This window comes from Rhinopithecus roxellana, chromosome 2 (assembly GCF_007565055.1).
Source record: "Rhinopithecus roxellana isolate Shanxi Qingling chromosome 2, ASM756505v1, whole genome shotgun sequence".
Lineage (NCBI taxonomy): Eukaryota > Metazoa > Chordata > Mammalia > Primates > Cercopithecidae > Rhinopithecus > Rhinopithecus roxellana.
The window spans coordinates 181,571,078-181,715,256 of record NC_044550.1 but is presented as its reverse complement, the minus strand read 5'-3'; the positions used below and the strand labels follow the sequence as shown (position 1 = coordinate 181,715,256).

The following is a 144,179-nucleotide window of genomic DNA, read 5'->3' as shown; positions in this document are numbered from 1 at the left end:
CAGAGCCACAACTACCCACCTACCCAGGTAGGTGGGCACCTGATGGTGAGGAAACAAGTTTGTTGTTATAAGTCATTGAGTTGTGCAGTTGTTTGTTACATAGCAAATGACATTCCTTTTTTACTCATTTATCATTCATTCAATATATTCTAAACATATAACTATGAACTATCAAAACCCGAAACTGGCTTTTCTTTTAAAAGATTGACTAGACAAATTTAGGTTAAAGCTAATCAGGAAAGGAATGGAGATGCAAATAAATAACAGCACCTATGAAGTTTGCATTCTACTATTGAAACAGAAAATACACAGATCAACTGGGAATCCCAAATGGTTGATAAACAAATGAAGAGTGACTTACCCTTACTCTGTAATCAGAGAACTGCAAATTAAAACAATTAGAAAGTCTGAGAACATCATGTAGTGGTGAGGACGATGGGAAATAAGAAACATCCCAGACAACTTAAGGGAAAGTAAACTGTTGCAACCATTCCAGGGAGCAACCTGAAAGTACCTAGTAAATTAACTATATTTATACTTTCTTGATGATGTAGCAATTACATTTCTAGGTCTCTTGCACATGTCCCTAGGAATATTTTTCATAGCAATGCTTGTGGTAGTAAGAATGGAGAAAGTCTAGATGTCTATCGACAGAGGAATGGGAAATAAAATAAGAGATAGACACACAATAAAGTTATATTCAGCATTCAGAAATAATGTTCTAGATTAGTATTTATCTGGATGGCTCTTAAAATATTATGACAAATTGGGGAAAAAACAATATGAGATTTATAAAATAATAACTTTCAAGGATATTACATGCATATGCCCAGAAACACCAAATTCATCTTTAAAGATACATATATATCTAAATGAATATAGTAATAATATACTGGTAGGGGTATAAATTAAATATGTAAGGGTAGGGGTGAGGTGAGAATGGTGAATGCATGGGAAAAAGGTTGTAAAACACAGAAAGGTAAAATTTAAAAAGGGGTATTGCACAGATGTTGAAAGTATGCAAAGAAATGGAGGGTGTGATTAATTCAGTTTTGTGACTTGATAGTCTAAAAATAACAATATGTAGTAGAATCTGAAGCATGAGGAATAGGGAACGTTAAGGGAGTATATGAAAGTCAGCATCATCTAAGCATGTGCACACTGAATTCTCACACTTCCGATGATCTCCTGCTATTATATCTTTTCTAAATTTAGAGGAAGATAAATACCATTGTAGTTATATTTTGATTCAAGTTTTCTTTAGGTAAATGATAATAATGAGATAAGGTACAAAGTTCCTATTGACATACCTATTAATATTAGCATACATAAATGTAGAAAATATATTTTAAAAGAAAAAAGAATGTACCATGATCATCAAAAACCTCACCTTTCCACGTGATACATATTGTTGATATTTTGATATTTTTCCACCATGGAATTTATTTTTCAATTATCTTGTTAATCAGTATAATGTATAATATGAGGATTAAATTGCCTCTATGGATCTTGATGTGTTATCTTTAGAACTTATTTAGATTAAAGCTATCATTTTATCTTTTTTAAACTACTATATTAATGATCTTGAATGAATATTATAGGATCTCAGTGCCTTGCAAAATTGTCTTGTACTTACCCTATGCTTCATATCCTTACAGTCTTGCCTCCTTTGAATAATCACAAGAGAAAAATAAGGCAAAGGAGTATACAGCACAACCTATTAGAGGAAATGGCTGAAATAGTAGTCTCTTAATGTTTAGTGTGACTATTAAGAGGATATTATGCTGGCATGTAAAACAGTTAATCGTATTCAGTGTCTTTTAACCTCACCGATTCCTCCTTAGTTGATGGCGTAGTGAATGTTCATCTTGGGGAAAATACCACCTTTGTATCTCAGGGAATCTAAAGAATGTCTTTTGCTGCTGACTAAAGTGCTTCAGAAAGTTCAAAGGGAGAAATGTGTACTTTTTTATGGGAAGAAAGGATGGATTTTACCATTTGGTAAAGTAACAGCTTATTAAATCACTCAGTGATGATTGTAATTCAGCTGTAATCTGTTTCTTTCACCTTCTAACCAGTGAAAAAAGTTACTTATTTCTTTGACTAACTGAATTGAAAAGGAGTAGATTCAGAAAGATTATCTAGGGAAACTGGTTATTAGAGCAAAATGGTTTGTATTCACTCTGGAAATGAATGCTCCTGCTGCTTTTCTCTTTATTTTAATCATAATATTTCTTTTTCCTGGTTATTTCATGTGATTTTTTTTTCGTTGTTTGTTTTAGTTTTTGAGACGGAGTCTCGCTCTGCTGCCCAGGCTGGAGTGCAGTGGTGCCATGTCAGCTCACTGCAATCTCCTCCTCCTGGGTTCAAGCGATTCTCTTGCATCAGCCTTCCCAGTAGCTGGAATCATAGGCACAAGGCACCACGCCTGGCTAATGTTTTTGTACTTTTAGTAGAGATGGGGTTTCACCATGTTGGTCAGGCTGGTCTCAAACACCTGACCTCAAATGATCTGCCCACCTGGCCTCCCAAACTGCTGGGATTACAGGCGTGAGCCACTGTGCCTGGCCTTGAATTTTTAAATATATCACATTTCAAAATAATTTTGCAGTTCCAAAACAATTATTTTGTAATTCAAAGACAGTTGAATAAGCAAATCCCTTGGGATTTGATTGTGTCAGAATTATAAGATTCTGCTTGTTTTTATTATTTTTTTTTTGAAATTTGTCTGATGGTTGCTGATTATTGTCACCAGTTCCTCACATTTGTTCCCAAAGAAGTAGGATTTGTGAGACTTGGCTCCATCTTTGATTTTGATTCATCCCTCTGGATCAGGCCACGTCACAGACTCCCTAGGTCATTCCCGCAATTTTATAAGTAAGGTGACTAAAGATAATCTATAGTGCTCACTTTCAGAAGATCAATCACTCAATTCACTGAGTGTTAATACTTGATTTAGCCCTGGGAGAAGGATATTTCTCTTATTCTCTGTAAGAAGTTCAAATATCTAGGTTCTTACATTTTTGAATAGCAAAGTAATGTTGAAATTAGATGGACACCTTGACATAAATCTGAATAAAAATAACATATCTCAGGAATCTATTAGTATCATATTATTGATATAAAAATTATTAAAATAGGCCGGGCGCGGTGGCTCAAGCCTGTAATCCCAGCACTTTGGGAGGCCGAGACGGGCGGATCACGAGGTCAGGAGATCAAGACCATCCTGGCTAACATGGTGAAACCCCGTCTCTACTAAAAATACAAAAAACTAGCCGGGCGACCTGGCGGGCGCCTGTAGTCCCAGCTACTCGGGAGGCTGAGGCAGGAGAATGGCGTGAACCTGGGAGGCGGAGCTTGCAGTGAGCTGAGATCCGGCCACTGCACTCCAGCCTGGGCGACAGAGCGAGACTCCGTCTCAAAAAAAAAAAAAAAAAAAAAAAAAAATTATTAAAATAGCAATATTATTAATGTCAACACCTAATCTTAGCCAAAAGGCCAAGAAGACATAGTGTCTTAAATTTCGGAGATCTAATTTATAAAATGCTTTAATATACAACTTTATTTTTATTTATTTAATTAATTTTTTTTTTTAGGCACAGAGTCTTGCTATGTTGCCCAGACTGGACTTGAACTCCTGGGCCCAAGTGATCCTCTTGCCTCAGACTCCTAAATAGCTGATACTAGACATGTGCATCACTGCACCTGACCTCCATACACAGCTTTTTAGAGGCAGAAACTATTTCATTAACTTCTATCCCTTGAACCCAGAAATTGCCAGACATAGGTCAATAAGTGCCTAAAGTAAACATTGGTCTTTTGTTGTTGTTGCACAGAGTGCAAACTCCCTTCCTATATTTGGGGAATTCTCTGTCATATGTATCTTTAATAGAAGCTCTAAAGGCCTTGTGCTCTATATCCCACCTTTCTTTTCAACTACAGCACAGTAACATGACTTAGACTCACCTGATCAGCTGTACCCACTTGAACTTTCATTGGGAGCTGGTGATGCGAGGAGTAGCAATGGTGGAGAATCTACTCTGATAGTGGCAGCAGTATAGATAGCAACAACCTGTTCCAGGGCAGTAGTGGAAATGAAACTAGTGGTGGCCTATGGCGGCTGGTGCCAGAGGTGATGGCTGTACATGTGATGGCATCCAGTGTTCAGCCACGGTGGGAGCAGTCCCCTTATGACCCTGGATCTATGGTTTAAGTTGTGGGTCTGGCTGCTGCGTGGTGCTCCTTGTTGATCTTCTCTTTTTCAGAATTTGTTTCTTCATTCTTCTTGACAATTCTCTTAGATATATAAAATGTTTTTAATAAATTCTGCTGAAATTAGATTGGCTTCTGTTACTTGCGTTAATATACTTGACTAATAGAATATGAAACTGAATTGCATAGCTCTATAACCTTATCAAGATAGGTTTTATGAATACTGTTTATATATCAGTAAGCAAAGACCAAGAGACAGTAATTTACTTGGCTAAGATCAACGTTTAGTAAGAACTAAGAGCCAGGAATCATACATAGTCACTCTGATTCTGTGCCTGGGGCTCTTTCTTCCCTATCACAGTGTGGCCGAAATGGGTTAATTTTCTAAGTACACAGAAAGCTTACATTTCACAACTTCTCTTTTCATTCTCAGCATCACCACTTGGTGTAGAGTCCCCCAGAGAGCAACCTGATCCATATCACAAACCTGAGACAAATTTGTATTGTGTTAAGCCCCTACAACTTGGAGTTTATTCTTATAGCAGCTAATGATCTTTACTCCAATTAATGCAGAAATTAATAACAAAATTGAGGTGCTGTCATAACAAAAACCTAAAATACGTGACATTGACAGCTGTTAGCTGGATATTGAGGAGAGAGATACCAGAGATCTATGTTATATGGTGGTAAAAATGTTGGCAAATTTATCACCTTGCTTACAAGGCAGAAAATGTACCTATTGGGCTTGTAGTTTTAGAGGAAGAGTTTGCAAAATCGAATCTTGGCAGAGTTTGTTGGGACTATTGGCTCATTTGGCAAAGTGTAGTAAAAAAAACAGATGTTCCTAGAAGAAGATTGGCCAATTGATAAACAGAAATGAAAGTAGAGAGAGAACAAAAATTCAGAGCTTTTCAAGTTGAATAGTCCTAACTTCGAAACCCTAAATAGTAAGAAATGGGCTTACAAAAAGCTTTGAAAGAAAGAAGTCCAGTCCAACTTGATACTAATAGTTGGATAAAGGGACTCACACCAAAGATCAGATTAGGGTATGCCTTACACATTGTTCGCTCCAAATAGACTCAAAATACTTGCCATTAAGTAAAAAGAGGAACCACAGTCTCAAAGAAGCAACACAGATCAGACTAGACAATCATTCCTAGGAGTAAACTATTGGTATAGTTACTGGCACGTGGATTTGATTGGAAACAAACAGATAGAAGAATATAAAGTTTTGAATAAATGATTTTGCCAATGGAGTTATGAAATTGCAATAAAAAACACTTAGGATATCAGAATCTAACATAACCTGCATGTCCTAAACCTTCAAGCAGGTGGCAGCAAGTAGGCAATAGGCTTTTACATTCATATAGCTGCCAAAAAGGGCATGTGCCCCAGTTCCCACTCCAGATGAGGTCAAGGAAAATAATAGACAGGAGGATACCTTCCAGAGGGTGAGGACATCGCATGAAAGAACTCTCTCCAGAAAACATAAACAGTGCCTAATCAAGAATTTCTCCTGTCCCCAAGGCAATGTCTGCCCAACAGGATTTTAAAATTGCCCCAAACCAGTTGCTGTGTTTCTTTTTCCCCTTCTGAATGGAAGTGTTTATTGTGGTAATTGTAACCCTGCTCCACCATTGTAATTAGATATGTATTTACTTGTCTCTTTATTTCATAGGTCTCCGGAGCCTGGCGCATCACATCTAGATGGAAAGGACTGCATATCAACAGAAGAGCCTAAATTTGGGGCTGATGCAGTCAGTGATTAAGGCGCGGTGGCTCAAGCCTGTAATCCCAGCACTTTGGGAGGCCGAGACGGGCGGATCACGAGGTCAGGAGATCGAGACCATCCTGGCTAACACGGTGAAACCCCGTCTCTACTAAAAAATACAAAAACTAGCCGGGCGTGGTGGCCGGCGCCTGTAGTCCCAGCTACTTGGGAGGCTGAGGCAGGAGAATGGCGTGAACCCGGGAGGCGGAGCTTGCAGTGAGCTGAGATCCGGCCACTGTACTCCAGCCTGGGTGACAGCGAGACTCCGTCTCAAAAAAAAAAAAAAAAAAAAAAGAGTTTTGGGTCAGTGATGGGGTGAATGTATTTCATGTGTGGGACAACAAATAAAAGGGATGATGAGTGGCCAGAAAGGAGGACTGTGGCAGAGACAGCCTAGATGCTCACCAATCCTATTTCTACTGTTTGGGCAGATGGAAACTGCTATACTTCAAAGCTTCTCTTGGAGTTCGATTGCAATCACAATGACTGAGAGGTAGAATGTGAGTGAAACTCATTGGTGTCACTTCCAAACTTGGCTCTTTAAATGTTCTTCACAATCATTCATGTACTCACTCTACTGTCTTATGACTATGGTATATATTCACATACATAGTTATGTTTCCATACATATAGTGTATAATAATCAGATCAGGGATATTAGAATATCTATCAGCTCAAATATTGATCATTTCTCGGTGTTGGGAATGTTCAATATCTTCCTTCTAGCTATTTGAAACTACATATTATTGTTAACTATAGTCATCCTACAGTGGTATAGATTATTATAAGTTATTCCTCCTATCTAGCTGTAGGTTTATGTCCTTTAACAAATCTCTCACTGTCTCTCAGTAAAGGATTCTGAGATAGTGGAAATTCTCTGGTCAACACTTGGAAAAGAATTGCTGAAGAGAGCTGTCACACCAGCTTTGGACTGTGACTTTGTTTTATGAAGTCATTGTGATTTTGGGATGGTTGTTTATAGCAGCTAGCAAGTCTTAGCATGGGAAATACAGTAACTGTCATACTCAAAAATATGATGCAGAATAAATTATGTTAGGTAGATTTAAAAAATCTGTATATATTATTAATAAATAATATTTGTAAGTCTGAATTTTTTCTGTTGGAATGTCGGAAAAGAAAGAGGATTATATAGAAAGGAATTGTTAGAAAGCAGAGTGTATCCCATGTAGGATCATTAGTGAAGAAGTAGATGGAAAAGTGGAAATGAATAACTATTTCTTCCACACAGAATAAAACCCAGAAACAAACAAAGAAAAGTAAAGTAGTATTAGATAGTGATTCCCAAGCCTGGGAATGGGAGTCAGTGATGCTCACCTAGGAGAGAATATTAGGAAGGAGTGAGCGACATGAAAAAATGTCACGGAGGGAGAGGGTAAAGTTTTAGTAAGTCCAATGGATGACAATTATGTATTACCTGCAGCTTGTCCTACTAGAGGAATAGTCTCTGTGCCAAAAGGAAAAAAAAAGGCTCAGAATTTCTAAATCTAAGACATAGGTAGTTAAGAACTCACAAGGGAAAATTTAGTCAGTGTATAAGACGATGAATATCTCAGCCTCCTGAGTAGCTGGGATTACAGGCATGCGCCATCTAATTTTGTATTTTTAGTAGAGGATGGGGTTTCACCATGTTGGTCAGGCTGGTGTCGAACTCCCGACCTCAGGCGATCCGCCCACCTTGGCCTCCCAAAGTGCTGGGATTACGGGCAGTGAGCCACCGCGCCCAGTCCCCACTTTTATATTTTTCAGCATTAAGTTTCCCTTTGGTAGGATTTACCCTATTCATAAGGAGGTAAATTCATTCCTTTATCTGTGTGTATTATTTCTAGTGTGCAGAGCATTCAAAGTACACCGTATCACTGTAAAAGTTAAAAGAATAAAGATCCTAGTCTTTAAAGGATTTGTAATTCATTTCAACAAAAATTATTAAGTTCCTGCACTGTACTCAAGATATGAAGATGAGTAAGTTAGAACTTCTACCCTTAAGCAGTGAACAGTCGGTTCCTAAGAAGGACTTAGACATCTAAATGTTCACAATTCAGTGTAGCAGCATAGTAGTTAACCATATAGTGGTTAAGAACATGAACACAGTTGGTCTGATGGTAGTGGGTTATCAGAACTTATTAACATTATTAACGGCCGGGCACGGTGGCTCACGCCTGTAATCCCAGCACTTTGGGAGGATGAGGTGGGCAGATCACGACGTCAGGAGATTGAGACCCACCTGGCTAACACGGTGAAACCCTGTCTCTACTAAAAATACAAAAATTAGCCAGTCGTGGTGGCGGGCGCCTGCAGTCCCAGCTACTCAGGGGGCTGAGGCAGGAGAATGGCCTGAACCCAGGAGGCGGAGCTTGCAGTGAGTGGAGATCCTACCCCTGCGCTCCAGCCTGGGAGACAGAGCCAGACTCCATCTCCAAAAAAAAAAAAAAAAGATTAAAAAAAATAGTGTCATTAAAGTTGTCATACAACCCTCTACAACTAAATTTGACCATGCATGTGTGCACTTCCCGGGCTCAAGTGAGCCTCCCCTTGTCAGCCTCCTGAGTAACTGGGACTAGAGGCACGCACTACCATGGTGGACACTTTTACATTTTTTTGTAGAGAGATGATTTCACCATGTTGCCCAGGCTTGTCCTGAATTCTTGGGCTCGAGCAATCTACCTGCTTTAGCCTCCCAAAGTGCCACACTTTATTATTATTATTACTTTTTTTGAGACAGAGTCTTGCCCTGTCACCCAGATTGGAGTGCAATGTGGTGATCTCAGCTCCCTGCAACCTCCACCTCCCAGGTTCAAGTGATTCTCCTGCCTCAGCCTCCGAAGTAGCTGGGATTACAGGCCCGTGCCGCCACGCCCAGCTAATTTTTGTATCTTTAGTAGAGACATGGTTTCACCATGTTGGCCAGGCTGGTCTCGAACTCCTGGCCTTGTGGTGATCTGCCCACCTCAGCCTCCCAAATGAGCCTCCCAAATCCCAGCCTCCCACCGTGCGATTACAGGCGTGAGCCACAGCACCCGGCCATACTTAATTCTTTATGAGACAGTGTCTCACTCTGTTGTCCAGGCTGGAATTCAGTGGTACAATGACAAGTCACTGCAGCTTTGACCTCCTGGGCTCACGTAATCATCTACGTCAGCCTTCCAAGTAGCTGGGACCACAAGTATGCGCCACCACGCCTGGCTAATTTTTAAATTTTTTGTAGAGATGAGGTATCACTATATTGCCCAGGCTGGTCTTGAACTCCTGGGCTCAAGCAGTCCTCCGACTGTGGCATCCCAAAGTATTGGGATTACAGGAGTGAGCCACCATGTCTGGCCTGGATGGGTAACGTTTGAAAAGTTGTGTAAAATTTGTGTGCCTCAATGAAGATAGTAACAGAAACTTCCTCTGGAATTACTTGAAGTTCAAATGAGTTAATCTATGTAAACAATGTAGAACAGGCCAAGCGCAGTGGCTCCTGACTATAATCCCAGCACTTTGGGAGGCTGAGGTGGGTGGATCACCTGAGGTCAGGAGTTCGAGACCAGTCAGGCCAACATGGTGAAACCCCATCTCTACTAAAAATACAAAAATTAGCTGGGGATGGTGGCACATGCCTGTAATCCCAGCTACTCGAGAGACTGAGGCAGGAGAGTTTGAATGCAGAAGGCAGAGGTTGCAGTGAGTCGAGATTGCGCCACTGCACTTTAGCCTGGGCAGCAGAGTGAGACTCTGTCTCAAAAAAAAAAAAAAGCTAAAACAATGGCACAGAGTAAGCACTATACATATTAGCAATGATTACAGTAGAAGAATCTATAAGATATTCCGCAGGCAAAGCGAAGGAAGTGGCTAACTTAGTCTGCAGAGTAGAGAGGGACTTGAGAGAGCTGGAATTTGCAGAGCAAGGAGGAGAGATGAATTTTGTTTTGTTTTGTTTTTTGAGACAGAGTTTCAGTCTTGTTGCCCAGGCTGGAGTGCAATGGCATGATCTCGGCTCATTGCAACCTCTGCCTCCAGGGTTCAGGCTATTCTCCTGCCTCAGTCTCCCAAGTAGCTGGAATTACAGACACCTGCCAACACGCCTGGCTAATTTTTTGTATTTTTAGTAGAGACGGGGTTTTACTATGTGGGCCAGGCTGGTCTAGAACTCGAGACCTCAGGTGATCCACCTGCCTCAGCCTCCCAAAGTGCTGGGATTATAGGCATGAACCACCGCACCCGGCCCAGCTATGATTTTTTTTTTTTTTTTTTTTTTTTTTTTTTTGAGATGGAGTCTCACTCTGTTGCCTAGGCTGGAGTGCAATGGCGCGATCTCGCCTCACTGCAAGCTCCACTTCCTGGATTCATGCCGTTCTCCTGCCTCAGCCTCCCTAGTAGCTGGGACTATAGGTGCCCACCACCACGTCTGGCTAATTTTTTGTATTTGTAGTAGAGACAGGGTTTCACCGTGTTAGCCAGGATGGTCTCGATCTCCTGACCTCGTGATCTGCCTGCCTCGGCCTCCCGAAGTGCTGGGATTACAGGCTTGAGCCACCGTGCCCAGCCCGAGAGATGAATATTAAAACATATTTGAGGGACTTTAGAAATTGTCAGTCTTTAAAGTCTGGATGAAGATGGCCTGGATGATTCCTTTAGCATGAACTTGTTATTTAGTAGATGACTCCATCCCAATTAGTATTTATGCCTGTGGAAGTCTTATATTAAGAGCTAGATCTGATCACCAGCTCTATTATATCTAGCTTAATGCTCACAATTTGGTCTACAAAGTCATTCTCTCTCTCTTTCTCTCCCTCTTTCCCTCCTTCCATTTTGTTAGATCACATCTTATAATAGTTACACGCTTTAAACCCTTATTTAGAGCAATAAAGAGGACTGACTGACACTTCAGACGTTGTCGCTCCATGTTGCCGGTTTTAAAACCTGCTCAACTTAGTAATAAAAAGTAATGGCTCGTCAGATGAGAGTTTCATGACAGTTTCTTAGAAATGAGTCAATGACACTACTGTAACAGCAGGGGAAAAGATTTCTAAATCACATTATATTTTCAACTGACAATTTTAGCTAAAAAAGTACAAAAGTACAACTTCTAAGAGGTCTTTCCCAGGTAAACATGGAAGGGATTTACCAGTCCACAAAAAAGTGACTGCCTCTCCCTTGGATAAATGAGATTCTTTGCTTCCGGAAAATGAGAAACTGCTATTTCAATTTCAATGCCAAAGATCAAATTTTCTGACTACTGTGAATGAGGCTGCTCAGCATTTACAACACTAAAAACAAAGAAACGAAAGCCGAAGAGGAACAATTTTTTTTAGCATTTGCCGCAGGCCTTTGCAATCAAAGTATAACCCAGCTTATTTTTGCGATGTAGTTGAATCTTTCTCCAAGTAGTTGAATCTTTCCTGCATGTGTGAAAGCATTACTGACAAAGTTTCATTGTCACAGAGCTTTTAATTAAGTATCTCTGAGTTAAAAATCCCAAATTATATGCACCCACCCACCCTTATACTATAATTAATATCTGTCTTGGGGCTTTTTAGAAATAACTACACACATCAACAGTTTCACAACTGCTTCTGTGAGTGGTGAGATTAGTAGGCAAACTTCTAGGGAAATTATGCAGGTGACCAGTCACTGATGTGTACGTTGTTAAAATGTTTGAACTTTGTCATGACGATGATCCAGCACGATGAGTGGAGGAACACCAGGTTCTTGGTCCTCATGCTGGTTTAAATAAAACAATATGGACACACCTGGACTGGTTTTAAGGTGCATAAAGTTTAATAGGCAAGAAAGAAAAGGGAAGGCAGAAGGAAGAGGCTCCCCTGTACAGAGACAGAGGGAGGGGGAACCCCATCTGCAAGGGATACCAGCCAGGTACCTATACAGAGGCTGGAGGAGGCAGTGTCTGATTTGCATAGGGCTTGGGGGATTGGTTTGACAAAGCATGTCATTCATGTAGCCCAGGAAAAAGCTGGCCCTCCCACCTAGCCTTTTAATATGCAAATGAAGGGCACCATGATGTTCTACACACATGGGGATATGTGGGAGTGGCCATGTTATCAGGAATGTGTGGGGCAAGGTCAAGATGGCAGTGAGAATAGCCATGTTTGGGTGGACCCAGTTTCTAATGGCCGGTATTTGCATATCAAAGGTTGCCGGCCTGGCTCTATGAGCTGCTTTAAAAACACAAACTTCCCAAAGACCCCTTTTCCTCTCTATCTGCCTAAAATAATTTCTTAATAACTCCTACAATGAGACCAAGGGGCCAAATTCTAAGATTCCACCAACATGATGAGGTTGTCTCGGCACTTCAAAACTCAAAGGTATTCCTGAGGGTTATTGCCTTAGGTGTATACTGCCAACTTTGAAGTTTTTCCTTATAAAGAACATAATGCAGTAACTTAGGAGAGACCATTAAAGCATTTTTCCCTTTAAGAACTGAAGTAATAATTGTAATCTGGTAGCTACTTTCTTATGTTCTTATAAGATAACTAATCATCAACAAATTTTTTCTCTATTAATTTCACTTAGATCAAATATTTTTCAAAATGAAAATAGAAGAATTTCCTGTATATATAAACTCAGTTATTTTGAAACAACACACAGCATTAGAATTGAGAAAGACCGCAGAAATATTGATTTTAGTGTGAACGAAAAACTTGGGACCTTAATTCACTATGCCAACAGAGAAAAAAATTAAGCTGAAAGATGAGTCATGCAAGAAACTGCCTTTGCTTTTATTCCTAAGCAGATAGCTCAGATAAAAGTTAAACATCTCCACTGGTTGCTATTCTATGTTCACCTTATTTTATGTAAAGTGCTGATTTACTGAGCCCAAGATCAATACATAACTGACAATTCCCCTACTTGTTCATTTTCGTCTGTAATTTGTGGATTACCATACCCTCCCTTTTCCCCTCCAGCCGGCTTTTCCACTTTAAATATTGAAGCCTACAAATTCATCCTTGCAGAAAGGCAGACCACAGACTGTTTCTGTTATTCCATGTTCATTTCTTCCTGGCATGTCCTTAACCTTGGCAAAATAAACTTCTAAATCTATTTAGATCACAGAAGTGATTTTTTATTTCTATACTTCTTTAATATGTTTTTAAATGTCTGCCTAATAGTTCATACAGTTGATATTCCATAAACTCATCATGATCAAGTTTATTTCTCAGCTGTGGAGAAGAGGGCACAAAGGAACAGAGAAAGTAAGTATCTCATCCAGGATTACCTAGCTAGTAAAACAAATGTAGGGAAAAGGGAAAGACCAAGAACAGTCACATCTATCCGTCTTTTCATTTTGTTTCTTCTTTTGCTTTTCATGCTTAGAAATTCTTTCTCTGCCGAAAGATGAGATGGATATTCAATTATGGTTTCTTCCAATTGTTTCTGGTGCTTGTTTGTAAATTTATATTTAACCTAAGATAATCTGGAATATATTTTGGTAAAACAAATAGATGTTTGTTCTAAGAGAGACTTGATGAAATTATTAAAAAGTTTATCTATAAGAATTAACAGATAATACAACTGAGAAATCTTCAAAAGTAAGAGTACTGGAACAGGTAACTTGTACTAACAAAAATTGAAACTGATAATCATAACAATTAAATTAGCATGCACCATTTTAAGGAAAACAAGATCAATTCTATTTAGTATAAAAGCAGCTGGCTGGCTGCGGTGGCTCAAGCCTGTAATCCCAGCACTTTGGGAGGCCGAGGCGGGCGGATCACAAGGTCAGGAGATCGAGACCATCCTGGCTAACACGGTGAAACCCGTCTCTACTAAAAAATACCAAAAACAAAACAAAACAAAACAAAAAAAACTAGCCAGGTGAGGTGGCAGGCACCTGTAGTCCCAGCTACTCGGGAGGCTGAGGCAGGAGAATGGCATAAATCCGGGAGACGGAGCTTGCAGTGAGCTGAGATCCGGCCACTGCACTCCAGCCTGGGCGACAGAGTGAGACTCCCTCTCAAAAAGAAAAAAAAAAAAAAAAAAAAAAAAGCAGCAATTAAAATGATATGAAAATCTGTTTTTCTCAAAGAGCATATTAGTTTAATTTAGTATTTGAAAATTTTTTTCAGATACAGATAATATCTAAGTGATAATTTTTAAAAATCCAAACATCCTAAATAAAAATCTAAGCTAAAATCTTATAACAAGCCTATCTGCTAATGAGCTGTGACAGTGAAATAATACTTTTTGATTTGTTTTTCTAAGACCACCAGAGCAAGCACAAAAGAACCAGCGAGTAGGCAAGGCTAGGAGCAAAACTGCAAATTTATTTTTTGGTCACCTAGCTTCAGGGAAGAAGGTGTGGAGGGTGAGGTCTGTAGGCGTCCAGCAAAGGAGGCCGAGAGAGTCGCCCATGGAGCTCTCCGTGGAGTTCCTGATGCAGTCCCGACAGGAGTGGGGGCTGAGGAAGTTCCCACTGCGTGCTTGCCGGGAGCGGCTTTTCTAGGAGTGGGAGGGCAATAGGTGGGACACGGGCATGTCGGGCGGGCGTTCCGTAGGTGCGGCCAGGTAAATCTTGGTCTCTTCGGATTGACGTCACCTGGCACATATCCAGTCGATCTGCACCTTCCCCTGCACCGGCTGCATTTTCGAGCGTGCGGAAAAGTTGGTGATGAAGAACCCAGAAGTGCGTCATCTTGCCTCTGTTCGTCCAAACACTTTTTACATGGTGATGGCTGATATTGTGATAGCTGTAAACTTAGCTGTCATCACAGATCTTGGCTACAGAGGCTCCTGTGGTGATGAGTGCACCTAATGGGCTTTGTTTACTTGAGTGAGGAGTTTTCTTCATGCCTCACCCCTGCCTGCTTGCAATGTGTATCTGAAGACAGGAGGATGTCTTTCCAGCTGATCCTATATTTCTTTCTTTATTTTTTTTATTTTTTTTTATTTTTTTTGTTGAGTTGGAGTTTTGCTCTTGTTGCTCAGGCTGGAATGCAATGGCACAATCTCGGCTCACTGCAGCCTCTGTCTGCCAAGTTCAAACGATTCTCCTACCTCAGCCTCCTTAGCAGCTGGGATTACAGGCGCCTGCCACCACCCCTGGCTAATTTTCTGTATTTTTAGTAGAGACGGGGGTTTCTCTATGTTGGCCAGGCTGGTCACAAACTCCTGGCCTCAGGTGATCCCCCCTCCTCGGTCTCCCAAAGTACTGGGATTACAGGAGTGAGCCACCGCACCCCGCCAGATCCTACTATCTTTCTACTTTTGAATTGCAATGTGGTTTATGTCTTTGGATTTTAATAAGCAGAAATCTCCTAAAATTGGCAAGATATCAAAAAAGGCCTCCAAGTGGAGAGCATTTGGCCTTGGCCTCATAAAGGGAAGAAAGGAGTTGGCCATGTGTGGTGGCTCCTGCCTGTAATCCCAGCATTTTGTGAGGCTGAGGAGGGTGGATCACTTGAGCTCAGGAGTTCGAGACCAGCCTGGGCAATACAACAAAACCCTGTCTCCACAAAAAATACAAAAATTAGATGGGCATGGTGGTGTATGCCTGTAATCCCATCTAGTAGGGTGGCTGAGGCAGGTGAGTTGCTTGAACTCAGAAGGTGGAGGCTGCAGTGAGCTGAGATCATGCCACTGCACTCCAGCCTGGGCCACAGAGTGAGACACTGTCTCAAGAAAAAAACAAAACAGGAAGAGTTTGAAGAACAGTAAGTCTATAATTAAAGTGTTTTAAAAATAGCTCTCAAGAATCCTCTTTCTATCTTTTATACCACCAAACCTATAAACATATATGTGGTTTCCAGGATGAGGAACACAATACTTGAGATGGAAAACTAAAGACCGGCTATGAGCTCCAAAGCTGTGAAACATATTTGCTGAACCCTTTTCCTTAAATTACATTTACAGAAATAGGAAAAATGGAATATCTCCATTAGGCAGCATTTGAAGGCACTGAAGAAGTGTAGGGATGTGAAAACACTTCTAAAAAAGCAAGTTTGGCAAAATACCAACTTTTCTCGAGGAACCAATACATTCTATTTTTCTATTTGTTTGCCCCAGGTTCTTAAGCAGCATCTGATGTCTAAACTCTTACAAGAGTAGTCTAGATAAAGCAGGTTTTATTTTTCCTGTTGAAAACTAAGTATTGCTTAAATGGAGAATCATGCCTTATTTGGTAGTATGCAAAAGTTTAAGGCATTTTTTTTTCTTAGATGAGGGATATTAATATAGAAAAGTCCGTGACTCTGTTTTAAAATTTATAGAAGCTTAAAGTTTCAAGTGCTAGTTCATGGGGAAAGACATTTGTTTATTTATTTATTTATTTATTTATTTTTTTTTTTTGCATTTTCTATGACATCTTTTAGCATGAAAGCCTTACAGAGATCATTTTTTTCATAGTAAAAACATAAATGCTTATTGAACTGAGCACTCTAGCCAAGGAAAAACTTTTCATTAATTTTGAGATAAGAGGCAAAAATGAAAGCATATTATAAATCTTACTGATTATTTCTTCCTTACTTTAGCTATTAGCCATCTTTTAGTTGAAGCATATACATTTGTTTCTCTTCAGTCCCGTATTAAAGAAGTTTATAGAAAGATCCCTCCTTATGTCTTAGTGTCCTCTTCCAGGAAGAGGGTATACAGGCTTTATAGAAAGTAGATATTCCCTCTTACTTGTAATATATGTCCTTCTGCAGCATGAGAAGAAAACTTTAAGATCACAGACTAACCTAAGAAAAATGATTTATCTTTCAGCAAATATTTCTCATCCATAATTTACTTTGACTCACTTCTGTATCTACAAGTCTCTGTTGTATCATATAAATGAAACTGGCTTGAAATAACTTCTCAGGTGGAATAACAAAATGTATGTACCAGAGCTTCTGGATAGCTGAACACATGTCAGTTCCTGGAGGGTGGTGTGCCCAGGGATGGCACGGAAGCTCTGTGCCCCTTCCCCTGTGTCTCACCCTATGCATCTCTTTATCTGTATCTTTTGTAATATCTTTTATTTACTTTTTTTTTTAGAGACAGGGTCTTGCTCTGTTACTCACGCTGGAGAGAAGTGGTGCGATCTTGGCTCACTGCAACTTACTTCTCCCAGGTTCAAGTAATTCTCCTGCCTCAGCCTCCCGAGTAGCTGAGATTACAGGCATACACCACCATGACTGGCCAATTTTTGTATTTTTAGTAGAAACGGAGTTTTTGCAGTGTTGGCCAGGCTGGTCTTGAACTCCTGACCTCAAGCGATCTGCCCGCCTCGGCCTCCCAAAGTGCTGGGATTACAGGCATGAGCCGTCGCACCCAGCCTGCAATATCTTTTATAATAAACCAGTAGATGTAAGCATTTCCCTGAGTTCTGTGGGCTCTTTCAGCAAATTAATTGAACCCAAAATGGGGTAATGGGAACTACAACTTGCAGCCCAATGGTCAGAAGCTCCAGAGGCCCAGACTTGAACTGGTTTGTGTGTAGTTGGCAGTCTTGGGGATGGAGCCCTCAGTTTGTGGAATCTGACTCTATGGGTAGATAGGATTGGAATGGAACTAAAGAACACCCAGCTGGTGTCTGCTGCTTGGTGCATTAGGAAAAAACTCCATGCATTTGGTCATAGAAGTCTTCTTCTGTGTTGATGATTGCTGTGGTGTCAGAGGAGAGAGAAAACACAGTTAGGGAGAGTTCCCCTACACAATTGATGTCAGTGAAGTGGGATTTGCTAGAACAGCCCTCACTCATGGAAACATGTGGTTTAGGAAGAGAAAGGATAAAAGAGTGGGGGGATGAGGAATCTTTGATTCCTGGGTGACCATCATAGTCACCGATGATATGAAGTTGCAGTTGTGTTGAGATCAGTTACTACAGGTGAAAATTACCAGCGGAATTTAGAGGTGGATAGAACTCCCCAGGAATTGGTTCACTGGATGCAAAAGGAAATGCAAACTAATTTAAAGAAAAAAGCAAAATATTCAGTCCTTTGGTTATTTTATTTATTTATTTTTTTGAGATGGAGTCTCGCTCTGTCGCCCAGGCTGAAGTTCAGCGGTCGGATCTCAGCTCACTGCAAGCTCGCCTCCCGGCTTCACGCCATTCTCCTGCTTCAGCCTCCTGAGTAGCTACAGGCGTCCACCACCTTGCCCGGCTAGTTTTTTGTATTTTTTAGTAGAGACGGGGTTTCACCAGGTTAGCCAGGATGGTCTTGATCTCCTGACCTCGTGATCCACCTGTCTTGGCCTCCCAAAGTGCTGGGATTACAGGCTTGAGCCACTGCGCCCGGCCAGTCCTTTGGTTATTGTTACTTAGCTTTGCTAAAATGAAAGTAAAAGAGGATGCTGCATCAGGACTTGAAGTTGGACCAAGTTCAGATGTGGACACATCTGTGCTTAGTTAGGCTACTAGCCTCAAAGTCACCTACAAAGGAGAAAATTATGCAGGGACAGTAGAAAGTACCTCTGAAACCTGTGGAAGACAGTCAATGTGAAGGCAAGGCTAAATCAAGTAACTGTTGAAACTATTAGAGTAGGTAGTTAGGTAGGCATGAGCAAGGTAGGAGTGAGGCCCCATCCAGAAATGCTAGGCAACCATCAGGTGATGGTCAGTTGGTTGTTAAACTGTTGCTCTAAAATAATAATTGGTCACAGCCAGTGCCAAGGAAAAACAGTCTCCTAATAAATAGACAACACCTAAAACTGGCGATCAGCAGCTTCCTGATAAGATTTCAGGAGTTGGGCAAACAGGCTCAAGAATGCCCACTAAGAAGAAAAATGGCAGAGATTAACTGGTATATGATCCTCCTCTAGGAACACTTGACTGATAAGGAAAAAATGCCTCAAATGAGCATGTGTACAACTTCAGTAAACACAGTGTGCATGTGGCCCCTCCCCAAGTGGTGGCGGACCAGTGTGCATGCAAACAGCCCATACCAGGGGAAGAATCAGGGGAGAGGAAATGCAAACCTCAGAACCATGCCAATGTATTCTTTCCTCCTTGCAGACAAGAATTGTTTGCTGCAGACCGGTCGGATTCACAGCTGGTAACAAAATCAGAGGGTACAGTGAGAAGGAATTGTTTCATTTTTGTGGAATGGTGTTATCAGCTTCCTGAGGAACTTTTGCTAAAATGGATTATAAGAATGACAAATGCAAGGGCAATGTCTTTGGTTTTAAATCTTGCAGAGTGAAGAGCATGTTTGGGTTGATATACGACCCACAGCTGACCATTTGAACAATCACAGATGGATGTATATGATCCAGATATATAGAGGGTTATTCCTCAAGGAACAGCCAGTCTGATTGATTGAATAAGAGCCATTATAAGATTTGTTTGAGAAGGTGGACTGATGAACTCCACCTATAAATGCCAAGTGGAACACCTTAGATAAGGCAGCTGATACACTTCATATGCAAGCCATGTGTGACTGGCTTTATGATGACATGAATATTCACTCAGTGAATATGTCCATTATCCAGGTCACGGTAAATACTGTGGTTAAGGGGGCCCCTTCTACATGGGCACCCCAAGGGACATTACTCCTGCAGACTCAAACAATAGTTCAAGAAGCCTTATGAAATTTGTGGTCTCAGTTTCCCTCATGGATCTCACAGGTGCTAATAAAAACATTAGGTTAATTAATAAGAGAACAGTGAAAGGCAAAAGGGAGAGTCAAAGGACTCAGCCCAGGAAGACAGACATTTTAAAATGGTTATTAAAAAATAACATGAATGAAGAAAACATTGATGGGGTGAAATTAAGAAGAAAAAAGAAAGGGGAGAGTCATGGGACTTGTCCCAGCAGAATGGAAAACTTTAGATGCTTATTAAGAAATTGAATAAATAAAATAGAAATTGATGAGGTTAAGCAAAGGTCTTAATATAACACTATTGAGGTTGGATGGACCAAAGGGAACCCCATTTTGTCCCCCAACATTAGAAGGCTGCAAACCAGTCTGCTGTATTTCTACCAGTTTGGAGAAATTTAAAAAGCTGGAAGGCAGAGAGTACAATGAAAAATCAGATCTAAAATTGCCTGGGGCAACAGACAGGCAGACTAATCAAGGTGAAGATTAATAAAACGGCCAGGGTCTTTTTGCTAAATTCTTGGCTGGAGACCCAAAGTTTTTTACACAAGAGAGGGTAAAATGACCTGGGGGTAAAGAAGAGAAGATCCTGAAACTAGAACATAAAAATGTAAGAGTTAACGGGACTGTGAAACTTGGTATATTTGAAAACACTTTATTTGGAGTGATTGCATCTCTTTTATCTGATTTTTTTTTTTTTTTTTTTTTTTTTTTTTTTTTTTTTGGGAATGAACATAGTCTCTCATTGAGAAATATTTCTTCTCCCTGGTACTGTAAAACAGAAGGCATGTAAATCTGCCCTCAAACAATATTAACTGGACATGCTAAATGGGAACCAGTGAGATTGCCCAAGTCTACACAGTGCAGAGTAGAAGCTAGAGTGCTGTTATGGATAAATGCTCCACTTGATAAGTCTCTGTGGTGTATTTCCTGGAGCTTGTGGCAAAAGCCTCTGAGCACCTCCCAGCAACATCTACTGGGACTTTGGACTATGGAACTTCCATTTGAGGGGCATTTACTGCTTTGCTATGAAACATTAGGTGAAGTTACCCCTATAACACCTAAAATACCCATGTTGTTCCAGTGATGTCAGAGAAACATTCTAACAGGGGTGGCAGTGCCCAGGAGAGTTCCATAATAAAATGGACATGGTTTATAGAGGATCATGCCACCTAGGAAATGCAAGGAGGAGATACTCTTGAGCAGGGTGTTTCTTTTCTCCTAAGACTGACTCTGGAACTGTGTGAGAAACTGCTGGTTTCTACAGAGCCTGATAAATGGTTCTCAACTGATGAGAAAGAGCACTTGGTTTGTGGACGGTAATTCCTAGGTAAATGGACACCATCATGTTTGGAAGGCAGCTACTTTGATAAAAGAAGGTAAAAACAGATCTGCTTGGTGGGCTGAATTGCACACTGTTTCTCTAACAGTGATGGAAGAAGTGATCAATGGTAAAAACCCCTGAGTTTGGGTGTTTACTGACCCATGGGCAGTGTGACCCATGGTCTGGCCATACACTCGGGCAAGAGGACCATGGAAATTTGGCCTATTAAATGGATGCACATAGGAACACGGCTCTATGGAGATTTGAGAGGTGCATTAAAGAAGAACAAGTCAATGCCCATCAGAAGAAGTCCCTTCCAGGTTCAGAAAGTGACTGGCATTGACAAGCAGATATCCCCATATACTCCCTTGAAGTGGCCACTTGGGCCTTTAAAATGAATGGATATGGGTATATTGTAACAGGGCAGAGATGGGCTGAATGTAGAGATGCTTCTTTTGCACCTTCTCAGGCACAAAATGCCAGAAAGAACTGTTCTGTTTCTCAATAAGAAAGTCAGAGACTGCTGATGGCTATGGGTCAGATTCTCTGGTGGGAAGGCCCTGAACATAGCTGGCAAGTGAGACAAATGCTGGTAGCCCTAGAGGGCTACAAATGGGTCTTGACAGGAATAGACACTGGCTATGGAGTGGATGTTGCTTGACCAGAAGATGAAAATTCTCTGAGTGCCATAAAAAACCAGAACAGAAGATATTACATGGATATAGATGGCTAACCACAATTTTTTCAGACCAAGGAACACAGTGTACAGTCCATAACAATAGTCCAACAATGGACAAAGAGATATCCTCCTAGAGTAATAGTTTGATAGAGAAGTAGAGCAGGCAATTGAAACATTGATTGTGTAATACAGGGAGATAAAAGCACAAAGGGCTTGCTTACATGCCTTCCTGTCTGTTCACACTCAACATGAGCAGGACTAGAGTGTTTCTGCTAGATATTTTCTTTGTTTTTCTGGTCGATCTGGGGAACACGGGGCTGGGAGGATGCTGGTAAGACTATGCCATTCTTGCCAAGGGAGGAGTACACTGGTACAAGAGGACAGGGTTCAGTGAGTTTCCGGAAACCTGAACATGTGGCACTTCCTGGAGGGTGGTGCACCCAGGGAGGACATGGAAGCTCCAGGCCCCTTCCTTTATACCTTCCCCTGTGGGTCTCTTCATCTGGATCCTTTGCAATATCCTTTATAATAAACCAGTACATGTAAGAAAAAAAATGGATGTACCTACAGTATTTTTTCTTTTCTTTTTTTTTTTTTTGAGACAAAGTCTTGTACCGTCACTATGCTGGAGTGCAGTGGTGTGATCTCGGCTCACTGCAACTTCCACCTCCCGGGTTCAAGTGATTCTCCTGCCTCAGCCTCCCAAGTAGCTGGGACTATAGACACACACCATCACGCCCAGCTAATTTTTTTTTGTATTTTTAGTAGAGACGGGGTTTCACCATGTTGGCCAGGATGGTCTCATCTCTTGACCTCGTGATCCACCTGCCTCAGCCTCCCAAAGTGCTGGGATTACAGGCATGAGCCACCATACCTGGCCAACCTACAGTATTTTTTCTAATGCCATCTCTAGCTGCATACTTATCACAGTAGGTAAATTTTCTGTAAAGGCATATGTCATAAGTGGATGTTTTTGTTGTAGTTTTTTTGGTCAAGATTAGTTTCTACACATCATCCAGTATTTGTTATGTCTAATGAGACGTTGTATATATACAGGCGTATGTTTCAGGACCATATGGCAATTATTCCATTTAAAATATTGCTATCCTACTTCTCAGAAAAAAAGCAAGGTATAAATTATTGTTGTTATTGTTATTATTTTAAAAAAAAATGTGGCCATTCATCAGAGCTTAGGTCTATAGGTATAAATTATTAATGGTCATCCCTTTCCAATGGCAAAAAGGGGATATCAAATTATTTTGAGATTTGAGTAAGAATAAAATTAATAAATAAATAGCAAAAGGACAGGTGTGTGAGAGGCTTCATATGAGTAAGGCTTGGGTTACTTATATCTTTCCTTTTAACAAGAGTTATTTAGCACTTGCCTGGCTCTTGTTGCAGTCAGTTTGAGAGGAAAGGACATCTTGCCATTGATTTTAATGATTCCCAGTCATCTCATTCCTTTTTTAGTAGATTGAAACTCTTCTGGGCTGGTTTTCTAGCTCCACCTATGTATTGGTTGTCACTGTCCTCATTTAATTTTGTCTGTTATTATTCCTTTATAATGCCTTTCCTTGAGACAACAGCACATCCTTCACCTGCCAAGGCCAGTAGACTAGTTTGCTACAGGAGATGACCCTTCCAGGATCATATGCTAAGTCTCTGTAAGGGCACAAGTGAACTGTGGTGGTAACTAATCATCTTAAAGTTATCTTGTTTCTTCTTACTTCAGCTTTCCTGCTATACAGTTTTTGCATACTCTCTAAAGTAATATATGGTAATTGGAAAAATTTGAGAAGATAAAAAAAAATCAGAGAAAATGAGATTGTGTATCAATTAGTTAAAAAATACCAAACAAACTCCAGACTGTATAAAAAGTAAAAACAGGAAATAATCATTTCAAAATTTTATTGGATTAATGTTTTCTATTCCTGCCTTCTTCCCCCTCCTTCTTACCTTTTCCTCCTCATCTTTCTTCTTTTCCCCATGTCAAGTAATTTCCAAGATGGCCCAGTGTTGGGGTCCGCATGTTTCCTAAACAAAGGAATGAACACACAAGACAACACAAAACAAGACAAACATGGCAGCCACCCCAAATGGCGCACTCTGCTTTATTTTATACAGTTGTTTGTGGAATGTTGCCAAGTCACAAGACACATTGTTGTTTTTCTGACCTTTCCCTGACTTTCTGGATTTTCAAGATGTTTACACATAAACAAGCCCCCAGGGTCTGCTGTTTGCAGCTGCCTCCTTTGTCCTCCCTGTTTGCAGGGAAGGAACGCCCTGCTTCGTTTGCAAGAGCAGGACTTATTGGGAACGTCTCGTTTGTGAGTACATAGTCCTCTACAGCCCAGGAATAAAGACATGCAGTTACAAAACATTCTAGCCCTACCTAACAAGAACAAATATTCTCTTTTTGTGAATAGAAAGGATAGATGGATATGTATATACAAAGACTTGCATGTGAGTTTTTAGAATACGTACATCAGTTAGATTGTATTAAGGCACAAAGCCATAGAGTTATGCCCCACATTAGGAAATACTTCTAGGAATATATATTCCATGAATAAATAAATGAACCAATAGCTTACTATGTGTCAGATTCTTTGCTGTCCTTTAAATAGATGATCTTATTGAATCTTTTCCCCACATTAGGAATCACTTCTAGGAATAAGTATTGCATGAATAAATGAATGAATCAATAGCTTACTGTGTGTCAGATTTTTTGCTGTCCTTTAAATAGACGATCTTGTTGAATCTTAACTGTGAAAAAATGGGGATCATTTCATAATAAAAAGATTCTTGCTGACCTTATGGCAGGACACAAATTACACATTTTACAGACTTAAGAGAGGCTTTGTGACCTGAATTTTGAAGTAGTACCTACTGCTATGGTAGTGGGCACTCAGATTCTGTAGAATAAGGCTCATCAGAAATCCTCAGTTTAATTGTACATTCTATGCACTTAATACTTGAGATTTGTTACACTGCATTGATATCTAATATTTTATTCATTCCCTGTGAGTGCCAGGAAAGGAGTGAAGGTAGAGAATATTTCATTTGTCAATACTCCATCAAACTACTGATTTAGGGAAATTCATGAAAGAGCTTATAGTTTAAAATTCTACAAGAGATTAAATACATATATCTGATTATAACTGAAGTTCAAGTCCCTCAGATCAATCAGTAGTATTTTCAGAGATAAGTAGATTTATTTCCTAATTAATATTTATGTGTCTATTAAATATGGTTCTTCATTGCACATACTTTGATTTTTTTTTTTTTTTTTTTTTTTTTTTTGAGACGGTGTCTTGCTCTGTCACCCAGGCTGGAGTGCAGTGGGTGCAAGCTAGGCTCACTGCAACCTCTGCCTCCCAGGTTCAAGCAATTCTCATGCCTCAGCCTCCAGAATAGCTGGGATTACAGGCACGTACCACCATGCCCAGCTAAGTTTTGTATTTTTAGTAGAGATGGGGTTTCACTGTGTTGGCCAGGCTGGTCTCGAACTCCCAACTTCAGGTGATTCGCCCACCTCGGCCTCCCAAAGTGCTGGGATTACAGGCATGAGCCATCACAACTGGCCCATACTTTGAAATTTTTAACCATCAAATTAGTGAATAAATTGCTGAATAAAACTTAACCATATCTCTTCCATGTGTAAGGAGACTACAGCATCACAAAAGAACAGCATTGTTATATCTTTACATTAGGAAACATTGGATGAAGATGAACGAGTAAGGACAATGTTATCGTTTCCATTGTTCCATCATCATAATGCGCCATGTTGTGTATAGACTTCTCTACACTGTGTGGCTACTTCTTTGGAATACATAGTCCTAAGCATTGCTGGGGTTGTGAATGCCAAGCTACAACTATAGATATTTTGTATCTCAGAACTTAAACTTGATAAGCAGTAGCTATTGTCTTAATCATTGGTTTTACCCTTCCCATCACTGTGTTGGAATAAGGTCTTTCCTGAAGTGAGTATTATAAGCAAGGTAGTATAGAAATATACAAGAGACAATAAAGTATGTGAGAAAGGCTGGATGCAGTGGGTCATGCCTGTAATCCCAGTGCTTTGGGAGGCTGAGGCGGGTAGATCACCTGAGTTCAAGACCATCCTGACCAACATGGTGAAACTCTGTCTCTAATAAAAATACAAAAAATCGCTGGGCGTGGTAGCACATGCCTGTAATCCCAGCTACTTGGGAAGGTGAGGCAGGAGAATCACTTGAATTTGGGAGGTGGAGGTTGCAGTGAGCCAAGATTGTGCCATTGCACTCCAGCTTGGGTAACAGAGTGAGACATATGTATATGCATATATGTGTATAAATATATATGTATGTGAGGAGGATAATAGTTAATGTTAACAAATTAATTTAGAATCATTCAACCAGTAGACTGGGCTAAAATTGGGAAGCCATCATTTGATATTAAATTATGGGCACCAGGGGTAAATGAGTAATAGAGCAGGAAACACCAGAAAGAGAAAGGAATGAAATACAAATGATGGTCAACAGGGAGGAGATGGTCAAGGAAAATGAGTTACGAACAGAAAGAACTCTATTTACAGGCTGACACTATAAATGCTTGTAAATGAAAAATGAAATCTAAGGCCTCCAGTGAACTGAATGGAACCCTCGTCTTGGCCAACAGTATTCCAAAGTTAACCTGAAACACTAGTTCAGGCCATGATGGGAATGACTGGTCAGACATCATTATACCCTCCTCCTGTTGGAATTCAGTCACTACTGACCAGCATTAACATTAAAACAGAGACCTTAAGACAACAAAGGGAGACACGAGACACTTTGTAGCAATAAGAGACCAACATGGCAGACAGCAAGCCCTGAAAAAACGGAAGTATTTTACCCCAAGATATATTTCTTTGACATAGTTTGAAATGGGCCTGCAAAGGTGTCTGTTGTGGGGAAAATCTATATTCTGTAAAGAATTCCCTTCCCTTTCCAGGTCTTTTTCCTTATCCAGGAGAGTATTAACTAAGACTTTGGCACCTTTTTAAGTCTGATGAGAAATATTTACAATGTATTCTCTCTGAAGCCTCCCACCTGGAGGCTTTATCTGCATAATAAAAGCCTTGGTCTCCACAACCGCTTTTCTTAACCCAGACACTCCCTTCTGTTGATTCCAAGCCTTTAGATAAACTCTTCAACTGTGACCTGAAATCCCACTCCTCACAAGCACCCACAACCAGGTTGAGTTGTCCCACCTTTCCAGACCAAACCAATTTACATCTTACATGTGTCGATTGATGTTTTATGTATCCTTAAGATGTATAAAACCAAGCTGTAGCTGACCACCTTGAGCACATGTTCTCAGGACTCCTAAGGTTGCATCAAGGGTATGTTTTTGACCTTGGCAAAATAAACTTCTAAATTGTTTGGGAACTGCCTCAAATACCCTTTGGGTTGCTCATCGAACTACAGCCAGAAAATCATTGACATTGTGAAGGAAAAATATGTTGGGTCCCCAAAATCTCTAAGCTAAAGGGAAAAGTTAAGGTTGGGAACCTCTTAGGGAAACCTTCCTCCCCTTCTATTCAGTCACCTCTCTTCTCACTGAGATAAGTGCATATCTGATTACCTCCTTTGGAGGGGCTGATCACAAACTCAAAAGAAGACAACAATTTGTCTCTTATCTAGTGATACCCTACCTTGTTTTAACCCGAATTGACTCTCCCTTAGCTGAGAGCCAGGCAGACTCCATCTTGGCTGTTTCACTTACAGTCCCTTACCCACCCTCCTTCCTCAAGGACTTAACTTGTGCAAGCTGACTCCCAGCACATCCAGGAATGCAATTAACTGATACGATACTGTGGCAACCTATATCCGCAGTTCCCAGGAATTTGCCTGGTTAATAGCACCAGAGCCCCCGCGTTTGTGTCCAGTTGATAACGCCCAAAGCCCTGCCTCTATCACCTTGTGATAGATTTGAAGCCCCTACACCCGGAACTGTTTGCTTTCCTGTAACCATTTATCCTTGTAACTTTTTGTCTGCTTTACTTCTGTAAGAATTGTTTTAACTAGACTCCCCGCCTCCCCTTGCTAAACCAAAGAATAGAAGAAAATCAAGCCCCTTCGTCGGGGCTGAGAAAATTTTGAGCACTAGCTATCTCTCCGTCGCCGGCTAATAAAAGACTCCTGAATTTGTCTCAAAGTGTGGCGTTTCTCTCTAACTACCTCGGTTACAACATTTGGAGGCCCCAGAGAGATTATGCCACCGGGTGCGGGTTGAACTTGTTCCAGGCTCCCCAAGACGGACGGTGGGCTTACAGGGGAGGTGCGACCTGAGACGTTCCAGGGTCCCATGGGCCACCGTCTTCCCGAGGGGAATGGATCAACAGCTGGTGTGTGCCCACCAAATTCAACTCCTGAGTCCTCAGTTTCTGGTCCCGGGAAGGTAAGTCAGATCTGACTCTGTTTCTCTGGGAGGGAAGCAGCCCAGATGAGGTGTCCCTCTGACTCTGCCCATATTCCAGGACCCTGGAGGACAGAGTTCTGGTTTCTGTCTGACTCTGTTTCTCTGGGAGGGAAGCAGCCCTGAACGAGGGCATCCCTCTGACTCTGTCTATATTCCAGGACGCTGGAGGACAGAGTCATGGTTTCTGTCAGGCTTCTCTGTAAGACTAGTCTCTCTCTCTCTCTTTCTCTCCCCCTCTCTCTTCTCCTTCTCTCGTTCAGGTCTCCAGGAGACCTCTGTTTTAGAACGGGAATAAGAATTGTAATAAACTCTGTGTGAGTGAGTGTGTGAATGTGGAGTTCAAGGGCTTGCGCTTGAATTTCCTGTTTGTAGCTCCATGACGAAAGCTATCGAGTTCAAGAGGGTCCTCACCTGCCATTCCGTGGCGACCTCATAAGGTTTAAGGCAGCAGCAGGCATAGCTCCATCGGAGCCTGGGGTTTATACCAGCCTGCCAATGCCAAGAGGGGCCTAAGTCCCCTCTGGGGAAGTGGCCAGGCGGGCATCTGACTGATGCCATCACGGGATTCCCTCCCTCTGTCTGTCTATAAACATTGTCATAATTGTCTATATACCACAGTGTATCTTGTCCTGTCTGGTGTCTAAGTTTCGTATGTCAGGTCGTCGATACTGCCCAAGACAACGGGCAAGGACTTCTTCAAAGTCCTGAGTGCAGATTTTTTCTCATCAGTCATTTGGGCTGGCCTTCCCAGTCCTGCCTTTTCTGTCAGAAACAAATCAGGTGCTGTTAGGGGGAGGGGTGTGGAAGACATTTGCCCGTTTAGGATTTCTGGCACCATAAAGATTGCTGGTGTTGGGATTGCCATACCCCATGCCCCAACGACTGGTCCACCTTCTCCTTAAACCAGTGGTGGATCCAAAATAGCCACCCTGCAGACCTCCTTGCTCACCTTTTCTGTCACCCCTTAACTTTTCCCATACCCTTAAATAAGGCACTGTGCAGAGAAACCAACGCCCATACTGCTCTACTCCATCCGAAGGTCTCCCGTGCTCTCCGGGTTGCCGCCAGGCACGCCTCCACCAGTTTACAAAAGAAACAGCCTCCTTCCCCTGTGGCAGAGGTTCACCGCCTCGCGGGTGAGGAGTGGGAGGTGACGGCACTGGACCCCTCCCCCAGGGACCCCTGCAGGCACCCGGCACCGGAGCCTTCAGGCGTCAAAGCCCCTGACTTCTCCGAGCACCGGCAAGTCCACACCGGGCTGGGAACGCAGGGCCCCGGCCTGCTCCAGTGACCTTGGCCCCTGGCGGGGCTTCTGAGCTGGACTTGCAGTGTCTGACAGGGCCTGGAGGCCGGGTGGGGGACCGCAGAGTTGTCCTGCACAGCCCGGCCTGGCTCCTCCCATCCCGAGAAGATCCAAGTGGCCCCTTTTCCTCTTGATCCCCATCTCTTACCCCGCACATATCGTTTTACCTGTGTCAGCGCCTCCAAGACTTGGCTCTGTTCTCCCTCCTAAAACCTTTAAAAGAAAGGACCAAGTTTGAACTTTTTGCCTTCAAGTCTGGAGGCACCAAAAATATTTAGGGTATAAGTCAAAAAGGAATGGGGATCAAGTAGGTCCCACTGGCCTTGGACCCGCCTCTTGTCCTCCCCCTAGATCTCAAAGATTAAAAAAACAGACCTCATGTGGCAAGAAGTGTTGGCTATAGCTGTTTTCCTACTTCTTCTAGCTATAATACTTCTGTTCTTCCAATACTGCAGCCCCCCAGGCCATGAATATTTCTGTCCATGCTGGGTTTAATAATTCTGCTTAAACCTTGTTAATTGCCTCCAGAATAGGAAATTCTTCTTCTTCCCGTGAAGATTGAAGCCCTTTCCGATGTATATTACAGAATTTCTCTCTGGGCCTCTCAGATGATTATGGAGTCCACCTTAAAAAAGGCAAACTCCAGACACTGTGAAGTAGAAATGCCAAAGTTTGGAACCAGGTGGCCCCCAAAAGGGTCACTAAACCTCACAGCTGCTCAGGCTGTGTGGCAGGTCGTTGCTGGAGCTCCCAGTCACCCTGATAATTTTCCCTACATTGATCAATGGCTGAGCTTGGTCTGGAGCCCTCTCCCTTGGCTCCGCTCATGTGCTGTTCCTAATCCAACCTCCAAGGTCCTTTTAAGCCAGACCACACTTTTGTCCCAATCCTCAGCTCCCTCGGCTCCTCCTGTATTACCTCCCTCCGAAGAAAAGTTTTCCTCACATAGTTCCGCCACCTTATAACCTTCCTGCTCCCTCAGAATCTTCCCTAGTCTCCTTGACTACATCCCCTGTGGGCTGTCTGCCTATAGTCTCCCAGTTATGGCCTTGGCAGGAGGAGGTAACCCCCTCCTTCTGCTGACAAGCACAAATTCCTCCAGGTGATAAGCTCTCAGCTCCCTTCTTAGTTTATGTCCCCTTCTCTACTTCTGACTTGTACAACTGGAATGCTCATAATCCCCCCTTCTCTGAAAAGTCCCAAGTCTTGACCTCACTGATGAAGTCTATGCTCTGGACTCACCGGCCTTCTTAGGATGATTGTCAGCAACTCCTTTTAACCCTTTTCACCTATGAAGAGAGGAAATATATCCGAAGAGAGGCCAAAAAGTATTTCCTTACATCAGCCAGTAGACGAGAGGGAGAAGCCCAAAACCTCCTTGAGGAGGTTTTCCCCTCTACCTGGCCTAACTGGGATCCTAACTCCTCAGGTGGGAGGAGGGCTTTGGATGATTTTCACTGGTATCTCCTTGCGGGCATCAAGGGAGCTGCTTGAAAGCCCATGAATCTATCTAAGACAACTGAGGTTGTCCAGGGGCCTGATGAGTCACCTGGAGTGTTTTTAGAATGCCTCCAGGAGACCTATCAAACTTACACCCCTTTTCACCTGACAGCTCCCCAGAATAGCAGTGCTATTAATTTGGTGTTTGTGGCCCAGGAAGTTCCTGATATTAAAAGAAAATTACAAAAGCTGGAGGGATTTGCTGGAATGAATATTAGGCAGCTTTTAGAAGTAACCCAGAAAGTTTTTGACAATTGAGAGTTTGAAAAGCAAAAACAAGTAGTTCAGGCAGCTGAAAGGGCTGCTGATAAAGCATCCAAAAGGCAAGCGGAAATCTTAGTGGTGGTGATCCAGGAAGCCAGAAAAGAAGGGCTCCCATTACAAAGCACTAGCTAGGGGACCCTGGGTCCTCGCCAGAAATGCCAGAAAGGTGAGCGGGCTCCCTTACAAAGAAACCAATGTGCTTATTTCAAGCAGATGGGACACTGGAAAAAAAAAAAAAAAAAAAAAGCCCAGAAAATAAAAAGATCCTCACCCTCCCCGCAGCAGAGTAATCTGATAATTGATGGGGCCAGGGCTTCCTCTCACTTGGCTCTCAGGAGCCCATGGTGACCGCCACAGTGGAGGGCCATAGCGACGTCCAGTAGCCTACTTGTCTAAGAGGCTAGGCCTTGTGGCCTCCGGGTAGCCAAGTTGTCTGTGAGCCATAGCAGCCACAGCAAGCCTGGTTCGGGAGGCTGATAAGTTGACTGTAGGTCAAAATTTAACCCTTATGGCTCCTCCATGCCTTAGAGACTTTGCTATGAAGTTCTTCTGGCAAATGGATGTCAAATGCTCGCATCCTGCAGTATCAGAGTTTACTGTTAGATCAGCCTCATTTAACTTTCTCTCCCATAAGGTGTTTAAATCCAGCGACTTTACTCCCTGATCCAGGCTTCACCACACCTGTCCATAACTGCCAGGAACTGTTGGAAACTACAGAAACTGGCCGACCTGATCTACAAGATGTGCCTTTTAAAGGAGGTGAATGCCACAGTGTTTACAGAAAGCAGCAGCTTCCTTGAACAAGGATTATGAAAGGCTGGCCCAGCTGTTACTACAGAGATGGATATACTGTGGACTCAGGCATTGCTGGCAAGTGCCTTAGCACAGAAAGCTGAATTGGTCTCTCTAACTCAGGCTCTCTGATGGAGTAAGGACAAACATATTAACATCTACACTGACAGCAGGTATGCTTTTGCTACTGTACATGTACATAGACCCATTTACCAAGAGCAAGGGCTATTCATGTCAGCAGGAAAGACTATCAAAAATGAAGAAAAAATTTTGGCCTTGCTTGAAGCTGTTTGGCTCCCTCAACAGGTGGCTCACTGCAAAGGACATACAAAAAAAAAGAAAAAAAAAAAAAAAAAAAGACTCGGCCGTTGCCTGTGGTAATCAAAGGGCAGACTCTGCAGCTCAGAAGGCAGCTCAGCTTCCAGTCATGCCTCTGACCCTGCTGCCTGCAGTGTCCTTTCTGCAACCTGACTTACGAGACCACCCAGAATACTCCCAAGAGGAAGAAAAACAAACTTCAGATCTTCAGGCCAATAAAAATCAGGAAGGCTGGTGGATTCTTCCTGATTCCAGAATCTTCATGCCCTGAGCCCTTGGGGAAATTGTAATCAGTCATCTGCATTCTACTACCCATTTAGGAGGAGTAAAACTGGCCCAGCTTCTAAAAAGCCATTTCAAGATTCCCCACCTTCAGGACTTAGTTAACCAAGCAGCTCTCCAGTGTATGACTGGTGCTCAGGTAAACGCCTAGCAAGGTCCTGAACCCAGCCCAGGCCACCGTCTCTGGGGAGGCTCACCAAGAAGAAAGGTAGGAAATTGGCTTTACAGAGATTAAACCACACTGGGCAGGGTATAAATACTTCCTGGTACTAGTAGACACCTTTCCCAGATGGACTGAGGCATTTGCCACCAAAAATGAGACTGCCACCACAGCAGTTAAGTTTTCACTCAATGAAGTCATCCCTCAACATGGGCTGCCTGCTGCCACAAGGTCTGATAATGGACCGGCCTTCACCTCATCCATAGCTCGGTCAGTCATTAAGGCATTAAATATTCAATGAAAACTCCATTGTACCTATCTACCTCAGAGCTCTGGGCAGGTAGAATGCATGAACTGCACCCTAAAAAGTACTCTTACAAAGTTAATCCTAGAGACTGGTAAAAATTGGGTAAGGCTCCTTCCTTTAGCCCTTCTTAGAGTAAGATGCACCCCTTACCGGGCTGGGTTTTCACCTTTTGAAATCATGTATGGGAGGGCTCCACCTATCTTGCCTAAGCTAAGGGATACCCATTTAGCAGAAATCTCACAAGCTAATTTATTACAGTACCTGCAGTCTCTCCAACAGGTACAAGACATCATCCAGCCACTAGTCCGGGAATCTCATCCCAACCCAGTTCCTGACCAGACGGGACACTGCTACTCTCTCCAGTCGGGTGACCTGGTGTATGTTAAAACAGTTTCAGAAAGAAGGACTCACTCCTGCCTGGAAAGGACCTCATACTGTCATCCTCACCACACTAACGGCCCTGAAAGTGGATGGCATTCTCTCTTGGATTCATCACTCTTGCATCAAAAAGACCAACAGAGCCCAACAAGAAACATGGGCCCCCAAGCCTGGGCCAAGCCCCTTAAAACTGCACCTAAGTTGAGTGAAGCCATCAGATTAACTCTTTTTATTTACCCCTATTGTTTGTTTCCACCTATTATGCCTGCTGGTCCATCCTACTCTTTCCTTTTTTATTTTATAACTTTTTTTTTTTTTATTATACTTTAAGTTCTAGGGTACATGTGCATAACGTGCAGGTTTGTTACATATGTATACTTATGCCATGTTGGTGTGCTGCACCCATCAACTCGTCAGCACCCATCAATTCATCATTTATATCATGTATAACTCCCCAAGGCAATCCCTCCCTCCTCCCCCCTCCCCATGATAGGCCCCAGTGTGTGATGTTCCCCTTCCCGAGTCCAAGTGATCTCATTGTTCAGTTCCCACCTATGAGTGAGAACATGCAGTGTTTGGTTTTCTGTTCTTGTGATAGTTTGCTAAGAATGATGGTTTCCAGCTGCACCCATGTCCCTACAAAGGACACAAACTCATCCTTTTTTATGGCTGCATAGTATTCCATGGTGTATATGTGCCACATTTTCTTAATCCAGTCTGTCACGGATGGACATTTGGGTTGATTCCAAGTCTTTGCTATTGTGAATAGTGCCGCAATAAACATACGTGTACATGTGTCTTTGTAGTAGAATAATTTATAATCCTTTGGGTATATACCCAGTAGTGGGATGGCTGGGTCATATGGTACATCTAGTTCTAGATCCTTGAGGAATTGCCATACTGTTTTCCATAATGGTTGAACTAGTTTACAATCCCACCAACGGTGTAAAAGTGTTCCTATTTCTCCACATCCTCTCCAACACCTGTTGTTTCCTGACTTCTTAATGATTGCCATTCTAACTGGTGTGAGATGGTATCTCATTGTGGTTTTGATTTGCATTTCTCTGATGGCCAGTGATGATGAGCATTTTTTCATGTGTCTGTTGGCTGTATGAATGTCTTCTTTTGAGAAATGTCTGTTCATATCCTTTGCCCAGTTTTTGATGGGGTTGTTTGTTTTTTTCTTGTATATTTGTTTGAGTTCTTTGTAGATTCTGGATATTAGCCCTTTGTCAGATGAGTACATTGCAAAAATTTTCTCCCATTCTGTAGGTTGCCTGTTCACTCTGATGGTAGTTTCTTTTGCTGTGCAAAAGCTCTTTAGTTTAATGAGATCCCATTTGTCAATTTTGGCTTTTGCTGCCGTTGCTTTTGGTGTTTTAGACATGAAGTCCTTGCCCATGCCTATGTCCTGAATGGTACTACCTAGATTTTCTTCTAGGGTTTTTATGGTATTAGGTCTAACATTTAAGTCTCTAATCCATCTTGAATTAATCTTCGTATAAGGGGTAAGGAAAGGATCCAGTTTCAGCTTTCTACTTAAGGCTAGCCAATTTTCCCAGCACCATTTATTAAATAGGGAATCCTTTCCCCATTTCTTGTTTCTGTCAGGTTTGTCAAAGATCAGATGGCTGTAGATGTGTGGTATTATTTCTGAGGACTCTGTTCTGTTCCATTGGTCTATATCTCTGTTTTGGTACCAGTACCATGCTGTTTTGGTTACTGTAGCCTTGTAGTATAGTTTGAAGTCAGGTAGCGTGACGCCTCCAGCTTTGTCCTTTTGACTTAGGATTGTCTTGGCAATGCGGGCTCTTTTTTGGTTCCATATGAACTTTAAAGCAGTTTTTTCCAATTCTGTGAAGAAACTCATTGTTAGCTTGATGGGGATGGCATTGAATCTATAAATAACCTTGGGCAGTATGGCCATTTTCACGATATTGATTCTTCCTATCCATGAGCATGGTATGTTCTTCCATTTGTTTGTGTCCTCTTTGATTTCACTGAGCAGTGGTTTGTAGTTCTCCTTGAAGAGGTCCTTTACATCCCTTGTAAGCTGGATTCCTAGGTATTTTATTCTCTTTGAAGCAATTGTGAATGGAAGTTCATTCCTGATTTGCCTCTCTGCTTGTCTGTTACTGGTGTATAAGAATGCTTGTGATTTTTGAACATTAATTTTGTATCCTGAGACTTTGCTGAAGTTGCTTATCAGCTTAAGGAGATTTTGGGCTGAGACGATGGGGTTTTCTAAATATACAATCATGTCATCTGCAAACAGGGACAATTTGACTTCTTCTTTTCCTAACTGGATACCCTTGATTTCTTTCTCTTGCCTGATTGCCCTGGCCAGAACTTCCAACACTATGTTGAATAGGAGTGGTGAGAGAGGGCATCCCTGTCTTGTGCCAGTTTTCAAAGGGAATTTTTCCAGTTTTTGCCCATTCAGTATGATATTAGCTGTGGGTTTGTCATAAATAGCTCTTATTATTTTGAGGTACAGTTCCATCAATACCGAATTTATTGAGCGTTTTTAGCATGAAGGGCTGTTGAATTTTGTCAAAAGCCTTTTCTGCATCTATTGAGATAATCATGTGGTTCTTGTCTTTGGTTCTGTTTATATGCTGGATTATGTTTATTGATTTGCAAATGTTGAACCAGCCTTGCATCCCAGGGATGAAGCCCACTTGATCATGGTGGATAAGCTTTTTGATGTGCTGCTGAATCCGGTTTGCCAGTATTTTATTGAGAATTTTTGCATCGGTGTTCATCAGGGACATTGGTCTAAAATTCTCTTTTTTTGTTGTGTCTCTGCCAGGCTTTGGTATCAGGATGATGTTGGCCTCATCAAATGAGTTAGGGAGGATTCCCTCTTTTTCTATTGATTGGAATAGTTTCAGAAGGAATGGTACCAGCTCCTCCTTGTACCTCTGGTAGAATTCAGCTGTGAATCCATCTGGTCCTGGACTTTTTTTGGTGGGTAGGCTATTAATTGTTGCCTCAATTTCAGAGCCTGCTATTGGTCTATTCAGGGATTCAACTTCTTCCTGGTTTAGCCTTGGGAGAGTGTAAGTGTCCAGGAAATTATCCGTTTCTTCTAGATTTTAGTTGATTTGCATAGAGGCGTTTATAGTATTCTCTGATGGTTGTTTGTATTTCTGTGGGGTCAGTGGTGATATCCCCTTTATCATTTTTTATTGCGTCTATTTGATTCCTCTCTCTTTTCTTCTTTATTAGCCGTGCTAGCAGTCTGTCAATTTTGTTGATCTTTTCAAAAAACCAACTCCTGGATTCACTGATTTTTTGGAGGGTTTTTTGTGTCTCTATCTCCTTCAGTTCTGCTCTGATCTTAGTTATGTCTTGCCTTCTGCTAGCTTTTGAATGTGTTTGCTCTTGCCTCTCCAGTTCTTTTAATTGTGATGTTAGAGTGTTAATTTCAGATCTTTCCTGCTTTCTCTTATGGGCATTTAGTGCTATAAATTTCCCTCTACACACTGCTTTAAATGTGTCCCAGAGATTCTGGTATGTTGTATCTTTGTTCTCATTGGTTTCAAAGAACATCTTTATTTCTGCTTTCATTTCGTTATGTACCCAGTAGTCATTCAGGAGCAGGTTGTTCAGTTTCCATGTAGTTGAGCGGTTTTGATTGAGTTTCTTAGTCCTGAGTTCTAGTTTGATTGCACTGTGGTCTGAGAGACAGTTTGTTATAATTTCTGTTCTTTTACATTTGCTGAGGAGTGCTTTACTTCCAATTATGTGGTCAATTTTGGAATAAGTGTGATGTGGTGCTGAGACGAATGTATATTCTGTTGATTTAGGGTGGAGAGTTCTACAGATGTCTATTAGGTCCGCTTGGTGCAGAGATGAGTTCAATTCCTGGATATCCTTGTTAACTTTCTGTCTCGTTGATCTGTCTAATGTTGACAGTGGAGTGTTGAAGTCTCCCATTATTATTGTATGGGAGTCTAAGTCTCTTTGTAAGTCTCTAAGGACTTGCTTGATGAATCTGGGTGCTCCTGTATTGGGTGCATATATATTTAGGATAGTTAGCTCTTCCTGTTGAATTGATCCCTTTACCATTATGTAATGGCCTTCTTTGTCTCTTTTGATCTTTGATGGTTTAAAGTCTGTTTTATCAGAGACTAGGATTGCAACCTCTGCTTTTTTTTGTTCTCCATTTGCTTGGTAGATCTTCCTCCATCCCTTTATTTTGAGCCTATGTATGTCTCTGCATGTGAGATGGGTCTCCTGAATACAGCAGACTGATGGGTCTTGACTCTTTATACAGTTTGCCAGTCTGTGTCTTTTAATTGGAGCATTTAGTCCATTAACATTTAAGGTTAATATTGTTATGTGTGAACTTGATCCTGCCATTATGATATTAACTGGTTATTTTGCTCGTTAGTTGATGCAGTTTCTTCCTAGCCTCGATGGTCTTTACATTTTGGCATGTTTTTGCAATGGCTGGTACCGGTTGTTCCTTTCCATGTTTAGGGCTTCCTTCAGGGTCTCTTGTAAGGCAGGCCTGGTGGTGACAAAATCTCTAAGCATTTGCTTATCTGTAAAGGATTTTATTTCTCCTTCACTGATGAAAGTTAGTTTGGCTGGATATGAAATTCTGGGTTTAAAATTCTTTTCTTTAAGAACGTTGAATATTGGCCCCCACTCTCTTCTGGCTTGTAGAGTTTCTGCCAAGAGATCTGCTGTTAGTCTGATGGGCTTCCCTTTGTGGGTAACTGACCTTTCTCTCTGGCTGCCCTTAAGATTTTTTCCTTCATTTCAACTTTGGTGAATCTGGCAATTATGTGTCTTGGAGTTGCTCTTCTCGAGGAGTATCTTTGTGGCGTTCTCTGTATTTCCTGAATTTGAATGTTGGCCTGCCCTACTAGGTTGGGGAAGTTCTCCTGGATGATATCCTGAAGAGTGTTTTCCAACTTGGTTCCATTTTCCCCCTCACTTTCAGGCACCCCAATCAGATGTAGATTTGGTCTTTTTACGTAATCCCATACTTCTTGCAGGCTTTGTTCATTTCTTTTTCTTTTTTTTTCTTTTGGTTTCTCTTCTCGCTTCATTTCATTCATTTGATCTTCAATCGCTGATACTCTTTCTTCCAGTTGATCGAGTCGGTTACTGAAGCTTGTGCATTTGTCACGTATTTCTCGTGTCATGGTTTTCATCTCTGTCATTTCATTTATGATCTTCTCTGCATTAATTAGTCTAGCTGTCAATTCTTCCACTCTTTTTTCAAGACTTTTAGTTTCTTTGCGCTGGGTACGTAATTCCTCCTTTAGCTCTGAGAAGTTTGATGGACTGAATTCTTCTTCTCTCATCTCGTCAAAGTCATTCTCTGACCAGCTTTGATCCGTTGCTGGTGATGGGCTGTGCTCCTTTGCGGGGGGAGATGCGCTCTTATTTTTTGAATTTCCAGCTTTTCTGCCCTGCTTCTTCCCCATCTTTGTGGTTTTATCTGTCTCTGGTCTTTGATGATGGTGACGTACTGATGGGGTTTTGGTATAGGTGTCCTTCCTGTTTGATAGTTTTCCTTCTGACAGTCAGAAGGACTGTCTGTTGGTCTGTTGGAGATTGCTTGAGGTCCCCTCCAGACCCTGTTTGCCTGGGTATCAGCAGCAGAGGTTGCAGAAGATAGAATATTGCTGAATAGCGAGTGTACCTGTCTGATTCTTCCTTTGGAAGTTTCCTCTCAGGGGTGTACTCCACCCTGTGAGGTGTGGGGTGTCAGACTGCCCCTAGTGGGGGATGTCTCCCAGCTAGGCTACTCAGGGGTCAGGGACCCACCTGAGCTGACAGTCTGTCCGTTCTCAGATCTCAACCTCCGCGTTGGGAGATCCACGGCCTCTCCCCAAAGCTGTCAGACAGAGTCGTTCGCGTCTGCACTGGCCCCCTGCTGCTTCCCCTGTTGGTCTTCAGCTGTGCGCTGAAGTGGTGGAGTCTACAGAGACAGGCAGGCTTCCTTGAGCTGCTGTGAGCTCCACCCAGTTCGAGCTTCCCAGCGGCTTTGTTTACCTACTTAAGCCTCAGCAATGGTGGGCACCCCTCCCCCAGCCTCGCTGCTGCCTTGCGGATAGATCGCCGCAGACTGCTGTGTTAGCAGTGAGGGAGGCTCCGTGGGCCTGGGACCCTCCCGGCCAGGTGTGGGATATATTCTCCTGGTGTGCCTGTTTGCTTAAAGCGCAGTATTGGGGTGGGAGTTACCCAATTTTCCAGGTGTTGTGTGTCTCAGTTCCCCTGGCTAGGAAAACGGATTCCCTTCCCCCTTGTGCTTCCAGGTGAGGCGATGCCTCTCCCTGCTTCAGCTCTCGCTGGTCAGGCTGCAGCAGCTGACCAGCACCGATTGTCTGGCACTCCCTAGTGAGATGACTCCACTACCTCAGTTGAAAATGCAGAAATCACCGGTCTTCTGTGTCCCTCGCACTGGGAGTTGGAGACTGGAGCTGTTCCTATTCGGCCATCTTGCTCCGCCCCCCTCCTCCTCACTTCTTTCATGACAGGACGTGTGTTTGCAAACACTACTTGGAAGTCAGGAACCTCCAAGGAAGTCTCTCCTGCAGTTGATTTATGTGCTTTGTTCCCAGAGCCTGCCCATACTCATGGAGAACAATGCAATCTGCCAGTCATAGGAGCGGGTAACGTTGACCTTGCTGCAGGATTTGGACTCTCCACAAGCCAGACTGGGTGTGGAAACTCCAAAGGTGCAGAAAAAGGACTCCAGAATGTTGATTTTTACCTCTGTCTTGGAAATCACCCTGACTCTAGTTGTCAAGATTCTTACCAGTTTTTCTGCCCTGACTGGGCATGTGTAAACTTGGCCACCTACTCTGGGGGATCAACCCAATCTTCCACCCTTTCCATAGCTTGTGCTTCCTGACCTAAACGGTGTACTAAGAGAAATTGTAATCCCCTTACTATAACTGTCTATAACCCTAATTTAGCTCAGTGGTATTATGGCATGTCGTGGGGATTAAGGCTTTATATCCCAGGATTTGGTGTTGGAACTATGTTAACGATCCAGAAGAAAATCCTGGTCTCATGAAGTCCTCCTAAGCCAATAAAGTCTTTAACTGATTTAGGCGACCCTATGTTCCACAAACACCCAGACAGGGTCAAACTAACTGTTCCACCACCATTCCTGGTTCCTAAACCTCAACTGCAAAGACAACACCTCCAACCCAGCCTGATGTCCATTCTGGGCTGGTTACATCACCTCCTAATCTCACCCAGCCTAAACTAGCCTGAGACTGTTGGTTGTACCTAAAAGCCAAACCCCCTGATTACGTTGGATTAGGAGTAGAAGCCATGCTTAAAATTGGCCCTCTTTCTTTTCGTACATGTCCCCATGCCCTCACATTAGGAGACGTTTCCAGAAACACTTGCTATTTAATTAGCACCAGATATAACTTACCTGCTTCTCCCTTTTAGGCTACCTGTAATCAGTCTCTACTTACTTCCTTAAGTGCCTAAGTCTCCTACCAGGCACCTAAGAATACCTGGTTAGCCTGCACTTCATGTCTCACACACTGCATCAATGGGACTGAACTAGGACCTCTCCTGTGTGTATTGGTTCATGTGCTCCCCCAGGTCTACGTGTATAGCTGGCCAGAAGGGCAACTTCTCATCGCTCCCCCTGAATTACATTCCAGGTTTCATCGAGCCGCCCCACTCCTTGTACCCTTTATGGCAGGCTTAGCATAGCTGGATCAGCAGCCATTGGCGTGGCTACCCTGGTTCAGGGAGAAACTGGGTTAATGTCCCTGTCTCAACAAGTAGATGCTGATTTAAGCAATCTCCAGTCAGCCATAAATATACTACATACCCAAGTAGAGTCTCCAGCTGAAGTAGATCTTCACAACCGCCGAAGGTTAGATCTCCTATTTCTCTCCCAAAGAGGGTTATGTGCCTCTCTGGGAGATAGTTGTAGCTTCTCTGCCAATCAGTCTGGGGTCATAAAATATATTCTCCAAAAAGTTCGAGAGAATCTAGATAGACACCAACAGGAATGGGAAAATAACACCCCCTGGTACCAAAGCATGTTTAACTGGAATCTGTGGCTAACTACTCTAATCAATAGTTTAGCTGGACCTCTTCTCCTCCTATTATCAGACTTAGTCTTCAGGCCTTGTATATTAAATTGGTTTCTTAACTTTATAAAGCAATGCATAGCTTCTGTCAAGCTTAGGTATCTTAAAACACAATATAACCCCCGTGTTGTAACTGAGGAATCAATGATTTGATTCCTCAAAAACACAAGCGGGGAATGTGATACCTTGTCTGGTTTTAACCTGAATTGACTCTCCCTTAGCTCAGAGAGCCAGACAGACTCCATCTTGGCTGTTTCATTTGCAGCCCCTTACCCACCCTCCTTCCTCAAGGACTTAACTTGTGCAAGCTGACTCCCAGCATATCTAAGAATGTAATTAACTGATAAGATACTGTGGCAAGCTATATCCACAGTTCCCAGGAATTTGCCTGGTTAGTAGCACCAGAGCCCCCGCGTTTGTATCCGGTTGATAACGCCCAAAGCCCCGCATCTATCACCTTGTGATAGATATGAAGCCCTTACACCCGGAACTGTTTGCTTTCCTGTAACCATTTATCCTTGTAACTTTTAGTCTGCTTTAATTCTGTAAGAATTGTTTTAACTAGACTCCCCCCCTTCCCTTTCTAAACCAAAGTATAAAAGAAAATCAAGCCCCTTCTTTGGGGCCGAGAAAATTTTGAGCACTAGCGGCTCTCGGTTGCTGGCTAATAAAGGACTCTTGAATTTGTCTCAAAGTATGGTATTTCTCTAACTCATTCAGTTACAACAATCTACCTATGACCTGGAATCCCCCTCCAAGCTTCCAGTTTTCTTGCCTTTCCAGATCAAAATGATGTTCATCTTACATATGTTGATTGATGTTTCATGTCTCCCTGAAATGTATAAAACCAAACTCGTCTGACTGCCTTGGGAACATGTCATCAGAACCTCCTGAGGCTGTAATGGGCTCATGTCCTAACCCATGGCAAAATAAGCTTTCCAAATTTACTGAGAGCTCTCTTATTTTAGGGGTTCACATTTTGGTAACCACAGAGGGATTCTGAGTAGAGGTGCCTCTGACCTTTGACAAATCTCCTATTGGTGTTTGGTGTCAGCTTGAGCTATCTTTATGGCTCAGGCTAATAAGATAATTTGCTGAGGTCTGGAAGCACCCTCACTGGAGAATCCCTGATCTTCAAAAATTTGGTTGAGATCTATAGTTTATTTTGGTATATAACTCCTTTTTTTTTTTTTTTTTTTTTTTTTTTTTTTTTTTTTTAATTTTACTTGCTTCCAATACAAGGAGGGCAAGTTTTCCCTGCTTCAATAATGATGGAAGGCAGGTAACTCCTTTATGGAGTTTGAGCTCACTTCCAACAGGGAAGATGAGGTGTTTTTTTTTTTTTTTTTTTTTTTTTTTTTTTGAGACAGAGTCTCACTCTTTCACCCAGGCTGGAGTGCAGTGGCATGATCTCAGCTCACTGCAATCTCTGCCTCCTGGGTTCAAGTGATTCTCTTACCTCAGCCTCCTGAGTAGCTGGGATTACAGGCTTTCATCACCATGCCCAACTAATTTTTGTATTTTTAGTAGAGACAGAGTTTCAACATGTTGGTTAGGCTGGTCTTGAACTCCTAACCTCAAGTGATCTGCCTGCCCTGCTCTCTCAAAATGCTGGGATTACAGGTGTGAGCCACCACACCCAGCCAGATGAGTTCCCCTGTGCTGCCCCCCACTTCCAGGATGGTAGAGAGCAGCCTTCAGCCTGAAACCCATTCCTAGGCAAGCAAATGAAGTGGGGTTTGTCTTGGTTAAAGTTAAGATTTTGAACTGGCTGGTCTTAATTTATCCTCGTCATTAGAGTGCTTGGTAATTATATAAGCTGAGCAATTATTTGTTTTGCTTAACATTTGTTTTGTTGCTTTTTGCTTCTGTTTTTGTTGTTGTTTCTGTCTTTTTCCCATTGGGTTTGATAAACTCTATCCAACTAGACCAAATCCAAAGGACATTCCAAATTATGGAACAAGGCCTCTGACATGGCTAAATTCCCAGAAAAACAACAATGACAACAACAACATCAACAACAACAAAACAAAAACAACAACAAAAACGGTGGTGTGGTAGCAGAGAAATACACCAGCAAAAAGAAAAAAAGAAGAAAGGCTTTGATTTTGATTACTAATAGGCTTTATTTACATAGCAAGGTGGCCTTTTTGCTAATCAGGCCAAACTGAAAGAGCAATGGGTGTACTTTTGAAATAGCAGCAATTTGTCCTAGCTGAAATATTGTAAAGATATTTTTTAAAAATTGTTTTAAAGGAGCTCAATGCCTGAAAGTCAGCTTAATTAAAAGCTAACATCCAAGATGTGTGTGTGTATGTGTGCGTATGTGTGTGTTTGTATTTAAAAGACCCTCATGTTTTTATTTTTGCTTTTCTCCTAGGATCTTTTCTCTTTTTTTGAGCAAAAGTTTTTTTTCTTCTCAGTTGACTGAATTCTGTTTTCTTCACTTATTTGTTTCTGCTCTCTCTCCTTTCTCTTATATCCTCTGCTGCATGGGGAACCTAAAATAGTTTATAATAGCCTGGGGTTCCTTAAATAAAACAGAGAAGACACTACACTCCCTTTGGGCGAGAAACAAGAATGCAAACAAACAAGGTCCTCTCAGCTCTTAAACTGTTTACTTTTGTATTGTGTTACCTGCTTTCTTGTTTTTGTTTTTGGCTAACATGGTTATTGCAACAGAGTTTGCTCTTGGCTTTTTAAGGAAGAGTGTGTTTTAGACACTTAGAAATGTCTTTGCTTAAAAAAAAATTTTTTAAGTGTAGTGTAAAAGCATCATGTGGTCTAACCTTATAATAATTCTCCCATTTTGGAGACCCAGGAATCAGTGTGGACTCTGTCCACAGCTCAGAGATCCAGTTAAAAGATAGGTAGCTCCTATCTAAATAAAACTGGTCTCCTTATCCAATCTTATGATAGATTTCTGTAATTTTATGTTTGATTTGGCATCTATCTTTAATCTCCCTCGAGCACCATCAGGCTTTTTCTCTCTGTACCTTATGATGTAAATTTTGCTATTTGCTTTTCACCTGAGTCGTTTCCTTTAATTTGCAAATTTGAGGCTGTTTACCTGACAACTGCCTGGGGTTGTGAAATAGATTATCCTAAAAATTTGGAAGTCTAAGAGGAAAAAAAGGTTTTCATAAATCTATCACATATACTTTTATCAGCATGCCTAATATGTCTATGTATTTGTATGTTATGTATACCATGTTTCACTACTGAAAATAGGTAAAAGAGCTCTAATTAATTGGCTTAATAAAATAAAAGTGCTTGAATCAAATACTTTATTGGGAAAAAAGAAAAGACTAGTCACTCCTTATTCAAGTTTATGTAATTTAAGTAAAATCTTTAATAAATAAGCTAGCTTTAAAATTATTGGTAAAGTAATATTAGAAATGTCTTAAGAATTGCCAGCATACATTTTTGTTTTGTACTTATTAATCAAGCAATTTCATACTTATCCCTGTCAAATACTACAAGGTGTCAAAATTTGGCATAGGGGTTACAAAACTCTAAAACCAGCCCAAGACAGAATGATCTTTGCTTGTGTAATCTTTAATAATTAAGAGATTGATATTGGTGTAATAAGCTACATCTTTTTATTTTATGTATGTATGTTTGTATGTATGTACTTATGTATGTTGCTTTGAGATGGAGTCTTGCTCTGTCACCCAGGCTGGAGTGCAGTGGCACGATCTCGGCTCACTGCAACCTCCACCTCCCAAGTGTTTGGATGAATGGAGGCAAGATGGCGCACTTCCGGGTTCTTCATCACCAACTTTTCCCGCGAGTGCGAAAATGCAGCCGGCGCCCGTGAAGGTGCAGATCAACCGGGCATGCGCCAGGTGACGTCAATTCAAAGAGACTAAGATTTACCTGGCCGCACCTATGGAACGCCCTCCGACACACCCGTGTCCCACCTATTGTCCTCCCACTCCTAGAAAAGCTGCTCCCGGCAGACGCGCTGCGCGCACTTCCTCAGTCCCCACTCCTGTCGGGACTGCAGGAACTCCGCCCGAGAGCTCCACCGTGTGACTCTCTTGGCCTCCTTTGCCGGAGGCTGACAGACCTCGCCCTCCACACCTTCTTCCCTGAAGCTAGGTGACCAAAAATAAATTTGCAGTTTTGCTCCTAACCTTGCCTACCCACTGGTTCTTTTGTGCTTGCTCTGGTGGTCTTAGAAAAAGAAATCAGTTGGTGCCAAAAACCCAGGAGGAGACCCCTCCTCAGGCCTCTAAGGGTTGAGGAACCTCCTCCTGCTCCCATGCCACAGACGGACCAGGACCTGAGACCCACTTCCCTCACTCTCACGGCCTCTCTGGGGTAAGTGCCCTTGTCTCCTCTTTACCTCCCGCGGCCAAAAGTCCTGTGCAGGTCTGAGGCCCACTTTTGAGCCACCACGTGGCTCAGGAGACCCGTTCAGGACGGAGATGTCCGCCTGAAGGTAATCTCCACCTTGGCTCCAAGAGCCTCCTGTCTGTCTCTGGTGGTTCCAAAGGACGCTTTGAAGCCAGGCAGAGATCCACTTCCATTTCCATTGTGTAAGTAAAGAGGAAACAAATGGGAAACCCCCAGTCCAAAATTTCGAAGAGCACCCCTTAGGGTGCCTCCTAGCCAATTTAAAAACCTTACAGCTCAAACAAGACCTTGGGAGGAAGCAGTTAATTTTCCTTTCCACTGTGGCGTGATCGACCTCAGCAATTTCTGCCAGCAGCTAGGCAAGTGGTCCGAAATTAATTACATACAAGGCTTTTGGGCCTTACGCTCTCGTCCCGACCTGCCCTATACTCCTCCTTCTCTCCCCGCTCTCTCCATGCCCTCCCTTCCTGCCCAGACTCCTCCTCCTTGCTCCTCATCGACTAATAGCCCGCTCGCACCTGTGCCCCCTTCCACGTCCTCAGCCGGCCACCTAGGATCCCCTATCTCTGCACACACCTGCTCTAAGTGCCCTGCTGACACCCCCACTCCTGCCCCACACCCTCCTACAGTGTTAGCGCCTTTGCGAGAGGTAGCTGGGGCAGAGAGGGTAGTCAGAGTACATGTCCCTTTTTCACTGGCTGACCTTTCCAAAATTGAGAAGCGTTTAGGGGATTTCTCAGCTAATCCTTCAATATACATAAAGGAATTTAGATACCTTTGTCAGGCCTATGACTTAACTTGGCTTGACCTCCAGGTTATCCTAACCTCTACCCTAAACCCTGAGGAGCAAGAGTGCATCCTAGCGGCCGCCAGGCAGCACGCCAACCAACTACATTTAACTGGCGCCGCCATTCCACTAGGGGAGCAAGCAGTCCCCTCGGCAGACCCAGACTGGGACTACCAAGTAGTCCAGCCTGGGCACCGTAGGCGAGACATAATGGTCCAGTGTTTGTTGGCTGGTATGCAAGCAGCCTCAAACAAAACTCTAAATTTTAACAAATTAAAAGAAATTATTCAAAATCCGGAAGAAAATCCAGCCGCATTCTTAAATAGGCTGACTGAGGCTCTAACCCAATATACCCGGTTAGAACCGGCCTCCCCCACAGGAGCCACCATTTTGGTGTCTTATTTCATTTCTCAATCAGCTCCTGACATTCGTAAAAAACTTCAAAAGGTAGAGGATGGTCCTCAGACACCAATACAAGGCCTCGTTAAATTAGCCTTTAAGGTCTATAACTCCACAGAGGAGATGGCTGAGGCACAGCGACAGGCTCGCCTCAAACAGAAGGCACAGCTCCTAGCAGCGGCTTTACAGCCCAGTCGTAACCCCAGACCAGAGAGCACACACCCCGCAGACTCCAAGGCTACAAAAGGAGCCTGCTATAAGTGCCGCAAGGCAGGACACTATGCCAACAGGTGTCCGCAAGGTCCCCAAGCCCCAAAGCAGCCTTGCTATAAGTGCAAGGCATCAGGACATTGGGCCAGTGAATGTCCTAACCCTCGTCCACCAGCAACCCCCTGCCCTGCTTGCCAACAGGGAGGACACTGGAAGTCTGATTGCCCCACCCTGAGAACAGGTGCCGCGTCTCCACGTCACCCCGTTTCCCAGGATCCTGGGAGCTCCTTCCAGCTCCTACATCTGGACGATGACAACTGAAGGTGCCAAGACTCGGGGACCCCCATCACCCTCACCGAGCCGCGGGTAACTCTCCTGGTAGCGGGTAAGACAATTAATTTTTTAATCGACAGTGGGGCTACCTATTCTGTTTTACTGTCCTTCTCTGGACCTAGCCTTCCATCCAATATCTCTGTAGTAGGAGTAAGCGGAAAGCCATCCACTCCACGAAAAACTCCACTCCTTAATTGCTGCCTGGCCAACAACTACTTTGCGCACTCGTTCCTCATTATGCCCTCATGCCCTATCCCCTTACTAGGCTGAGCCATCCTGAGCACCTTAAAGGCCTCCATATACATTCCCACCAACCCATCCACTCCCCTTCAACCCCCTCACGACCTGTTGCTCATGCTTTGTGCAGGTGCACACGCTCCTCCTATGTCACCCCCACCCCCATCTTCCCTATTTCTGTACACCTTCAAGTGTGGGACACTTCCACCCCAGTCATAGCGGCCCACCACCCACCAGTTCTTGTCAAGCTCAAAGATCCCACTCGTTTCCCAAACTGCCCCCAATTCTCTCTCTCTCCGACACATCTACAAGGTTTAAAGCCAATTATCATGCGACTACTTAGCCAACATATTCTTGTCCACACACATTCCCCCTGTAACACTCCAATACTTCCAGTTAAAAAGGCAGACGGAACGTATAGGTTAGTACAGGATCTTCGGCTAGTCAATGACGCTATCCATCCAACGCACCCTGTAGTTCCCAACCCTTACACCCTTCTGTCCCATATCCCCACCAATTCTACTTATTTTACTGTGCTAGACCTTAATAGCCCAATCCTTCCTTTTTGTTATTCAACCCCAAATTCATCCTGGTGTAATCATACTCAGGTGCCCAATGGAGGCCAAAAAGCCCCCATTGGAGGCTATTTCTGGTGCAACAGGTCCCTTTCTAAAACCTTTAACCAAACTGTCACAACTCAATCTCAATCTCTCTGTGTCCCAGTATCCTTAGTGCCCAGCCTCACCCTGTATAGCAAGGCTGAACTAGCCGAACTGACACTGCAGCTACATCCTCCTGCCAATCGCTTACAAAAATGGGCTGTTTTTCTCCCCTTAGTAATTGGAATCTCTCTGGCCTCTTCTTTAGTGGCCTCTGGACTTAGAACAGGAGCACTTGCTTACTCTGGCCAGTCAGGTAAATCTTTACAGGCTCGCATACAATAAGCCATAGAAGCTTCAGCTGAGAGCTTAGCCTCCCTGCAGTGCCAAATTACCTCAATAGCCCAAGTAGCCGCCCAGAACAGACAGGCTTTAGATTTACTTACAGCTGAAAAAGGAGGCACTTGTCTCTTCCTTGGAGAAGAGTGCTGCTATTATGTTAACGAGTCAGGCCTAGTAGACACTAACATTCAAACCCTCAATAAAATAAAAACTGAAATACAGAACCTTAATACCCCAACCTTGCCGGGACCATCCTTCTGAGTTTTGCCCATATTCCAACAAATGCTTCCGTTCCTCATTCCTATACTAATACTGTGCCTTATTTTATGTTTCACCCCCATTTTGATCAAATTTCTCCATGCCAAGATTCAAGAAATCACCCGCGTCACCTTCAACCAAATGCTTCTGCATCCATATGTCCAAATACCAACCATAGACCCCGACCTTAACGACGCCCCTTAACAGCAGGAAGTAGCCAGACAGACCATGGTGCCCCTTTATCACTATTGTCAGTAAAATGTTGGACTGTTTGGACGAACGGAGGCAAGATGGCGCACTTCCGGGTTCTTCATCACCAACTTTTCCCGCACGCGTGAAAATGCAGCCGGCGCCTGTGAAGGTGCAGATCAACCGGGTATGCGCCAGGTGACGTCAATCCGAAGAGACCAAGATTTACCTGGCCTCACCCACGGAATGCCCCCCAACATGCCCATGTCCCGCCTATTGCCCTCCCACTCCTAGAAAAGCCGCTCCTAGCAGACGCGCCGCACGCACTTCCTCAGCCCCCACTCCTGTCGGGACTGCAGGAACTCCACCTGAGAGCTCCACCGGGCGACTCTCTCGGCCTCCTTTGCCGGAGGCCGACAGACCTCACCCTCCACACCTTCTTCCCTGAAGCTAGGTGACCAAAAAATAAATTTGCAGTTTTACTCCTAGCCTTGCCTACTCGCTGGTTCTTTTGTGCTCACTCTGGTGGTCTTAGAAAAACAAATCACCAAGTTCAAGTGATTCTCCTGCCTCAGCCTCCCAAGTAGCTGGGACTACAGATGTATGCCACCACATCCAGCTAATTTTTTGTATTTTTAGTAGAGACAGAGTTTCACCTTGTTAGCCAGGGTGATCTCGATATCCTTACCTTGTGAGCCGCCCACGTTGGCCTCCCAAAGTGCTGGGATTACAGGTATGAGCCACCATGCCCTGCCTTTATTTTTTTGAGACTGAGTCTCACTTTGTCACCCAGGCTGTAGTGCAGTGGCATGATCTTAGCTCACTGCAACCTCTGCCTCTTGGGTTCAAGTGATTCTCATGCCTCTGCCTCCCAAATAGCTGGAATTGCAGGCATGTGCCACTGTTCCCAGCTAATTTTTGTATTTTTTGTATAGATGGGGTCTTGCCATGTTGGCCAGGCTGGTCTCAAACTCCTGGGCTCATGTAATTTGCCCACTTCAGCCTCTCAAAGTGCTGGGATTATAAGCATGAGCCACCACGCCCTGCCAACATCTTGAATTTAGTAAGATTACCACGACTTCTAATCTTGTGGCTTTCAGAGGTCTAGCCCACAGGCAGTAAGGTTTGTTTTGGGAAAGGACTGTTATCATCTTTCTTTCAAAGCTAAACTATAAACTAAGTTCTTCCAAAGTTAGTTCAGACTACATCCAGGAATGAACAAGGATAGCTTGGTGGTTAGAAGCAAGGTGGAGTCAGTTAGGTCAAATCTTTTTCATTGTCTTAGTTATAATATTGCAATGGTAATTCCATAACTTCAAATGATGACAACTACAGTTTTAAAATTATCTAGATAAATGATTAAAATAAAATAATTAGGTAAATGCAATGGGATAAATACTTATAGACAAACTCATAATGTAGAATCTAAAGTTATATTAAATTAAATAATAGATTTAGCAGGACATGATGTTCTTTTTAGACCCAGGAATCAAAGCCCTGTAACTCAATGTCACAAAGACTTTAAAAGCACATATAGGACTGGGCACAGTGGTTCACGCCTTTAATCCCAGCACTTTGGGAGGCCAAGGCGGGTGGATCACTTGGGGTCAGCAATTCGAGACCAGCCTGGCCAATATGGTGAAACCCCATTGTCTGGACGGAGGGAGAGGGAAACAAAGAACAAAGGTGACTAAGATGGCGTACTTCCGGGTTCTTCATCACCAACTTTTCCCGCGTGCGTGAAAATGTAGCCGGTGCCTGGGAAGGTGCAGATCAACTGGGCATGCGCCAGGTGACGTCAATCCGAAGAGACCGAGATTTACCTGGCCGCACCTACGGAACACCCCCCGACCCACCCATGTCCCGCCTATTGCCCTCCCACTCCCAGAAAAGCCGCTCCCGGCAGGCGCGTGGTGCAAACTTCCTCCGCCCCTCCTCATAGGCGGGACCCAGGAACCGCACCCGAGAATTCCAGAGCAACTTCCTTGGCCTCTGCTGCTGGAGACTGGTGAACTTTGCCCTTTCCTCCTTCACATTGGCTAGCTAATAAAGTTTCCTTTTTATCTTGCCTACTTGCCTTTTCCTCTGGCGCCAGCTCTAGTGGTCGCATAAAACAAATCAGTTGGTGCCGAACCCGGGAGGAGACCCCTCCTCAGGGCCCCCCCAAGGTCCGAGGAGTCCTCCTTCTGTGCCATGGATGGACCAGGACCTAGACATCGCTTTCCGCACCTCCAAGTCTCCTAGGGGTGAGTACCTCTTGACTCCCTCTCATACTCCTTGGCCAGAAGTTCTGTGCAGGCCTAAGGTTTTTTTCTGGTAGCCAGGTGACCCACAGGGGAGTTCCCAAAGGCAGAGACGTCTGCCCAAAGGAACTCCATTCAATTCCATGGGAGACCCATCCAGGACGGAGATGTCCGCCTGGAGGTAATCTCCATTCCGGCTCCAGGAGCCTCCCACCGGTCTCTAGAGGCTCCAAAGGATGCTTTGTAGCCAGGTAGAGTTCAGTCTCCATTTCCGCCTATAGGCGAGAGGAAGGCAATGGGAAACTCCCAATCCAAAATACCTAGAGACTCCCCTTTAGGGTGTCATATAAAAATCTCAAAATTTTACAATTAGAACAAGATCTTAGGTGAAAGCAACTGGTGTTCCTCTCCACTGTGGTGTGGCCACAACATAAATTAGACAACCAGTCTCAATGGCCTCCTGAAGGCACTCTAGGCCATAACATTTTAATCGACCTCAGTAATTTCTGCCAGCGCTTAAACAAGTAGTCTAAAATAAATTATATACAAAAGTTTTAAGACTTGTGTTCTCCACCAGACTTGTGTAGCCAATGTTCCTTGGCCCAAGTCAAGCTGGCTAAGGCATGGACCTAGCAAAGTCAGAAAAGAAAGAGTCATCTTTCCTGTCTGACTCGCCCGTGTCAGCTTCCCCCTCCCACTTCCACTCCCGCCGTATACTCCACCTCCCCCTCCCGCTCCGGCCCCACCTTCTCTTTCGGCTCCACCTTCCTCTTCCACTCTCGCTGTAGTTCTGCCCTCCTCCTCGGTCCCACCTACCATTGTTGAGGCTGCCACTCCTTCCATCCCTCGGCACTTCCGCCTACCCACCTTCCACACTCCCTCTCATTCTTGCCTTATCAGTAGCTGTCTCTTACTCTCATTCCTCCTTCCTCTTCAGTCTATTCCTGCCCTGCTCTTCCTCGGCTCCTTCCTAACTATTCTGTCCTCATTCTATTACTGTCATCATTCTATTACCTGCTTCTTATATCTCCGCTAATAATTGTTTTAGACCTTTAGGCACCTAAGGCACTAGGCAAACCAGTGTCTGATCTATGGCCTAGTCTTTTTTTTTTTTTTTTTTTTTTTTTTTTTTATTATACTTTAAGTTCTAGGGTACATGTGCATAACGTGCAGGTTTGTTACATATGTATACTTATGCCATGTTGGTGTGCTGCACCCATCAACTCGTCAGCACCCATCAATTCATCATTTATATCATGTATAACTCCCCAATGCAATCCCTCCCTCCTCCCCCCTCCCCCCTCCCCATGATAGACCCCAGTGTGTGATGTTCCCCTTCCCGAGTCCAAGTGATCTCATTGTTCAGTTCCCACCTATGAGTGAGAACATGCGGTGTTTGGTTTTCTCTTCTTGTGATAGTTTGCTAAGAATGATGGTTTCCAGCTGCATCCATGTCCCTACAAAGGACGCAAAGCCTAGTCTTAACTAAAACCAAACAATACTCCAGACACTAGGCAAACCGGTGTCCTTACATCTAAAAAGCAGCGGAAAATACCATCTCCTAGCAACTACCTCCACTACGTCACCACTGTTACCCATCTAATACCAGGTAAAACAATTACTGTTATCTAAATTCTTTTCTCTTTATACTTCTGCTTCTTCTCTATCAGCTACAAAACTCTCCACTGTTGACTAAGTCAACGTCCTTCTCTCCCCCTTAAAAAACACCAAAATGGAGTCCTACTTTATACTTACATTACTACTCTTCTTATACACTCCAATGGCTGGCGGAGTAAAAGGAGGACTCTACGAGATCCTATTTAAGATTCATATCCGACTGCCACCCTCTTAATAAAAAGGACACTTGTCCAACAAAAATCCCTCCCTAAAAATATACAAGTCCTACAAAATTTAACCTTAGCCATACAATCATAGGAACAGGCCCTACAAGACCAACTACCCCCCCCCCCCCAATAGAGACCTCTTCTCATAGCGAAAGCTTGTTCGTCAAGGGTTAAACCTAACACAGGCAGTTCATGTAACAAATCTCTCCCAGTGTTTCCTCTGTGCAGCCCTTGAAAGAGCCCCCTTAGTGGCAGTCCCCTTACCTACTGCTTTCAAGGCTACAACTGACTCTACAGGCACCTCCCAAAAACCGTTCTTACTCCAAGTCCCACTATACCAAAACCCAGAAAATCTAATCCTCCCTTTCTGCTACTCTGCCCCGAACTCCTCCTGGTGTAAGCACACCCAGTTGCCCAATAAGACCCAGACAGCCCCCATTGGAGGTTATTTCTGGTGTAATAAAACCCTCTTCAAGGTCCTTAACCATGCATCTATCAGCCAATCCCTCTGCGTTCCAGTGTCTCTAGTACCTAGTTTAACCCTATACAGCAAAGCAGAAGTGGCTGAACTCACTTTACAATTTAACTCTCCTCCTAATAATCTCCAGAAATGGGCCGTCTTCCTTCCCTTAGTCATTGGGATCTCTCTGGCCTCCTCCTTAGTGGCATCAGGGCTTGGAACTAGGGCACTTGCCCATTCCGTACAATCTACTCGATCTCTAACCGCCCAAATTCAAGAAGCCATAGAGGCGTCGGCTGAAAGTCTAGCCTCTTTACAACACCAAATCACTTCTGTAGCTCAGGTGGCAGCACAGAACAGGAGAGCACTAGATCTTCTTACAGCTGAAAAAGGAGGAACATGTCTTTTCTTAGGAGAAGAATGTTGTTATTACATAAATGAGTCAGGTCTAGTTGACACTAATATCCAAACCCTAAAACACATTAAAACAAAATTAAAAAACTACAACACTCCCTTAACCCCAGGTCCACCTATATGGTTATTACCAGTAGAGCAACGGATGCTCCCATTTCTCATCCCTATACTAATTCTCTGTCTTATCCTATGTTTGGCCCCCCTTTTAATCAAATTTCTCTGAGCCAAAGAGCAAGAGATCACCCGCGTTACCTTCAACCAGATGCTCCTGCATCCCTACGTCCAGGTGCCAACCATAGACCCTCATGACGCTGCCCCCTAACAGCAGGAAGCAGCTAGACAGACAACAGCGCCCCCAATCATCATAAACAATAAAAGGTTGGACTGTCTGGACGGAGGGAGAGGGAAACAAAGAACAAAGGTGACTAAGATGGCGTACTTCCGGGTTCTTCATCACCAACTTTTCCCGTGTGTGCAAAAATGTAGCCAGCGCCCGGGAAGGTGCAGATCAACTGGGCATGCACCAGGTGATATCAATCTGAAGAGACCGAGATTTACCTGGCCGCACCTACGGAACGCCCCCCGACAGGCCCGTGTCCCGCCTATTGCCCTCCCACTCCCAGAAAAGCCACTCTCGGCAGGCGCGAGGCGTGAACTTCCTCGGCCCCTCCTTATACGCGGGACCCAGGAACCGCGCCCGAGAACGCCAGAACGACTTCCTCGGCCTCTGCCACCGGAGACCGGTGAACTTTGCCCTTTCCTCCTTCACATTGGCTAGCTAATAAAGTTTCCTTTTTATCTTGCCTACTTGTCTTTTCCTCTGGCGCCGGCTCTAGTGGTCGCATAAAACAAATCACCCATCTCTACTAAAAATACAGAAACTAGCCAGGCATGGTGGGGTATGCCTGTAATCCCAGTTACTAAGAAGACTGAGGCAGATGAGTCACTGTAACCTAGATTGCAGTGAGCCGAGATTATGTCACTGTACTCCAGCCTGGGCAACACAGTGAGACTCCATCTCTCAAAAAAAAAAAAAAAAAAAAAAAATCACATACAGGCACATACAGGAGGATATAAGGATGTAATAACCTTAATTAATTTTTTTAAATCTCAGTTTTTCCTAAGCAAACCAGACTTAATAATAATAATAATAAGGGAAGAGACCACCTCTCATATCATCTTATGCCCAATTTCTGCCTCCAAAGAAAGAAGAAGTAAAAACTAAATGCAGAAATGAAATCCACAGGCAGACAGCCCAGCACTGCACCCTGGGCCTGGTAGTTAAAGATCGATCCCTGACCTAATTGGTTATGTTATCTATAGATTACAGACATTGTATAGAAATGCACTGTGAAAATCTCTGTCTTGTTTTTTTCCAATCTACTTACTGGTGCATGCAGCCCCCAGTCACGTACCCCCTGCTTGCTCAATCACGACCCTCTCACAGGCACCCCCTTAGAGTTGTGAGCCTTTAAAAGAGACAGGAATTGCTCACTTGGGGAGCTTGGCTTTTGAGACAGGAGTCTTGCCGATGCTCCCGGCTGAATAAACCCCTTCCTTCTTTAACTTGGTGTCTGAGGAGTTTTGTCTGTGGCTCACCCTGCTACAATAACATAGGAACTATTTCAATAAAACGTAAAATCTGTTAAGCCAGTTACCAAAAGACAAAAGAAAAGACCTTCTGCAGTACACAAAATATAATGTTGGAAGAAAACATTGTTAACATCAGGCCACAAAAAACAGAACTTCAGGAGGAAAAAAAACAAACATTATCTGAGCTAAAATGAGTTGATGGAAGTGTTAATATTTTGCACCTCAAGAGGACAGGAAATCCCCCAGCTCACAGGTATTTGATGGTACAAATCTATGGCTATGCTCAGCTTTTAAAAAGTCTTATCTGAGATTCCTTCCATGAAACACACTTCTATCAAAGCCAATTTAAAAGCCTATGTAAAAAAATAATTATCCTTGCTGAACTTATACAAATAATTTGGCCAAGTATCATAAAGCAAACCAATTCTATCATGATTTGTCTCTAGAAAAAATTGAAAACTGGAGAGGGAATAATTGTGTTTCAAAACCTATACTACACCTGCTGTTAGATTCTAGGTCTTGCCTAGTGTATTTCAATTTTTATTATTTCCTACAGTTTGGACCAAATTCTAATTTTTCTTGACTACAAGTCTTCAAAATAATGTCCTCAATTTTTTTTTCTTCTTTTTATCCCCCATTTTTCCTAATTTGGAGTCACAGAAAACTAAGCTGTGCTTTCATAAAGCCCTGTGAACTGAAGCTAGACAACTCAAACTTCAGAAGAAAATAACAGCAAACTACTTACATACATAAGCCACTTTCCTACCTGCCTCCAGTGTAAGGATTTCAAAGTAGTGTGACCTATATCAATTTTCCAGGATTGTTCTTTTGTTTATTGCTGTTTTTCTCCCCCCCCCATTTTATCTTCAAAGGATATGAAGCTTCATAACCTTCTAAAAAATGAGCTTTCCTAATAACTCAGGACCTGTCTGCCTAGGAATAACCCATTGTAGCCATGAGAAATTAGACAAAACCTGAGATCAGAGACTGATTTTCTTCTAACATGTTTTCTCCAAAAGATTTTATAAAAGAAAAGGGGGGAAATGTGAAAGAAAAATATCTTGGTCCACCCCAGATTACTAAACTAAAGGGAAAAGTCAAGCTGGGAACTGCTTAGGGCAAACTTACTTCCCATCCTATTCAAAGTCACCCCTCTGCTCATTGAGATAAATGCAAATCTGATTGTTTCTTTTGGAGAGGCTAATCAGAAACTCAAAAGAAGGAAGTACTCAGAGATCTTGACTGAAAAAGCAGCAAATGCAGCAGGAAGAAAGTTCCAAAAGAGAAGAAATTTCACAATTAAGATTTACCAAGCAAATTGCAACATTTTACATCACCCCTTTATTTACTTATTAAAGACACTTTGAAAACTGAAGAAAAGAAAAAAAAAAGAAACTCAAAAGAATGCAACCATTTGTCTTTTATCTACACATGACCTGGAAGTCCCCTCCAAGCTTCCAGTTGTTCCATCTTTCCAGAATGAAACAATGTTCATCTTATGTATGTTGATTCATGTCTCATGTCTCCCTGAAATGTATAAAACCAAACTGTGCTCTGACCACCTTGGGTACATGTCATCAGGACCTCCTGAGACTGTGTCACGGGTGCACGTCCTCAACGCTGGCAAACTAAACTTTCTAAATTAACTGAGACCTGTCTTAGATTTTTGGAGTTCACAACATTCATTGGCAATTGGGGATCTAGGACTGACATTTAAAGGCATAGATGAAGTCTGACAGATCCAATCTGATGTTAACTCTGGGATTTTCTTTAGCTTCCACTCAGTGCCACAGTACTCCTTACGATACTTTACACCTCCACGTCTCTTTCCTTTCATAAAAGCTAATTGCTTCTCTAACACTAGGTCTCTGCTTTGCTGTTACCTGCCTTCAGAACCTGGGGTCTTGCCCTCATAGTTAGGGTTCCCACCAGTTAAGAATTCAGGGCCTGGATCTCTGCATATTGCCTATGGTCAGATTGCTTTGCTGCCATGTCCCACCTGTCCTGTCACACTTTTCTCACCTGGAGTTTGACTGTTTCCTTGTCACTATTCCTTCCTTGTAGTGTGCTCTACTTTGCGTCTCTGAGCAGACCCTTGCATAATCCTGGGTCTGCCCCTATATGCCTCTAGTAGGAGTTGATGCTGGACTTGTATTTTGGACAGCCCCTATAGTAAATAAACCCTGACTGTTGTTCCTTCATTCATCTATCAAATATCATTATGCTGTATGTGTATTAAGCATTATGCTAGGCACTTGAGATATAATGAGAGAAATAACCATGGAGGAACACAGGAACTCTCATATATTGCAGGAATTTGGTAGTATTTTGTAAAGTTGAACATGTGCATGCCCTACTCTCCAGCTAATTAACGTCTTGGTACATACCTATAAAGATTCTTGTTTCTTCTCATTCATGTCACTTGCTTTTCTTTTATTTACAGCATATTATGTAGGACATACTTTTTTTTTTTTTTTTTTTTTTGAGATGAAGTCTCTCTCTGTCCCTCAGGCTGGAGTGCAGTGGCACAATCTGGGCTTACTGTAACTACCACCACCTGAGCTCAAGCATGGTGGAGGTTGTAGTGAACCCAGATCCTCCTGCCTCAGCCTTCTGAGTAGCTATGATTATAGGCACATGCCATCAAGACCTGCTCGGGTACAGGACTTCAGGTGATCCTGACCTTAGATGATCCACCCACCTCAGCCTCCCAAAGTTCTGGGATTACAGGCATGAGTCACCGTGCCTGGCTGAGTATGCCAAATTTATAATCTGTCATGCGTGTCCATGTGAAGAGACCACCAAACAGGCTTTGTGTGAGCAACATGGCTGTTTATTTCACCTGGGTGCAGGTGGGCTGAGTCCAAAAACAGTCAGCGAAGGGAGATAAGGGTGGGGCCGTTTTATAGGATTTGGGTAGGTAAACAAAAATTACAAAGGGGGGTTGCTCTCTGGCGGGCAGGAGTGGGGGTCACAAGGTGCTCAGTGGGAGAGCTTTTTGAGCCAAGATGAGCCAGGAAAAGGAATTTCACAAGATAATATCATCGCTTAAGGCAAGGACCAGCCATTTTCACTTCTTTTGTGGTGGAATGTCATCGGTTAAGGTGAGGCAGGGCATTTGCACTTATTTTGTGATTCTTCGGTTACTTCAGGCCATCTGGGAGTATACGTGCAAGTCACAGGGGATGCGATGGCTTGGTTTTGGCTCAGAGGCCTGACATAATCGGTAGACATTATTTATAGGCATAGTTCATAATTATAAAATGAATTAAAAATCAATCACATAAATATACGGGTATTTTCAAAATAACTCAACATGGAAACCTTGATATCTTTCTCTAGTTCTATGGCAGACTTTGTCGTCTCCAGGAGATTACATAGCTTGGATTCAGAAATGACTCTAGAAAAACTGAAACACCACACCTCGGTAGATAATGATGTACAGCTGGGGCTCAGCCACTTGTGTTAACGAAATTCCTTTGAAACCAAAGATACTCACCTCACTTCCATATTATATCCAATTGCAGTATTTCAACTTTTGTCGAAATTCCCAGCCTTGAACTATGGTGCAGCACATCCTTTCAAATGTAAATACAATAGCATAACTGACTTATATACTGTCAATTATGTAATATACAGAATTTCATTCTGTATGATTCTGTTCAATAGAGTTTCAAAATATTCATATGGATGACAACAGAAGAAAGTAAGGTTAAAAATGTGCTCTTTGTGAAAAAGTGTAACCCACATTTCAATCAGGGATACTTTATAACCTTTAAAAAACACACCATCGACCAGGTGCGGTGACTCATGCCTATAATCCCAGCACTTTGGGAGGCTGAGGCGGGTGGATCACCTGAGGTCAGGAGTTTGAGACCAGCCTGGCCAACATGGTGAAACCCCAACTCTACTAAAAATACAAAAATGCTAGCCAAGCATGGTGGCAGGTGCCTGTAATTCCAGCTACTAGGGAGGCTAAGGCAGGAGAATCACTTGAACCTAGGAAGTGGAGGCTGCAGTGAGCCAAGATTGCATCACTGCACTCCACCCTGGGTGACAGAGTGAGACTCTGTCTCAAAACAAACAAACAAACCAACAAACACACCATGTCCAGGCGCAGTGGCTCATACCTGTAATCCCAGCACTTTGGAGGATGAGGTGGGCAGATCCCTTGAGGCCAGGAGTTTGAGATCAGCCTGGGCAACTTGGTGAAATCCACTCTCTACTGAAAATACAATTAGGTGGGCATGATGGTGCATGCCTGTAATCCCAGCTACTAGGGAGGCTGAGCACAAGAATCACTTGAACCTGGGAAGTGGAGGTTGCACTGAGCCGAACTCGCCCACAGCAGCCTGGGCAACAGAGACAGACTGTCTCAAAAAAAACACAAAAAACAAAAAACAAAAAACAGAAAACCACCATTATTTTTATTTTTATTTTTTCCCTATTTACTACTTCCACAGGTAAATTGTTTGATTTTTGCTCTATTTTAAGCCAAACTTCATATGCAGGGTAAGGCTGAGGGAAAACAAGTGAGAAAGTGGTTGTAGATAGATGTACACGAATGACCATGAGATGATCCTTTCAGAACTTGTGCAACACATATGTCACCAGCCCCATTAGCCTGTGTTAGGAATAACGCTCAAAATCCTAAGGAAATTGAACACTCGAAAAAAGGATTCTTAGCAAAGCAACTTTACTTCTGTGCAGAGGGATGCCTCCTTGACCAGTTGCCATGAGAGCACACTTGGACAAAGGGACGCAAGAACCTTTACTTCTGACGCAAAGTCTTGCCCCGTATCCTTTTTTTATTGGCCAGGGTCGGGTCGTACAATCTAAATCAATCCCGGTTGGCTAAGCATTTGATTTTTTTTTAGACAGGGTGGGCACGTAGAAGAAAGTGGAGAGGAAGGCCGGGCACGGTGGCTCACGCCTGTAATCCCAGCACTTTGGGAGGCCGAGGCGGGTAGATCATGAAGTCAGGAAATCGAGACCATTCTGTCTAACACCGTGAAACCCTGTCTCTACTAAAAATACAAAAAAATTAGCCGGGCATGGTGGCAGGTGCCTGTAGTCCCAGCTACTTGGGAGGCTGAGGCAGGAGAATGGCGTGAACCCGGGAGGCAGAGCTTGCAGTGAGTCAAGATTGCCCCGCTGCACTCCGGCGTGGGCGACAGAGCGAGACTCCTTCTCAAAAAAAAAAAAAAAAAAAAAAAAAAAAAAGGAAGTGGAGAGGGGAAGGGCAAGGGTTGTCTGTAATGAACTAGAAAGTTAGTCTTTTTTTTTAAATAAGGAAAGGAATGCGAGGTAGTACTGATAATGACTGGTATTGTGGCGTGCCTGGGCATTTAACAAAGGAAAAAAGGAGAAAAAGGAGAAAAAAGGGGAGGTATTATTAATTAAAGAATAAAAGATTGATCAGATTATTTGAAGAGAAACCTCATCATATCCCATACCTGTCACTACATAATGAGGTTATGCATCATTTTTATATCTATATAATTATAAAAAAAGACTCTATTTGCTTACCAGATGTTAGCATGTGTTTCTTTTTCTTTTTCTTCTTTTTTTTTTTTGAGATGGAGTCTCACTTTGTCGCCCAGGCTGGAGTGCAGTGGCACGATCTTGGCTCACAGCAAGCTCCACCTCTCAGGTTCAAGCCCTTCTCCTGCCTCAGCCTCCCAAGTAGCTGGGACTACAGGCGCCCGCCAGTACGCCCGGTTAATTTTTTGTATTTTTTAGTAGAGACAGGGTTTCACTGTGTTAGCCAGGATGGTCTCAATCTCCTGACCTCGTGATCCGCCCGCCTTGGCCTCCCAGAGTGCTGAGATTACAAGCCTGAGCCACTGTGCCCGGCCTAGCATATAGTTTTCTACCACATTGTTTGGAGTGTTTCCCAGGGTACTGATTGCCTTTTGTTCAGGAGCCTTGCTGCAGCTGAGTCCTTCCTTGTAGCCTTCCCATCCTGCTGACTGACAGAATGTTACCTTTATTGCTGCTGATGTCTAACATACTGATACTCTGCTTCTAATTGCAACTGGCATTGCTTCTCCAGCTCACAGGAGGGGAAACTGTTCTTGTAATTCTTCATAATACAGTTGAGGCCTAGCTAGGACCTTGGCCAGGCTTAGGAGTCATAGGGTTTGCAAACTCAAATGTCACCAGAAGCCTGGCTGGTAATGGAAGCGTGAAGGCTGTATAGTTTAAGAAATGTGGCCATGTCGTTTGGCTTTAATGTTAAGAAATAACTAGTCAGTATGAGTGAACTGATGACCACATGATGCATTTAAAGGAAGAAGCTGCTATACAAAGCCAACTGATTGTTGATATATGGAAACAAGGGCTTAATTTTTCCAGTTATGATTTTGCAAAAGAACTCTGCAATTTGTATTTTTTAAGTGAAATATTCTTATTTTTCAATACTGGTAACTAATTCTATTTTTTTTTTTTTTAAAGAAACTGCTGTGGCCAAACCAAATATTTCTGTGGGCCTCAATGGAACTACGAAACGCTAATCTATGACCATTGACTAACAACTGCTACCAGAAGTAGCTAGTTGCTACTCCTAGAACTCACAGTCCAAATATCTTTTAGATTCCCTGCATAGCAACCGGCAGGCCTCCACTTGGCATGAGCCAACGCAGACAGACATACTCACATACACATGCACACGCACATTTACAGAGTGCATGTGAATGAAAATCCCATTTATATCAGGAGAAAAACCCACATCCTCCCCAATATTGGTGCTGGGCTCCACAGACTACTCAAAGACATCACTGTAGTTTGCCCATTTAGTCTCAAATAACACTTTATGTGGAAGAAGAATGTGTTACATTACAGTCCATATGCCACTGCATCAAATCCAGTGCACTTTGCATTCAATCTTGTCTTCAGGATGAGGTAAAGAAAAGTTGCCACTATATGTATGGCATAATCTCATCTCCTATCCTCCTGGAAGCAAATGGTTGAACAAAAATTATAAACACTACTTCCAAAAACAAAATAGTAATTTTCAGTAGCAAGTAGGCTGAGTTCAGATTTAAGATAAACTATCTCTAACTCTGTGGAGGTTCAGCCTGACTAATAAATCAAATTTACGTTAAGGTCAGGGCTCTGGTGGGACTATTCCCTGACATTCAGGAGTGTCTTCAAGAATAATGGAAAACTACTTGAGTACAAAAGTAAAATTACGGGCTCACTCAATTTCCACATCAGAATGCAGGAAAACCACATGCCATCTTCTCAATGGAAACTTCTCCTGATTCAAAATTTAAAGTTCATCCTGCACTAGATAATCCATTTGATTAAAAGAAAACAACTAACTTCTGAGGGCTAACCTGTTATATAAGCCCATATCCAAAGTCATCTTAGAGGTGACTCTCAGAGCAATACAATGAAACAGTAACCCTTTTGGAAGGCAAAACAAATTTGAAGAACAATTCAGCCAGAAGGCTGACTGGCCAGCCACAAAGCTGACACAAGTAGAGTCTTAAAGCCTAACACCAGCCGTAAGAAATGAACATTATGCTGAAGAAGAGGTGAGAGATCAGACTACCTTGTTTTTGAGTAACCTAGCATGTAGATATCCATTGCACAGGAAGATGTATCAGGTACCTTGGAATTACATAACCAATGTCTATGGTGCTGAATTTATGCTAAGAAATATTCTGATAACTTGATTTTCCCATTAAGAAAAAGTTTGCCGGTCACCCTGAAAAATATGGTCCACTTGACCAGATTGACAATGTTTCTCACTATAAATTAATAAATAATTTTTCTGGTTATATACTTTAGTTACACAAATATATTGTATAATTGAATGATATGATTGCATTGAGAGGGTCTAAACATTTTATATACTTAAGAAATATTAGGTAATTTGATTTTAAATAGGCATTTACAGATGGCAACATGGGTAAATTAAAATATCACCTTATACAGTCAACTCATTTTTAACTTTTCTTTATTCATGCACTGGAAACATGCATTTTTATTTTGATTTCTCAAATTTTTTTTTAAGATAAAATGAATTCATTTTTCTCTACCTGCAGAGCTTGCCCTGTCATTAAGAAGGAGGAAGAAGAGAACATTCATATTTATTGACAGCATTGTTTGGCCTCTTATATATATGTTATGTCATTTGTTTTGCACAATAACCCTGGGGAAAAAGGGGTATTCTTCCTATGTAATAAAAATAGGTTTAGGCATGTTTAGTAAAACATGCCTTACGTCACACAGCTAGTAAATTGTGTGCTAAGATGACTCTTTTATTCTTTATGATTTTTTATTGGCACATTGTAGCCTGAAATTCTAAAAGAACATATAATCTTGTATGCTACTAAAAATTTAAACTGCCTTAACCAAGGTTTAAGTAGTGTTTAAATGAGCCACATTGGGAGAGGCCATGACTCAGTCAGAGTCAGACTGTCAGACTTGCAGTGTTGTTTGGAAAGATGGGTTTTTGAGATGGGCATTAGGACAGAGACATGAGGCTTCAAGTAAATCTAAAATCTAGGAGATTATTCTTTGTAGCGTAGAGAAGAGGCGAAGAACGTAGGTCTAAAATAAGCATATTAACCTTTCAACTGAGTGAAGCTTCGAAAGAATCTCTTTACTAACAGAGAAAATAATGAATATATTCATACATAGTAGGCCATTGACAGAAGACCCAGGAGTAAGATCAGCCATATATTATATCAGAAATATGGCTAAAGTATAATTAAATATTTAATATTAAACTAAACTCATATAGAACTGGGAAACAAGACCATCAAATTCTCAGTTATTGTTATCTCTGAAGGTGACTTTGTTTAGTTGCTAATTTGACTAGGGACAGAATTCTAGGTTCAAATATATATATATGTATATATATATATTTTTTTTCTAACTCAATATTTTGCTCGTGTTTAATTGTAAGTAGTATGCTGATGAAAAGTCTGATATCCATCTTGTTCTTATTTTCCTGTAAGGAATCTTTCTTTTCTCTCTAGTAGTGTCAGGAATTTCCTTTTTATACTTGTTATTCTAAGATTTCACCATCTTGTACCTGTGGTTTTAATTTTGCATGGCATTCACTGACCCACTGTGTAGTTTCATGTCGTTATGAAGTTCTGGAAAATTTTAGGCTATTACCTCCTGAAGTAGTTTTTCCCTACATTCTGTCTAAATCTATTGAAGAGTGTTATGAGTGGTGGAGTAACTTGGTGACTGGTCTCTCGGTATGAGTGCATCTCATTCCTTTTGATGTCACCAGCTCTCTAATACACTGCCCTATTTCTCTGCAATAAGTGCTGTATTCATCTTTCCTTTGTGGAGATAGATAATGCTATTTGTCTTATAGGAGGGAGAGGGGAGAGACACTCAGGGACTGACATGTCTGGGTTCTCTCTTTGTGGGGCTCCAACTAATCATCCTGCCAATGGATCTTGGGTACTCCTTCTGCTCCTGGATTTCATTCCTTCCAGGCATGGAGCATTTGTCTTGTTGGTCTCACCTCCTGGGTTAGAACTTTCCTGAGGGAATCATGGGCTGTGACCTCTTTCTTTCTGCTCATATTTTTCAAAGACTAATTATGATTTCTGTAGTTTTCACCATAGATATTTTTATTTATTTAAACAATAAATTTTCCTTAATTTTTATGAATTTAGTGTAAGAGGAGGGATTATATTAAATGTTCAACATTTCAAAATTAGAAGTCTGCTTTCTATCTTTCTTTCACTAATATGTGTGTTTTGTACTTAGTCATATGGTCAAATATTTGTACATAAAATTATCCGAAAAAGCAAACAAAAAAATTAACTAGATTTTCCTCTCCTATTTACATGTACTCCTTACAAACTTACCTCAGTCTTCATTTTTTTCCTGCCCTGTCCATTTTCATCCAAAACATACACATACACATCATACACTCAAGATAAGCATGCATATATCACAAGTATCTTGAACACAGTTTGAAGATATAATCCTTCATTAAATGATGATGGAGAAAAAATAAAGGTAAACTTAGAGGGTGTAGGTTGAGAGATAGTATTAAAACAATTGACTTTTAACCTTATTGGTCTTGATTATGGAACAAAGATGGGTGAATCATTCATTTAGATTTATTTATTTATTTTGTTTTGAGGTGGAGCTTCACTCTTGTCCCCCAGACTGGAGTGCAGCGGCATGATCTCAACTCACTGCAACCTCTGCCTCCCTGGTTCAAGTGATTATCCTACCTCAGCCTCTCAAGTAGCTGGGATTACAGGCACGTGCCACCATGCCCAGCTAATTTTTGTATTTTTAGTAGAGATCACGTTTCATCACTTTGGCCAGGATAGTTCCGATCTCTTGACCTCATGATCTGCCTGCCCGGGCCTCCCAAAGTGCTGAGATTACAGGCTGGCACCACCATGCCTGGCTAATGTTTTTTTTTTTTAGTAGAGATGAGGTTTCACCATGTTGGCCAGGCTGGTCTCAAACTCCTGACCTCAGGTGATCCTTGGAGTCCCAAAGTGCTTGGATTAGGTGTGAGCCACCGCACCCAGCCTTCTTTAAAAAATATTATTTCTTAAGTTATTAGTAGAGTGGACTTATTGAAATATATATATATATATATATATATATATATTTTTTTTAACTGAAGGTACTTGGCATAGTGAGTTTAATTGTGTTTAGCTCCGTTGATTTGCTTTTACATTTTGTGAAATCATAAGTGTCCTTCAGTTCTTAAATATCCATAGCAAATCAAATATTAACTCTGTTTGTGCATGTTTTTGAGTTTTTATTAAGTAGTGTTTGTATCATTGTACCTATTCTCATAGCAATTGCCTACATCCAAGTAGGCATTTTGTTTAGTTCCTTTTCTTTATTCTCTTGAAATAATGAAAGGTGAAAACTTCTATAATTTGATTGACTGGTTTAAGTCTTTAAGTATATTATACTTTGGGCAAAATGCCTATTAAAGACATATATATATATATATATATATAGACATATATATATATATATATATATAAAAAGACAGCAAAGTTTTTCAGATGTATAATTAAAAATTGACAATGCAGTATAATGGAGAACACAGAGAAAGTTCCCTTTGTAGTAGTAAAAAGCTTGGCATGCATGGAGGTGGGAACTTCAATGTAGTAGTGTGGAGGGAGTGGTATGGAGGTGGTATGTGGTAAGTGTGGAAAGGTAGATAGGAACCGGATCTTTCCTGACCTTACAGATTGTAATAAGGATATTAGATCTTTTTCTCAAGCCAATAAGGAATTTTAAAATAACTTTAAGGAGGGGAATGACATGATTGGTCTATAGTTTTGAAAAGTCACTCTGCCTTCATTATGAGAAATACATTGAGGGCAGAGGGTGCACAAATGCACATAGGGAGGAGGATGTGCACTGAAACATGTACATTTGTGGGCACAAAAGAAATATTTTGGGATATTGGTGGATTGGCTAACGCTATTCTCTTCAGACTTCTTTTCTATATTTTCTGAAATTGTCACCATGCACAAATATAATTCTTAATAATAAAAAGCAATAAAACAGTATTAAAACTCTAATATAATATAATACAATATAATATATAATACAATAAAACATAATACGTGCAATGGCTAAGCAAAGTTCAGATTAGGAAGGACGCCTAATTTAGACTAAAAGAGAACAGCTTCCTAGAGAAGGTGAAAGATGAGTTAAGTGCTGATAGCTGGATAGTTCAGTCTGACCAAGAAAGAGAATGGATTTTCTGAATCAAGGAAGAACATTTGTGTGGATAGCCTGATAAAACAGAAAACAGATCAGAGTACAAGGTATACCATTACCAGGGGTGTGGCTGAAGAGATAGGCAGACGAGGTATTAGATATTATGCTAAAATCCAGAATTTATCCTGAAATGGTAAGTGGTAATTGAAAGATTTTTAGCAAGACAGTGACATGATGAAACCGGTATTTCAAAATGAACATACTAGCAAAAGGTGGGATAATGTACTGGATGAGAATAAGACGGGAAGCAGAAAATCCATTAGGAATTTGATTCATTTATTCACTAATAGTGATACCAAATGCTTAGCATGTAACAACTTTTGAGCCAGGTATTGGGGACACAATGATCAACAAGAAAGAGGTCCGCTGCTTTCCTTCAAAGGTTTAATATCTAGCATATCAATAAAATAATCCAGGGAGGTGATCTAGTATTTGACCATTCTTTCCTTTTAAAAATTATATGTGTGTTACTTTATTACAATTTAAAAATATAGATGAATAAGAAGAGGATGAACAAAATCAGACATCCTCTCAACCTCTAGGGAATGTTAACATTTTATTGTATGTACATACTTCTAGATTTTAAAAAATATAGTATGTGTATATATTGTATATCATACAATTATATGAATAAATCAGACTGTTCTCAATAGGTTTATGATCTACTTTCCTCTTAAAACACATGGTGATCTTTCCACAACCATAAATCAATGTATCCATATTATTTTTTATGAGGTAGTGAAGTTCTATTGCATTTTCGGACATTTTGGGTAGGACTATTCAAAACAATGTTAAAATGAATATACTTACAGGCAAGTTTTACATTAATTTCATTAAATTCTTAGAAGTGGAATAAAAGAAAATGCACATTTTAAAGGCCTTTGATAATGCCCCAAGTCCTCCTTTATAATCTTTTCTTCTGGCTTCCATACCATACTTCGTTAGTTTTTTTTTTTTTTTTTAATCACATCAGCAACTCATACACAGTCATCTTCCATTAGTTCATTGCCGCACATTGAAACCATCTGGGGATCTTTAAGAATTACTGATGCCTGGCTCCCACCCTTAGACATACTAATTCATTGGTATGCCCACAATTCACTGGCTCCCACACTTAGACCTACCAGTTTCATTGGTATGTGGTACAATCTGGGAAATAGAATTTGTAGAAGTGCCTCAAGTGATTCTTACTTGCAGCAAAAGATAGAAACCATTGTATTCTTTTATTTTCCGTGTTTACAGAAATTTAAGTTCCATCCTAGATCTGCATCTTACCTTTTTTCACATGCTCTTCATATGTAATCATAATTTCACCTCTTCCACTCTAAACTCTATGAATATAATTAAAAACTCATATTTTGCACTTTTCCTGAGGTCCAGTTTCACTTTGTTCATTGTCTATAGGAAAGTATGCACTAACGCTGAACATAGAATTAGCTCTCAAACTTGGTGTATCTCAAACTGAGTTAAGAGGTCTCCCTTACTCTTGATAAAGAGAAAACTAAACACATGTTTAAAAAAGCAGCAACACCCGTGGGGAAAGACATTTTCTACCTTTCAGTTGGTTGCAAACCTATTCTTTTGATTCTTTCTCAAAAACATATTTTATATCAGTTTCCCTTACCCTTTCTATTACCATTACAACAGCCTGTACCCTCAGAGTAGTACCACTGTGACAATACTCATCTGAATATCTGTCTTGGGAGCACTGGCCTGTCAGAGTCGTTTGCCTGCAATCTCACTTGCATGAAGAAAGCACCTAGTGAATACCAGTAGATATGACATTAGGGACTGAAATCAAGGTGGAATTAAAATTTTCAACACGTGTAAGTAAGTGTGTGCGTGTGGGAGCAAGTGGGATAATGTAGGAGAAGGGACAGTGATAATTTCCAACTACTTGAAGATGGCCACTCTTGGGCCAGGAACACGGCCCAGGGTTGGAGAATGTTGAGATACCCAGGGCCCATCCCAATTGATTTCAGGCTGCAAAGGTCACTTTGAGAATTAATTGACCCAATAATGGAGGAACAACTATAATGTTCCAGGAGAAAGAAGGCTAAAAAGCAAAACTATTTTGTTTGTGTTATAAGTATCTGAAATTTTAGAAAAATTTGAACTCCTTACCCAGGCAACTCTGCCATAATTTCAACCAAGGAGTACTGACAAATATAGAAATTGAGAGATTTATAAGCTACTGAATCTAAAATATGGAAGCAGCTAAGTTGAGATGACTGGGAAAGTGAGGATCCTTTAATCTCTGACTGTGAGGGTGACTATCCTTGACATGCTGTGAAGAGTAGCTATAAACCATCATTTCTTGTTTCTCAGTTCTCAAACTATTGATTCACTCAGCTAAATAAAAGCTCCATTGAACAGAGGCCTTGATTGTACAATTAATTATTCTCCAGCAGCTCTGAGAGTGTGAGATATATGGTAGCCATACAAAAAATATTGAGTTAACAATTTCTCATACTGGGACCAAAAACCTTGTGACCATAGTAGCAAAGTATTAGGGTGTTCAAGTGTGTTACTTCTTTAGAATTTTATAAATGGAATTAAAATTTTTTTTTTTTTTTTTTTTTTTTGAGACCGAGTCTCACACTCTGTTTCCCAGGCTGGAGTGCAGTGGCTCGATTCTGGCTCACTGCAACCTCCACCTCCTGGGTTCAAGTGATTTGCCTGCCTCAGCCTCCAGAGTAACTGGGATTACAGGCATGCACCACCATGCCCAGCTAACTTTGTATATTTAGTAGAGATGGGGTTTCACATGTTAGCCAGACTGATCTCTAATTCCTGACCTCTGGTGATCTGCCTGCCTCAGCCTCCCAAAGTACTATGATTACAGGGGTGAGCCACCACTCCTGGCCTAAGATATTTTTAATGAGATTTAAGAGATGCTAGTTTCTGTCTTTCAAGAGAGATACAAATTTCCATCTAAGCTGGTCCACCAGAAAGTAGATATGGAAAAACAGGACAAGCATATACATTTGTAAAGCAAAACATTTTATTTCTAGAACAAGATTTGAAATCCATGAAAGTTAGGAGATAACACAGTTTTTAAAAATTATTTGTCACACTTTAAAGTCATTGTAGCAGTTAGGAAATAGTGAGATCTTTGTAAATAAAATGTGGACATCTAGGAGAAGCCAAAGAGTTGGGAACACTTTTTAAGCATCTCTGACAGCTGCTGTCTAGTTGGACTAAAGGAATACTATATCCTATTATAAATCACATTTCCCTGGAATTCAGCTTAAAGGGCAAACTTTAGAAGGAAGACCTCCATCATCCTCATTCAATACTTCAGCTACTGTTTCTCATCTGAGTCTAAACAAAGGTCATTAAATAGAGTTACAGGGAAAAGCAGAGCTGCCAGGAATGATGCAGAGATGGCCTTTTTCTTTAGCAAACCAAAAGCTTAAATGGGCATGACTCCACAAGATTTTTTTGTTCTAGTAATTAGCAAATAGAGTTTCAAATTCAAATTGACTTGAAGCAAGCAGAGGTTTTAAATTAATTACATTTTCTAGGAAAGGGAAGCCTAGCCCTAGGAACAGAGATTACTCAACTTGTAATGCATTCCTCAGGCCTAAATATCCCCACCTATAAAGAATGATTTGGACTTGCAAAAGTAATACAGCTACTTAAGAAGAATCTCTCCAATATCAGGGAACTCTTTCCAGGGAGCAGAACTCAAGGTGTTGATTGGCTTGTAAAGGACATTTCTGAGCCAGGTGTGTTGGCTCATGACTGTAATGCTAGCACTTTGGGAGGTCAAAGCGGGTGGATAGCTTAAGTCCAGTACTTTGAGACCAGACTGGTGAACATGGCAAAATCCCATGTCTACAAAAAATACAAAAATTAGCTGAGTGTGGTGGCACACACCTGTAGTCCTAGCTACTTGGGGGCTGAAGCTGGAGGATCGCTTGATCCTAGGAGGTTGAGGGTGCAGTGACCTGAGGTTGTGCCACTGCAATTAGCCTTGGCAGTAGAGTGCCACCTTGTCTCAACAAAACAAAACAAAACAGCAAAGACACTTTCTCTATTTCCAAGGAAGCAAGTCAAGAACATTTTATACTGCCTGCTCCTAAGAAATGATTATTCTCAAGCCTCTTTCTTTTCCTTAAATGAGATATTTTATTATGGTAATTCTGTCTGTGATGCGCCTTTATTTGCCCCTCTGAATCCTTTTCCATGCTCCACCTTCCTCTACCTACAATGCTATCCTGGTAGGCTGGCCTGCATGAACAACCTTAAAGGATTAGTACGTCCTCTGGCTTCCAGTTGGGTTAAGCCAATGGGGAGGCACAGCAGTAGATAAGAAGGAAGTGGGGCCGGGCGCGGTGGTTCAAGCCTATAATCCCAGCACTTTGGGAGGCCGAGGCAGGCGGATCACGAGGTCAGGATATCGAGACTATCCTGGCCAACATGGTGAAAACCCGTCTCTACTAAAAATACAAAAAAAAAATTAGCCGGGCATGGTGGCGGGCACCTGTAGTCCCAGCTACTTGGGAGGCTGAGGCAGGAGAATGGCGTGAACCCGGGAGGTGGAGCTTGCAGTGAGCTGAGATCAGGTCACTGTACTTCAGCCTGGGCGACAGAACAAGACTCCATTTCAAAAAAAAAAAAAAAAGAAAAAGAAAAATGAAGTGGGAGGCTAGGATAAGGGTACTTATCTTAAGCCTCGCTTCCTGTGTCCCTCAGCTGAAGGTCACTGCTCATTTCAGGCCAAATGGCTTTATGGGACCCTCCCTCCTTTAGCAACTGCTGGCCTAGGGACAATAGCTCAGCTAGTACAAAACCCTGGGTTCTTGAGTTATAAATCAGAATTTCTCTATGTCCATACTTAATTTCCTTCTTGAAATCTACTCTCTACATAGAGAAGTGAATTTTCTCCTCCCTGACCAAATCAGGCCTCCAACTATAAGCTTTTGTAGCTTCCTTAAATTCTTGATTAATTTTTACTATTAATTAAAAGGTTAGTTTGAATTCTTCCTTCCTCTCACAGAATATAAGTTTCACAAGAGCAGAAAGTGCATCAGTGTTGTTCTCAGCTGTTTGCTCAAGGTTTAAATAAAAATTTAAACATAGAAACAAAAATTTTTCTCTTTATTTGTACTTTCTACTTTTGCTTGGGACCCTGATGGATAGAGCAGTGAAATTCATCATCCAGCTGAAGATTGCAGTTTTTTGGAACTTGACATTAAAGCCTCACTCAATTACACTGAAGGAGGTTGTACATCTCACAGAAATCTTGGACTTGAGCATTGATCTCCAGACACTACCTGAGAAGGTCTAGTAGATATGATTTTATGTGATTTTCTGTTGGAGAGGAGGTGGGTGTTTTTGATGGCATGTAGATTGTGACTGGCAGGGGCATTTTTGGAATGTAAGCATATCTTTGTGTATGTGCTAGGTAAAATTGAAGGGTAGATTGTGGTGAGTGTCCGCTGTGGTTCTATTTTATGCCAATAATTTTTCCTTTAATTTTCTATTCATAAAATAATCTGCATTAGGACTTTTACCAATTCAGCGGAATTATGTCATTATGACAAAGGAGTGTAATAGGACATAAATTGGTTTGCCCGTGCATGAAATCCAAAATAATATGAGTGTTCACAATTTTGACAAAGTATTCACCTTAAGAAGAGGCAAACAAGTAGGGAAATAATACAGATACAGTTAGGTTTAGTAGAACACTGATACTTGTGATATTTATGACATAATCATGGTTCTTTTTGTCAAAATATCGTATTTTATATGGCTATTTACTTAAGTGACTATATGCATATGAACTACTAACAAATTTTTTACATTTTCTCTGCCCATATTCGGGCTCCTCAATAACAGACAGAAATGTTACAGTTAAAAATTTTTTTTGAAAATTTGGTTTTCTCAGTTTCTTATCCTACATATGCATCTCAAAAATTTATACTACTGTGCCCCAACATCAGAAGAGAAGCACAAAACTCTAGGAGCTTGTGTGTATGAAACAAAGTGGCTCACTAAAAGCATAGTTATTTTGAAATCTCATTTTTATTTTTAAAGTTTGTAATTTTTTTTTGTTTTACTCTGTCTACCAATGTTTAATAGAAATAAAATATTTCAAATTACTCACCGTTGAATAAACTTGACACTGCTGGAAGATGGTCCATGTTGGTCTTATGGCTTCTTGTCCTCTGAGGCATCCTGACAAATACCCCTGTGAACACAAGGTCCTCAATTTAAGAGTCATAGATTATAATTTTCTTCCCTTTTAAGACTCCTCTTTTGACCTTTGACCATATTTCCTTGACTTTTAAACTTCATTCTCTTTGAGGACTTTGCTTTGAATTTAGTCCTCTCACTTTTTCCACTTTAGACTTCCTCAGCCTGTATACCCTATCTTAGGACTAATACTCACTTTCCAGTGCTGTAGACTCATGTCCTGGCCAGGCCTGGCCCAGTACCCTGCAAGAGGATCTTAGACCCGTAAGTCAAAAATATCAAAGTACTCATTCATTTACTAAATCTTTATTGAGTACCAACCATGTTTCTGGCACTTAACTAGCCCTTGGGGATACTGTGGTTAAAAAGGATAAAATCTCAGTGTTTAAGAAGACGAAAGACATCAGGAACACAAAAAATATTTAGGCAATTATAAAATGAGCAAATAAGTGCTACATTGGATGAAGTACTGCATTCTATAAAGCACACTCTTAAGTAGATGAGGGAAGTCTTCCAGGAATGAGATGCAGTATAACAATAAGAGGCAAAAGTAAGTGGTGGTAATTTTCTATATTTGAATGAAAACTTACTCTTGCTTAACGACGAAGGATGGTTTCTTAGAAATAAAGGGATTGTCAAAAACAGCATTCAGTATGGGAGCTTACAGTGATGCATCTAGAGGGGACAAGCATGAAGAGTTTGATTACTTGGGAGTGTGGTTTAGAAAATAACTATGTTTCCTTCACAGAAAAGAAGTGTTCTGCCAGGTGGAGTCATTGCTTCCTTTTCTCTCTTCCCTTAGTTCTTTGTTTTCTTTTTTCTTTTCTATTTTTTTCTTATTCTTATTCTTTTTCTTTCTTATTCTTTTTCTTCTTCTTTTCTTTTTGAGACGGAGTCTCGCTCTGCCGCCCAGGCTGGAGTGCAGTGGCGCGATCTTAGCTCACTGCAAGCTCCGCCTCCCGGGTTCACGCCATTCTCCTGCCTCAGCCTCCCAAGTAGCTGAGAGGACAGTGCCCACCACCACACCCAGCTAATTTTTTTTTTTTGTATTTTTAGTAGAGACGGGGTTTCACAGTGTTAGCCAGGATGGTCTCCCCATCTCCTGACCTTGTGATCTGCCCTCCTCGGCCTCCCAAATCCTCATGCTGGGATTATAGGCGTGAGCCACCACTCCCAGCTTCTTTTTCTTTCTTTTTTCTTTTTTTTTTTTTTTTTTTTGTGAGATGGAGTCTCACTCTGTAGCCCAGGCTGGAGTGCAATGGCGCAATCTCTGCTCACTGCAACCTCTGCCTCCTGGGCTCAAGCTATTCTCCTGCCTCAGCCTCCTAAGTAGCTGAGATTACAGGCACATGCCACTACACCAAGCTAATTTTTGTATTTTTAATAGAGACAGGGATTTTACCATATTGGCCAGGCTGGTTTCGAACTCCAGACCTCAGGTGATTCACCTGCCTGGACCTCCCAAAGTGCTGGGATTACAGGTGTGAGCCTGGCTTAGCCCTTTGTTTTCATAACACAGGTGGAACATCCCTACCTGCCTCTCCTATGCCTTCCTACCTGAATAAATAAATTAATCATTTTCCCTTCTAATCTATGAACTCTGTATTACACTGAAACACAATGATAACTTAAAAAAATTTAAGAATTAAATTGATTCAAATTTTATTTGATTTTTAGATTCAACTGATTATTTTGATTACTTAATCATTAAAAAATGATACTGTTCAGTATTCAGAAAGTTTGGGTTCATTTTTTTCTTTCTTGTTTCTCAATAAAATAAATGGGTAGTGGTAATGATGTTGGCATTTGTTCTGAAAGATAAATGTGAGGTGATACTCATTTCCTGTCTGGCGTGATGGCTCACACCTGTAATTCCAGCACTTTGGGAGGCTGAGGCAGGTGGATTGCTTGAGTCCAGGAATTCGAGATCAGCCTGGGCAACATAGCAAGACTGCATCTCTAAAAAAAAAAGTACAAAAAAAAAATTAGCCAGTCTCATAACCTGGCCTCTAAATAAATAAATAAATAAATAAATAAATAAATAAATAAATAGACTCATTTCCCATTGAGTAATTCAGAAAGAGACACACCCTGAATGGTATTGCCAAGGTTTTCTTCTAGGGTTTTTATGGTTTTAGGTCTAACATTTAAGTCTTTAATCCATCTTGAATTAATTTTTGTATAAGGTGTAAGGAAGGGATCCAGTTTCAGCTTTCTACATATGGCTAGCCAGTTTTCCCAGCACTATTTATAAAGTAGGGAATCCTTTCCCCATTTCCTGCTTTTGTCAGGTTTGTCAAAGATCAGATGGTTGTAGATGTGTGGTATTATTTCTGAGAGCTCTGTTCTGTTCCATTGGTCATAGGCACGGGCAAGGATTTCATGACTAAAACACCAAAAGCAATGGCAACAAAAGCTAAAGTTGACAAATGGGATCTAATTAAACTAAAGGGCTTCTGCACAGCAAAAGAAACTACCATCAGAGTGAACAGGCAACCTACAGAATGGGAGAAAATTTTTACAATCTACTCATCTGACATAGGGCTAATATCCAGAATCTACAAAGAACTTAAACAAACTTACAAGAAAAAAATCAAACAACCCCATCAAAAAGTGGGCAAAAGATATGAACAGACACTTCTCAAAAAAAGACATTTATGCAGCCAACAGACACATGAAAAAGTGCTCATCATCATTGGCTGTCAGAGAAATGCAAGTCAAAACCACAATGAGACCATCTCACACCAGTTAGAATGGCAATCATTAAAAAGTCGGGAAACAACAGGTGCTGGAGAGGATGTGGAGAAATAGGAATGCTTTTACACTGTTGGTGGGAGTGTAAACTAGTTCAACCATTGTGGAAGACAGTGTGGCAATTTCTCAAGGACCTAGAAGTAGAAATACCATTTGACCCAGCAATCCCATTACTGGGTATATACCCAAAGGAATATAAATCATGCTGCTATAAAGACACATGCACACGTATGTTTATTGTGGCACCATTCACAATAGCAAAGACTTAGAACCCACCCAAATGTCCACCAGTGACAAATTGGATTAAGAAAATGTGGCACATATACACCGTGGAATACTATGCAGCCATAAACAAGGATAAGTTCGGGTCCTTTGTGCGGACATGAATGAAGTTGGAAACCATCATTCTGAGCACAGTATCACAAGGACAGAAAACCAAATGCCACATGTTCTCACTTATAGTTGGGAATTGAATAATGAGAACACTTGGACACGGGGTGGGGAACATAACACACCTGGGCCTGTCGTGAGGTGGCAGAGGGGATAGCATTAGGAGATATACCTAGTGTAAACGACAAGTTAATGGGTGCAGCACACCAACATGGCACGTGTATATATATGTAACAAACCTGCACATTGTGCGCATGTACCCTAGAACTTAAAGTATAATTTAAAGAAAAAAAGAGAGAAAGAGACTCATCCAACCATTACTGAAGTCCTGTAAGGTGGGGATAGAGGACACACAGTTCATCAGGGTTGAGGAATGGAAAAGAATGGGAAAACAGGTGAAGAAAGGCCTGTGTTGACCTTTTCCATGCCCTCCCGTGGAAGTGTTTTTCCTGCACGTGAAGTTATTTAAGCAAAATATTGTCTTTTTTTTTCTTTTCCAACTTCAGCCACTTCTTTTCTTCTTTTTAGGCATGAAAACATTAAATAAGGTGATTCTTAATATGGGATATTCTCCCTTAAGTCTTTTTAGATGATAAGGAAACTGCATGTGCATTCTAACAGCCTGTTCAAGAGTTCTACTTTTAATAATTTGTGTCTCATACTTCCAGATATTCCACACATAGGGCAGGTCTTGTTATTTCTTGTGTATTTCATTATAACCTTGTTAGGCCCAAACAAAATAAGAGTCACGAATAGGCAAGAAAACTTATGACTGTAGTAAACTAGGTGTTGAACAGGAAATTGTGGCTTCCAGGATTAAAATAGTTTTGTTTGTGATCTTAGAGGAAACCAAAAGGTGTTCACTTAGGTCCGGTTTTAAACAGGCAGAACAACATATTTTAAAGTAATGTTTCTGTTAATGCTGCAGCTACTTTGTAGTGCCTCTGCTGTACTAGGCATTGTGCTAGATGGTATGAAGAATTAAAGATGAATAAGAACAAAGTTTCTTTCTTAGGAGGGAATACATTCTAAGTTAGCTTTTCTCTTTATTGTAACCAAAATCATTTGATGACTTCCAAACAAGGTAACATATGTGTCAAAACCAATCATATTTAAATAACCATGCCAAGGTTCTGCAGTTCAAGTTCAATTAACTTCATTTAATTTGGACACTTCTAGTATTAGAAAAATATTTTTTTGGCTATCATCCATTAAATCATTAATATTTTTAAAGATTCACTTCCATCTCTCTTTTTAAGAATGAAGTGTTACATAAAACTATAGGTAAATACATTTGAAAAAGAAAGCAAGTAAGGCTGAGTGCAGTGACTTATGCCTGTAATCTCAGCACTTTGGGAGGCCAAGGCAAGTGGATCACTTGAGGTCAGGAGTTCGAGATCAGCCTGGTCAACATGCTGAAAAGCCAACTCTACTGAAAATACATACAATTGGGTGTGTTGACATGCACCAGCAATCCCAATTACTTGGGAGGCTGGCGCAGGAGAATTGCTTGAACTCAGGAGGTGGAGGTAGCAGTGAGCTGAGATCATGCCACTGCACTGTGCCACTGCACTCCAGCCTGGGTGACAGAGCAAGACTCCACACCCCTGGCACCCCCCAAAAAAGCAAGAAAGCAAGTGCAAGTAAGACTTTGTATCTTTGACTAGATGTTGAGCAGCGAATGTCTCTTCCCAGACAATTTAGATAATTTACATATAGTCTTTTTCTGGTTAGCCTTACAGATTAAAAAATGGTGGCCTTTTAAGTTTTAAGTTGAGTGACTTATCAAAAATACTTTAAGACTTGAAGACCACCAGTCCAGAAGTTAGAGATAAAATATTAGAATATGGCAGTAAACAGTCCAGCCTATGAACTAGAACTAGATTGACTGTGTTCAAATCTCAGCTTAGCTACCTACTAGTATGAGACTTCGGTTAAGTTACATAAGCCCTTGTATCTCATTTCTCTTATTTTTAAAATGGTGATAACAATCATGTTTATAAGATGTTGTGGGGACTAAATCAATAAATATATGTGAAGTGCTTAAAAAAATGTATGGCATAGGCAAACACTCCATAGAGTGTTACCTATTATCATTTTTACATGAGTGCGGGACCTGCTATCCAATGACATCAGTAGTCTCCCACTGTGACATAAAAAGATCACATACAAAGAAATGCTTAATAAATCATTCATTCATTCAAGCAAGTATTTTTGAGAGCCTAAATTCTAGATTCTAGGGATAGAGCCAAGGAGGACAAAACGAATTTCTCAGTTTTAAGGGACTTTCATCTGAATGAAGTAAACTGGCAATAAACAAGAGGAACAGACACATATGTACATATATTAAGCATTAATACCTACTTTGAAGAAAAAGCAGGCTAAAGGGATAGAGACTAATAAGGAATAATAATGGGCAAGCTGTTATAGATGGGGGGGGGGATTTACACTCTTTTGAGGAGGTGATATTTGAGAAGTGATATGAATGAAATGAGAGTGAATGCTGGGAAAATCAACAGAAAAAGAATTAGAAAGTGGGAACAGCAGAATAAAGGCCAGGAGGCAGAACTGAATTCAGGAGTTCAAGAGTAAACAGAAGGCCTATCGTGGCATGAAGTCAGATCTAGTATTCGAAGATGAGGTAGAAGTAGTCAAATAATTTTGGATTAATAATAGACACATTTAATGACTCAACCAAAATGATGAAACATCATGCTGAAAGGAAGCTTAAGATACATTTGTAAACAAGATTATATGATATTGAGTGGGACTTTTTTTGTTGCCCATAATTGAAAATAAGAAGAGCTAAGCAACGCCTTTTCTATGAGAAACTCGAAACAGATGCCAAATATTGAGGCCAGACACTGTCCCCGCCTACCAAAGGGTATGCTACGAGGTGGAAAAAATGCTCTCCTACCAGCAACTAGCACCCAGCTCTGAATATGCATAAAGAGAGTAACTAGAAAGCAAATCAGTGCAAGTCAGCAGACAGTGCTCACAGGGAAAGTTTACTCCTCTTCCCAAAGGGAACAGAAGGATTATTATTTTTTTCTTTCTGAAGCCAAATAATGGGAGTCTATCAGAGAATGTTTAGAGATTGTCTGCGAGTTTGCGGGAAGGAAGATTAGCAATTCATTTCTCATCTGGCTGGATGGTAATTTACTAAACACACCGGCCCATCTGGAGCTACTATGGCAGAGCAGGGGCGAATGTCTCTGTGGAGTTGTGTATTTGGTATCTGAAGTTTAGGAGCCACCCGTGAATCCAAAACAGCAGTTAGTCTTAAGATTTCTGAAGGAGAGGAAATTGCTGGAGTAGCTTATGGTAACAGAGTTAGAAGGAACTGTGGTTTAGGGTTTGTTTGTTCCTGAGAGGAGTTACATTCCCTCCTTTATCCCCATCCTGGTCTTCTGTGGCCCTTGGAGCATTTAGAAGATGGTGTCAGAGGTTATTGTAGTTCAATGCAAAGCAGCATGGTGGTAAGGAAGGGAGCAGAACAACTGGTAGTGAGGAGACACTCCACCTGGGGAAGCAGTTAGGGGCATGGTCTAGTGTCAGGGTCCAGGCTTTTCTTTGAGGGATTCTTCAATGAGCAAGGGGGCAAAGCAAAGAAGTGTCTATAGAAAACCAAGCATACCACCAGCACAGATTTCTCAATACCACCATCTGTTAGCAATAGACAAAACTGGATTGAACCAGAGAAAAACCTAGGACACTTTCTCATGCAGACATATAACTGATTATGTAAGATCTCTACCACCCTTGTCTTCTCTCTTTGACCCCAAAACTAGAGGAGCTCAGCAGCGGGGAGTGAGGTTGGTTGTCTCAGAGTCAGACCTCCTGCCAACTTCTCTACTCCAAACAGACAGCCTCACAGTTTTTGTTGAGGGGAAAGAAAGTTAATCATATTTACGTCAGTTTCACAATCCAAGTTTTAAATTGGACAAATACACTTCAAATAACTGAAACTGGTAGAAAGTTAGAAGATGTGCTAGGATTTCATTAAAGAACATGAGACCAAGATATGACAATCATGAATGGAAGCCTTGACAAGAATAAAAAATATAACTATTTCGTATTTATGCTCTTGTTGAGACACATTACACGAGTAACCAAACAATGAAACATAACACTATAAGCCACAGCAAATCTATGGAGGAACGAAAATGCACTAATCTAAAATTATAATTTCATGGGATTTTTTTTAAATGTAAAATTTCATCTGGCTTCTCAGTTTTGATAAAGTAGAGATTCTATCAATTGCTTCTTTGTTATAATAAAGTGAGTCAACTTCCTTCCATCAGCAACATATAATACAAATTCTTCAGGCCCTTGCCAGGAATAGAAACTCATATCATCTCCTATTCTGTTCTAAAAAGTTCTTCTGAGAGAAGTAATATTTAAGAAAGTTTATCTAAGAAACGTTGTATCCTTTTTCTAAGTACTTTGAATTCTGCCTTTGGATCAAGCTAGACCACTGGAATTATATGCACCTGACCACAAAAATATATCTCCTTTAAAAATCTGTCACCAACTTTAACTTCAAAGTTTTATTCTCAGGCTTCTTAGATTATCATAAGAAAGTTTATAAAATTCTCTTCTATTTGTTGGTAAAAATATTGCTGATATTGTTTAATGCATTGCCCAGTGTCATCTCCATATGAGAAATTTCTCCATCAACTTAGTGGCAGGCAAAATTCTCTCTTGATTTGTTTCTTTCTTTTAAATAATGAGAATTGTGAAACTTCCTAAGTCTTCCTTGTTATTCTTGCTATCAGCAAGTTCAAAGCTAAATTTGCAGCTCCATCAGAGCGAGTATCTTAATCAGTATGTACAATGTATTGCACTTGTGTTTTTTCTTGAATTTGATTCTTATTTTATCAGTATATTTTATATGTTAGGGGAGTGTCTATTTGTAAAGAAATGGAGTATGGGTAAATAAATTTGGTTCATGTGCTAGGAAAAGTTGGTTCAGATGACTGAAACTTGATCTCCTAACATGAAATTGATTAATCTTTGAGTTGTTTTTCAAAGACTACTTGAAAAAAAAAAAGAAAAAAGAGAGAGAGACTTAAAATGTTCCCCAAAATGGTAAGTATTATCTTCATTCATTAGTTTAATAACATTAACCAGGCTATACTGTATATTCCAATAAATTGAACAATAATAGGATTATTTTAACATTATTACTGTCAGTTAATTCTAAAAACCTTATCTTTGGTTTTTATTATATGGACCATTATGTATTGAAAAGCTTAGCAGATCCTCACATCAATTCCCAGAAAAATGATTTCCAGCATTGTGAAGACACTTATATCAGTTGTAGAACATCTTACAGAAGAATAGGGAAGAGAGGTAATATTTTGGGTAAGAATGTAGCACAAGGAAAAGGAGAGTCAGTGACAGAGTAGTGACAGCTTCTCTCTAAATGCGAATTAATTATATTGATCCTCTTTGTTTTCTCAGCCTAAACAAAATAAAGTGCATGGGTACCTTCAAAACAACACATGATAGAAGGGAATGGATTCACAAATGACAATAGCTGTGTTTACCTAGACATCTAGTTAATTCATTAGTTTAACAATATTGGCCAGTCTGTAATGTACGTCCCAATAAACTGACCAATAAAAGGATTGCCTTAGCATTACAGAAATATAACCAAAGTATAGGTTTAAGGGATTCCATAAATTAATCAGATTATTTTTATACATAGGCATTTATACATGATCAAGTATAAAAGAAATTTGTACAAGCTAGCAGATAGTCAAACAATGATAAAAATCATCTATGACTAGCCACCTGGGAACTATACTTCTGTAGTTTAAGACCATAAGATGCCTCATGGCTTTGACTTTGCTAAGCGTAAAAAGGGCTGTAGAATAATTTGTTGACCGATAAAAATGTTTGTGGTCACATTGCTATTTTACTTATTATGCAACGTAAGATATCTACTGTGGATTTCTAAGAGACTAAAGTCCACAAATATATTTCTCCTGACTGTTCCTGTCATTGCACAGAATGGCAGAGGCAACACAGACCAACACACAAAAAGAAGAGTAACTCTTTGAAAACATTTTCTTCAAACTGTAGTTTAGGACAAAAGTATTGCAGAATAAAATTTATAGTTTTAGAAAAAACGACAAAAAAAATTCGAATGAAAGACAAACTTTTGCTTTTTCGAACTTTTGGAAGACAAAATTATGACTCAAATGTTTCATTCCTTCTTTCCTTGCCATTCAAATTTCTACTAAAGTATAAGCTATATCACAAAATTTGATGACACACACTCCAATGCCCATTGAGCCGACTGAACAAAGGCCATTAATATAGCAAGGAAGATGTATTTTTAATATCTTTAGTCTGACATTCACTTATCATTTATTTACCTATGCTTAATCTCTTAATTTTCTACAAATCGTAGCTTATACTCACAGAGTTTTAAAAAAATTCATGAGAGCCCTCTTATTTTCTGCATCTACAATTCTAGGTTATACACAAACCTAAGTATACAGGTCCATAGGGCTATATAAAGAATTTATTTGAATTTGAAATTTTGATTTTGTGAAAGACAAAAACGTCTTGAGATTTTGTTAAAAATAAGTCTGGTAAATCTTGGCCCAAAGTTACACTAAGAAGGAATCTGTTTTCCTTTGAAAACAAGAGTATAATCAGTATTTTCATAAAATGTGAGTATAAAATAGAATATAGTATTATTAAACCATATTAACCTTTCATTGGCAGAGATTTCACTTTGTTAAAGGCTGTATAAGAACAGCTTAATCTCATAACCCGGAAGTTTTTACTGTAATTGTTGCCTCTTTATTTTTGGCTAAATTGTAATTTTTAAATGAGTATTTAGAAACCCAATACTATATATTGAATAACTTTAAGTAAATAAATATCCATGCTATTCTCAGGGTAAGTGATCTAGTGATCAGAATAAAAAGGATATATGATGCTAGACCCTAGCATAGTATGCCCCAGCACAGAGGTTTCTTGGGTTACTGCTGGTGAGTGATTCCAATTCTTGGCAGTCTGATCACACACATTATATAAATTCCAACTCCTGCATCTTGTTTAGGTGAGCTGCTGGCTAAACGGATGTGTAGTGAAATTAAACAATATTTATTCATTTTTTAAGATGATTTTTAGAATGGGTTATACCCCCTCTTTTTCTCCTCCTTTCTTTGCACCCCACCCTCTACTCATCCTTTCTATGCATATTTTTGAGAGCCTGAATATGCTAGGAACAGGGTTTCAGTCTGTTAAGAATTCCCAACCTTGTGGAGTTGAGATACAATTAATAAAAAGTTCTAGTATAATGAGGTAAATATTATGATACCATGAAAGCAGAGAGGAGAAACATCTACTCTGTTTTATGAGGATTAGGGAAGGCAATTTAGAGATTATGCCTAACACAAACACGCAGATATTTGCATAGTATGTGAGCACACATTAAAAAAAAATGTTATTTACGTCCCAGAAATAAGATTGTAGGGACTCAGTGTGAGCTGATATGTCTGTCTCCACTATAATAAAAGAAATAGAATGTCTCAAGTGTGGGTTGACATTTGCAAACTAACTACTTTTTATAGAAGAATGATGCCACATAATTTGAAAATATTAATGCTTTTCTAATCTCTAATGCAGTTTCAACTTTTAACTAACATAGTTAAAAGCAAAGGGAAACTTTTATTATGTACATAATCAAATGCAAAATGTGTCAGGCTAGTTTAAAAAATATGAATGTCAGTCCTGGCTTGGCAGTTTAATAACTTTGGTTTTTGACCAAGTCATTTAACTTAATTAAACCTCAGTTTATTCTCTGGAAACAAGAGAAGGTCAAGCAAGATAGTTTTAAAATTTCTTTCCAAATTTATACATCTGACTTTTCTAAAAAATCTGGTTTACACTAATACTTAAATGAAATTATCTTAAGACAATAGTTTTTAAGTTCCCACTCCTAGGAAGTGCTTATAAATTATTTTTTGCTCTTGCTCCCTGTAAAATTTGTCCTTGTTCTGCTAGTCACATATAGTCCCCACTACACCAGCCAAGACTCGTCAGACTGGTTCTGTTGAGATCATCAGTGACTTATTTCCTCATCTCAATTCAGCCCACAAAGTCATTGATAGAGCTGGATGCACACACTTGGATATAGACCTCAGTCTTCACAGGAGTCTTCATTGCTGGTCAGCCATGTATCGGTGAGTTCCCTTTTTCTTTCTAGAAGTCTTAAGGTAACTTTCAGTTTAAAACAGCATGAGCCACACCAAGGAATGTGTAGATCTACAATTTATTATTTTTTTAAATATAGAAACATATTTTTGAGATTTTACATAAAATTATGTCAAGAAAAAGATTTCTGTTCTTTCTGTATTAGTGTTTCCTGTCCTCTTGTGTTGTATCCCACAGTGTTTTTCTGTATACTTGTAGAAGGGTTTTACACAATGTGAAGGTACATGGTGTTTGACAGCTGTCTTTTAGTTAGTTTGCCCATATGTTTCAAGGAAGATAGAACATATTTTTAGCTTGGGCTTTGTTTGTCTTATTGAGAAATACTTGTATTTTAGAAGGTGTACATGAAAAAAAGTCTAAAATAATGCAGATTAAAATATGTTTATTTTGTAAGTAGTTAAAAATTTAAAAATTCTAGATAGTTTGAAAGAATCAGAAACAACTGAAGAAAATAATATGACTAAATTGTTATAGCCTGATTTAAAAAATAAATCCACTTATATGCCTGGCCATAGTCAACTTCTGCAAAGATAGGTCTTGATCATTTTGAGGTTTTCTTTCAAAGTTAGAAACTAATCAGTAACAAGGTTTTGGGGTATTAGTTTTGTCTTTGAAAATAATTTTATCTTCTGGTTAAAATGTATTTCATCTGATTCACATATTGGCATATGAGTTTTTATTAGTTTTTACTTTGAGAACAGTTTGAAAATGTTAAACTGTGAAGGAAATCTGTGGTCTTCATTTAACATGGAAAAACAGGTTCTGTCATCAGTTGAAAGTTCTACATACTTGTTATTAGAAGCTTAATACTCTTCTGTACATGTCCATGAAGCAACTAAAAGCTACAGATACTAAAACTTTTGTAAGGCTTATCAAGGCTCCCTGCCTTTTGCAAGTATTTGTTTACAACCAATGATGGTTTTGTGTTCTATTCTCTTTTTCTCATTAACTTTACTATAGAAAACAGTGCTTCAAGAAAGCTTCCAATAAACTTAACATACTAAATAGATTCTAAACCTTATCTATGGTATATGTCAGTGATTTGGAATTTGGTTATAAATGTGTAGAGGAGGTATAATGTGGGAATACTGGAGTGAATTTTTCTGAGTGTAGTCTCTAATTTGAAGCAAAAGATGTGCCTATTTTTAAAAATCCTGCTGCAGAATGAATGCAAGTGATCTCTCAAGGAAAAAACCAAAAACCAAAACCAACCAACCAACAAACAAAAACAGCTTCCTGATCTGAAGATTGTAGAAAAGATGAAGCACATCTATGTTTGAGTGGGTCTAGATGAGATAAAAAGTTAAGAGCATGTACTAGAGCGAAAAAGCATTAAGTCTATCATTCACATTTGCTGTCGTAAATGTGCCAACAGGAGTGTTATCGAGAAAGATGGATAATTGAAATCCTAGGACATTAGTAGACAATTTCTTTTAAAGGTCATTGGTTTTCACTCAGAAAGAATGTAAGAAACAGGTGGGAAATTTTATTAAATAGCATGCTCCTTCCTTTTCAGTCAGATTTCAGATAGCCTCCTTGACTCTACCTGAACAATAATCAGGTTTTTTTTTTTTTTCTTTTTTAGAATTTAAAGGTAGGAAAATATTTAAACTGGGTAAATATTATTATTCTTGTACTTCCATTTTCTCCAAACTCTTATTTTGGACTATTCTTTGAGCATGAAGAGATCAACATGTTAATTTTATAAACACACAACAGAAAGTTAAAGAACATTTTATCAGGCATAAGTTTGTAGAAAAGAGATTTGGGAAGAGAAGAAATTATCCATTAAATATGCTTATTGTTGATAGGGGTGTATGCTAACTATATTTATCAGCAACCACTGAGAAGAATTAAAAATAGGCTGAATTTATAGGCATCGACATCCACCCATATTGAGATGGATGAAGGTGAAATGAGTAATATTCAAATGAGGCAAAATGGACAACTTTAATTTTTACTTAATAATAGGGTAAGCACTGTCTCTCAAAGTCTGGTCCATAGAGCCCTGCATTACAGTGCTTATTAAAAATAGGAAAGTCCAACTCTCATCTCAGAAATTCTAATGAATCTCTGGTTGAGACATGGAAATCATATTTAAAACAGTCACACAATGTAATTCTTATTTACCCTAAAGTTTGACAAGCACTAGTAGTATAAAGACATAGAAAAAGAAAAAGAAACCTGTAAGCCTGAAAGAAATTACACCATACATGAAATAGGCCAGTTGTTAAAAGTAGTTCTTTGTTTTATTTAAATTGGTGTAACTGCCTCTTAACGGGAGGTGCTTTCTCCCAGTCACCTTTCCCTTCAAGGGAGACGAGTACTTATTTATGCAACATGGTGATGATTAAGAAAGAGAGGATACTTTCAGGAAGGATGGGAAACTGAGTGGGGAGAACATAGACATTTTGGTTAGTTTGTGTCTGATAAGGAGGATGACTCTTTGGATCATAAAAATCTGTTTGTTTACAGGAAAAATCTTGGTATAAAATTAATCTAGCAGTGTCATCCTGTGACATTAGTCAATAGGGATACTGAAGGGACACTCCTTTGAGGCTTAGGCCCAGAGATGCTATATGATTGTGCTATGAGTGTTTAACATGTGCTCATACTTCTCCTTCAACTAGAATCAGCCCTGATCTATATAACAAATTCTAGTAAGTTCTCATTGCATATTAAGTCCTGTGTGGAAGAAAATTATCTATTGAGCACCTGCTATATATTGTATATTTTATAAAATGTATAAAATGCGATTTCATTAAATTTTGGTAATCTTTTGAGAAGTGGTTATTCCTTTCATTCCTTTTAAAAGATGAAGTACGTGTGATTGTCTGGGCTGTTAGTAAGTAGCCTTGGTCTTTCTGATTTTAAAATCTGTACTTTTTCCCTATAGCATATTGTCTACCATGTGTAGGAAGCTAAAAGTAGAATCTTTGGAAAGTTTACAGAGAAAATAGATGGCAACAGAGGAATAGAAAATAAACCCACACATATCCACACATGGAGAAAATGTTGGTGCATAGATTTAAAAAACCAGAAGATGTAAAGACTAATATGAAATCATGCACATTTATGCTGAGGGAAGAAGTGTGGAGGTATAATTTTACTTTCATTTGTAAGTTTTAAAAACATTTTTAAAAATGTGCTGCCTACCCTTATACAACCGACTTTGTATTTAAACTAAATAAGGAGTGACCTAAGTTTTCTGCACTGTTTCAAAGGTGATCAGAGTACAGCACTTTAACTACATCATCCCTGTTTTCTAAAAAGGATTACATTTGCTATATTGTGAAAATCATGTTTATCTTAGAGCAACATTTCATAGAACTCATTCACTGGTCTGCAGTAGCTGTCTGCTAAATGGATCTTTGTTATTCTGTCATTGTTTTCTGCTTTCCTCCAAAAATATGTCATTGCTTCAACATAAAGAGAAAATAGAAACAATCCAGAAAAATATGAAAAATAGCAGTATCATGTGTTTCCGTATTAGCACTGAGATTAATAAGCATGCCTGATGGTTTTAGTGCTTGTGAATGAGGTAGATTGAACAGTCGTGAAAGAGGTCTTCTGCAAGGGTAGGAGGTGAAATGGATTCTCTGGCTTGTTTTATGGCTCTATCAGGGTTAGAGTTTAGAGAAACTGCACAGAGAAGTTCTTCAAGTGCACTCCTTTGGATCTGCTCTCATTGAAGATAATAGATAAGAATTGTGAGGAATACTTTCACATTTTCAGGTTTTAAGAGGTTTTCAATGACTGGACTTGAGAGAAGGAAGGTTTTAAGAGGCCGAGAAAGAAAAATGGGCTGCAGAAACACCGAGTCATGCCAGAACCTGTAAGCCCAACCTTCTTCTCCCGGGTACACACATGGCCTGTGTGGTTGGGCAATTCCTGATATTTTTAGAATTGTAATTCTAAGATGATAGAACTAATCTTAGGGGGATCCAAAGTACCATACAGGCATATTTAAATTATATCTTGCAACTTTTCATCTGAAGATGTCAGATGATATCTCTGTTTGAAACTGCAAAAGCACACACAGAGAGATTTAGCACTTTTTTAAAAGTCGAACTGTGAGTCAGTGCAGGACAAAATAATAATTGCTATCTTTAGTTTCACATGTACTATCTGCCAACTACTGTCCTAAAACATCATATGCATTTAAACTTTATGTCAACCTATGGTTATATTATTATACTCATTTTACAGATGAGAAAAATGAGACTGAGACAGGTAATATTTTTTTTTGCCCAGGGGTAATAATAAAAGGCAGAACTGATAGTTAACCTGGGTCTATCTGACTTCAAAGCCTATCTCTTAATCACAATGCTATACCACCCTCACAATGCCTCCATCTGTCTAAGTGATTCTTTTACTTCTTTGATTTAACTGACTTACTGTCTTAAAAGATGAATAATTTACATTTTCAAGAAACATTGTTATGGATGATCTTTGAAGCAGACCTCTAAGGCCAGTGAATAGGAAGCATTGCTGTATGCATTCTCTAAAGGAAGGGAATAAAATGCTCAAAGATGAGATAATTTGCATGTGGCCACAGGAATGAATGAGTCAGTCAAGACAGAGATAGAGTCTATCCTCCCACTTCACCTGTATACTGATGTCAATACAATCAAATAGAAGAGTTAAATTAACACCGGTGACTACATGACCCAAGACATATTATTGTTATTTTTATTACTATTACCATTTAAGCTTGTACAAAAATATATGGCCCATTTAAAATTAGTTACTTCACATTAAATCTTGTCAGGTCACTGTTAGTAAAATTTAGGGAGGATGCATATAGTAAAAATAAAAATATTATTTGACATAAATATGCTACATATTTAATTTCAACATATGTTTTCTCATTTGGTACCCTGAGAATCAGATAATTTTAATATTACCATGACTTTACAGCTAGGGAAACCAAAAATTAGGAAGACTGAGACTTCCAAATCTCTGCGTAAGTGACTGGTAGAGCTGGAATCTGAGCACATCTGTTCTCACATCAGCCCTGTTCTTTCTAGCCCTGGCTTCTGCCAGGTCATGATTCTGGGATCAGAAGTGCTTCCTTGGTGAAATGCAGATAACTTACCTTGGCTTTCAAAAAATTACTTTATTTTAGGGTTTCAATTTTCCTAATTAAGAAAATACCAAAGATAATAAATGAACACTTTAAAAATATTTCAAACTAATCTTTTTAATTATATAGTACATTCAAGTCATTATTAGGCATTTGGGGATACATTATTTGATTCAACAATAAAGCTACATTTAACCTTTTAAAAAGAGGGTAATGAATTCTTGTACTAAACTGTAGGACAATTGGCAGCTGCCTGACTCAAATCTCTGCACTGGATAGGTTTGAAGATGAATGCTTTTTAAAATTTTCTTTACTAGTTGAATCCCTTTTTGCCGTGGAAGCTTAATGCAGACCCTTGATGTTTGGAGCAGAATTGCTGTGGGTAGAGTGGGATAGAGGCTAGAAGCTTCCTCTACCTTTCTGTCTTTTATTCCCTTAGGCATATGTGAGGCATCTGGGTGGATTTTTCAACCCACCTTAAAACTAATTTTTCATTACGAAAGAGGAAATAATGGCAATGGCCAACTTTTGTAGTGTATTTACTGTGTGCCTGGCATGGTGTCATCTGCCTTGTGTTACTTTATTTAATCTTCAGAAGAATCTTCTGAGTTAGGTCCTATCAGTATCTCCATTTGTGAGTGGGGAAATATAGACTTAGAGAGGGTGAGTAACTTTCCTAGAGTCACCTAGATAGTAAGAGGCAGTTAGGACTAACCCCAAGCTGTTTGATGCCTAAGCGCAAGTCTTTATCCACTAACAAGAAAATGGGAGTCATTTGCTTAAAGTCATAGAGCTTGTTACAAGGAGGCTCTTGACCAGAACCTTGATCTTCTGGTATATTAGTATTATAATTATTAATTGTATCTCAAAATTATACTGCTAGAGAAAATTAAGTTAATATAGTTTACCATCTTTCACATATGCAGAATTTGCCAGAAAATTAGTAAATATGTGTCTTCAGTTAATCTTTTTCCCAAAAATCATTATGTGAAAATGGCAATTTACCTTGATTGCAACAATCTGTTTTGCATATTATAATAGTATCAGATTTAGTTATGAGTGACAGGAAACCCAGAGTAACAGGGGATTACATAAAATGGAATTTTATTCTGTTTAATGTGAAACAATTCTGGAGGTAGGCAGGTAAGAGCTAATAGGGAGGTTCACAAATAATTGGGAATTTAGGCTCCTATTATTATGCTGTCTACCAGCTTGATTATGTGTCTTCCAAATCCTGGTCTACTGTGGCAATCTGTGCTTCAGCTAGCACATATGTATTCTAACTATGAAATGCATATTAGGATTCTAGTCAACAAAGTAGATACTCTATTGGAAAGAAAGTATTCGTATGCTGACTCTTATGGAAAAGGGGCACTATTTGATTTTTCTGGTGGCTGTGTGCCTAACCAAAGTTCAAGGTTTCTGTTATTAGGAAAAAAAGAATAAATATTTGGGATAGGTGTCTAGGAGTTTCTAGTATGGCTGTATTAAGTTTGAATTGTAAGAGGTATAGCCTATTGTGATGAACATAGATAAGCTGGTGGATATATAGTTCTGAAGTGTAGGCAACTGAGCTGAGCTGCAGTTATAGATTTGGTAGTCATCACTATATAGATATGAATTAAACCCATGGACATTGGTAACTAAAAGTATTTGTTCTTTTGGGTAAAATAATGCTTTTCTTATGATTTTTATGGCATTAATTTGTACAGAAATCCCACTTTATTCTAATATGAATCTGAGCTTATTTCACTATGTTATTATTAAATGCCAATATATTAGAACATAATTGTTAAAGTGAGTATATAATAAAAAATTTCATAAATTTTATGTACCATCCAAAAATTAAAACTGAATTCTTACATGTATTTTAGGTCAGTAACTGGGGCAGAAAATTCTTTAATGAAGAAAACTCACTTTTCATTTTGGAAGAATTATTTAAACATTGACAGGGTCTATACATTTTTCAATTTCTCTTCATTGCTAAATTAATTCAGAATTATGTTACGTGTAGAAATTTCTAGATTGTCTAAATAATTGTTGGCGTATGGTTTACAGTGCTTTCTAAAGAAACAGCAAGCCGGAGGACACAACAGGGTGTTAGCATGTGGCCCAACTGTCACATTCAGGCACATTTTAATCAGGGTCTAGAGATTTTAAAAAATTGGTGTTTAATAGTTATACATATTTTGGGGGTATCTGTGATATTTTGATGCTTGTATGCAATGTGTAATGATCAAATCAAGGTAACTGGGATGTCTATCACCTGAAACATTTATTTTTTCTTGTGTTGGAAATATTACAGTTCTCTTCTAGCTATTTTGAAATACACAACAAGTTATTGTTAACTAAGATTTCCCTACTGTACTGAATAGTAGAACTTATTCCTTCTATCTATACTTTTGTACTCCTTAACTAACTTCTCAATGCAAGTAGTAAAGTATGATTTTCAAAGTCTGGCTTTCTCAGCTATGGTACTTAGATCATTTCAAATAACTTGTAGTCTCTAGTTTGACTGCAGATTATTTCAAACTATCTGACATTGCAGTCAACAGAAAAATGAGGCATTTGAAAAATTACCTGAAGTCTGATTGTTTAATAAATGCTGAATTTTAATTAGGATATTTAACATTTTTGTGTTATGTGAGGCATGGAACAATAGCTTGGAAGGAAATTGAAGAACATTTAGATCAATTTAAATTTCCACTGATTTTTTCAAATGTGAAGAAAAGGAGAGCACTCAACATCATACAAGTTGGGGCTCAGGGGACGCTGGAACTCGTGTGATGTGGAATATGCTCTCAGATTTCTCATCTGTTTGAATTAACACTAAGAGATAGGTTACTGATTTTCCAGTTTAGAGCTACTTCCATTGAATCACGCAAACTTTCTGGAGTCATCTAGACAATGTCAAGAGGAAGATTTGGTAGGAAGACAGCTAAAATTTAAAAAATTCTGAAAGTCTCAAGCTATTAGCAGCCACAAGAGTGTCTCTAGCTCAGGTTCCTCAATCATTTTTCTTCTGATACACTTGCCATGATATCACCACACTGTTTGTTAATTCTTATTTTTCTTTCACACTTTGAAGTGCGTAGAATTCTCTAGGATTGGCTGCAACGGCATCCCTCATTAATTTTGCTGTGGGATATTGTTGTGTATAAAGTTGCTGACTCAGATAATGCCAATTTATTATCTTGAACTAAAAAGAGTTTGATGAAAGAAAGCAAATATATTAATAGAATTCAAACTTCAGTAGCTTAGTTTAAGTCTATAAACCCATAACTAATTACTTAATAATATCTTTAATTTTTTTGCAACCCACCTATCTGTATGTAGTTGCAAACTTCTAGAGATCAGGTCAAGTGTCAACTTAAATCAGTTTTGTAGTCACCTGTGCTGTACCATATTTAGTTGGGAACTTAATAAAGACCTTGATGACAACCACAGTGGAGGTCAGAGACAGTCCTTACTGTTGAGTTGCCACTAATATTTATGTAGTACACCTATCTAACAAAGTCTGTTGATATCATATGCAATCTTCGCAACCTCCTTTTAAAGGCAGGGGAAAGATACTGTCACTTAAGTTTCATGGTTGGTTAAACAGAAATAGTTAAACTTTGGGTTTTGTAACTTCTCTATGAGAACTAGGCATAATTATAATGGTAGGGAATGCAAACATTGCAATTCAGCCCAAGGGCCTGGCTGATGCTATTAGATACTTATAGATGTGTTTTATCTATCACTGGATAGGACAGAAATATGTTATTTGTAATTTTATATGGAGTAATTTGCTTGTATTACTTCTTTAAAAAAACTGCAATGAAATATACAATCCATGCACATATGTATATAATATTCTGTTTTATTTCTACTGTGGATATTTTTATAGTCTTGTTCTAGAAAGTGTGAGAAGGATTAATGATGTCACTAATGCTTGCTGGTATGGGTTTTTCACAATGTAAAACACATCTCAAATGCTTTTATTGATAGGATAAGCAATCCTATGAGCTAAGCTACAGTCAAATATGTAACATACGCCAAAACAGATACATAGACCAAAGGAACAGAACAGAGGCCTCCGAAATAATGCCACACATCTACAACCATCTGATCTTTGACAAACCTGATAAAAACAAGCAATGAGGAAAGGATTCCCTATTTCCCTATTTAATAAATTGTGTTGAGAAAACCGGCTAGTCACATGCAGAAAACTGAAAGTGGACCTCTTCCTTATACCTTATACAAAAATTAACTCAAGATGGATTAAACTTAAATGTAAGACCTAAAACCATAAAAACTCTAGAAGAAAACCTAGGCAATACCATTCACGACATAGGCATGGGCAAAGACTTCTTGACTAAAACACCAAAAGCAATGGAAACAAAAATCAAAATTCGCAAATGGGATCTAATTAAACTAAAGAGCCTCTGCACAACAACAACAAAAAACTATCATCAGAGTGAACAGGCAACCTACAGAATGGGAGAAAAATTTTGCAATCTATTTATCTGACAAAGGGCTAATATGCAGAATCTACAAAGAACTTAAATTTACAAGAAAAAAAATCCCATAGAAAAGTAGGCAAAGGATATGAACAGATGCTTCTCAAAAGAAGACATTTATGCAGCCAACAAACATATGAAAAAAAGGTCATCATCACTGACCATTAAAGAAATGCAAATCAAAAGCACAATGAGATACCATCTCATGCCAGTGAGAATGGCGATCATTAAAAAGTCGGGAAACAACAGATGCTGGAAAGGATGTGGAGAAATAGGAATGCCTTTTACACTGTTGGTGGGAGTGTAAATTAGTTCAACCATTGTGGAAGACAGTGTGGCGATTCTTCAAGGATCTAAAACCAGAAATACCATTTGACCCAGCGATCCCATTACTGGATATATACCCAAAGGATTATAAATCATGCTACTATAAAGACACATGCACATGTATGTTTATTGCGGCACTGTTCACAATAGCAAAGACATGGAACCAACCCAGACGCCCATCTATGATGTCTGTTATATACATCTCCTTTCTTTTTCAATGATAGACTGGATAAAGAAAACATGGCACATGTATACCATGGAAAACTATGCAGCCATAAAATGGATGAGTTCATGTATTTTTCAGGGACATGGATGAAGCTGGAAACCATCATTCTCAGCAAACTAACACAAGAACAGAAAACCAAACACCGCATGTTCTCACTCATAAGTGGGAGTTAAACAATGAGAACACATGGACACAGGGAGGGAGACATCATACACTGGGGCCCGTCAGTGGGTGGGGGACTAGTGGAGGGATAGCATTAGGAGAAATACCTAATGTAGACGACGAGTTGATGGGTGCAGCAATCCACCATAGCACGTGCATATCTATGTAACAAATCTGTACGTTCTGCACATGTACCTCAGCTCTTAAAGTATAATTTCTTTTGTAAAAAAGACCCACTATTGATTGGTGGTATTGCTGTGAAGAGGCTTGTTCTGGTAAATTTTTCTTTGAAACATTGAGCCTGACTTGTCATTTTCCAGTGCTTGCCATTAGCTTTATTTGCATTAGTACCTTTTTCCCCTTGTCTTTTTGCTGTTGCTGCTGCTTTTCCTTTTTAGCACTATTCTAAAAATGACACATTAATAAGTGATAATAATAATGCAGATCTAAACATATTGCTTGTTTTCTGGCAATTTGGGGCTAAAAAAGCATAAGCATATTTTAACTGTTATATTCACTTGACTTGTCACTAATTATACTTGTCCCCAGATGGAAAAGAAAATCATATAAAGAAAGCAATTTTATATTACTAAAGCTATTAGAATTCAATCAGTCTATCTGAAGGTGATTTTACATGAATAGGTGCACATAAGTTTTGATAGATGAAAATAATGACTGGAAAAGTGTTTATGTATGTTCAGGAGGAGGTTAATTATACAAATGTCTGTTGATACGTAAAATAAATTTATTCCTTCACTTTACTATTTTTTTTGAGCACATTTTCTTTCACATATAATTTGGAGGAATTCAGTATTGAATCACTTACTGAGAAAATAAAAATGTAAGAAAGAAATAGGGTCAATTATATCTCAAAAAAGCTAAACAAATATGGTGAATCCATTTGAAAAACAATGCTATACAGACTGGGAAAAGAACAAATAAAGTTTCAAATGACAAACATCTTAGTAATGTGGTCATTTCCACTATTACTAATAATTAAAATAATGATGATAATAATTATCATCCTTGTTATTTGTACAATCTTTTTTCCACTTGGGAGCTCAAAGTACCAAACCGCCTTATCATTTTTATCTCTACCTAGCTCATTAGGTCAGGAGGAGTCTGGACTTATTATCCTTGTTTTCCGTATGGAGAAATTAAGACAGATAATGAATCTGTGGGTACAAGACTATATAATAAATGAGTTGGTGGCAGGACTCAGAAATACAATCTCTTAATTTTTTATTCAAAGTATTTTTGACTGGATTCTCTTTTTTCTTTGTCCCATGTTATCCCTTTCGTCTTCTTCTAGCCACCCAGGAGAGCATGTCACTAAAATAGTCGTGAGTAATGTGGAAAGGTGGGGGTCAGAAAAGGAATCACAGTGATACCTTGGACACTGCAGTGATGTGAATTCCATGAAAATACATATGTAATCTTCCTTATTTTTTTTTTCATATTTTAAGAATGTCCTATGTCTCTCTCTCTCGCTTTCTTTTAATTTGAAAGTCAAAATGTTTGTTCTTAAAAAATCCACCATAAAACAAACAAAACCACGAATTAAAATAAAAGTTTCTCACTTATTTGTTATTCTGCTTCTTACTGAAAAAAATAATTGTTGTGTCTTCTGTATATTTTGTTATGCACAGATACATATATATATAGTTTTATTATTTAGAAAAACTGAAACATGAAATGCATATAGTTCTATAACTTTTTAAAATTAAAACTTATCATTAACCTTTTTAATGTTAATATATGAAACCTACCTCATCAATAGAATGGCTGCATTGTTTACATTTTTATCTTGATTAAAACTTACTGTAGAACAAATAGAAAGTATCTAATATTTCACAATTCTACATAGCAATCATGTATTTTTGATAATTTCATGTTTTCTACACAAATTCATATTCTTCATCTGACATGTTTTGATATTAGCTGAGAAACCTCTGCCCGTATTCCCCTCAACAGTTTTGCTTATGTCTGTTATACTCATCTCCTTTTTTCTGCAACAGATGAATAGCAAGCATTCAGGGATGAAGGAATAGGAGTCAGTTTTGGGGGTTTCTTAGGCACAGTTGCACATAAAAAGTAATCTCATTGTGGAGAAGTCTTTTTATATTGCAGTAATTGCCATTCTAGGAACAGGTGTTTGGAATTCTACTCAAGGGAAAACTGGAGATGGGAAAGGTTGGGGAGAGTAAGATAAAGCTTGGTTACAGACCCATGGAAAAATCACAGGAACAAGGCAGGAGAACAAGCAGAGTCCCTGGAGCCTTCCACCACATCTCAGTGCCTTCCCCAGGGACAGGATTGTGTAGTGATGATAATACCACTGACTTCTGTGCCAATGCTCTTTATTTTGTGCCCAGCCCGAGCCAGGATGTAATGATGGTGTGACAGGGGCCAACATGATAATATCATCACTTCCTGATCCTATATCATCAGGAAACAGAGTGTTCTTGATTTCTGTAAACAAAAAGTATTTATTGTGAAATGCTTTGCTGTTTACACATTCGTGATCTAATTCTAGGTCCCAAAGCACTTTAGAAGGAATGGTTATCCTGCTCCTTACTGATATATGGAGAAATTGAGCTCAGAGTTTAAATGATTTGTCCAAGTCGCAGATCTGTTAATGAAAGGGCTGCACTTAGAATTCTCCTTATTCTGATTCAACACCCAGTACTCCTTCAGGAGAATACCATGTTTTCCGCAAGTCCTCATATAGCAGACAGCGCTCTAGAAAAAAAAAAGTATAGCATATACTGGCATGGTAAATGCCTCAAGAAATCTAAAATAGCAGTATCATATTCAAACTCCTTAGTCATCTCTGACTTATTATTTCACATTTCTGGCTTTAGAGTTTGCTTACCAAATATTATAACCCAATGGGACAATTTTACCAATCAAACAAACATCATGTGGATCAATGTTTTCCAGTTACACGTATTTTTGAAGGCAGAACAAATAGAAGAAGTTGAGGGAATCTCAAGCAAAAAGAATTTCCTGTAGCATCATTAAAGCTTAGAGGTAAATATTAGCTCAAAACCTCAGGTTCTTTAGGAAGGGGCCTCTGGTTGTCTCTTCTAGATATCCTCAAAGCTCGGTTTGGAAATAGATCAGAAAATTAGAAGCATAGAATTAGCAACTCTATCTGAAACCTGGTATGCTTCAAGCTGTAACATACTTAAAAAGGATATTTAAGATTCTAAAGGGCTAGAGAAAAGGCTTAAAATATTTTTGTAGCTCCTGCAGTGTCTAACTCTATATCAAGTGCGTGGCTGGCTCAACAAGTGATAGCTAACATTTAATATTGCACTTCCTACATGTCAGGCATTGTTACAAGCACTTTATATATAGTACTTCATTTAATTCTCACAATAATCATATGAAATAGGTACTATCATTATCATCTTCCTTTTATGGATGAAGAAACTGAAGCACAGAAAAGTCAAACTACTTGCCTAACTACAGGAGTCAGAGTCAGGATTGGCCTCAGCAGCCTGGAACCAGGGTGTGCTCTAAACCCAGATAGTACACGACCCTCCAAATGAATGTCCTTTATCCACAAAAATATCTGTTTTGTCTAAGGAGTGGATGTATTGCATGCTCTGAAATCTGTCTATTTACTTTCTTCCTTAGGCCAGATGTGGTGAGGGCTAGGAAAAGAGTTTGTTGGGAGCCCTGGGTTATCGGCCTCGTCATCTTCATATCCCTGATCGTCCTGGCAGTGTGCATTGGACTCACTGTTCATTATGTGAGATACAGTAAGTATAAGCTGCCTTGGCATCATGTAATTTACCCCAAATATTTCCTCATACCTTGCTGTTTTGATTTGCCTCAGGCTTATTCATTCATTACTAAGATTCATTTGCATAACCTGTACAAAGGAATCTTTACCTGCTTTGTCTCTTATTTAGTGCTCATAAGTCAAGGAGGATTATTTTTTCTATCTTTGATGTGTGATGCTTTCTGCTGGGAACAGCATGCTCATTTGCATCTTCCTTAATAAGCAATAAGTGAATATTTATCAAGGGAAAACTACAGCATAGCTAGAAGCAATGTCTTGAGTTGTTTGAGGTCACAGGGCAAGCACCTTGATTCAAAATAATTCTGACCGGGTGCAGCGGCTCACACCTGTAATCCCAGCACTTTGGGAGGCTGAGGCGAGTGGATCACTTGAGGTCAGGAGTTTGAGGTCAGGCTGGCCAACATGGTGAAACCCTGTCTCTACTAAAAAAAAGGAAAAAATGCAATCATTAAAAAGTCAGGAAACAACAGGTGCTGGAGAGGATGTGGAGAAATAGGAACACTTTTACACTGTTGGTGGGTTTGTAAACTAGTTCAACCATTATGGAAAAGAGTATGGCAATTCCTCAAGGATCTAGAACTAGATGTACCATATGACCCAGCCATCGCACTACTGGGTATATACCCAAAGGATTATAAATCATGCTGCTATAAAGACACATGCACACGTATGTTTATTGCGGCACTATTCACAATAGGAAAGACTTGGAATCAACCCAAATGTCCATCTGTGACATACTGGATTAAGAAAATGTGGCACATATACACCATGGAATATTATGCAGCCATAAAAAAGGATGAGTTTGCATCCTTTGTAGGGACATGGATGCAGCTGGAAACCATCATTCTTAGCAAACTGTCACAAGAACAGAAAACCAAACACTGCATGTTCTCACTCATAGGTGGGAACTGAACAATGACATCACTTGGACTCGGGAAGGGGAACATCACACATCAGGGCCTATCATGGGGAGGGGAGAGAGGGGAGGGATTGCATTGGGAGTTATACCTGATATAAATGACGAATTGATGGGTGCTGACGAGTTGATGGGTGCAGCACACCAACATGGCACAAGTATACATATGTAACAAACCTGCACATTATGCACATGTACCCTAGAACTGAAAGTATAATAAAAAAAAAAAAAGAAAAAAAAAGAAAAAAAAAAAGCCAGATGTGATGGTGTACACCTGTAGTCCCAGCTCCTAGAGGGGCTGAGGCAGGAGAATCACTTGAACCCAGTAGGCAGAGGTTTCAGTGAGCCGAGATCATGCTACTGCACTCCAGCCTTGGCAACAGAGAAAGACTTGGTCTCAAAAAGAAAAAAAAAAAATCCAACTCGTTGAAGTCCTGACATGCCAATAAATCAATGACACAATCTGGAGTCATAAAAAAGTAGGCTCTATTCTGTACCAGGAAGTTAGAAAAATAGTCATAGTGATGTATTGTTGAATAAGTGCCTATTTCTGTTATTAAAATCTCATCTTAGGATATATTGTAGGTGATTAAAGAGGATAGGGTATGCTGAGAAACTCATTATAAAGAAGTTCACCCTGCGGTTATCAGGTACCTCATTGCTAGATGAACTGTTAGTTGCTATGTTATTAGAAAGGTCTCCAGGGTACTTCAGAACTGTTCTCCAGGATGTAACAACCCTTCTGAAGTTTCCTCCTACTTTGCTTCAGGTTTTAATTACTTGACTTAACCATGACCTGTTAGTTTAATATCTCCTTCTGTTACTAGATTATACTTGATGTTCAAGGCACCGTAACCATAGAAGCTAATCACTTGATTCTAATTTAATTGGGACCTTGTTGAAGTTGCTTTCCAATAACGAGAAAGAGTACTCTTCAATCTGGTTATCTTCCTCTACTGTCCATGCAAGTGTAATCTCAATTTCCAAAGCGAGATGGATCATTTCTGGATAGTTTAAAAAAATATTTAAAACAAAGATTTTTTTTTGGTAGAATTTGCATACAGGCAGGTCTTTAAATTTGGAGTGTCTGCATATTATTAATAGATTTTTCTGTAGCATACTTTTTTGTTTTATTTTTTGAAATGGAGTCTTGATCTGTTCCCAGGCTGTAGTGCAGTGGCTTGATCTCGGCTCACTGTAACCCCCGCTTCCTGGGTTCAAGTGATTTTTGTGCCCCAGCCTCCTGAGTACCTGAGATTACAGGCGTGTGCCACCACACCCAGCTAACTTTTTCTATTTTTAGCAGAGACAGGGTATCATCATGTTCATCAGGCTGGTCTTGAATTTCTGACCTCAAACGATCTGCCTGCTTTGGCCTCCCAAAGTGTTGGGATTACAGGCGTAAGCCACTGTGCCAGGCCTGGAGCATACTTTAAATAAAAATGAATTGCTGAAATAACTTTATAGTTCTACAATTCTGCGAGTATACTGAGTCCCACTTTGTTGTAAGCATCATTATTTGTCCCCATGGATGCCTAGGACTGTTTTACACACTTTTGTGTGTCTAGAATTTATCAGAGTCTTGGCACATGTTAGGTGGATTACATACTGAATGATAATATCAAATGAATTGTATCTATGATATGTTCCTGGGCCATACGTTGGCTTGTCTGACTTCACAAGGAATTCCTAGTAATACTAGGGGCTAATCACCTCAGTGAGAGAAAATGTCCCTTACTACTTCTCATTTGCCTCTTCCCAAGCCAAGTTTTATAAGATTCATAAATCTTACTCATATGTATACAGTGAAAACTTGGCAAGAATTTTTTCAGTAACCTATTTCTGAATCCTGTTGTTTGGATGATCAATTGAGTAATATTGAACACACAGCTTCCACTGCCCACACAGTACGCCTGAATAAACAGTGATTGTTGTGATGTGTGTTACTGTCTTCTGTTTGTGACCTGCTTTCTGTTTTGGGGTATAAACTAACAGAGTGGTTTCGGCAGACGAACATTTAGAAGCTGACATGCCAAAATAACCAAACCAAACCAAAAAAATCTGTTACAGAAATAGATACAGATAAAGGTAATCATATTTGGAAAAACATCATATTGGTTCTTATTTCATAAAGCCCAGGACAACATACAATTCTGTATACAGTTCGTGTCTGGGGCCTTTGGTCGTGCATTTCTGCCCCTGTGTGATTTGGATGTCAGAAGATGAATCTGTTATAAGCAACACCATTGCAGATTATAGAATCACAAACCTGCTAGAAAGATACTCATGTTTATCCTTATTTTTAACTTTTCTGTTAATATTCCTAACATGTTGTAGTAACTACTCATACCATATATTTATGGCAGCTGGTAATACATTTTAACAGTGTCATGCTTAAGTCTACAGAGTAAAGTGAAATATTGAGCACAGATAATAAGTTGTTAACTTGGTTAAACCATATGCAATTGCCGATATTTGACTATTTTTGACCTGTACTAATGACAATTTTAAATCATTCAATCTAATAAGTCAAAAAACTACATTTAAGGATATAGTGGGGTCTGTTACCATTCTGTCTAGAACCTTGCTATTTAACATATGATTAGCTACCAGAAGCATCAACATCACTTGGGAGCTTGTTAGAAATGCAAAAGCTTGAGTCTAACTTTAGACCTCATGTACCAGAATCTGCATTTTAACACGCTCCCTAGGTGGTTCACTTTTACACTAAAATTTGAAGCAGAATTCTAGAAGAATGGATATAATTCCACATAAAGTTATAGCTAACCATGAGGCAGATGTTTACAAATACAAATGTAATAGAACAGTAGTTTACAGAGATAGTTATGAGTTATGTCCCAGTATTTCAATACATTTGAAACCTTACTTGAAGTTAGGTTTGAACCTTCCATTCAGAGAAAGGGAGGTGAGGAAGGATGGAGAAAGAGTAAAACCTCCCAAGTCCTTCACTTAGGTCTCTAGTACTCTGGCGACTCAACTTTCAGTGTCTTCTGCCTGCCATTCATCTCTTTTATTCATCACCAACCCCTCCCCAGCCCTTGTCAGAGTCTGATAGTGCTTCTCTCTCTGTCCCATCAAATCCTCTGGATGGCCAGGGTGTTTTTTTGAAATATGCTAGTAGTTTTTTGAACAACTTTTATACAACAAAAGACTTGTCCCGTAGCTTCAATAAGTTTTTTTTTTTTTTTTTTTTTTTTTTTTTTTTTTTCTCTCTCTCTAAGAAGCAGCTTGTGAAATAAGTCTGTACTCTGGAAGTTAGTCTTGGCTATGCCCTGCTGGGCTTGGGCAAGTTATTTACATTTCCAAGACTGTAGTCTGTTAAATGTGGATAATATTGCCTTTTTGTGGAGTTATTGTAAATTAAATGAGATATGTGACTGTACCAGGGACATTGGTGTTCAGTGTGAGTTTCCTTTTCTTCTGCGGTTTAAGTGAAGAGGGAAAGAATAGGAAGGAAGAGAGAGGAGGAGAGAGACTGTGACTGGATGAGCCACACTCTGCTTTCCTATAGTAACTACATACAACTGTCTTGATCACCTGTGTATTTCTAATGCTTGACACAGTGCCTCTCACTGAAAAGTGGCTGGCATTAATATTTGCTGAATGAATACATTAATTTTCTGAGGGCTGTGTGCTTGCTTCATGCACTGGAGGGTAGAGGAAAAGTTATGTGACATTAACTTTTCAGCAGGTCAAAAATGTGGGTTGCTTAAATTGGATGCAGAAGGTAGAGACAGTGGCTAAGGAGCAGACAAGCCAACCCCCGTGGTTAGTGGGAAAAACATACATGCAGTGACAAGGGAGCCGGGTGAAACTAAATAGTGTCCCTGGAAGATTATGCCAGGTGGCAACTTTAGGTCCCTAAACTTCTATTTACTGAATCCCTTGCATTTTAATTCCCAACCTCATCTTCCTTTTCAGCCAAAATAAATTTTCTCAAACTAGAGTTCTTGTGGACAGAATTGATGTATAGTTGATGGAAGGGAAAAGAAAATCTACATTTGGAATATACAAATACAGTGACCCTTGGGAGGCTTCTGAATCCATCCCTGTTTGTATGCTCAGATGGCATGACTTGCTCTCTCTTGTGGCTTACTGAGGAATGAATAACACATGAATAATCAGCCCACTCTTCCGATGAGCTACTTGGACAGTACTCCAGGAACACCAGGCATTTCTTACAGCTTTTATACTCTAAATCACATGATGATAAATGTTGTTTTTTATCCTGAGATAACTATGAGGCCTGGGGCAGGATGATGATGATGATGATGATCTGTGCTAAGAGCATTCCTTCCTGTTTCAGTCTTCTAGCAACAACCAAGTGGGGAAATAATGATGCTTTACACCCATCTGATAAAAATTAAGATAGGGTTTTGCTTCTTTCCTTGTAGATCAAAGGAAGACCTACAATTACTATAGCACATTGTCATTTACAACTGACAAACTATATGCTGAGTTTGGCAGAGAGGCTTCTAACAATTTTACGGAAATGAGCCAGAGACTTGAATCAATGGTAAGCAATTTGTCATCCACTTCTAGTGCATTTGCTGTCAATTTTTACCATATTTTTAGCATCCTAGCTTCTAAAAGATCCATTCAACTAACGGATCCCTGTGTATTTGCAAAATGAAAAGAGGCCCTAACCCAAGGAATATAAAACAAAACAGACAATACATCACTTAGCACAATATCACTCTCAGGGCTGAACCAAAGAAACTTTAGCCGTTCAGTCAGGTCCTTCTTACTTACTTTTCCTTAGCTAGTGCTATACTGTTGATCAGCAGAGTCCAGAGATTCTGGAAATGTAAGTGTGGCCTAAAATATATTTGCTGTATCCTACACTACCTAAAAAAGAGACCCTGAGCAGAAGATTGCCAAGATTGAAACTATTTAGGCACATACCTAAAAAGTCTTTTAGTTTTTAAAAGTATCTAACCTTCAACCAGCTTTTGGTACAAAAATATGTAGTAAATCCACAGATATGCAACTCTACTCAGTTTTTAAAAATATTTAACCTTCAACTAGCTTTTAGTACGTAAATCCACAGATATGCAAGTCTACCATTAATGCATCAATATTCATCTTGAGGGATCAATTAAATACTTAAGAAACTGGAAAAATTAGCAGCATGGGCCAAAAAACAAGGGCCTAAGTGGTAACTTCTTATCATTATCAGATTAATTAAATAATAATTTAACTTTTCCTGGCAGTCTGTGAGGTAATTCGTGGTATAATGTGATGGAAAGAACACTGAGCTAGGAGCTGGGAGGCACATGTAGCTTCAGTGGTACCTACTAGCTAATGATACATCACTTGACATATCAATTTATCATTCTGGACAAAGTTCCTTATGTGAAAATTAAGGCATTAGATTAGATAATTTCCAAATTGTCTTCCAGTTCCAATAACCTGAACAAGAATGGAAGTGAGACCCTGGAAACCACCCAGTAGACAACAGCCTGGGGATTTGGCCAGCTTGCTGAGACAGAGGTTGAATCCTGGTTACATTTGCCCTTGCAAACACCCAATCAGGGAAATATTTGATCAGGCTCTTCTCTAAGGCTAAATACATTTGCAAAATGAAGAAAGTGAAATTGAACTAAAAAGGTCAAGAAGAGATAACACTATTGTCCTTGTTCTTTGTGCCATTCAAGTACATTGTATTTAAGTAAATAAAATCCAGACAGATTTAAATCTAAAGGAATATACATAGAACTCTTTAATGCCTTCAAAATTAATAATAGTTTTGAAGTTACTTGACAAAAATTAACCCTTAAATAAAAATTTTCTTGTGAATACTGTCATCCTATTCAGAGGTCTTGTGCTATTCAGCTTTGTCTCATAATTGCAAGAACTGTCCTTAGGTAAAACAATTTGGAATTAATAAAATGTAAGAAAGAATTAAAAGTCTCATTGCTTCTGTTAATCACCAGCATGTAGTAAGTGTTTACTTACTACATACTATATATCCACATACTGGAAACAAGAAGACCTTGAAGTGTTTCCTTACGTAAACTCCTAATTAAAAAATTAAGTTGCCTAGAATTCTCATTTAGAATAATAACTAACATCTCTACAAAAATAGATTCTTTCACTTTAGTAGAGTAAAACTTAAGCTAAGCATCCCAGTTCACCTGGGTCTTTCTATGAGCATTTGGAGTGCTGAACTGGGTGTACATTATGCCAGGATACTTGACAACTTTGTCAGTAGGTTTGGGAAGCATTTGACATGGACATGCACTCATTTCTATAATCCAATTATTACGTGGCAGAATTATTTCATTTCCTTTGTCTATGGGCAGTAAAAGTCCTTATCTCCAGGTAAAATTGCTCACTCTTAATTTTCAAGAAACAGGATGCTCATTTTCTTTTGTCTCTTTCTGAGCATTAGTACAGCAGATGTCACTTCTGAGCCCACTGCAGTTCCCTACTCCTATCATTCCTAAGACAGAGTTCAGTTGAAATCACTGAGAATACCGCAGTAGATTCCTCAAGCTTCCTCAGGTTCAGCTCACTGCGAAATGTCAATGCCTTTTGCACTGTTTTGTTTTTTAATTTTCTAAAAAGCTTTGAATTAATTTGTGGAATTTCATAAAGTTCTTGCTGACATATTTCGAATATTTTTCAAACAGGTGAAAAATGCATTTTATAAATCTCCATTAAGGGAAGAATTTGTCAAGTCTCAGGTTATCAAGTTCAGGTATGTACATCTGAATTGCGAACTTCTGAATTTAAAGTTGAAGCTGTTAATCTGCTCAGCAATAAATATGTTTTGAAGTGTTAAATGTATAATTCAATTCAACAAACATTTGACACTTGTTCTGTGTAAGTCATGGGTTACAAAGTCCCTTATTCATTTCTTAAATCCCAAAGTAAGCATTTGCAAGGTGATTGCTGGGGACAGAGGTATAATTGGTGCCTATGCTGTAAAACTGTTTTCTGAGAAACTTACTAAGTACAGATAGTACTATGTACAGATAGACCTAACACATATCCTTGGTTTAATGGCAAGTAGTGCCCCATGTAAGACAGTGTAGTAGATCAGGTTTGTCTTTAGCTCTTCTTCCTCCTATTAGTCAATCTTGTTTACCTTCTTCTATTCCATCCCTCTATTCTCAAAATATGTAGCTGAGAAGATCTCATCTGTCAACTAACCATTCATATATAGGTTTAGAACATAATATTAGGGAAAATATTATAAGAATTTTCAATACAATATTACCATAATACAAATTATTTGTATTAAAAAATAGAATAATAACTATTTCCAAAATTATTCCAATGACAAAACTCTAAAAGTTTCCTGCCATTCTATTACTTAGCTGATATCTCTAAGGCATTACTTTGATCACTCTGTTCTAAAAATTGTGTACTCTCTGGTGTTTGAGATAGTGCCCTTTCTTGGATCTGCAAACTACTTCTCTCAACTTTAAGTTTCACTTTCTCAGGGGGACCTCATTCACCCACATGGCCTCATATTCTATTGAAATACAAATTTCTATCTCCAGTCTGAACTATGTTTTTGATTTCTATCACTATATACACATCCCCATGTGGAAATTCCACAGAAAATTCCCTAACTCAGGAAGAATCCAGTCACATAAATGAGAAACCTGGAAGTCATCAAACACTCCTTCCTTTCCTGGGCCCCTCATATTTTATGAATAACTAAGTACTACTAATTCTATTTTCCCAATAGCTTTGTAATTTGTTCACCTCTTTATTCCAGTAATCTTGCTACTGCTACTCATTATTCTGTCTTCCGTTACTGCAATTGTGAGAAGAGCAAGTGTATTGAAAAGATTAAGTCAATTTTGGAGATGTTGAATTTACATACTAAGGGACCATATGAACCTGAAAAATGAGTGTGACCTGGTAGAGGGAAATGGAACTGAGCAGAAGATAGAAATTTGCTCACGATCAACTCAAAAATTTGGAAGCATGGGCGTAAATTTCTCGGAAAAAGAATAATAAAAGGGAATGAAAAGGATGATGAAGAAAGCTTGAAGAACAATATTTAAGGTGATGGAAGGAATATGGGAACCTTAGATATAGGGAAAGAGCAGGAAGATAGAAAAGTCATGACAGAGGCACCACTGATGCAAAAGAAGAAGTTTCAAAGAGAGTGTGGTTGGCATTGACAAATAATCCTGACTGAGTAATATAAATACTGAAAAGAATCCACTGGCTTTGTCAACTAGGATACTTGGGTTGTTATTTATTTTCCTGTCTTGAAAATAATGTTACAATTAACATGTATATAGGTCTGTCCTTGCACAAATGCATGAGTGCATTTGAATATTTAATTTCTGGAAATGGAAATGCTGTATCAGAGAAGACAGATATTCAAACTTATAATAGATAAAACTGCTATCCAAAAATAAGACTCTAATTTGTATTCCCACTTCCAGTTTATGAGAGTAGTGGTTGATGCAATATATAGTGAAGAGTTAGATTCTTTCAGAAGTGACTATGAAAGCGAGTGGGTAAAGTAGCTGGCAGGATGATTCCAAGGTAGTAATTCATACAAATGGTATTAAGACTAATTAATTCTCTGTGTTGAAAAGACAGTTACATGAAGTTAGTACAATTTGGTAAAGCATTCTGATATCTTTAGGATTGGGAGTTGTTTAGGATAGCCTGAAGATTGTTTAGGGGAGGTAAGTAGACTTTGAGATATAAGAATAAAACCTGAAATTCAAAACCACAGCTGATTTTATATTTAAGACACATTGTATTTGATAATTTTGAATGGTTTTTGAAAGGTGTGTTTTTATATTAATAACCATATACTAAACTAGACCTTTTGAAGGTAAGGGATACCATGAACAGACTAGCTCACTATATGAGAGACTGAATTTGTGGTTCTTCACATACTAAACAGTAGCAATATAGAAGGAAACATTTATGGATTTATTTTATGTGTGCATTTCATGTAAGAGATAAAGAAAAAAGCAGACTGAGCTATTACCCTTCTTTCTTTTCTTTTCTTTTTTCTTTTCTTTTCTTTCTCTCTCTCTCCCTCTCTCTCCTTCCTCCCTTCCCTTCCCTTTGCTTCTCCTTCCCTCCCTCCCTCCCTCCCTCCCTCCCTCCCTCCCTCCCTCCCTCCCTCCTCCTTCCTTCCTTCCTTCCTTCCTTCCTTCCTTCCTTCCTTCCTTCCTTCCTTCCTTCCTTTTCTTTCTTTCCTCCCTCCCTCCCTCCTTTCCTCATTTCCTCCCTCCCTCCCTTCCTGCCTTTCTTTCTTCCTTTATTTTTTTTCTTTCTTTCATTTTCTTCTTTTTTGGCCCACAGTCAACAGAAACATGGAGTGTTGGCTCATATGCTGTTGATTTGTAGATTTCACTCTACTGAGGATCCTGAAACTATAAATAAAATTGTTCAACGTGTTTTACATGAAAAGCTGCAAGATGCTGTAGGACCCCCTAAAGTAGATCCTCAGTCAGTTAATATTAAAAGTAAGTTAATTTCTCTTATTTTTCGTTCATAGAACAGTTTCATGTTAGGTTTGATCTTGGCACTCACTAAAAATTTTTTTTTTTGATATCCTTTAATTCTGGGGTCTTGCCACCAACAGTATATTTCTTTGGAACTAAATTGGTCCTAATGAAGTATTTTAATTTTTAAAACTGCCCTAAACTTAGGCCTCCCATGCAAGCTTTTTATTAACTCCTGAGCAGTTTTCTTTATATTACACTTTATACTTTGGCTATAGAATCCAATTATAAGTGAATAAAATGGCTTTGTATCTTCTTCTTTTTCTTGTTGCTTTCATTGTATGTTCTGAGGGTATGGTATGTGGAAAGATTCATGTCATTTACACATTTGTTTTCAAACGTCATTAATATACCTTGCTATACTTTCTTCCCTTAAACTTTTCACCAGCGAAACATTTATAATAAATTTATTTTTGGTATATTTACACCTATAAACGAAAAATTTAGGTAGATTTTTGTTGTTCTTGTTGTTATTGCTTGTAGGGCCACATGGGACAAAACAAGTGATGATAGGTCCTCACATTTAGAAAATAAGAAATATGAGATCCTCAGTGGAAAATTAAGGTCTGGCTAAGGGCTGAGTCATATGTTATAGAACAATGCAGGTCTATAGAAATACTATGTGGGCACAAGTATAATGTTACATTTTCTAGAAGTTACAATAAAAACAAAAATAATCATGTAAAATTAATTTTCAATAATTTGTATATTCAACCCAATATGTCTAAAGTATATTCAACCCAATATGTCCAAAGTATTATCATTTAAACAAATAATGTAAAAATTATTCATCAAATATTTCACTTTTCTTGTAGTAAGGATCTGAAATCTAGTAATATTTTATATAGCTAGTACATTTCAATTTAGACTAGCCATACTGCAAGAGCTCATTGGCCACATGTGGCTAGTGGATACAGTAGTGGATATGGCAGCACTGGGAACTAGAGAATAGGGGACAAGTAGAGAGAATGAATACAAACTGCTAATATAAAATCTGATAGATCTAAGTAGATGCCTAAATTGATGGCCAGCCAACCCACTTGCTTAGGAAGGAGGTTTCAGTAGTCAAGGACAGATACATAATTTATGCACCCTAGCACAAAATGAAAATGCTAGATCTGTTTTCAAAAAGCAAGAAAAAAGTGCTGTTAAAAGTACAAAGATAGGCCGGGCGCGGTGGCTCAAGCCTGTAATCCCAGCACTTTGGGAGGCCGAGACGGGCGGATCACGAGGTCAGGAGATCGAGACCATCCTGACTAACCCGGTGAAACCCCGTCTCTACTAAAAAAATACAAAAAACTAGCCGGGCGAGGTGGCGGGCGCCTGTAGTCCCAGCTACTCGGGAGGCTGAGGCAGGAGAATGGCATGAACCCAGGGGGCGGAGCTTGCAGTGAGCCGAGATCCAGCCACTGCACTCCAGCCTGGGTGATAGAGCGAGACCCCGTCTCAAAAAAAAAAAAAAAAAAAAAATACAAAGATATAAGAGTTTTCTTTCTTCCCTGGTCTCTCTCTCTCAACTTTTCATGGTGTTTTCATTTGCTGATTATTGTCATTCTGAGAGAAAAAAATTAAATTTGTTGATTACTAATATGAGTTTAATTGTTTATATCGTGCAATGTCAATTTAACTGCATATATAAGTACATTTAACTTGTATTTCAAATCATGGAAATTATGCAACTGTATTTCATAGCTTATACATACTTTTTTTTTTATTTTTGCCATCAATGGCAATAGTACAAAAGGTTAATGACTCTTCTTCTTTTTTTTTTTTTTTTGAGACGGAGTCTGGCTCTGTCTCTCAGGCTGGAGTGCAGTGGTCCGATCTCAGCTCACTGCAAGCTCCGCCTCCCGGGTCTACGCCATTCTCCTGCCTCAGCCTCCCGAATAGCTGGGACTACAGGCGCCCGCCACCTCGCCCGGCTAGTTTTTTGTATTTTTAGTAGAGACGGGGTTTCACCGTGTTAGCCAGGATGGTCTCGATCTCCTGACCTCGTGATCCGCCCGTCTCGACTCTTCTTATTTTCCTGGTTAGGATGAGCAAATTCTACCAACACTCTACCTTCAGCTTACTGAAGAGTGAGGAAGGACTAAAAGGAAAAGGAGATCTGGGTTTCCCTATCTTTCTCTTTCTAAGTTGTAGTTTTCAGCAAAAGCTGTTGGCTAATACACAGAAGTAACAGAAGCAAGAAAGGATATGACAGGCTCTGTTGTTCATCTGTGTTTATTAGAATGCTATTGTCTTTTCTCTGAGTTTTAAGCAAGTTTTGATTCAAACAGAAAACATGGCCTCCAAGGCATGTCAGTGCACCTCCACTTACTTAATGGAAGGAGTAGCCCACTTACCTTGTGCTTTCTTTGAGTCTTGCTGAACCTCTGTGCATTGTGGGTTCACTAGAATTCTGGTTTCATAGGGAATTGTGAATGATATATGCAAATGAGGTGGGAAGAAACCATGGACACACTTATTGCACATATCTTGTCTGCCAACACTATGATCTATTATCCTATTGAACCTCATTTTCAAAACACAAGTTACAAGATAAAATTATTAAGAATGTCAAGTGAGCAACAGCAGAGCATTGTACCAAGCACAAAGCCATTGTGAATATGAGACCCAGTGCAGATGTGTAAGTCACACATGAAGCCAGCCTTGTCAGTACTGTCAGTACACAAAGCTTGAAATTTTTGTAGGAAGAGCTTTAGATAGAGAACAAGTTATTTGAAACAAAGAGGTCAGAGGTGGTCCTTTTAATATTAACTGAGGCTAAATTGTAAATTCTTCCTCATTTTTGCCATTTTCCCCACAAGTAGCCAGAATAAATAAAGTCAGAAAGAAGGTTTTCTAGAATATAGATTTCCACTTCATTCATACTATTAAATACTAAAGAAAAAAACCTGCTAATATTTTTGCATTTAGAGCATCCATCCTTCCATGTACAAAGAATAGTTTTGGTCGTTAGAACTCTGCTGAGTCAGGAAGTTTGAGCTTAGAGTTTTATACATCTATTGGCTAGGTTAGTGTTTGCATAGGGTTTGAGACTGACTAGTGAGAAGTTAGCAAGCTAAGCAGTCATTGGCTGGAGCTAAATGACAATTCGAGGGCAGACTGTCTTTTCAAATTTGACTTCAAAAGGGGTAACATTGTTTTTAACTGTTAGTGAGTACACATTTACAGAGATGCTACTCAGGTGTGTTATACAAATGGGGCTATGCTTATGAGCTTAATGATGTAATCTGAAATAATGGTTAATAAATGTATTATTACATTTGGGGAATCAATACTGTGGTTTAGAGCAGTGTTTCCCATGGAGGGGTTGTGGACTGCCTGCATCTTATTTACTGGTATAAAATCCAAATTCTTGGGCTTCAATACAAACTACTGAATTAGAGTTACTGGGAAAGGGAACAGGAGTTTACATTATAAATATGCTCCTTATGTGACTCTTACCCACATTAACGTTTAACACACCATTCACATTCTCTGCAATGTGATGATCATAGTTTGTCTATGACAAACTATGTCGCTTTCTTTATAATCCAGAAATACTGTTTTATAATAAAATTAAGCAGCCTTTTAGTATTTAAAATACTCAGAGGCATAGTGTAATTCTGATGTGCTGACCCTATTCTATTTACCATTTCTATGTGTTTCAGAAATCAACAAGACAGAAACAGACAACTATCTGAACCATTGTAAGTTTAATATATTTATTAAAATAGCATTACCTGAAGGTAGAAAAGCTAACATTATAGGTCATTTAGGTTTACTTCATGTTGATATCATGGGACAGAACAGATAAAGTTTGATTAATTTGTGTACAGTTCATGGTGCTTTATCATATCTCGGAGACACATTTTATTAGTAAAGAATAGCAAAATTGAGATAACTTTGGAGTGGATGTATGGGTGCCTGGGGCAGATGTGTAGTGGAAGTGAGTTGTACAGCTGTTAAAGAAGAGGCAAGAAATGTTTACTTATCAATGTTCTATTTGTAGATATCTATAAGATAAAACAAATCTATACGTTGTGTTTTTCAGCTAGAGGCAGAGACTTATTATCACTATATCCTAGATAAAATCTTCTTGATGTTATTAATCCTGTGTCATGGAAAGTGCAGGAAATTATGGAGTATATTTTAATAAAATTACTTTAGACACATAGATATTATCTTCACCTATATTTTAAAAGTGCTGACTCTAGGCCCAGCACTTTTCTTCTCCTGTAGCCAAGTACCCCACCATGATTTACAGTATGCATTCAATAGTTATGGGGTTGTTGCACATTACATTTCTCTTAAAAAGTGGAAGAATATGTGCTGCTCACCAGCTCATAGAGTTGGTTAATTTCTAAAATTAACTAAATACAAAACCAAAAGATAATCTCATTACCTAAATAGCATATACTCTCGCCACCAATATTTATTGGGAACATACCATGTGCTAGCACTGTGTTAGACAACAGGGATTCAAAATGGATAAGATATAATCTCTACCTAAAGCACCTCATACTCTAGTGGGACTAGATGCGTGAGACTAATTAATGAACACATCATTCTTAAACAACATTTCTCAACCAAGGGAAATATTGTTGGCCAAGCTATCATGCCCCACCCACTGTGGCATTTTTGTCGTGAATATAGGGAGAGGGCTACTGGCATCTAGTATATATAGGCCAAGATCTTGTGATGCACAGGGCAGCCCCCTACAACAAAGAATTAAACAGTTCAATATGTTAATGGTGCCAAGGTTGAGGAACCCTGTCATAAACAATGTCAATATGTATACATACACATAAGCACACACACAGAGGGTGTCTGTTATACACATAAGCACACACACAGAATGTGTTTGTTACTATTATTATTTTGGAAGCACCAAGAAAGTAATAACTAATCCAGATTGGAGACAGGGTAGTTAGAGAAAGTATCCTAGAGAGGTAACAACTGCTTTAAATTTTACAAAATGAACAGGAGTTAGCTAAATAAAACATTACAGTTTACAGAAAGGTTAAGAGCATGAGAAAATATTTGATACTATTGGAGCACAAAGTAGAAGAAATTTGGAACATAGTAACACAATTTGATGCTTAAAACAACTGCTAATTAATGCACCCACCAATGCACCCACCCTCTCTCTTTTGCAGGCTGCGGAACACGAAAAAGTAAATCTCTAGGTCAGAGTCTCAGGATTGTTGGTGGAACAGAAGTAGAAGAGGGTGAATGGCCCTGGCAAGCTAGCCTGCAGTGGGATGGGAGCCATCGCTGTGGAGCAACCTTAATTAATGCCACATGGCTTGTGAGTGCTGCTCACTGTTTTACAACGTAAGTCTCGAACTTTGAGGATGTTTGGGAGTGAACAAAGTGCACTGGGTTTTGGCAAGAAAATATCTCATGAATTTTGGGAGATTTGAGTTTATCATAAATTAAAAATAATGCATATATCACAAAAGACTGGAATATTTGTAAACATTAGTAAGAGGTTTTAAAGTCTGGAAATGGAAATGGAGTCAAAGTATATGTAAATAAATAATCTTTTGATAAATACACAATCATTTCTCAAAGAAAGCAGGAATTTTAAAGTCATTTTTGAACTTTGAATTTGCTGTCAAACAGGAGTGCTCTATCTCTCTGCTGAGTATCTCAATCAGAGATGGAGTCTGGATAGGTTGTAGGTTTGATCCTAAGGTGGAAATTTCACATGGTAAGAAAAAGAATTAAATATGAAGAATTATATAATAAAGATGTGAAGAATTTGGACGTAGCAAGTTGTACAGACGAATAGATTGACTTATTATATTGCAAGAAATGGAGGACCCTTCAATCTATTGTCAAAATGTCTACAGTATATAAAATAGTAATACTTTGTTAAATTATTGTGTGGACTTTTTGGTTTTCAGAGAAATGTATATATTTCTGGGTGGGGTACATGAGGCACATAGAATATATTAATTTTTCTTATTCTGTACAGGGTACTTTCCATAGGTCCCTTGGAGTCATTAATATTCAGAAATATCAAAAAGCCCTAGCATTTGGAGTGGATGACTTGGCATATGGAGTGGCATGTATATTATAGGAAATGGTGGCTTTTTCACCTGGTCAGACCCCTGAGTCTTATTCTCAAATTGGAAAGAGTTCTGTACATCAAAACTATAAAAAGAAAAAGAAAATCTACACCAGTAGACTGAATTATTCAATATAAATTATTAGACTGGTAGCATGGCAAAAAGAAATTTATTCTTCATTTTCTTCTCCCCAGATATAAGAACCCTGCCAGATGGACTGCTTCCTTTGGAGTAACAATAACACCTTCGAAAATGAAACATGGTCTCCGGAGAATAATTGTCCATGAAAAATACAAATACCCATCACATGACTATGATATTTCACTTGCAGAGCTTTCTAGCCCTGTTCCCTACACAAATGCAGTACATAGAGTTTGTCTCCCTGATGCATCCTATGAGTTTCACCCAGGTGATGTGATGTTTGTGACAGGATTTGGAGCACTGAAAAATGATGGTGAGCATCTGAAGAGAAACTTAAAGTTAAATTGGTATTTTATGGCATTTAAAGAATGAAATGCCATTATGCCAAAATATGTTAATTGTGTGGTCATATGACCTGAACCAAGTCAGGCCCTAAAAGTGAAGTAAATAACTTGGAAGACACACACAAATTCCTTCCTGCCTAAGTTAATATCAAGTAAATTGCTACTACTATATGCTACCGTCATAGTACTGCTAAGATGTCTGAAAAAGCAAATATGTCTCCTAGCCATGAACTTTTCTTTGGAGAATTAACCACTTTAGAGATTAGCAATCAATAATATACCCAATTCTGAAGATTGGAGAATCATAAAGCCACCATTGTCCCCTACTGAAATTTCCTCCTAATCTTAACAATGGAGTGGACATTATTTAGATAACTTGTGGTTCTTTCCCAGGCACCCAACATTTTACTGAAAATAGTTAGGAACAAGTTATCTTCCCAAATATTACTGTTCTAAACATGTGTATCATGTGTATTCTAAGATTCTGTATCACTATCTTTTTTTTTTTTTTTGAGACAGAGTCTCATTGTTGTCGTCCAGGCTGAAGTGCAATGGTGTGATCTTGGCTCACTGCAACCTCCGCCTCCCACATTCAAGCGATTCTTCTGCCTCAGTCTCCTGAATGGTTGGGACTACGGGCGCCCAACTAATTTTTGTATTTTTAGTAGAGACAGGGTTTCACCATGTTGGCCAGGCTGGTCTCAAACTTTTGAGCTCAGGTGATCCGCCCTCCTCGGCCTCCGAAAGTGCTGGGATTACAGGCATAAGCCACCCCTCCTGGTACTCCCCTTTTTTTTGGGACGGGGTTTCTCTCTGTCCCCCAGGCTGGGGTTCAGTGGTGCGATCTTGGCTCACGGCAACCTCTGCCTCTCAGGTTCAAGAGATTCACCTGCTCAGCCTCCTGAGTAGCTGGGATTACAGGTGCACGCCACCACACCCCAACTGATTTTTGTACTTTTAGTAGAGATGGGATTTCACCATGTTGGCCAGGCTGGTCTCGAACTCCTGGCCTCAAGCGATCCTCCAACCTTGACCTCTCAAAGTGCTGGGATTACTGGCGTTAGTCACCGTGCCCGGCCTGTATCACCATCTTGTTTTTGATCACGAAACATTTTCTTCTGGTTTATAAAATATATGTATGTCTACAAAGCCTTTTTTTTTCTTCTTTTAGGTAGCAGTCAAAATCATCTTCGACAAGCACAGGTGACTCTCATAGACACTACAACTTGCAATGAACCTCAAGCTTACCATGGCGCCATAACTCCTAGAATGTTATGTGCTGGCTCCTTAAAAGGAAAAAGAGATGCATGCCAGGTAAACAGTTTTGCCCATTAGTATGTTGCATAGTTTTTTGTTTACTTTTCTTTGAAATAATTACATATTTACAGGAAATTGCAAAGATAGTACAGAGGAGTCACAACGTCTCACCCAGTTTTCTTCAATGATTACATCTCACATAACTATAGTTCAATATAAGATCTGCGAAACTGACAGTGGTACAAAGTATGTGTCTAATTCTATGGCATTTTATCACATCTGTAGATTTGTGTAACCACCACTACAGTTAAGATGAAAAACTATTCTATCACCACAAAGATCTACCTCTTTCCCTCCTCCTACTATCCCTAACATCTGGCAAACACTAATTTATTCTCCATCTCTATAATTTTTCAATTTTCAAAATGTTATATAAATAGAGTAACGGTAGCTTTTTAAACAGAATTTAATTTTGGATCATCTATTGGTACTTTTGGCTTTTTTTTGTAGAAAAATTTTAGTGGTTCCTCTAAGTTATATATATATATGTATATATATATAAATGTGTATTTATTTATTATATATTTATTATTTATTGCATATGTGTATTAGTTTATTATATAAATACATATATAAATATGTGTTTATATATACATACATAACTTATCACTGTCTACGTGTATTGAAAATTTACTAGTTTTGGTGGAAGTGTAGAATAGAAAACTTACTTCCCCTTAAATCCCTTTGCTTTTCCCTTATTAATATTAAACATTAGTAAACATAAACATTAAATATTAATAAATATAAATATTAAATATTTGCTTTGTATTTTGAGAACCACAGAAGACAATGTTTTGCTTCGACTGTCCAATGTGATTTAGAAAACATAAGAGGAAAAGGAAAGGCTATTTACCTGTAGATTTGTTCTTTCCTCTTTCCTGATTCCTTTTTTTTAAAAAAATCATTTCTGTTTTAGGAACTTCCTTTAGCCACTCTTTTAGTATAGGTATGCTGATGAAAAATTCTCTTAGATTTTCTTTGTCTCTAAAAGTCTTTATTTCTTCTTCATTACTGAAGCACAATTTGGCACTGACAGTTCTTTTCTTTCAGCATTGAAATCATTGCCTCTGTGATTTCTGCAAGGAATGCGCTGCTATTAGAATTATTTTCTTCCAATAGATGAAGTGTCATTTCTCTTTTTCTGTGTTCAAGAGTTTTTCTTTGTCTTTAGTTTTCAGAAGTTTGATTACGTATCTTGGCATGGATTTCTTTGGGCTTATCTTGTTTGAGGTTTGCTCAGCTTTTTGAATATGTAGATTTATATTCTTTGTCAAGTTTGATAAATTTTCAGTCATTATTTCTTAAAATACTCTTTCAGTCCTACCTTCTTTCTTCTTTCCTTCTGAAACTCTAACCATAGCAATGTTTACTCTTTTATTATAGTCCCAGAGTTTCCTAAGCTTCTGTTTATTTATTTTTTTCCACCCTAGTTTCTCTCTGTTGTTCAGATTGGGTAATTCCTATCAATTTATCTTCAAGTTTACTGATCCTTTTATCTGTGTTCTCTATTCTTATGTTAAGCCTGTTCAGTGAGTTTTGAATTTTGCTTATCATATTTTTTAGTTCCAGGGGTTTTCGTTGATTCTTCTTTTTATATTTACTATTTCTTTGTTGACACTTCCTATTTCTTTTCCTTTGTTTTAAACATGATGGTAATTGCTCATTGAGATGCATTTATGATGGCTGCTTTAAAATCTTTGTCAAATAATTTCAACATTTGTGTTATCTCAGTGTTGGTACCTGCTGATTGCCTTTTCTCATTCAAGTTGAAACTTTTTCTATTTCTTTGTATGATGACTTATATTCAGATATATCCTGGGCATCTAATTCTTATTTATTCTGTTGTGTTGTTGCTGTTGTTATATCATGCTTTTAAATTTATATTATTTTACTTAATTAATTACTTTATTTGTTTCTTCCAACTTTTATTTTAGGTTCAGAGGTTACATCTGCAGGATTGTTACATGGGTAAATTGTGTGTTGCTGGGGTTTGGTGTACAAATTATTTCATCATGCAGGTAGTAAGCATAATAATCAATAGGTAGTTTTTTGTTCTCACACTCCTCCCACCCTCAGCCCTCAAGTAAGCCCCAGTATGTATTGTTCCTCTCTTTGTGTCCATATGTACTCAGTGTTTAGCTCCCACTTATAAGTGAGAACACGAGGTATTTGGTTTTCTGTTCCTGCGTTCATTTGCCTAGTATAATGGCCTGTGGCTGCATCCATATTGCTGCAAAAACCATGGTTTCATTTAGCTTTCCGGCTCCATAGCATTCCATGGTGAATATTTACCACATTTTCTATATCCAGTCCACTGTTGATGAACATCTAGGTTGATTCCATGACTATTGTGAAAATTGCTGCAAGGAACATATGCATGCATGTGTCTTTATGGCAGAATGATTTGTATTCCTTTCGGTATAATATACCCAGTAATGGGATTGCTGGGTCATATGGTAGTTCAGTCTTAATTTCTTTGAGAAATCTCAAAACTGCTTTCCACAGTGGCTGACCTAATTTACATTCCCACCAGCAGTGTATAAGCATCCTCTTTTCTCCACAACCTCAACAACATCTGCTGTTTTTTGACTTTTTAATGATAGCCATCCTGACTGGTTTGAGATGATATCTTTTTGTGGTTTTTCATTTCCCATTTCCCTGATTAGTGATGTCCATATGTTTGTTGGCTGCTTGTATGTCTTCTTTTGAGAAATGTCTGCTCCTGTCTGTATTAGGGTGTTCTTACACTGCTATAAAAAAATACCTGAGCCTGGCATGGTGGCTCATATCGGTAACCTCAGCACTTTGGGAGGTCAAGGGAGGTGGATCAGCAGAGCTCAGAAGTTCAAGACCAGCTTGGGCAACATAGTGAAATCCTGTCTCTGCTAGAAATATAAACATTAGCCAGTGTGGTGGTGTGCGCCTGTAGTTTCAGCTACTTGGAAGTTGTAAGGCAGGAGGATTGCTTGAACCCAGGACATTGAGGCTGCAGTGCACCTACTGCACTCCAGCTTGGGTGAAAGAGCAAAACCCTGTCTCCAAAAACAAATAAACAAACCAAGCAAACAAAAAGCCAGTATTAGATAATGTATAAAGAAAAAAGGTTAATTGGCTCACGATTCTGCTGGCTTTATGGGCAGCGTGGTGCTTACAATCATGGCAGAAGGTGAAGTGTGAAATGGGAGGGAGCAGGTACATCACATGGTGAAATCAGGAGCAAGAGGGATAGAGTGGTAGGAGAGGGGCCATACACTTTCAAGCAATCAGATCTCACAAGAGCTCACTCAGTATTGCAAAGATAGCTCCAAGCCGTGAGTGATCGGCTCTCCTGACCGGCTCCCATGACCTGAACACCTCCCACCAGGTCCTACCTTCAGCATGGGGGATGACAACACAACATGAGATTTGGATGGGGACAAATATCCAAATTATATCATTCTGCTCCTGGCCGCTCCCAAATCTCATGTCTTCTCACATTGCAAAATACAACTATGCCTTCCTAACAGTCCTCCAAAGTCTTAACTAATTTCAGCTTTAACTCAAAATTTCAAAGTTGGCCAGATGCAGTGGCTCACACCTATAATCCCAGCATTTGGAAGGTCAAGGTGGGTGGATTTCTTGAGCCCAGCAGTTTGAGACCAGTCTGGGTAATGTGGCAAAACTGCATCTCTACAAAAAAATTAAAAAAAATTAGCGAGGCTTTATGGCATATGCCTATAGTTCCAACTATTTGGGAGGTTGAGTTGGGAAGATTGATTGAGCTTGGGAGGCTGAGGTTGCAGTGAGCCATGATTGCACCACTGCACTCCAGTCTGTGTGACACAGAGAGATTTCATCTCGGGAAAAAAAAAAAAGTCTGAAGTCCATAGTCTCATTTGAGATAAGACTTTCCACTCCATCAGCCTGGATTTCACTGTCGATATAACTATCAGCATTTTGGTCACAACCATTTAACCAGTCTCTAAGAAATTTCAGACTTGATCTTATCTTTCTGTCTTCTGAGCCTTCCAAATTCTTTCATCCTTTACCTGTTACCCAGTTGCCAAGTCGCTTGCACATTTTCTGATATCTTTATAGCAGTGCCCCACGCATAGTTACCAATTTTCTCTGTTAGGCTGTTCTTGCATCGCTATTAAGAAATATCTGAGGCTGGGTAATTTATTAGAAAAGACGTTTAATTGGCTCATGACTTTTCAGACTTTATAGTAAGCATGATGCCAGCATTAACTTGGCTCCTAGGGAGGCATCAGGAAGTTTATAATCATGGTGGGAGGTGAAAGGGGAGGAGGAACATCATGTGGTGAAAGCAGGAGCAAGAGAGAGAGTGGAAGGAGGTGCCACACGCTTTTAAACAACCAGATACTGTGACAGCTCACTCACCATTGCAAAGACAACACTACACCATCAGGGATCCGTTACCCAAACAACTCTCACCAGCCTCACCTCCAGCAATGGAGATTAAACTTCAACATGAGATTTGAGAGGGGACAAATATTCAAACTATATCTATGTTATTTTTCCCCATTTTTAAATGGAGTTTTTTGTTTTTTGCTTGTTGATTTGTTTAAGATTTGTTATAGATTCTTATAGATATTAGAACTCTGTCAGATGCATAGTTTGCAAATATTTTTTCCTATTCTGTAGGTTGTCTATTTATTCTGTTAATAGTTTATTTTGCTGTGCAGAAGCTCTTTAGTTTAATTAGGTCCCAGTTGTCAATTTTTGTTTTAGTTGCAATTGCTTTTAGGGTCTTTGTTACAAAATCTTTGCTAAGACTGATGTCCAGAATGGTAGTTCCTAGGTTTTCTTCTAGAGTTTTTCTAATGTGAGGTTTTACACTTAAGTATTTCAATCATCTCAAGTTGATTTTTGTATATGGTGAAAGAAACGGGTTCAGTTTTAATTTTCTGCCTATGGCTAGCCAGTTTTCCCCAGCATCATTCATTGAGTAGGGAGTCCTTTCCCCATTTATTGTTATTGTCATCTTTGTCAAAGGTGAGATGATTGTAGACATGCAGCTTTACTCCTGGCTTCTCTATTTGATTCCATTGGTCGATGTGTCTATTTTTTGTGCTAGCACCATGATCTTTTGGTTACTATAGCTTTGTGGTATAGTTTGAAGTCTGGTAGTGTGATGCCATCAGCTTTGTTTTTTTGTTTAGGATTGCTTTGGCTATTCAGGCTGTTTTTGGCTCCATATAAATATTACAATAGTTTTTACTAATTCTGTGAAAAATGACATTGGTAGTTTTGTAGGAATAACATTTAATCTCTAAATTTCTTTGAGCAGTGTGGCCATTTTAACAATACTGATTCTTTCTATTCATGAGCATAAACTGTTTTTCCATTTGTTTGTGCCAACTATGATTTCTTTCTTTCTTTTTTTTTTTTTTTTTTTTTTTTTTTCTTGAGACAAGGTCTTACCCTGTTGACCAGGCTGGAGTGCAGAGCCACAATTGTAGTTCACTGCAACCTTGAACTCCTGGGCTTAAGCGATCCTCCCACCTGTCTCCTGAGTAGATGGGACTATAGGCATGCACTACCATACATGGCTAATTTTTTAGATTTTTGGTAGAGATGGAGTCTTGCCATGTTGCTCATGCTGGTCTTGAACTCCTGAGCTCAAGCAATCCTCCTGCCTCTGCCTCCTAAAGTGCTGGGATTATGGGCATCAGCCACTGTACCTGGCCTTCAACTACGATTTCTTTCAGCAGTGTTTTTAATTCTCATTGTAGAGGTCCTTCACCTTCCTAGTTAGCTGTATGTCTATGTATTTCATTCTTTTTGTGGCAATTGTGAATGGGATTGCACTCTTGATTTGGCTGTCAGCTAAGATGTTATTGTTGTATAGAAGTGCTCCTCATTTTAGTACATTGATTTTGCATTCAGAAACTTTACTGAAGTTGTTTATCAGTTCTAGGAGCCTTTGGGCAGAGACTATGGAGTTTTCTGGGTATAGAATCCTGCCATTTGTGAAGAGAAACAGTTTGACTTCCTCTCTTCTATTTGGATGCTTTTTATGTCTTTCTCTTGCCTGATTGCTTTGGTTAAAACTTCCAGTACTATGTTGAATAACAATGGTGAGTGTGTACATCCTTGTCTTGTCTGGTTCACGGGGGAATGTTTCTAGCTTTTGCCCATTCATTATGATGTTGGTTATGGGGCTGTCATAGAAGGCTTTTATTATTTTGAAGTGTGTTCTTTTGATGCCTAGTTTATTCAAGGTGCTTTTTTTTTCTTTTTTTTTTTTTTTTTTCTTTTTTTTCTTTTTGAGACAGAGTCTCGCTTTGTCACCTAGGCTGGAGTACAGTGATACAATCTCAGCTCACTACAACCTCTGTCCCCCAGGTTCAAGTGATTCTCTTGCCTTAGCCTCCTGAGTTGCTGGGATTATAGCTGCTCGCCACCATGCCTGGCTAACTTTTGTATTTTTAGTAGAGATGGGGTTTCGCCATGTTGGTCAGGCTGGTCTTGAACACTTCACCTCAGGTGATCCACATGTCTGGGCCTCCCAAAGTGCTGGGATTACAGGTGTGAGCCACCATGCCCGGCCAAATTTATGTATTTTCATATGTTGTACCAGCCTTGCATCCTAGAAAATAAGCCTATGTTACTGTGGTGGATTAGCTTTTTGATGTGCTGCTGGATTTGGTTTGTAAATATTTTGTTGAGGATTTTTGCATCAATGTTCATCAAGGATATTGTCCTGAAGTTTTCTATTTTTGTTGTGTCTCTTCCAGTTTTCGGTATCAGAATAACACTGCCTTTGTAAAATGAGTTAGGGAGGCATCTCTTTTTCTAGAATTTTGGGAGTATTTTCAATATAATTGGTACCAGCTCTTAATCTGGTAGAATTTGGCTGTGAATCTCTCTGTTCCAGGACCTTCCTTGTTGGTTGGTTTTTTTAAAATTACTGGTTTAATTTTGGAACTCATTATTGGTCTTCTCAGGTATTCAATTTCTTCCTGGTTCAATATTGGGAGTTTATGTTTCCAAGAATTTATCCATTCCTTCTAGATTTTCTAGTTTGTGTACATAGAGGTGTTTACAATCATCTTTGAATTTTTTGGTAAAAAATATTTCTCTTCCCTTTGGCATTTCTGATTGTGTTTATTTGAAAGTTCTTTTTTTTTCTTTGTTAGTCTTGTTAGCAGTGTATCAATTTTATTTATTCTTTCAAAGAACAAGTTTTTGTTTTCATTGATCTTTTATATGGATTTTCGTGTCTCTATTTCATTCAGTTCAGCTCTAATTTTGGTTGTTTTTTGTCTTGTGCTAGTTTAGGGTTTCACTTACTCTTATTTTTCTAGTTCTTCGAGGTGTGATGCTGTTAATTTAAGATATTTATATCTTTTTCTAGTTCTTCGAGGGGTGATGTTAATTTAAAATATTTATATCTTTTTGATATCGACATTTTGCCCTATAAGCTTTCCTCTTAACACGGCTTTACCTGTGTCCCAGAAATTCTGGTATGTTGTTCTTTATTTTCATTAGTTTCAAAGAATTTCTTGCTTTCTGTCTTAATTTCATTCTTTACTCAAAAGTCATTCTGGAGCAGGCTGTTTAATTTCCATGTAATTGTATAATTTTGAGAGATCTTGGTGCACTGTGGTCTGATTGGTATGATTTTTAAAATTTTGTTTAGAATTGCTTTATGGCCAAGTGCATGGTTGATCTTAGAGTGTGTGCCATACATATGCAGATGAAAAGAATGTATGTTTTCTTGTTGTTAAGTGCAGCGTTCTATAGATATCTGTTAGGTTCATTTGGTCAAGTGTTGAGTTTAGTTTCAGACTATCTTTGTTAGTTTTCTGCCTTTAAAACACCTTTAGTGAGGTGTTGAAATCTCCACTATAATTTTGTATTTCTCTAAGTATTTCTTTTGTAGGCTCTAAGAACTTATTTTCTGAGTCTGGATGCTCCAGTGTTGGGTGCATATACATTTAGAATAGTTAATCTTCTTGTTGAATTGAACACTTTATCACTTTGTCACACCCTTTTTTGTCCTTTTTAATTATTATTGTTTTAAAGTCTGTTTTGTCTGAAATAAGAATAGCAACCCCTGTTCTTTTTTGTTTTTCATTTGCTTGGTAGATCTTTCCTTATGCCTTTACTTTGAGACTATGAGTGTCATTGCATTTGAGATGGGTCACCTGATGAGAGCATACAGTTGGGTCTTGCTTCTTTATCCAATGTGCTACTCTGTCCCTCATAAATGGGGCATTAAGCCTGTTTATATTCAAGTTATAATATTGATATGTGAAGATTTGATCTTGCCATCATGTTGTTAGCTGGTTATTCTATAGGCTCGATTGTATAGTTGCTTATAGTGTCAGTGGGCTATGTAATTTCTTTTTTGTGGTGTCAGATAATGGCTTTTATTTTTTATTTTTTATTTTTTTTGGGACAGAGTTTTGCTCTTGTTGCTCAGGCTGGAGTGCAAAGGCGCAATCGTAGCTCACTACATCCTCCACCTCCTGGGTTCAAGCGATTCTTCTGCCTTAGCATCCTGAGTAGCTGGGATTATAAGCACATGCCATCACACCTGGCTAATTTTGTATTTTTAGTAGAGATGGGTTTCGCCATGTTGGCCAGGCTGGTCTTAAAGTCTTGGCCTCGGGTGATCTGTCTTCCTCGGCCTTCCAAAGTGCTGGGATTACAGGCATGAGCCACCGTGCCTGGCCAGGTAATGGTCTTTTGTTGCCGTGTTTAGCACTGTCTTAAGGACTTCTTGCAAGGCAAGTCTGGTGGTAATAAATTCTCTTAACATTTGCTTATCTGAAAATGATTTTATTTCTCCTTCCCTTATGAAGCTTAGCTTAGTTGGATATGAAATTCTTAATTAGAATTTTTTTCTTTAAGAATGCCGAATATACCAGCCTGGCCAAAACATGGTGAAACCCCATTTCTACTAAAAATACAAAAATTAGCCAGGTGTGGTAATGGGCGACAGTAATCCCAGCTATTCGGGAGGCTGAGGCAGGAGAATTGCTTGAACCTGGGAGGCAGAGGTTGCAGTGAGCTGAGATCGTGTCATCGCACTCCAACCTGGGTGACAAGGGCGAAACTCCGTCTCAAAAAAAAAAAAAAAAAAAAAAAAAAGAATGCTGGCTGAGTATAGGTCCTCAACCTCTTTTGGCTTATAACGTTTCTGCTGAAGGTTCTGCTGTTATCCTCATAGCACCCCCTTTGTATGTGACCTGTCCCTTCTCTCTACTGCTTTTAAGATTTTTTCTGGCCGGGCGCGGTGGCTCAAGCCTGTAATCCCAGCACTTTGGGTGGCCGAGATGGGCGGATCACGAGGTCAGGAGATCGAGACCATCATGGCTAACATGGTGAAACCCCGTCTCTACTAAAAATACAAAAAATTAGCCGAATGAGGTGGCGGACGCCTGTGGTCCCAGCTACTCCGGAGGCTGAGGCAGGAGAAAGGCGTGAACCCGGGAGGCGGAGGTTGCAGTGAGCTGAGATCCGGCCACTGCACTCCAGCCTGGGCGACAGAGCAAGACTCCATCTCAAAAAAAAAAAAAAAAAGATTTTTTCTTTCATGTTGACCTTTGAGAATCTGATTGACTAGGTGTCTGGAGTATGGGTGTGTTGTATGTTATATCTCTGAGGTTCTCTGAATTTCTTGAATTTGGATGTTGACCTCTGCAGCAAGGTTGGGGAAATTTTCAAGAGTAGTATTCATAAATGAGTTTTCCAAGTTGCTTGCCCTCTCTCTCTCTCCCCTTTTTGGGGATGCCAGTGAGTTGTATATTTGGCATATTTATATAATACCATATTTCTTGGAGATTTTCTTCATTTAAGAAGATTTCTTTTTCTTTGACCGAGTTGATTTGAGGAACTGGCCTTCAAGTTCTAAAATTGCTTTCCAGTTTGGTCTTTTCTGCTGTTAATACTGCCCATTGTATTATGAAATCCTTGTAGTGAGTTTTTCAGCTCTAGATCAGTTTGATTCCTTCCTTCAGTTTGGTTCCCTCCCTCCCTCCCTCCCTCCCTCCCTCCCTCCCTCCCTCCCTCCTCCTTCCTTCCTTCCTTCCTTCCTTCCTTCCTTCCTTCCTTCCTTCCTTCCTTCCTTCCTTCCTTCCTTCCTTCTGCTCTATATGAGTTTGATTCCTTCCTTCCTTCCTTGCTTGCTTTCTTGCTTTCTTTGACAGACTCTCACTCTGTCACCCAGGCTGGAGAGCAGTGGCGCGATCTCGGCTCACTGTAAACTCCGCCTTCCAGGTTCACCCTACTCTCCTGCCTCAGCCTCCCGGGTAGCCGGGACTACAGGCGCCCACCAGCACGCCTGGCTAATCTTTTTGTATTTTTAGTAGAGACGGGGTTTCACCGTGTTAGCCAGGATGGTCTCCATCTCCTGACCTCGTGATCCACCCGCCGCGGCCTCCCAAAGTGCTGGGATTACAGGCGTGAGCCACCTCGCCTGGCCCTGATACTTTCTTAAAATGGCAATTTCATCTTTCAGCTCTTGTATTATTTTATTGATTCCATAAATTCCTTAGATTGTGTTTCGACTTTCTCCTGAATCTCGATGATCTTCATTGACATCCGTATTCTGAATTCCATGTCTGTCATTTTAGTTTGGTTAAGAACCATTGCTGGGGAGCTAGTTCAGTCATTTGGAGGTAAGAAGATACTCGTGCTTTTAGGGTTACCACAGTTCTTGCATTGGTTCTTTCTCTTCTGTGTGTTTGAAGTTGTTGTCTTTTGTATGGAGCTTTTTACTTTTATATTCTTTAATGCCGTTTGTGGTTTGATTGTGGTATTAGTTATGCTTAGTTAATTTCGTTCACTTTTGGATGATTTCAGGGGTCCAAGGTTTAGCTCAGCACTCCTGGGCTGCATGCTATACCAGGCTGTAACCTTGGGAAATTGGGACCAGATCTGAGGCTATTTTCTTTAGCCCCTAGAGGTTAAGTACCTCCTGTGTTGGAGGAAATGAGGTGTTCCTGGTCCACTAGCAACAAAACTGTGCTGGAAAAGCACTTTGGTGGGGTGGCAGTAGGTCAGTGAGGGTCCTTATGCACACATATGTGCTGGCGGTGGGTTAGTGGCAAGTCCTGCACAGACATGTGTGCTGGTGGTGGGGCGGTGATGGGGTCAGTGTGCATGCATTCACCAGTGCTGGAGGCTGCAGGCAAATGCATGATAGTAAAGCAGCAGGTGGAGGCTGCCAGTGAGTGCATGCTGGTGGGTGCTCACTGACAGGGATCTGCCTTTAGTAGGTCTCCAGCTGTTAGGCAGGGTCTGCCACCAAAATAGCAATGGCCGTGACTTTCAAAATATTCCTTGGCTGGGCAACTAAGGAAGTGATGGAAATTTGTGTGGCCAGGCAGGGCCTCTGGCATAGGCCAGCAGACAAGCTAGTGCTCAGATCAGACTCTTCCCATTCCACAAGCAAGAGAGCCCTGTGATGTCCAGGTCTGTCCATCAACAAAGGCTAAATCCACCTAGAGATGTATGATGAGCTTTGGGGGATGGGCACCCATGGCCATGTTCTGCTGTAGCCATTTTCATGCCAAACCCTGTGGATTCTGTGCAGGCTAGAATTCTGTCTCTATCAACTCTCCAGGCCATTCTCCCTGCCACCTCAAAAGTCCATGGGGGATGAGGGGTCTCCAGCAGCTAAGATTCTGGAGGTCTGTGGTGTGAGTTGGTCACTCCATGATCATTTAACTCACCCCTTTCCCAGGAGCCTCTCCAGGCCAGGAACAAGTTCTGGTGCTTGGCAACCCTGTGCAGGGTTACCAACTTCCTCCCCTTTCAGCCTGGGGTCCACATTCTCCTTCCATCCACTCTCAATGCCTTCTTTCTGCAAATTTGTTCAGAGTGTGCCAGTCTTCTTGATGGTCTGCTCCCTCAATGGGAGAAGGTCTTCTTATCTGCATCTGGTCGGCCATCTTGTTTTAGCATTGATTAAATAATGAAATAATAATTTGAAAAAATTAAATTATTATTATTTAAAACTCCAGATCTTATTTAAATTTTCTGTTTAACATTCCTCAGCAGACATTGCAATGCAGAGAGAGGGGGATGTATGAAGGAATTGCCTCATTTCCCACTCAGCTTCCTTTGATACTCAGGTGAGGGACTAATGCCTCATTACTACTGCATGGAGGTTAGGCCTCTTCTGATAACACTCTGGCTTAAGGTACTTTGTTACTGCTCCCCTTTTGGCCTCCACTGATATCATGGGGTAGTGATTTCATTACTGCTTGGCAGTGGTGAGACTTGACTTCCCACTACATCTCCTCAGACATGGTTCTAGTAGATGGGGAGAGTTATTCCTCATTACTGGGTGGTAGTTCATGCTTCCCACTCAGCATATATATATATATATTTTTAAGTATCCTCCTTTTTTTTTTTTTTTTTTTTTTTTTTTTTTTTTTTTTTTTTTGAGGTGGAGTCTCGCTCTGTTGCCCAGGCTGTAGTGCAGTGGTGTGATCTCAGCTCACTGCAACCTCTGCCTCCTGGGTTCAAGTGATTCTGCTGGCTCAGCCTCCCGAGTAGCTGAGATTAAAGGCCAGCACCACGACGCCTGGCTAATTTTTGTATTTTTAGTAGAGATAGGGTTTTGCCATGTTTGCTAGACTGGTCTCAAACTCCTGATTTCAGGTCATCTTCCTGCTTCAGCCTTCCAAAGTGCTGGGATTACAAGCGTGAGCCACTGCACCTGGTCCCTATTCAGCATATTCTGACATCAATCTAGTAGGGAATTGGACCTTGTTACAGCCTGGTAAGCATGGAAGCCTTTTCAGTTGGGATTTATTGTCTTCCTGGATTTGCTGTTTTCCCAAGTTTTCTTCTTGTTGGTTGTTTTACTAAGGAGAGTAGTATTTTCTTGGAGCCTTTTAAAAAACCTGCACTTGTTGGCAGGTTGCCAGTTTGCTGACTTCTTCAGTTTCAAGTCCGTGCTATATGAAGAAAAAAAAATTCAGAGCGCTCACTGTTGTATCAATACTTTTGTCCTGTATTTCTGAGCCCACCTGTCTTCTTCTCTCTAATTTTCAGAGTCTTTTTATGTTTGTTTTATTTGTAATGTCCGGGTATTTTTTGGTTTGTTTTAGCTGTATTTAGTTGGGGAAAAAAGAATAAGTAAGTCTATTCCATATTGGTCTGGAGCATTTACATATTTTTGAAGCCAGGTTTTGTTTTCCAGTGTTTGGCTAGTGCCTCCAATTTTGTACCCTTGGTGGAGACAAAAATTTTGACCTCTGTGTCTTCATGTGCATCACTGACAATATCATGCAGGGGGCCAATAACTGGTTCCTTGTATGTGTCACTAAATGCTCTTATAATTTTCATTTTGTGATTTGACAGAATTTTTGTTTAATGTGCTTTCTAAGCCCTGTATTTCTCTCTAGAATTCCGTGTTACTCTGTGTGCTTTCTAATCTGTATTCACAAAATGGTACCATTCATTTCTAACTTTTCTTTTTCCTACAATTTTTTATGTTATTCCTTTCATGCTTTCACATGAACACTGTATCTATATTGCCTTCATTTGCTCCACCTCATTTAATTCACTGTTGGCATCACTATAGTTCTTTACCAACCTTTACCTTTGGGTTAGTAATTTTAGCAATGTTCAGTTTGCTACACTAAATTATTTTATTCAGTTGACCTTTGTTTATACTCTGACAAATTCTCAAGTGTAGACTCACTTCATTGGGTTTCTTTTTCTGCTCTGAGGCCCTAATTGCTCCTAGAGGAACACACAGAACAAAGTAGATTGGTCCCATTACCACACTCTACTAAAAATTCCTTCCTAAAAATTGAAATTGATTCTGTAATTCAATCTCCTGAAATGAATTCAACTTAAAAGATGCACTTGAAAATATGCTTGATCCTTGTTATTTGCAGATTCCATATTTGCAAATTCGCCTGCTCACTAATATTTATTTGTAACCCCCAAATCAATACTCAAGGCACTTTTATGATCATTCACAAGCATGCACAGAGTGGCAAACATCTTATTACTCAAGAAGTATATTCTTACCTGAGGTTGAAAAATGTGATACTGTGTCTTTTTGTTTCAGTTCTCATACTGTAAACAAGTGTCCTTTTCTTGGTCTACATAGTGCTACATTTCTCACATTTTTATTACTTTGCTGGCGATTTTGCTGTTTAAAATAGTCCCCAAGTGTTGTGCCAAAGTATAGTGCAAGAAGGTTGTGATGTGCCATATGGAGAAAATATGTATATTTGGTAAGCTTTGTTTAGTTATAAGTTATAGCAGTGTTTCCTTTGAGTTTAATGTTAATGAATCAACAGTGCATATTAAATAGAATGTCTTTAAACAGAAACACGCACGAAATCTGTTTATATATTGAGCAGTTGACAAAAATGTGACCAGAGTCTCCTGGAAAACCAACCCTGTATTTCTCCTAAGAACAAGGACTCAACGATCATTAATTCAGTGTTTGTGGTGACTTCATAGAACACAACTACTGTGAATAATGAGAATAACCTGTATTTTATTTGTCTTCTTGATGGTCATAGAATCATTGGTGGTTTAGATATTATGCTAGACCTTCTTTTGTCCTAATCATCATCATCCTACTTGCCTCCAACTTTCCTGAAACTGTTGAAAATGTCATGAACTTTTATTTTTACATTTATGATCATCCATTATGTTCTTTATTCAACTATCTCGGTTTCTATAGTCTCCATAGTAATGTCCTTCCTAAAAATTTCAGAGGAACAGATGTATACCCTCTTAATCTTTTATTTTATAATTTTTATTATAAAAATTTCAATGATATTCAAAAATAGGGAGGATAAAATAAAGAACTTTGATGTACTCATCACCTGGTTCAAAAATTTACAACTCATGGCCAACCTTACATTATCCATACATACCCTGACACAATCCCCTCATCCCCTTCCCCCACCAAAATATCAAATCTATTTTGAAGTTAATCCCAGATGTTACATACTTTCATCCCATTCAATGGAAAATTATGGAAAACATAATTTTCATCCCATTCAAAAATACTATTTTGATGGTGATATTAGAGGTATACTCTTTACAAACTTTGTGAGCTACAGAAAAGAAGCCAAATTTGCCCTGGGATTACGATATTCTACTTTCTTATCTCTGGAAAGACATGGCACCCATTTTTTGGGGGCAGGGATGGAGTTTCATGCTTGTCACCCAGGCTGGAGTGCAGTGGTACGATCTCTGCTCACTGCAGCCTCCACCTTCCGGGTTTAAGCTATTCTCTCACCTCAGCCTCTCGAGTAGCTGAGATTACAGGCAACCACCACCATGCCAGGCTAATTTTTGTATTTTTAGTAGAGACAAGGTTTCACCATGTTGGTGAAAAATTCCTTCCTAGCTTCCAGGCTGGTCTCAAACTCCTGATCTCGGGTGATCCACCCGCCTCAGCCTCCCAAGGTGCTAGGATTACAGGTGTAAGCCATCGTGCCCAGCCTGCATTTAAAATATGTTCATGTCTAGCATCCACAATTTTCCCCACTTGCCTTGCTCTTTATATTTTAATATCACAAAACCCATTAATAACCTCACATGTAAAAATTTTTCCTTGAATCTCCTACTGTTTCTCATCTCAGTGGTATTTGGCGACCTTGTCTTTTTAAAACATATCCCTTGTTTGAATTTCATAATTCTGAAATTTACTGATTTCTTTCCTCCTCCTCCATCTACTCATTTCTGGCTTTATCCTTTGATTAATGTTTCTCTCTCTCTCTCTCTCTCTCTCTCTCTCTCTCTCTCTCTCTCTCTCCCTCTCAACCTGGCTATCCTCAAGATTCAGATCTCAGATAAAATTTTTATCTGCTATCTATATTCTCATTCAAAGAAGCCATCTTTTCTTTGAACTCAGCTATCACCTTAATGAGTGCCAAATCTATGTCTCCAGAATTCAACTCTTGCCCATATTTAGTCTTACATTTCTACCTACTTCAAAGTGATCTCTATTTATATATTTTAAGTTCTAAATACGAAATGAAAATTTTTATATGTGCCATTTGAAACTTAACAGGCATGATGAAATGTTGCCTGGGTTTTTAAGTAGTTTCTCGCTCATATTATTAGGGTTCACTATTCTTAGAGTTTTTTTTTTTTTTTTTTTTATTTTTTTTTTTTTTTTTTACTCTTATGTTTCCTCCACATATATTCAGTTAAGTCCTGGACTATTTTCCCACTTTACCATATCTTTCATGTTTATTTCTTATGCCTCTATTATTTCTGTTAACACCCTAATCTGTTCCCTCATTTCTTTGTGTCTTAATACTTCCACGGCTTCCTGTTTGGCTTCCTACTTCCAATTTTAGAAGTTTCTGTTGTGATATGCATATTCCTGAATACACTTCCTGTTCTGTTTCTCACTAAACCATTCACTGAAAATAACAGGATTAATGACACAAATAGGGTTAGAGACAGACTGGTCTCTCCAAAGCTATGCAACTTTTTAACTGAAGAATTAACAAATATACTAATTTGTACCTTTAAAAATAGCTTGCACAGTGTAGGCAGGCAGAATGCCCAAGGTCTGATGGCTTACTGGGGGCATGTTAAAATGCACAGAAACAATAATGTGTAAACACAGGTTTGCTGGTGCTAAGGCAACATACACAGGGAAGTATAGTCCTGAGCTGAAGAGGAAACAAAATCTAAAACTGATACAAAGCTAGGATACATCTCTCTGGAGAGGGAGTTTTGGGTACAGGAACTCAGGCATTTTCTTAAACCAGTGCCCTAGAGTTGTCTGCCTGTGCAATAGCTGAGTTGAAAGGGTTTTCCTTTTCTTCTGAAGTTTATAATTCTACTGCCATTATTCTGGCTCCCTTGCCTAAAAAAGCACATATAAACGATCATAATTTCCATCTTCTACTGACATAACTCTGCCATTCACTAATCAAATGTGTGCTAATTAGTGCTGGTAGAATAAACTCTCTATTTTTTTATATTTGATACTTGCTGGACATCACCTTACTTTCAGCTTGTAATGCTATTAGATATACTGCTATCTCTTTAAAAGAATTATTTATTCTCAGACTCATTTATTCCTGTCTCTTATGCTGATTTAAGCTTTGTTGTCTCTTGTATCTTCTATTTCTCTATCCTGATTTTTCTCTGCCTGCATATAGACTTGGGATTTTATTATCAAAATTATTTATTTTCAAATAGATTTATATGGTATATCTTATTTCTATAAGCAGATTGTGGGTTCCTAGAGGACAAGATCTACATGTTTATAATACCCTTTTTATATCTCCTCCTACATAAGAGGGTATCAGTAAATGCTTATTGGTTAGATTTAAAATCACAAATGTATTATTTCAAATTTCCTATTATATTAATTTTTTAAATGGACAAAAGAAAATTCACAAGGAAGTTAGCATAATGTAGGGAAAAAAGCATGGGCTTCTGAATTAGATCACTCTGGATTCAAATTCAAGGTCTGCCACTGATTAGCACATGATCTCAAGCAAATTACTTAATGTTTCTGAGTTTCAGTTTTCTTAATAACCTGGAAAAAATTAACCTAGTTCTATGTTTTTATTAAACAAGAATTACACGAATTAATGAGACAATATGCTAGTCAATTAAGAACTTCATAGAGTATGAATACTTAATGGGTGATCAATAATTAGAGGCTCCAGGATCTTGAGGAATAATCAGCCAGTACCTCGTTATTAGAAGCCATATAAAGAAGCAAAACTCCAGAGTTTGCAGGATATAATTAGAATTTGTGATTTTATATATGCATTTCCTAAGTTCTGCCTTTTGCCAGACTAAGCACTTTACATTCACTGTCTTACATAATCTTCATAGTACTCATCACAGGTAGGTATTATTAGGAGCATTTACAGATAAATAAATTAAATAAATTAAAGGTTTTAGCCAGCTTGGAAAGGCCAAACTTGAGAGAGAAACCCTGGTGTCTGACTCTAATGTCTGTTTTTTTTTTTTTTTTTTTAAGTTTTATTTTATTATTATTTTTTTAATCAGTAATAGACTCTTCACTCCCTTTTTGGGGGTTATGTTACACTAATAAAGAGTATAGACAAAATAACTAGGGAGTTATTTTGTCAGATGTATCACGTGAGTTAAGAGTACAGTTCTTCAAAGAGATGGAGCTTTCAATCTCATTGTTTTGAACGTTGAGGCTACATCATTTTTCAAGGCATTGGAGTTCCTCTTTTAGGTGGATAACTGACACGGAGAAAATCACTTATGCATTCGAACACACTGAATACTTTTGAAAATTACCCCTTTCATTACGTTTTTAAGTTAGAAAAATAGCCAATTCCTCTGTAATGAACTGAATTATGAATTACTAATTTCTGTCTTCTCCTTTAGGGTGACTCTGGAGGACCACTGGTTAGTTCAGATGCTAGAGATATCTGGTACCTTGCTGGAATAGTGAGCTGGGGAGATGAATGTGCGAAACCCAATAAACCTGGTGTTTATACTAGAGTTACGGCCTTGCGGGACTGGATTACTTCCAAAACTGGTATCTAAGAGAGAAAAGCCTAATGGAACAGATCACATTTTTTGGGGGAGTGTGTAGAGGCCATTTTTAGAGATACAGAATTGGAGAAGAAGACTTGCAAAACAGCTACATTTGACTGATCTCACTAAACTGTTTGCTTGATGCATATATTTTCTTCCCAGCTCTGTTCCACACATAAGCATCCTGCTGCTACCAGATCCACTCTGTCATCTGTGAGCAATAGTTCAAACTTTATGTACATAGAGAAATAGATAATACAATATTACATGACAGCCTGCATTCGTTTGTTCTCTAGAAGTTTCGTCATCAGAATTTTGACTTGTCGACACAAATTTGTAATGCATATGTACAATTTGAAGAACTCCTTTTCTTCAGTTCCTGAGCTCCTCTCATTTCAGCAAATATCAATTTTCAAGGTGCAGAACAAGGAGTGAAAGAAAATATAAGAAGAAAAAAATCCCCTACATTTTATTGGCACAGAAAAATATTCGGTGTTTTTCTTTTTCTTAGTGGAATATGGGAAATGATCATATTCATTATGAAAGGTCAACAAAGACAGCTGAATACCAATCACTTCATCATTTAGGAAGTATGGGAACTAAGTTAAGGAAATCCAGAAAGAAGCCAAGATATATCTTTCTTTTCATTTCCAACCAACTTACTATGATAAATGTGAAGAAGATTCTGTTTTCTTGTGACCTATAATAATTATACAAACATCATGCAATGTACTTGTTCTAATCGAATTAAAGCAAATATTTATTTAACATTGTGTTACTGAGGATGTCAATATATAACAATAAAATATAAATCACCCAGTTGCTTGACATTATGGCATGATAATGCACAAAGAAGGGGAAGATGGGAAAAAATGTTACTAGTCAATTTATTGTAAATTATTTTAAAACGAGGCTAGGATGAAAGTTAATTTAATAACAATCAGCATGCCTATGTAGTAAAATAATTGTGCTGTGGAATGGGAGGGAATGAAGAGTTCAAACAATTGGCTGAAAAGGTTTTATTCATCTAAGACTTTCCCAAACAGCAAATCATTGAAGGGAATGAGATCCAGGTGTTAGTGTATAGTCTAGTGATGCAACTAAACTGGGGTTCAGACCTCTATTTTGAGATGATTGCAGATATTTTTCTCCCCTTGCTGTTGTGTTTACAGTTCATGCATGGCTAATTGTCCTGTTAGACTCATTTGGGCTGAGATGGAAAGATATAGAGAAAATATCCTGGAAACTGCCTCACTGCTGCATCTAGTGTGATACTGAATTGCTAACTGCCTGGATAACAAAACTGAAGAGTAAAAGCATAATATTGGCCACCTTCATGATTTCAGTTTTGGTAAATTATTACTGAGCTGTTAAGAGACACAGCTTTTAAGTAATCTAGACCATAATGAAGTTAGGACAGGTACCATGATGTACGGCATGTTAATGGTGAGATTTCACCAAGTCTTTCCTCATTGTATATAGCTACTCATGCAAGTTCTATATTGTACAATAATTACCTTGAAAACCGGTATTGCGAGGAAAAATTTGACTTTATTGATCTGAATAACATTGCAGTATGAACTGATAAAATTTAGGCGCTTGGAAAAATATGAAAACTGACATGAATTGATAGTGTTAAATATTTTACATAAGCTATTTTTGTTTCATTTAACAAAATGCTCTGGGAAAAAACAAAATTGAGGAAAACCTTGAATTTTAAGCAAGGATGTAAGTACGTTTAAAACTACTCTTAGGGTTCTGTTAAAAATGGATTCCTGGGGGCGGAGCAAGATGGCTGAATAGGAACAGCTCCAGTCTCCAACTCCCAGCGCGAGTGACACAGAAGACTGGTGATTTCTGCATTTTCAACTGAGGTACTGGGTTCATCTCACTAGGGAGTGCCGGACAATCAGTGCTGGTCAGCCGCTGCAGCCCGACCAGCGAGAGCTGAAGCAGGGTGAGGCATCACCTCACCTGGGAAGCACAAGGGGGAAGGGAATCCCTTTTCCTAGCCAGGGTAACTGAGACACACAACACCTGGAAAATCGGGTAACTCCCACCCCAATACTGCACTTTAAGCAAATGGGCACACCAGGAGATTATATCCCACACATGGCCGGGAGGGTCCCATGCCCACAGAGCCTCCCTCCTTGCTAGCACAGCAGTCTACGATCTAACCGCAAGGCAGCAGTGAGGCTGGGGGAGGGGCGCCCGCCATTGCTGAGGCTTAAGTAGATAAACAAAGCTGCTGGGAAGCTCAAACTGGGTGGAGCTCACAGCAGCTCAAGGAAGCCTGCCTGTCTCTGTAGACTCCACCTCTGGGGACAGGGCACAGCTAAACAACAACAACAACAACTAAAGCAGCAGAAACCTCTGCAGATGCAAATGACTCTGTCTGACAGCTTTGAAGAGAGCAGTGGATCTCCCAACACGGAGGCTGAAATCTGAGAAGGGACAGACTGTCTGCTCAAGTGGGTCCCTGACCCCTGAGTGGTCTAACTGGGAGACATCCCCCACTAGGGGCAGACTGACACCCCACACCTCACACGGTGGCGTACACCCCTGAGAGGAAGCTTCCAAAGTAAGAATCAGACAGGTACACTCACTGTTCAGCAATATTCTATCTTCTGCAGCCTCTGCTGCTGATACCCAGGCAAACAGGGTCTGGAGTGGACCTCAAGCAATCTCCAACAGACCTATAGCTGAGGGTCCTGACTGTTAGAAGGAAAACTATCAAACAGGAAGGACACCTACACCAAAACCCTATCAGTACGTCACCATCATCAAAGACCAGAGGCAGATAAAATCACAAAGATGGGGAAAAAGCAAGGCAGAAAAGATGGAAATTCAAAAAATAAGAGTGCATCTCCCCCTGCAAAGGAGTGCAGCTCATCACCAGCAATGGATCAAAGCTGGATGGAGAATGACGATGAAGAGATGAGAGAAGAAGGCGTCAGTCCATCAAACTTCTCAGAGCTAAAGGAGGAATTACGTACCCAGCGCAAAGAAACTAAAAATCTTGAAAAAAGAGTGGAAGAATTGACAGCTAGAATAATTAATGCAGAGAAGGTCATAAACGAACTGACAGAGATGAAAACCGTGAATGAGAAATATGTGACAAATGCAAAAGCTTCAGTAACCAACTCGATCAACTAGAAGAAAGAGTATCAGTGATTGAGGATCAAATGAATGAAATGAAGCAAGAAGAGAAACCAAAAGAAAAAAGAAGAAAAAGAAATGAACAAAGGCTGCAAGAAGTACGGGATTATGTAAAAAGACCGAATCTACATCTGATTGGGGTGCCTGAAAGTGAGGTGGAAAATGGAACCAAGTTGGAAAACACTCTTCAGGATATCATCCAGGAGAACTTCCCCAACCTAATAGGGCAGGCCAACATTCAAATTCAGGAAATACAGAGAATGCCACAAAGATAATCCTTGAGAAGAGCAACTCCAAGACATATAATTGCCAGATTCACCAAAGTTGAAATGAAGGAAAAAATGTTAAGGGCAGCTAGAGAGAAAGGTCGGGTTACACACAAAAGGAAGCCCATCAGATTAACAGTAGGCCTCTCAGCAGAAACTCTACAAGCCAGAAGAGAGTGGGGGGCAATATTCAACATTCTTAAAGAAAAGAATTTTCAAACCAGAATTTCATATCCAGCCAAACTAAGTTTCATAAGTGAAGGAGAAATAAAATCCTTTACAGATAAGCAAATGCTTAGAGATTTTGTCACCACCAGGCCTGCCTTACAAGAGACCCTGAAGGAAGCCCTAAACATGGAAAGGAACAACCGGCACCAGCCATTGCAAAAACATGCCAAAATGTAAAGACCATCGAGGCTAGGAAGAAACTGCATCAACTAATGAGCAAAATAACCAGTTAATGTCATAATGGCAGGATCAAGTTCACACATAACAATATTAACCTTAAATGTAAATGGACTAAATGCTCCAATTAAAAGACACAGTCTGGCAAACTAGATAAAGAGTCAAGACCCATCAGTCTGTGTATTCAGGAGACCCATCTCACATGCAGAGACATACATAGGCTCAAAATAAAGGGATGGAGAAAGATCTACTAAGCAAATGGAGAACAAAAAAAAAAGCAGGGGCTGCAATCCTAGTCTCTGATAAAACAGACTTTAAACCATCAAAGATCAAAAGAGACAAAGAAGGCCACTACATAATGATAAAGGGATCAACTCAACAGGAAGAGCTAACGATCCTAAATACATATGCACCCAATACAGGGGCACCCAGATTCATAAAGCAAGTCCTTAGAGACTTACAAAGAGACTTAGACTCCAATACAATAATAATGGGAGACTTCAACACCCCACTGTCAACATTAGACAGATCAACAAGACAGAAAGTTAACAAGGATATCCAGGAATTGAACTCAGCTCTGCAGCAAGCAGACCTAATAGACATCTATAGAACTCTCCACCCCAAATCAACAGAATATACATTATTCTCAGCACCACATCACACTTATTCCAAAATTGACCACACAATTGGAAGTAAAGCACTCCTCTGCAAATGTACAAGAACAGAAATTATAACAAACTGTCTCTCAGACCACAATGTAATCAAACTAGAGCCCAGGACTAAGAAATTCAATCAAAACCGCTCAACTACATGGAAAGTGAAAAACCTGCTCCTGAATGACTACTGGGTACAGAACGAAATGAAGGCAGAAATAAAGATGTTCTTTGAAACCAATGAGAACAAAGATACAACATACCAGAATCTCTGAGACACATTTAAAGCAGTGTGTAGAGGGAAATTGATAGCACTAAATGCCCACAAGAGAAAACTGGAAAGATCTAAAATTGACACTCTGACATCACAATTAAAAGAACTAGAGAAGCAAGAGCAAACACATTCAAAAGCTAGCAGAAGGCAAGAAATAACTAAGATCAGAGCAGAACTGAAGGATATAGAGACACAAAAAACCCTCCAAAAAATCAATGAATCCAGGAGTTGGTTTTTTGAAAAGATCAACAAAATTGACAGCTAGCAAGACGAATAAAGAAGAAAAGAGAGAAGAATCAAATAGACGCAATAAAAAATGATAAAGGGGATATCATCACCGACCCCACAGAAATACAAACTATCATCAGAGAATACTATAAACACCTCTATGCAAATCAACTAGAAAATCTAGAAGAAATGAATAATTTCCTGGACACTTACACCCTTCCAAGATTAAACCAGGAAGTAGTTGAATCCCTGAATAGACCAATAGCAGGCTCTGAAATTGAGGCAATAATTCATAGCCTACCAACCAAAAAAAGTCCAGGACCAGATGGATTCACAGCTGAATTCTACCAGAGGTACAAGGAGGAGCTGGTACCATTCCTTCTGAAACTATTCCAATCAATAGAAAAAGAGGGAATACTCCCTAACTCATTTTATGAGGCCAACATCATCCTGATACCAAAGCCTGGCAGAGACACAACAAAAAAAGAGAATTTTAGACCAATATCCCTGATGAACATTGATGCAAAAATCCTCAATAAAATACTGGCAAACCGGATTCAGCAGCACATCAAAAAGCTTATCCACCATGATCAAGTGGGCTTCATCCCTGGGATGCAAGGCTGGTTCAACATTCACAAATTAATAAACGTGATCCAGCATATAAACAGAAACAAAGGCAAGAACCACATGATTATCTCAATAGATGCAGAAAAGTCCTTTGACAAAATTCAACAGCCCTTCATGCTAAAAACCCTCAATAAATTCGGTAGTGATGGAACGTATTTCAAAATAATGAGAGCTATTTATGACAAACCCACAGCCAATATCATACTGAATGGGCAAAAACTGGAAAAATTCCCTTTGAAATCTGGCACAAGACAGGGATGCCCTCTCTCACCACTCCTATTCAACATAGTGTTGGAAGTTCTGGCTAGAGCAATGAGGCAAGAGAAAGAAATCAAGGGTATTCAGTTAGGAAAAGAAGAAGTCAAATCGTCCCTGTTTGCAGATGACATGATTGTATATTTAGAAAACCCCATTGTCTCAGCCCAAAATCTCCTTAAGCTGATAAGCAACTTCAGCAAAGTCTCAGGATACAAAATTAATGTGCAAAAATCACAAGCATTCTTATACACCAGTAACAGACAAACAGAGAGCCAAATCAGGAATGAACTTCCATTCACAATTGCTTCAAAGAGAATAAAATACCTAGGAATCCAACTTACAAGGGATGTAAAGGACCTCTTCAAGGATAACTACAAACCACTGCTCAGTGAAATCAAAGAGGACACAAACAAATGGAAGAACATATCATGCTCATGGATAGGAAGAATCAATATCATGAAAATGGCCATACTGCCCAAAGTTATTTATAGATTCAATGCCATCCCTATCAAGCTACCAATGAGTTTCTTCACAGAATTGGAAAAAACTGCTTTAAAGTTCATATGGAACCAAAAAAGAGCCCGCATTGCCAAGACAATCCTAAGTCAAAAGGACAAAGCTGAAGGCATCACGCTACCTGACTTCAAACTATACTACAAGGCTACAGTAACCAAAACAGCATGGTACTGGTACCAAAACAGAGATATAGACCAATGGAACAGAACAGAGTCCTCAGAAATAATACCACACATCTACAGCCATCTGATCTTTGACAAACCTGAGAGAAACAAGAAATGGGGAAAGGATTCCCTATTTAATAAATGATGCTGGGAAAATTGGCTAGCCATAAGTAGAAAGCTAAAACTGGATCCTTTCCTTACTCCTTATACAAAAATTAATTCAAGATGGATTAGAGACTTAAATGTTAGACCTAATACCATAAAAACCCTAGAAGAAAACCTAGGTAGTACCATTCAGGACGTAGGCATGGGCAAGGACTTCATGTCTAAAACACCAAAAGCAACGGCAGCAAAAGCCAAAATTGGCAAATGGGATCTAATTAAACTCAAGAACTTCTGCACAGCAAAAGAAACTACCATCAGAGTGAACAGGCAACCTACAGAATGGGAGAACATTTTTGCAATCTACTCATCTGACAAATGGCTAATATCCAGAACCTACAAAGAACTCAAACAAATATACAAGAAAAAAACAAACAACCCCATCAAAAAGTGGGGAAAGGATATGAACAGACATTTCTCAAAAGAAGACATTCATACAGCCAACAGACACATGAAAAAATGCTCATCATCACTCGCCATCAGAGAAATGCAAATCAAAACCACAATGAGATACCATCTCACACCAGTTAGAATGGCAATCATTAAAAAGTCAGGAAACAATAGGTGCTGGAGAGAATGTGGAGAAATAGGAACACTTTTACAGTGTTGGTGGGACTGTAAACTAGTTCAACCATTATGGAAAACAGTATGGCGATTCCTCAAGGATCTAGAACTAGATGTACCATATGACCCAGCCATCCCATTACTGGGTATATACCCAAAGGACGATAAATCATGCTGCTATAAAGACACATGCACATGTATGTTTATTGCGGCACTATTCATAATAGCAAAGATTTGGAATCAACCCAAATGTCCATCTGTGACAGACTGGATTAATAAAATGTGGCACATATACATCATGTGGCACATATTGTTGTTTTATGCAGCCATAAAAAAGGATGAGTTTGTGTCCTTTGTAGGGACATGGTTGCAGCTGGAAACCATCATTCTTAGCAAACTATCACAAAAACAGAAAACCAAAGACCGCATGTTCTCACTCATAGGTGGGAACTGAACAATGAGATCACTTGGACTCGGGAAGGGGAACATCACACACCGGGGCCTATCATAGGGAGGGGGGAGGGGGAAGGGATAGCACTAGGAGATTCACCTAATGTAAATGACGAGTTAACGGGTGCTGACGAGTTGATGGGTGCAGCACACCAACATGGCACAAGTATACATATGTAACAGACCTGCACGTTATGCACATGTACCCTAGAACTTAAAGTATAATAAATAAATACAAAAAATAGATAGGAAAAGGACATGCTGAATTCTGAATAAAGTCTATTAATTATATAAAAAAAAAAAAAGAAAAAAATGGATTCCTCTTGTTTCAGTGTACTCTGTAGTTGGACCGCTAGGTGGCACCCACACGCTGTAGGAAGCTATCAGAAAGCCTGACATCAAGAAGGATGTCTAGATATGTGAGTAATAATGAGAACTGACATTAGAGTCTTGCAAAACCAAAAAAATACAATTTATCCTTGCAAATGGCTTTTAAAAATTAATTCGTGTTGATTTACATCATTATTAGCATTTTTCAAATTTCTGGAGATTGGATTCCAAACTAAACAAAATTTATGATGCATGATTTGAG

At 39.6% G+C, this 144,179-nt stretch overlaps 1 protein-coding gene across 1 annotated transcript; it reads left to right on the top strand.

Moving 5' to 3' along the window:
* The first annotated feature begins 84,843 nt into the window (after window positions 1–84,843).
* LOC104664125 (transmembrane serine protease 11E) lies at window positions 84,844–136,673 on the top strand. The gene is made up of 10 exons (XM_010365558.2): window positions 84,844–84,926; window positions 98,906–99,030; window positions 104,406–104,527; window positions 106,647–106,714; window positions 109,306–109,469; window positions 113,165–113,203; window positions 114,653–114,830; window positions 115,765–116,024; window positions 117,227–117,369; window positions 135,709–136,673. Exons 1-10 carry the CDS (start codon window positions 84,919–84,921, stop codon window positions 135,868–135,870), a joined length of 1,269 nt encoding a protein of 422 aa, XP_010363860.1. The 5' UTR covers window positions 84,844–84,918; the 3' UTR covers window positions 135,871–136,673.
* Window positions 136,674–144,179: the final 7,506 nt, after the last annotated feature.

Excerpts from the sequence above, each read along its gene's own strand:
- LOC104664125 (XM_010365558.2), top strand. Across the intron at positions 104,528-106,646 it reads GCCAGAGACTTGAATCAATG|GTGAAAAATGCATTTTATAA; the intron begins GTAAGCAATTTG and ends TTTTTCAAACAG. Across the intron at positions 109,470-113,164 it reads TCAGTCAGTTAATATTAAAA|AAATCAACAAGACAGAAACA; the intron begins GTAAGTTAATTT and ends TATGTGTTTCAG.